This window comes from Aquarana catesbeiana, linkage group LG01 (genome assembly GCF_042186555.1).
Source record: "Aquarana catesbeiana isolate 2022-GZ linkage group LG01, ASM4218655v1, whole genome shotgun sequence".
NCBI classification, from domain to species: Eukaryota; Metazoa; Chordata; class Amphibia; order Anura; family Ranidae; genus Aquarana; species Aquarana catesbeiana.
Genome location: NC_133324.1, coordinates 932,429,449 through 932,573,627, shown reverse-complemented (window position 1 = coordinate 932,573,627; position 144,179 = coordinate 932,429,449).

Sequence of the window (144,179 nt, the reverse complement as noted above, 5' to 3'; positions counted from 1 at the left end):
ATGCAACCAGTGACATCACTGTCGCATGCGGTCTGAAGGAACGGCGACCCGTGCCATTCCTTCAGAGCCCTGTGCCGTGACCGGCATGCGTGGGAGTGACGTCATCGCAGCTCCGGCCAGTCACAGAGCCAGAGTCCGCGAATCCAGAAGCAAGACGGGTGAAACTGAAAGCTGTCTCCAGCGATAACATTACATCACTGGATGGCTTTGTTTTCAGGTAAGTTTTACATAATGCCTTTGCCTTGTAGGTAAGAAAAAAAAAAATGTCTAGCAGTTTACAATCGCTTTAATGGATTAATGGCGTCCTGGACCTTCCCGATACCCTATCCAAGTTAAAATCCCACTAAAAATATAAAAACAACAATTCCATGGACTGTTCTCTGACTGAGAGTGACTGTTACAGATGCTTCGGATGCCTCCTGCCTGGCTGAACCCTTTCAAGTCCAGCGGCCCTGGAGATGGTGGAGCTACAGTTGGATCTGTAGGGGGCAAAAAGGAGGTAGAGTATTTCAGAAAAATCTTCTATTTTTATTGTGTCATAGGGAAAATAAACGGTGTTAAGTTGTGTAAAACCTCAAAGAACACCTGCAACATACCATGTGATATGTAACATAGCAAGAAAATCGTAAAAGTAAAAATGTTGCGCTAACATAATGACCATCTATCATTATTGATAGACAAAAAGAGATGAGGTGGAGGTCCTTTGGGTACATTTTGACTCTCTTGCTAAACCAAGGAGTCAATTATATATGGAATTGCAAAATCTGAATATTTTGAAGGCCTGGACATCGAAAAAAACAAAACAAGGTCAGGTCAGGTATGACAAAACGCGTAGGCAGGGGCCTGTTGTGACATCACGACGTTCAATACTGGAAGCAACTGGGAAGCTCTTTCTGTGCATATCCATGGATTTTTAATGACAAGCGCTTTATACTTGGAAGACATATGAGTGGTATTTTTTATTCAATAACATTTTAAGTTCCTACAGAGTTATGCTATGTGGAGCCTTTTTGTTTGTGCCTTACGGAGCATCCAGCCATCGAGGTGTGCAGTGAGGTTGTGACGGTTCATTTGTACCGAGGAATTAAATCTGTGCTTTGATTGGCCATCTTTAGTGGATGGTCAACACTATCTGGTAAGCCTTGTGTCGATCACCAGGTGGAGGCTTGTACACAACACAATTTTTTTTTTGGATGTAATTTTCTACACCATTAATACAGAGCACTTTTCATGGAGTAAATTTGCAATATTGGAACTATTCATGGACTATTAGTCTATATCAGTGATGGCGAACCTTGGTACCCCATATGTTTTAGAACTACATTTCCCATGATGCTCAACTACACTGCAGAGTGCATGAGCATCATGGGAAATGTAGTTCCAAAACATCTGGGGTGCCAAGGTTCACCATCACTGGTCTATGTCTTTTCAATATCTCTTTTTGTCTCAATTTTGTCTCAATTAGGGATGAGCCGAACATGCGAACAGGCAAAAAATTAGTGCGAACACCGGTAAAGTCTATGGGACGCAAAAATAAAAAATTTTAATTTTAAAGGCTTATATGCAAGTCATTGCCATAAAAAGTGTTTGGGGACCTGGGTCCTGCCCAGTGGACATGTACCAATGCAAAAAAAGTTTTAAAAACATACATTTTTTTGGGAGCAGTGATTTTAATAATGCTTAAAGTGAAACAATAAAAATTAAATATTCCTTTATATATCGTGCCTGGGGGATGTCCTTAGTATGCCTGTAAAGTAGCGCATCTTTCCTATGTTTATAACAGTACCACAGCAAAATGAGATTTCTAAAGGAAAAAATTTAATTCAAAACTGCTTGCGGCTGTATGTATTGTGGAATCCCAGCAATATAGATAAAAATACCAAAAATACCAAACAAAAATGGCATGGATGCCCCCCCCCAAAATCCATACCAGGCCCTTCAGGGGCCTCCTCACAGTTACTCTTGTTGGGCGCAGGAATGGGCCCTGCTGTGAAATATTATATCAAAAATTGTAATTACACGCCCCTGTTAAACAGGGGCAGAAAAATTGGGCCTTTGGATTTGTTGGCGCCAGAACACTCAGCCCTCGCATTCACTCAGTATTTGCAGTGCTAGCAATTTGGCCAAGCTAGGATTCAGACACTGAGCATGTGGATGGCTCGGACCGAATTTCTTTTTACGGTTCAACAACTGGGGTAGGGAAATTTGCCTTTTAAAATCATTTGGTGGTGTACTGCTAGCAGATTGGCTGCATGTACTTGGGACACCTATTGCTATATCTTCATTCCTCTCAGTGCAGGTTTTTGAGAGGACTGGATGTATAGTAGGGTTGGAAATTCCAGATGAGGAGCAAGGAGAAGTCCGCCTTTTTCTTTGATGTAGGTCTTTCAAGTCTTGTTGCCAAAGGACTGCATGGCAGGTTGTCATATGTCTGGGCAAGCATGTTGTTACCAAGCGGCTGCTGTTCTGGCCACGCTAGATCTGCTTCAGACATAGGTTGCAAACAGCAATGGTGCGATCTGCTGCACACGTGTTGAAAAAGGCCCACACCAAGGAACTTTTAAAAGTCAGCGGGGAGTCAGCAGCGCCCTGCACCTGCGGAGCTATGCGGTGTGATGCAATAGGATGGCTGCCCTTAAGCTGCCCCCTAGAGGAATTCCTGCCTCGTTGGAGTTTTTCCTCCTCCTCCGCCTCATTTTCCTCCTCTCTTCTCTCAGGCACCCAAGTAGAGTCAGTGACCTCATCATCCCCTCCCTCCCCGTAACTGGAGCAATCTTGGCAGTATGCTGCAGCTGGGGGAACATGACTGTCAGTTTCTTGTCCTTCTGTGGCACCCCCTCTCTCTAGGCTCACGTTACTCCCTTCCTCAACCTAGTAATCAGCATCGGTGCCTTCAAATCGCTGTGCATCCTCCAGCAGCATGTAACCCACACTGTGGTCAAAAAATAATTCTGGAGACTCCTCCGTGCATGGTGGTGGGGCTATGGAAGGAGTGACTGTGGACAAGGAGGCGGTGGAATTGGCTGCTTTGGCAGCTGCGTTGGAAGACAAACTACTCTGAGCCTGGGTGACAGAGGATGAGGAGGATAAGGACGGCTTTGTTATCCACTCTACCAACTCTTCTGCATGTTCTGGCTCAATAACACGGCCAGCAGCAGAAAAAAAGGACAGGCGTGCCCCACGGCCACCTGCAGAGGATGCACCATGTCCGCGACCAGAACTGTTGACTGTAGACACAGAGGCTGCTTTCCCTTTTTTAGTGGCCTGTGAGCGTCTGCCTCTCCTTGGTGGCCTTCCGGACATGCTGTATTTTTTGTTTTGCAACACCACACTGCACTGTATTGAGTACTGTGTACAACGCCTGAAGTGTATTAGAAACTATACAACACTGAATACACTGTATATAGATAGATAGATAGATCGATAGATAGATAGATAGATAGATAGATAGATAGATAGATAGATAGATAGATAGATAGATAGATAGATAGATAGATAGATAGATAGATAGATAGATAGATAGATAGATAGATAGATAGATAGATAGATAGATAGATAGATAGATCGATCATATCTCCCCTTATTCTCCTCTTCTCAAGAAAGAATAAATTCAGTTATTCTAATCTTTCCTCATAGCTGAGCTCCTCCATGCCTCTTATCAGTTTATATCCCTTTCCTGTTTTATACAGTTCAACTACCTTTCCCGCAGATCCTTTAACAATTCTTTTGCTTTCCCCATGACTCAGAATCCAGAAACGTCAGTGCAGCACTGGATGAGAGATGCAAGGGTCTGTTAGGAGTCCAGAAACTCATTGACCTTTTATACACACACACTAATTACAAGCAAACAGATCACAGGTGAGGATGGTTTACTTTAATAGCCATTCACACCCCTTTGTGTCAACTTGTGTGCATGTTATCAGGCCAAAATCACCAGGGTATGTAAACTTTTGATCAGGGTCATTTGGGTAGTTTCTGTTGTGATTATGATTTAAAAAGAGTAAACACAGTTCATTGATAATAAATGGCTTCAGCCAAACACTAACCATGAGTGAAAGAAATGTTTTTGTGTTATCATTCATATTCTCTGAAAAATGGACAAGAAATCATAAATTCTGCCAGGGTATGTAAACTTATGAGCACAACTGTATATACTAGACTGTATACAGTGGGGCAAAAAAGTATTTAGTCAGCCACCAATTGTGCAAGTTCTTCCACTTAAAAAGATGAGAGAGGCCTGTAATTGTCATCATAGGTATACCTCAACTATGAGAGACAAAATGTGGAAACAAATCCAGATAATCACATTGTCTGATTTTTGAAAGAATTTATTTGCAAATTATGGTGGAAAATAAGTATTTGGTCACCTACAAACAAGCAAGATTTCTGGCTCTCACAGACCTGTATCTTCTTCTTTAAGAGGCTCCTCTGTCCTCCACTCATTACCTGTATTAATGGCACCTATTTGAACTCGTTATCAGTATAAAAGACACCTGTCCACAACCTCAAACAGTCACACTCCAAACTCCACTATGGTGAAGACCAAAGAGCTGTCGAAGGACACCAGAAACAAAATTGTAGACCTGCACCAGGCTGGGAAGACTGAATCTGCAATAGGCAAGCAGCTTGGTGTGAAGAAATCAGCTGTGGGAGCAATAATTAGAAAATGGAAGACATACAAGACCACTGATAATCTCCCTCGATCAGGGGGCTCCACGCAAGATCTCACCCCGTGGGGTCAAAATGATGACAAGAACGGTGAGCAAAAATCCCAGAACCACACGGGGGGACCTAGTGAATGACCTGCAGAGAGCTGGGACCAACGTAACAAAGGCTACCATCAGTAACACACTACGCCACCAGGGACTCAGATCCTGCAGTGCCAGACGTGTCCCCCTGCTTAAGCCAGTACATGTCCGGGCCCGTCTGAGGTTTGCTAGAGAGCATTTGGATGATCCAGAAGAGGATTGGGAGAATGTCATATGGTCAGATGAAACCAAAGTAGAACTGTTTGGTAGAAACACAACTCGTCGTGTTTGGAGGAGAGAGAATGCTGAGTTGCAACCAAAGAACACCATACCTACTGTGAAGCATGGGGGTGGCAACATCATGCTTTGGGGCTGTTTCTCTGCAAAGGGAACAGGACGACTGATCAGTGTACATGAAAGAATGAATGGGGCCATGTATCGTGAGATTTTGAGTGCAAACCTCCTCCCATCAGCAAGCTCATTGAAGATGAAACATGGCTGGGTCTTTCAGCATGACAATGATCCCAAACACACCGCCCGGGCAATGAAGGAGTGGCTTCGTAAGAAGCATTTCAAGGTCCTGAAGTGGCCTAGCCAGTCTCCAGATCTCAACCCCATAGAAAACCTTTGGAGGGAGTTGAAAGTCCGTGTTGCCCAGCGACAGCCCCAAAACATCACTGCTCTAGAGGAGATCTGTGTGGAGGAATGGGCCAACATACCAGCAACAGTGTGTGACAACCTTGTGAAGACTTACAGAAAATGTTTGACCTCTGTCATTGCCAACAAAAGATATATAACAAAGTATTGAGATGAACTTTTGATATTGACCAAATACTTATTTTTCACCATAATTTGCAAATAAATTCTTTCAAAAATCAGACAATGTGATTGTCTGGATTTGTTTCCACATTTTGTCTCTCATAGTTGAGGTATACCTATGATGACAATTACAGGCCTCTCTCATCTTTTTAAGTGGGAGAACTTGCACAATTGGTGGCTGACTAAATACTTTTTTGCTCCACTGTATATATATATATATATATATATATATATATATATTATATATATCAAATACACTGCCACTAACTGAATAATCTGCCTGCTTAATCTGACTCAAGCTATCTCTCTGTCCACGCCAACACGGCCGCCGTGTAAGCAGCCTTATATAGTGTGGGACTTAGTCCCCCTGAGCCATGATTGGCCAAAGGCACCCTGCCTTTGGCCAATTATGACTCTCTCAGCAGAGCGCGCTGTGATTGGCCAAAGCATGCAGGTCAGGTGCATGCTTTGGTCAATCATCATACAGCAATGCACTGCGATCTCGCAGTGCAATATGGGGCGTTCCACGGCGCTGAAATTTCCCACAAACGCCCCATATGTTCGCTTAATTTTAGAACAAACGAACACCCGATATTCGAGTCGAACTTATGTTCAACTCAAACTGCTGGCTCATCCCTACTATCAATAATGATAGGTGGTCACTTATGTTAGCGCAACATTTTTATTTTTTTGATTTTCCTGCTATTTTTATTGCCAGAGCTGTTGGGCTACTGATTTTTAAATGCTTCTTATAAAGTGGAGTTAATTTTTAGGTAATAGCCCAACAATGGAAAAGTGGGGGAAAACCTATCCAGTTGGGACACAGACAGTAATAAAACTCTGACGAAGATAGTAACTAACTCTTCCTCACTGTGAACAAAAGTAAAGAAAGGTTTTGCTGGTGTTTTATTTTACTTCTCTAACGTCTCTACCACGTGTATAATCATTGTCAGTGATGGAGCACAACAAGCACAGAGCAGACTTGGTTTATTATACTGAAACTCAACCTTGCTCAGACAAGTTTAGGAGAATTCAGAAAGCCTTAAGGTATTGGCAGAGAAGTATACCCAAACATGGCCAAATGCAGCAGGAATTTCATGTACTAGAAGAGCTACCATGAAAGGATGAACAAAATTAACAACTAGTAATTTGGCAGCTGGAAGTTGATCTTTAGCCACCCTAAAAATGTAACAATCATAATTTCTGATGCTTATTTATGCTGGGAAATGTGTTTGTTATCTTAGTATTCCAAGGCATCAAATCACTTGCAGTTTTCCCTATTGACAGCGCAAGCAGTGGGGCAGGGAAAATCTATGATAACAATCATATCACCCATGTGGGTGGCTGCAGCTTTTATAATGTGCTAACATTAACCAAATTCCTGTAGTGTTGAAGCTGAGCTTACCCAATTAAAAGTGTGCCACAATTGTAAGACAAATATTAACAAAACCAAAAAAAATATAATAAAAACAAATAAGTGCGATAAATTAAATTAAATACATAAAATGGAATAAATGGGAGTAATAGTTCATGAACAGCTTAAATAGGCCATATCTGTGCCAAAATAAGTGTTCTGCAAAAGTGCCAGTGCTCAAAAAGTGCTTAAAGAGATGTTTTCTTCTTCTATATAAAGTGGCACACTGTCCACCGCCAATGCTCTACTTTTGTGCAAATAGTGCCCTTCCCTTGTGGGACCACACTCACCAGATAGAGATGACCATACTCCTGATGATGTCCTGGTGGTGACCAAACACATACAGGTAGGAGCGGGAGCACATTCGGTCTACAGGCTGCTTCCGCGGATTGGAACACACGGTGGCTCATGCAATGGCATGGCAGCGGGCTACACAACTAATTGTGAGATGATCCCGGGGTGCCAGGAGTGGCACCGGAGATTGTGAGTGTTTTTCACTTTGTTTAAGTGGGGGTTTTAATAAATGGAATGCACTATGAGACCTTTCTCTGAATCCTTCCTTGTATGTGAGGACCAGTGACATAAATGCTGAGACCAGGGGAAAACTGCCACGCACAGCAGCGCTGTCAAACATACATTTTACACTTTCCTTGTCTGTGCCTCTGTACTGGGTGGGTCTAATGGGAGTGGTTTCATAATTAACTGTCAGGTGTGCCGCTGCAGGGCACTAATCAGGGCCTGTATCCCTTTAGACATGGTCCCATTGAAAGTATCTCTCCAAAAAATACATTTTTGTTGCAGGGGATGCCTGAAATCTGACTTGTATCTTAGGCAGACTTCTCGGAAAATTGGTGAGCCAATCACACAAGCAGGAAATTATGTTTCTGGGGAGTGGTCAGTACACACACTGTGTACAGAACAACTCCAGGTAGCCATATTGCAATGTATTCTCAGAAAATTACAGTGGCTGCAGATCGAAAAGTAATTTTTAATAACATTCAATTACAATATGATTAGTGTCGCAATTATATGTGCTAAATGATTTTTTCTTTATTTGCTATTTTTTTTCCCCCACGTAAGTGGAGTTACTCTTTAAGTGGTTCATGGACCATCGGTTCCATTTATTCCACTTTATGTATTTTATTTAATTAATCTGATTGCATTTTATTTACTTTATGTATTTTTTGGTTTTGTTAATATTTGTCTTACAATTGTGTAACACTTTTAATTGGGTAAGTGCGAGTTCAACACTACAGGGATTAGGGAAAAATCTATGGTCACTGTAAATAGAAGCCCCTCTGAGTTAGTTAGCTATATCATTTATTTATTTGCAAAATAAAAATTTCATACAAAAAATAATCTAAATATATATTTATAAACATGTATGCTTTAAAATAAAAATACCAAAAATATGCTCTCTCTATAAGGCCTCATGCACACTGGACATTTTTACAGTAACTGTTTTTGGCTGTAGACGTTTTTTTCTACTCTCAATAAACTCTCCATCATATTATCTTATGTGTCCATGCACACATAGGCTGTTATCAGCAGTTTTGGGCAGTGGCGTTTTTTGAGTAGTAAAAAAACCCCCAAACTAGTGGGTTCTGAGAGACGTTTTTCAGCTGTAAAAATACTCTAATGCTGACAAACGTTGATAAACGCTCAAAAACGGCACTTACCAGTGGGTTTTAATGTTTTTCTTAAAAAATACCCCGCTAAAAAGCTAACGCGGAAAAACGCTAAAAACCGCTAATAAACGTTAAGAACCGCTATTGCAAAAATGTTGAAAAAAGTTGAAAAACTCACTGCAAAGCTACTGAGATTTATATAAGGTTATTTTAAGGTCCAGTGTGCATGAGGCCTAAAGGTTCAGTTTATCCAAAGTTCTAACTAATATATAAGTGAACAATATCTGATTGATGCATTCACTGGCTTCTTATATGTCTTAGATACTTTAACAGCGAGATCTCCATCTGCCATAGTTCCCGATTCTGTTCCTGCCCACCTGGGAGTTTTGGATCTTTGCGTTTCAGCTTCTTCTGTTTCATTCTCATAATATAAAATTTAAAAAAAGTAGCAGGGATGGTGGGAGCCACACAGTATCCAACCATAATGACTGGCACAGCAGATTTTCCACATTTACCAACTACCAACTACAGAGTAGGAATTGGCTTCATACATGAGTTGGGTCTCCAACCCCAATACCACCTAGATCTGATGATCAACTTAGAAGACCCTATGACCCTGATAAAAACTACCATGAGATAAACAGTATTTTTAAGATTCAAAGTTCATGAGTTTAAATTTTAAAATTCAAATTTCAAATTGTGTTGAACCATTGGGAAACCTTTTGATGGTCACTTTTTGCTCCTTGAAAATCTATTAAATCTATGCAAATAACAAAAAAAAACCCTGAAAATAAAATTAAATAAAAATAACTTTTTGGTTTTGGTTTAAATGTTACATATTTTTTAAACCCTGTTCATTACTTTCTTTGGTGTATTTTTGGTTAAGAAACATTAAAGAAAACAATACAAAAGTGCAATTGTATATATTTTTCAATGCTTATTGTTTAAAACACCACAAGGAATGATAAAACAAATCCAACATAAACAAAAGAACATCTCACTGTGGGACAATAGACAATTCCTATGCAATTTGGGTAACCATAGTTTGTCTAGAATCCTTCCAAACCTCCACATGTGACCATCAAAATTGGTCTTCCTGTTGACTTCAATGCAATTTGAAATTTGAGTTTTAGTCATTTATTTCAGGTACTTATATAGCGCCGCCAATTTACGCAGCACTTTACATATACATTGTACATTCACATCAGTCCCTACCCTCAAGGAGCTTACATTCAGGTCCCCAACTCACATTCATACGTACACATACTAGGGGCAATTTAGATAGGATCCAATTAACCTACCAGCATGGCTTTGGAGTGTGGGAGGAAACTCACACAGACACAGGGAGAACATGCAAACTCCAGGCAGGTAGTGTTGCGGTTGGGATTTGAACCAGCAACCGTTTTTACTGCTAAGAGAAAATGCTGACCACTAAACCACCATCCAGTTCATTGTATTTTTCTTGGATTCTAACATTTTTAATCCAGGTGAATTTTAGATTTTACTGTTAATTAAACCCAGTAATCAACAATGTCAACCAGATCACATTCACTTTTCAGGCAATCCAGCTCCCTTTCTGGGAGGTCTTTCCCTAACTTTCTGGGGGTCTGCTCACTTGTGGCTGCGGTTCCCTCAGTAATACCCTTTTTTTTTTAGTTACTTCACATGATCAGTATCTTGGGACACAGCCTCATTAGGACAGAACACCCAGATGCATGACTGTCTCCGCCAGTCCAAGACAGCTGGCATCTGTGCACAGGGCCGTTTTTAAGGCAGGGCAAAAGGGGCAGCTGCCCTGGGCCCTGTCATTGTTGTGAGGCCAAAAGCAGCTGCCTCATACTTGCCAACTATCCTGGTTTAAATTCCCTCGTCCCTTGAGGTTTTAGTCCTGTGCTGTGTCCCAATATCTCAGTGTGAAGTGCTGCTGCTAATGATGCCCAGCTCTGCCCTATTGTTGTGTACAGATGACTCGCCTGCAGACCCTGTGTTTATATGTAAATTACCGGCATTCGTATGTAAAAAGCAGCAGCATTCATATGTAAATAGCGGCGGCTGGCGGCATTGATATGTATATCATGCCCCCCTGAGGTCATATCCACAGTAATCTCTAGCAACCAATCAACAAGCAGAAATTATGTGCTGTAACCTCTAGCAACTAATCAGTGAGCCGTAATGTGTGCTGTAACCAGTGTGTCTCTAGCAACCAGTCAGTGAGTGGTAATGATACACGGTAACCTCTGGCAACCAATCGCAATAGCTGCCTAATCTGATTCAGTAAACTGATTTTGAGTTTAGCTGCTATTTATTGTATGTCTCAGAGCAGGTGGAGAGCAAAACTGCATGGGGGGGCCTAAAGAAAGTTTTGCCCAGGGTCCAATCAATATTAAAGACGGCCCTGTCTGTGCACCTAAGCTTTTGGCATTCTGGCTAAGATCTGGCTTTAGTGTCATGCTAGCATGCAACCATACTGCCCAACTTACCTCCTTTCAAAAGGAGGAAAACGTTTTGGTACAAAGTATGTTGCCAATGGACACACCTCTGCCACGCCATCAGGTTAACAAACCTAGAAGAAATGATTTGTCACAAATGATTGGTTAAACCTGAAATTTATTTTTTCACTGTTATATTTCCTTGAGACTGTTTATTCAAAAAATCAAGGCTTAGTGCACTACATGATCTATACATCTGACCAAAAAGAAGGACTACTGAGAAAGGAGGTACAGAGGGATCTCAATTAGGGGCAGTCACTCCAAATGAAAGAGGGGAGTTAGGTGGGAGCTAGCCTACAGAGAAAGACACTTGTGTGAAAACAGTGGTCTCCCTGCAGAGGCCCAACACCCCCCCCCCTGTTGAATCAGACCTATAGCTATGCAATCAGCAAAGCTTATGCTCCGTGCTGGTATGACAGCCCTAGCTCTGACTCAGTAGGGGGATGTCAGACCTTTGCAGAGAGACCATTACTATAGCACATTGAGCAAGGGTTCTGTCAGGTCACCTGTATCCAGGTGACAGATGCACCCCGTTGGGATCAGGAGTGCACCGCAAGGTAGTGGACCCTATGGCTGACTGCTGCGGATTGAACCCTGGGAGGTTCAGGAAGCAGGTCTACTGGATCACTGACACAGATCCCACTGGGAGCTAGAGCATAGATTCCCCAGGGCACGTAGTCTAAGAGCCAGCAGGTGTTCACCAGAGCCTTTAATGGTAAGGATGGACTGAGCTGCAGTCTGGCTCCAGGTCGCGGCCCCCAGGGTCTCACAGCTCACGCTCACGGTAGACTACAGGAGAAGAGGAAGAAGGCAGCAGGCTGGAACAAGGAAAGTAAGGGACAAGCCAAGGTCGGGGCCACAAGCAGACAAGGACAACAGAGTACACGCCAAGGTTCAGGGTCACAGGCAAACAGGGATGGTCGGGAACACACCAAACATCAGGGTCACGAGCAGACAGGAATAGTTAAGAACAGGCCAAAGTCGGTAACAGGAATCAGACGTAGGAAACACAGCAAGTACACACAGAGGCTAACACACAATGATTGATCAGCACTGCTGGCTTGCAGTGCACAGGTTAATATAGGGTTCCCTCACAGGGCCTGGGGTGGGGCCATGCTTAGAGGAGAGGTTACAAAAGCAGTCAGGTGAGGGTCAGCTGGTCTCTAGAAATGAACACATGGAGACAGGTATGCTGATCGACAAACTCTATTGCATAACCATGACAGTACCCCCCCTCTTAAGACCTCCCCCGCCTGTGCCCAGGCTTAAAGGGAAACTCCAGATGGAACCTCCTCAATAGGCGGGGAGCAAAGACCTCAGATGCAGTGATCCAAATCTCCTCAGGACCAAACCCTTTCCAATGTACGAGGTACTGAAGAATGCCTCTACGGCGCCGGGAATCAAGAACTTGACTAACCTCGTACTTAAGATTATCCTCAGAGACCGAAACCGAGGTAGGGAGAGGACGAGAGGACTTATTGAGGGCTAAAGGCTTCTTAGGAATGGGTAAAGGCATAAGAAGACCATCAGGAGTCTGAGCAGGGTCCCCCAGACACTTAAAGATGAGCTGGACATCCAACACAGGATCATCAGACTGGGCAGAAGTCAGTGGATCCCTGAGGCCAGGTTGTTTAGAAAGTGATGTGTCACAGAAGTCAAGCTGGATAGCTTCAGTGGGCATAGTCTGAACTGGTGCAGAGGCCGACTGAACAGCATTGCCAGGTGCAGCGACCAGCAGAATCGCATCACAGGGCGTAGCGACTGTGGAACTGGTAGTCAGCCTGGGTGTGCGTCCAAGGGGGTCCAGGAACAGGCAAAGGTAAATGACCATGCAAACCGGAGTGAATGATCGGCTCAAGTTTACAGGTGGGCTCCTCATCCAGAGTGCCACATGACCCAGAGAGTGCCTCAGCCGGACTATTGCAGGAGACATTTCAGAAATCGCTATGTGCAGCGGGAAGAGCAGAAGATACTGGGATGGTGGCAACAGGAAGTTTCTCTTTTGGGGTAACCTTGCGTAGGCAGGAAGAGGAACAGGAGGAACCCCAAGCCAGGATCCGTCCAGCAGTCCAGTCAATGTGTGGAGAATGGAACCGTAACCAAGGAAGACCTAATATGATAGGAGATGAAGCTTTAGGCAAGACAAGGAAGGATATCCACTCCTGGTGGAGTGTCCCTACCGACATCTTAACAGGAAGGGTCTGGAAGCAGATAGGACCTCCTGGGAGAACAGTGCCATCAATCTCCAAGACCACCAATGGCGTTGAAAGGGGCAAAAGGGTAAGTCTCATGGAAGATGCAGCTTCCCAATCCTTGAAATTGCCAGCGGCTCCGGAATCCAGATGTGCCGAGACCGAACGAGAGGAAGCGCCGACATGAAGGAACACAGAAAGAAGAAGACGAGAAGGTGAAGGTGATACTTCAGGGTCTAATACTCCACCTTCCAGATGTATTAGCCCCGATCGTTTTTCCGGACGAAGAGAACAAGTGTCATGAAAATGACCTTTGGCCCCACAATAGAGGCACAGGCCCAGAGTTCTGTGCCTAGCGTGTTCTTCAGGAAACAACTTGGTCCAGCCCAGCTGCATAGGTTCCTCAGCGGGCAGGGGGTGCTCCTCGGACCGAAGAGAAGGGACTGGGAGCTCAAGCTGCCTAAGGAACGGGGAGTGCTGGCATCTTTTTTCCAGGGCCCTCTCCTGAAAACGAATATCGATCTGGTTACACAAGGTGATGACACCGTCCAGATCAGCAGGAAGGGATCTTCCTGCTAATTCATCCTTCACTCTATCAGAGAGGCCATGTAAAAACGTTGCAACTAGGGCCTCATTATTCCAGCTCAATTCAGCTGTGAGGATACAGAACTGAAGAGCATACTGTCCCACAGAAGCGGACTCTTGATGGAGACGTAAAAGAGCGCTAGCTGCTGAGGAGACACGACCCGAATCCTCGAAGATATTCCGAAAAAGTTTCAAGAAATCAGACAGGCTAGAAACCACTGGCTCATTCTGTTCTCACAGAGGGGTAGCCCAAGAAGGGATATAATAAAGGCTACTTTCGCCCGATCAGACAGGAAGTTTTGGGGCAGAAGTTCAAAATGAATCATGCACTGGCTAAGGAACCCCCTGCAAGCCTTGGAGTCCCCAGAGAAACGGGCCTGGAGCTGGCAGTTGTAATGAATGTGTGGCTGCGACTGGTGCGATAAGTGCAGCAGCAGATAGCGGTTGAGGTTGTTGAACCAGGGGTCCTAATGAGGCCTGAACCTGTTCAAAACGGGATGCCAAATCCTGAAGGAATCGCATCACTTGGGTCTGATGCGATTCCTGGGTCTCAAGTCTGCGAACTAAGCCCGGCAACGGATCATGTGCGGGTAGCGGCACATCAGCTGGGTCCATGGCTGATCAAACTGTCAGGTCACCTGTATCCAGGTGACAGATGCACCCCGTTGGGATCAGGAGTGCACCGCAAGGTAGTGGAATCTACGGCCGACTGCCGCGGATTGAACCCTGGGAGGTTCAGGAAGCAGGTCTACTGGATCACTGACACAGATCCCACTGGGAGCTAGAGCATAGATTCCCCAGGGCGCGGAGTCTAAGAGCCAGCAGGTGTTCACCAGAGCCTTTAATGGTAAGGATGGACTGAGCTGCAGTCTGGCTCCAGGTCGCGGCCCCCAGGGTCTCACAGCTCAGGCTCACGGTAGACTACAGGAGAAGAGGAAGGAGGCAGCAGGCTGGAACAAGGAAAGTAAGGGACAAGCCAAGGTCTGGGCCACAAGCAGACAAGGACAACAGAGTACACGCCAAGGTTCAGGGTCACAGGCAAACAGGGATGGTCGGGAACACGCCAAAAGTCAGGGTCACGAGCAGACAGGAATAGTTAAGAACAGGCCAAAGTCGGTAACAGGAATCAGATGTAGGAAACACAGCAAGTACACACAGAGGCTAACACACAATGGTTGATCAGCACTGCTGGCTTGCAGTGCACAGGTTAATATAGGGTTCCCTGATAGGGCCTGGGGTGGGGCCATGCTTAGAGGAGAAGTTACAAAAGCAGTCAGGTGAGGGTCAGCTGGTCTCTAGAGATGAACACATGGAGACAGGTATGCTGATCGACAAACTCTATTGCATAACCATGACAGGTTCTTCTTTGCAATATGTTGGCAGGGGACAGGCTTTTCTTCCCTTCAGACAATGCACACCCCTTGATATGATGTAACTGAAATGTCTTTAGCTGACTGTTGGGCTTGTGGCTTGTGGTGGAGCGTTTGTATTAAAGTATCGTTATTGGTTTTGTTAAAGCGGACATTCAGTCATTTTTTTAAACTTTCCATCTATTAAATTTTCTGCCCTTGTTGTTTTATCTTTGTATAGTAAAACATTTTTTTCTGCCAGTAAATACGTTATACAGCAAACTTCCTGTTTCTTGTCTGGTCATGAATGAATGAATGAATGATTTGTAAAGCGCTGCAAATGCGAACTGAATCGCCTCAAGGCGCTAGATGCATTCTCTGTTGTCAGCTTCTTAGAAAAGGAAGGTCTTTAGTTTTTTCCTGAAGGCCTGATGGTTTTCTTCCATGCGGATGTTGGTTGGAAGAGCGTTCCATAGCCGAGGTCCTTGTACTGCAAAACTTTGTTCTCCCTTTGCTTTGTAGCGGTATTTGGGAATGATGAGGAGGTTTTGGTTAGCTGATCGAAGACTGCGATTAGGTGTGTAGTGTTTTATTTTCTCCCGGAGATATAGCGGAGTGTTTCCTTGTATGCATTTGTGGGTGAGGCAGAGGGTCTTGAATGTGATCCGATTCTTTACGGTTAGCCAGTGTAGACTCTTTAGGGATGGGGAAATGGATTCCCAGGGTTTTGTTCCTGTTAACAGTCTTGCCGCCTTGTTTTGGATGAGTTGCAAGCGCGCAAGCTGATATTGGGGTAGTCCTACGTAGAGCGAATTTGCGTAGTCGAGTCGGGAATTGATGATTGTTCCCACAACTGCCGCTTTGTCCTCTTCTGGGATGAAGGGGATGAGTGTACGTAGCAGGCGGAGGAGACGGTGGGATCCGTTAACTACTGATCCTATTTGTGCATCCATTGTCATTTCTGAGTCAAAGATGACTCCGAGACTCTTGGCGTTGGTGCTTGGAGAGATGGTCTGTCCGAGGATGGTGGGAGGTGTCCACGGAGTCTTTATTTTGGAATTTTTGTTAGCATGTAGGAGAAGAAGTTCTGTTTTTGATCCGTTGAGTTTGAGGGAGCTGATGGTCATCCAGTCATCTATTAAAGTGAGGCATTTCTCTATTTGCTGATGAAGGTCTTTTTGTCCGGTTATGCGAAGGTAGAGTTGGGAGTCATCAGCGTATGAGTGGAAGCAGAGATCCGTTTTCCTGATGATATTGAGAAGTGGGCGGATGTAGATGTTGAATAGCACTGGTGACAAGGGTGAGCCCTGAGTGACTCCACAGGAGATTGCCCGGGTTTCCGAATGTTCTGAATGTTCCTAGTTTCACTATCTGAGAGCGATTCTCTAAGAAGGATGCAAACCATTTTAGAGCAGAATCTGTAGCTCCTGCAACTTCTACGAGGCGGACAAGTAAAGTATTGTGGTCCACTGTATCGAATGCTGCGCTGAGGTCTAACAGTACCAGGAGACACGATTCTCCGTCATCTGCTGCTTCAAGGGCGTCATCCCATATTTTGAGAAGTGCTGTTTCTGTGCCATGGCCTGGGCGGAAGCCTGATTGCAGAGGGTCCAGGAGTTGGTGTGTGTCCAGGTGGCGTTGTAGCTGCTGTACTACTGCTTTCTCTATAATCTTGGAGATGGTGTTGAGGCTTGTCATCGGTCTGCTGCAGTTAGGGTCCTTAGGGTCGAGATTGGGTTTCTTTAGCAGGGGTTTGACGATGCCTTGCTTGAGGGAGGTTGGCACAGTCCCTTCTTTGAATGATTGATTTATGAGGTGTGTTAGGGTAGGGGCCAAGATGTCGGAACATTCATTCTTTTAGCCTAGGCTTATGACATCATGCACAGCTCTCTCTCTCACTTTCCTGAGAGTTTGCCAGGAAGGGGGGGGGGGGGGGTGAGTCATAAGAGGGCCAATGAGAGCTGCAGAGCTGGAGGTGTGCCTCCTGTGTGTCTGTGTAAATCCAGGAAGTGAACAGGCAGCAGCTTCAGCTGCCCACAGTTAAAATGGCTGCAGCCAGACTCAGTGGAGGGAGATTTCTGCAGCGTATATTATTATAAAATAATATGAAAAGTGGTTGGAGGGAAGCTTCAAAATGGCGAAGATGTTTTCATTATGTTTTTATAGGTTATTATGTTTTTATATGTGAGTAGACTGCAGTTCCTCTTTAAATATACTTATCATTACATTTAAATATGATCTACGATTTGTGTTCTAAACAAATAAAAAAATATAAAAAATAAGTAATAATAATAAAACAATTGATAAATAGAAAAATAAAAAAGTAATAATAAATGGTGGGTGTTGGTGGGAAAGTACAATCCTATAAATATAACCACGTCACTGAATTTTTATTCTGTTTCTGCTAATTCCACCTTACGTGTCATGAAGACTAATTAAAAAGCTGAGCTAAGATTGTATGAGTAGATGTAATTGGTGGATCATGCCCAAGATGCACACACATGATCTTTCAGTTCCCAAAGCCATGCATGTATCATTTGGCATCAGGAAGTAACCTAATTCTTCTTACAATGGACGTGATCCCTTCCGGAGAACAGCGGTCATTCATCTTCCAAAGCCCATAATCCATTGTATGTGTACTGAACAGTTTACACCATAATCTGATCTAAACCCCCCCAGAGACATCGCTGATGCTCCCCGACATGTTCACACCTAGTTTGAGGAGCCTGAAAATCCCGGGGATTACAGCAGACACTGAGTCTTTTCAATAACAGAAGAGATGGGAGAGAATATCAGACAGTAAAGGATGTATTTTTGTAAATAGGCAGAATAAAAGACAGCGCATTACATCTTTGAAAAACTGAATATGTCTTTATACAACAAAGAAGACATTTCCAGACAGAAAACAAGTTTCAAATCCCACTTTATTCTCCAGATACTCAATGGGAGGAAGGAAAAACAGTTTTCTAAAAAATGTTGGGAGGATTTTATGTGCCATAGCAAAAGTGTAAAGCCTCGTACACACGATTGGATTGTTGGCCAACAAAACCGTGGACTTTTGTCCGAAGGGTGTTGGCCCAAAACTTGTCTTGCATACACACGGCACACAATTGTTGGCCAACAATCACGAACGTAGTGACATGCTACGTGTTTTTTTTTTAGCTCTTTAGCGCCACCTTTTGGGCGCCTTCTGCTAATTTCGTGTCAGTAGAAGTTTGGTGGGTGTTGATTCGCGCTTTTCGTTTTGCGCTTTTCATTTTGCGCTTTTCATTTTGTGCTTTTGAGTTCGTTTCGTAACGGCCGTTCATCATGTTGCGGAATCGGAGGAGATAACGTGTTATTTATTATTGGCCTTGGAGTTATTGCTTTGATGTTATCTTTTGGTTGAATAATGATTTGATATATTTTCTATATTTTTGGATGCATAACATTTTTTGCAGTTTTTGGTTAAGTTCTATTGGCAGATATCATGTCTAATTTTATTTGTTTTCTTTTTTTTAATGCACAATAAAAAAATTGTGTAGAATAATACTTGGCTATGTGTTTTACTTCAAATGACAGTTTGGGAGTCGGCAGTTACATTATAAAAAATACAATGTAATTGACAAGGTGCACCAACATAGTTGTATCTTTGATATAAAAAATTACTGGATAATGGTGTTGTGGTAACTTGACCAAAAAAATTAAAAAACATAAAAATATTATTCTTGATATCACTAGAAAAAAAAGCCTTTTTAAATACGTTTGGCAGAACTGCATCAGTATCACCAGCAAAGCAGCTTCATTATTATCCCATTAAAGAAGAAGAGAATTGTGCGCTGCATTTGGAGATCTCATAATTTGCCGCGTCACGAATGTTAATTCTCCATTACGAACGCGAGTTTACAAGACCGACCGCTTCTGGCTCGTCCTTGCTTCCGAGCATGCGTGTTTGTACTTTGAACTTTTGTCTGAAGGACTTGTGTACACACGCTCGGAAAATCCGACAACAGACATTTGTCCGCGGAAAATTTTAAAACCTGCCACCCAACATTTGTCCGTGGAAAATCCGACAACAATTGTCCGATGGAGCACAGTCGGGACACACGGTCGGATTTACCGCCAACAGCCTGTCATCGAACATTTCCGGTTGGAAAGTCCGATCGTGTGTACGGGGCTTAAGGGACATGTTGAAAAGTTGTTTCAGGCACCTAACAATGTATCTCAACCAGAAGTCAGTGAATTCACATCCTGAACAAGAAACAAAACTATACAGTATGCCAGGGATGGGCCCTGAAACACAGGCATTAATCACTGCTGTCTGGGTTGCTGGTCCCTTTAAGGGGGATGAAAAGAGCACAGTTTGGGATTCTCACCCATGCAGCATGAAGGGTTTTGGAGTGATCCGTCAAAAGGAGAAAATCGACTTGCAGTTTTTCCAAGATTGTTAAGTCTTTAAATGGGAATTTGGAGGCTCAGAGAGACTTTGGGTGGTCAAGTCCTCCATCCCTGACTCTGGGTACTTGAACAGTCCAGTTGAATGTGACTTCTACTAGATATAGCATGGCCTAGATAGATGAGAATCTTCATAGACATATTGGCTATAAGTACGCTTTAACAAGCATCTGATGCTGGGTCCACTTCAACTCATCTTTTAGTACCTGATAAGATTTGTGCCATCACAGTTATGAAATAGGCAGTCCTTGTAGAAGAATTTTTTTTTTTTTTTCAGGTACTTATATAGTGCCTTTAATTTTTGCAGCGCTTTACATATACATTGTACATTCACATCAGTCCCTGCCCTCAAGGAGCTAACAATCTAAGGTCCCCAACTCACATTCAATAGATGAGTTTGTATCAGCAGCAGAATTGCCACCTAATCCCTTTAGCATCTAAATTCAGATGTATGTCTTTCTTCTGGACTTGGTTTATTCCACAGCAGCAACGTAGGGCCCTCTACCAGCATGGAAGACTCTCCTGGCTCAAGAGGGGCCTGTAAGAGCCAAGTGTTGAGTGGCCCAGCTGAGAATTTGACGAGAAAACCCGGGGAAGGGGCACAAGTGAGGAATATAGAAAGTACGGATGATACTGGCTATCCTGATAGTAAACAGACAATTTTTTAGATATCTGCTGCGTCAATGAGAACCCTTAACAGAATCACTTCCCGGGAAGACATGAAGGTTGATGTTGTTGTCTCATTCTGTTAATGGTACTAGCTGCTTGACTTTCATTCTAAACCCTATCCTAACTTTCTGGATCTACATACTCATTCTGGATCAGCAACTCATAAAGGTATTGAAGACAGTTGTTTTTATAGACAGTAGAGCATGTGTACACAGCAGAATGAATTTTCTATAAAAATTGATTTTCGTTTGCTTTGGCACATAATATCCACAAGTATTTGGTACAGGATCCATAATTATATTCATTTCAGAAAGGGCATTGTCAAGCAACATTCCAAGAAAGAGTACAGTTGAGGACCTTAAGTCGATAGTGGATTCCTGCTACTTCAGCCTGGAATTGGTGCTTTCTTGACCACCCATCAAGGTTAGATGCATATGTTGATTTCAGTTTTTCTGTTCATTTGCTCTTAGGTGTGCTCCACTTTAGTTTTTTGTTTTTTTAATGCCTTTAGCTTTGGATGAAGTTTCATTTCGAATGGACAGAATTGTAGTTATCCCAAAGAGACTATCAAGTTATATTATGGTGTAATTTACACAAGATACCTTTTAGAAGTTCTTCTTTAATTGTGGCCAATGCAGAGATGCTGAAAAAAGTTATTAGAAAGATCCATGCATTTAAGTTTAGAGTTTAACGCAAGCTTTAACAACGTATCGAACCCACAGTTAAATGGCAGTAAAATATTTACTGTATGTCTGGAGCTGTTTCCAAGGGTTATAGAGAAATGGCAAGGACTACGATGCTTTACATAACCGGAGCCTCCTCTGGCTGGCTTTCAGCCTAAATTGCATGTTGCACAAAACTAAAGCAAGCAGGAAGCCAGAGGTAAAGGAAAGGTGAAGTGTACAGGTTGTCCTTGACCTTGTGCACTTTGCCAGGCTTGATCCTGTCAAAGATGTCTTTGAAAGTGGAATTAGAGGATAACTTATCATATCTACGTGAACATCCAGTCCCTACTTTACATTTTATTTGCACATTCCAGAAGATAAACACCCACACCCTTACATAGCTGGCAGCTCTTTAATCTGTAGCTACATGGCTGATTTTTAGAGTAATGATCCATCACAGAACAGATTTAACAACCGGCTCCCTGTGGTGTAACCTACAGAAAACTTTGTAGCAGTGTAACCAACTTTTTATGCAGCAATCTGTAGCAGATGTAGATGACCGTCCAGTCGTCAGCCGGAGATCTTCAGCTGCATGCACGAAGACTTAGGCCCCATTCATCCATATCGCGTAGGTGTTTTCTGCGTAATTTACCTATTCTTTCTTTGTGTCGGATGTAGGGTAGACCATTCACTTGAAAGGGCTGCCCTTGGAGCGTTTGTCGTGCCAAAGGAGCTCAAGTACCAAACTTTGCCACTGAGCAAGGCGCCTTTTGTCACACGCGTTTTGCCAGCAAAGGATTGAGAGCAGGTTCTCTATTTTTCGGTCGGAAAAAGTTCCTATCCGAAAATCCGTTCGGATGTGCAAAAAAATCACACATGCTCGGAAACATTGAACTTCATTTTCTCGGCTCGTCTTAGTGTTGTACGTCACTGTGTTCTTGACGGTCGAAAGTTCAGAGAACTTTTGTGTGACCGTGTATATGCAAGGCAAGCTTGAGTGGAATTCCATTGGAAAAAAACATCCAAATTTTTTCTGACAGAATTTCTGATCGTGTATATGGGGCATAACATGTAAAATGTTCCACCATATAACTTTGAAAAATGGATGAAGCACTGCCAGCGGGGGTGTCAGTAGATGCCCACCAAGAGCACCAATAGTACACAATAGTATCAGAAAAAAGGACTTGCCTGTTTAATCTGGTGATCACAAGGAGTCATACATGGCGAGTTGCCAAACAAGATTTGTGAGTTTTGAGTAATAGCGCTATCCGAAGCCTTAAATATGGCTTCTTATCCATATATAGCAGCACATTCCAAGTCCTTTAGCATTAGACCTCCCTATAAAAGAGGGACCCTCTGTCTAGACATCACCCCGCTCTGCAGTACTCGGAACAAATCCTTCCATTCCTGCGGTGTGCTGGCAGTGCTCCGCAGCCTCAACGGACTTCATTCATATTTTCTAGCAATGTCTTTATATTCAAACGTTTTGGGCGGGTGTAATATCATTTATCTACTGAGTGACCACTATACAGATACCTCAGACATTGGAGGTCTGTCTGCTGGGTCTGGTGGATCCCCTAGCCCACTGCAGAACCCCAACAACCCTTGTTGGACTGCTTTTATTCCATGCAAGGAAAGTTATTGTGCTCCAGTGGAAATCTACATCTGCTTCCACTTTAACGCAATGGAAACTTTAATTCTCAGCTACCCCTATATAAAGCCACATATCTATCAAGGGGGTGCCCTAAAAAATTCCACATAGTGTGGGATATTTGGATTGAGGCCCCCTCTACCAATGCAGACCTTTTGGATTAAATAACTTAATCCCCTGTGGCTCAAGACGGTGTAAGAGCATATACTACAGACCATACTTGATTTGGAATTCATTGGGTGGAGATTTAACCCTTTACCTAGTTCTTACTTTAGACCCTGAGTGAGAGAATCGCATTTTGTAGGAATCCTTAAATGGCTAATGGAGTGTACTCCCGGTTCAGTGCCAGTTAGGGCATTAGAGTTGTTGTTGACTGTATGTTCTTTTCTTGATGTATATGTACCGAGCCTGGGTATGCCCAATAGGCTCTGTTTTTGTACTTAAAAACAAAACAAAATAAAAAAAGAATAAAAATAAATTGGGAAAAGTGGGCAGAATCATGCCGATTTTGCCCGTGATTCCAAATTGGTCAGATATTAATGGGGGCTTCGGACATAGACACTATGGATTTTTCTAGTCTTCATGGAGATGAAGAGCACTTGGCCAGTGGCGGCTCATGTTTTTTTTCTGGGGGGGAATTAACCAACCCCCGCCAGCGGACTCATCCAGTGACACCCCCCCCCCACGCGCGGCCAGCGGTACGGACGCTCACAGCCACCCCAACCCCCCCAACTTGGTCAGCGGAGCGGACTGATCCAGGTAGACCACCGCCCGCTGCCTGCCGGGCACTTACCCCAACTTAGTGGTGGGTCTTATTGAATTGCAACAAGATGTGTCCCAGGAGCGGCTCTGTTTCCTCTCATAGAGACGCAGTGCGTCTCTTCTCTCCTCCTTGCAAGGCATCCAATAGGATTGCCTGTACTGTCAGCCAGTACCAGACCCACTTCCCGAATGGCTGGGAGGAGGATCAGTTTTGTAACAGCGAATATCCATTCGCTGTTGCAACACACCTGGGTGGGCTCCAGACGCATCCTCTGCGACCCGAGCCCATGCTATTTTGAAGCCTATTAGAGACTATGGCTCTAATCAGGTGCTTAAAAAAAACCTGGCCGCTGTAATTCATGTGCCTGGTGCCCCAAAAGGGGCCGGACACATGAATAGGGGGCGGTGGTGGCGGTTGTGGATAGATTCATGCGATGCATGAATCTATCCACTTCATATAGGGGGTGGAGGGTAGAGAGGGGGCGGCACCCAGGCGCCCCTAATGGAAGGGCCACCACTGCACTTGGCTGGAGCCTTGTATAACAGCAGGGAACAAACTACCACTATCTGAATTCTCAGGCCAACAGCCCACCTCCTATACACTCAGTTTAACATAACAGGAACAGTGGTCGTATAGAATGGATATTACATAAGACATTGGCAAATACCTCCAATTTTGTTTTTGTTGAGCAAAAAGCAATCCTCTTTGGGTGATCAGTGTAAATGGCAGGGATATTAACAAACTTTATGGCAGATTCCTACCTGGCTGTGAAGAAATAACTGTTTGTTTCACCAGACTGAAAAATATCTGAGTGTCTAATAAATCAATACGCACTGTAAGAGTACCTGTGAAGGTACAGTGAACATGATAAACATTAAAGAATAACAAGTAGACTACACAAAGTGAAAGTGATTTCCCTCTCACCTCTGGAGTTATGGCCGAGGACTCCAAGAGGATAATAGAAAATGGGTCAAACCGTGACCCAACATGGTGGGGTGACTACCCAGAATTAGGTAAGAAGAATGGTTTAGGCTGGGTTCACATCCTGGCTGCATGCGGCTCACAGCAGGAGTCCGGTGCGTCTCCATTCACCGTTTCAGGTCCAATTTTAGCCCGAATTTTGGGTTGAAATCGGACCTGAAACGGACTAAAAGACACACAGTGCTCCTGTGCAATTCGCACCGGAGCCGCTGCGGAGAAGTGTGAACCGGAACCATGGGGAGCCGGTCTCAATCTCCTGCCATGCAAATTGTGTGAACCCAGCCTTACTTATTATCCACAATATATTGAACCAAGGGACACTTCAATGTCACCTACTTTGAATTTGAGATTTTGCAAACACATAATAGGCACAAGGAAGCAGTGAGCCAAAAGAATGGATATTGGATGTACAGGTAACTAGACTCCATCTAAAGCTAAAATATGAGTAGATAGTTTGCAACATCCTAGTCATGAAGTTACAAAAATATTTCCTAAATTTCCAACTAACATTTTGTCATTAAAGAACTTTCACCGAGACAGGTTCAGAAGGTCATCAGCACGCCTGCAGACATATTCATTTTTCCAAGCAGAGCTATTCTGCTATTAGTCCAGCCGGCTCTGACTTGTTACTTTTGCTTTACAGACTTTGGAAATTTTCCACAAAATCCAAGGGCTCCGACAACACCCAACTCCGTAAAACAGGTGAGCTCATGCTGAGGCCTAATTTGGTCACCATGAAGACTGCAGCTGGAAATGTCCTGATTGGAACCCAAAGAAGAAGCAAAGAAAGGGTTGAGAACGTTTACAACAAATACCTTTACAGGCCTATAATAATGGGTATCTGACAGGGCTGCTTTTGGAAGACCATGGTGATAGAACTCTTTACTTTCAAAGTAAAATTTTGTACTGTTCATTCTTGGTTTATTTGAGTTTTATATGTATGGATCCTATGTTTGGATGGAAAATATATTGATCCAGAAAATTTTGAGCCCTTAATGACTTAATCAACAGCCTTTATGTATAAGACTGAATAAACTGACAGGTACTCAAAATCATATTTTTCTGTTGTTCAGTTTTTTTGCTTAAACGAGGTTAATGACCAGTTTGTCACCCACTCCTACCAAGGTCTAATGCCACGTACACACGGTCAGACTTTACGGCAGACTTTGCCCGGCGGACTTTTCGACGGACTTTACGACGGACTTTCTGAATGAACGGACTTGCCTACACACAATCCACCAAAGTCCGTCGAATTTGTACGTGATGACGTACGACCGGACTAAAACAAGGAAGTTCATAGCCAGTAGCCAATAGCTGCCCTAGCGTGGCTTTTTGTCCGTCGAACTAGCATACAGACGAGCGGACTTTTTGACTGGACTCGATTTCGACGGATTGATTTAAAACATGTTTCAAATCTAAGTCCGTCCAGCTTTTGAGAAAACAAAGTCCGCTGGAGCCCACACACGATCGAATTGTCCGACGAAATCCCGTCCGCCGGGCAAAGTCTGCCGTAAAGTCCGCTCGTGTGTACGCGGCATAAGAACCATTTGTAAGCAGGTTGAAATACAACCAGTTAGGTGGGATGATGGTAGGAGTTAATGTTTTGCTGGTTCTTTGGATTTTTAGTGGGTTATCTCTAGGTCCGACCCACTGGCCCTGTGTTCTAAAAGAGGGACAGTGGTCCAGAAAAGAGAGCCCTTGGCCCGAGAGCCCCCGGGAAGCAAAAGTAAAAATGTGCTCATATATTAGTAAAGATTATACAAAGAAATCTTGTTTTACTTAAATTCCATGAAAAATAAATATTTCATAATATATTTGGAAAAAGTGACTTGTGCTCATATATAAATAACAGTTGTGCAAATGATATAAAAATAGAATCAATTTATAATAAATATAAAAAAATGTCTTGTGCTTCTTAAATAAAGTGAAAATAAGTTCATAATGAATTTCATAATATAAAGTGTCCCATGCAATAAATTATCTTCACAGATCCACATCCAAATTGAAGAAATATGAAGCAACCCCATCTCCAAAAAAATATGAAGCAATCCCATCTCCAAAGAAAAAAACATCCATGCTCCACCTACAGTGTTGAAAACAACCACCGGAACCCACTAGATTACTTACCATAAATAATGGCTGATAATGAATCAGCAAATGTGCATTGGTATATACACTATATTGTCAAAAGTATTGTGACACCTGCCTTTACACGCAAATTAGCTTTAATGGCACCCTATTCTTAGCCTGTAGGGTTCAATATTGAGCTGGTCCATCTGTTGCAGCTATAACAGCTTCAACTCTTCTGGAAAGACAGTCCACAAGGTTTAGGAGTGTGTCTATGGGAATGTTTGACCATTCTTTCAGAAATGCATTTGTGAGGTCAGATACTGATGTTGAACGAGAAGGCCTAGCTCGCAGGCTCCACTCTAATTCACCCCAAAGGTGTTCTGTTGGGTAAGGTGCAGGCCAGTCATGTTCATCCACCTCAAACTTGCTTATCCACACAATATTGCCAAAAGTATTGAGACGCCTGCCTTTACACGCACATAAACTTTAATGGCATCCCATTTATGAGGTCAGGCACTGATGTGGAAGAGAAAAGCCTGGCTTGCAGTCTCTGATCTAAATCATCCCAAAGGGGTTCAAACATTCCCATAGACACACTCCTAAACCTTGTGAACAGCCTTCCCAGAAGAGTTGAAGCCATTAAAGTTCATATGCGTGTAAAGGCATGCGTCTCAATACTTTTGACAATGTAGTGAATATCTTGCTGTCACAGTGGCACAGGCAATCTTTTTTCAAAATAGTTACGAATAGTACTCCAACCCGGAAACCACCATCATATTCCAAAATAGGATATTAAAAAGGAAGAAGGCAACTCATAGTGTAAAACCATTAAAATTATGTTTATTTACTAAAGTAATTTACACATTTCCAACTTGTAAACCGCAACCTAAACCTTTTCCACCCTGGCTCCAATCACATCTACTAACTGCGAGCGTGGTGATGTCAAAGGCACGGCTCCACCCAGGATTAGGACCCGAGAGTTTACTGGAGAACAGTTATAGTGCAGGTGTACATGGTGTACGTTCATCTCTAAAAGCAGAGGCCCGTCTTAAGGTTGAGAATTCAGCTACGGTGGCCTCAGCCGTGTCCCAAGGCATTGATGGAAACGGCACAGAAGTAAAGATACCCCATGTGTATTGAAAGTGATCCTGTTACAAGAAGAACCTGGTATTTCTAAGGTGAACAGAGGAGTGCAGGAGTGCAGAGAAGTTTATTACCCGTACACACATATTAACACACACATTAAAAGTGGAATAAATAATTGTAACTGTGACGGACTGCCCAGCTTGGGTGCCTATGCCAAGATACAGCTTCCTTCACTCTGGAATCAGCAACCAGGTGTTATAGTTGAGAATTGCACCCAAGTACTAGACGACACTAGCTTAAGTGCAAACTGGAACTGACTTTATTGTAAGTTCTGCCAGAAGTTATACCACACAAGATCAGATAAAAGCTTGATCACATTATCTTAAACAATGCAAACTTTAAACAGTAATATCATCAGTACATCTAACAGTACATCTAATGAACAGGTAGCAGCTAACAGTGGCCTAATTACCGGTAAGCTAATCAACAGCTAGGCATCTGAACAAGCCTTGATTAGTCAGGGAGTCCACCCCCAGACAGTCTGGCACCAGTATTCAAGAAGACCTACGGCTGTCCACGTATCATTAGCCAGCTTTCTTTTCACATACATCTCACTGAGTTTAAAGATGGCAGAGACCATCATGGCTTCCTTGGCTGTTAAATGTGGTAATAACATGTCATTTTGCATTCTATAACAAGACATCTTCCTGAATGCTTGTAGCTCCCTCAAATGCCAGGGCCCATAGTCAGTAGGCAAGAGGCTACCCTGCAGTCCCCTCCAAAAGACCCTACCCCGGTTAGGTCCATCACAGTAACTTACTATGGCAATAATATTTAGAGCAGTCATTGTAACTATCAGCATCAATCATATCCTATGATAAAAAAACAATACTCTTTTTTTGGACTCCACTGGTGAGACTACTAGCAAACGGCAGAAGCTCTTCTTTAAGAATTCCACACTTGTTATAAGTTAGTAGGGGATATATATTATGAGATACTGTGGAACATTGAATAGAATAATCTTGTCAAGTTTCAAAGAGTGGACAATAAAAAATTGAGCCCCGCCATATACAGAACTGAATTGTCAGATTGTCACCAAAAAAATAGCGAGATGACTATACATAGAGAGAGTGATGTCCTTCATTGGTGCATGAGAGACTTATGGCTGAGAACTCCAAGAGAATGATAAAAGAGAATAGAAGATGGGCCTTGAAGTGACCCAACATGGTAGGGTGACTGCCCACAATGAGGTAAGAAGAAAATGTTTTCCACAATGTACTTAACTAAGATTCACTTCAATGTCACATACTTAGAACTTCACATTATGCTGCCCAAGCTGACATTCAGAGAGAAGATATGCTCCAGGGGCTCTTTCAGAGGTTAGTGAGGGTACCCACTTTACAAGATGATATCTCTTAGGAGTGTTCAATATAGCCTGTTCACAACCCTTCACTGTGAGTGGCTGTTACTATACCATGTCCTTCTGTTTCCCAAATACCATATCTATAAAAACAAAAGATGGACACCGAGCAGTGCATACATAAATCAGAAGCCATAGGCCAAGAGACTGGTTCTTGGCTGTTCAGGTAACTACAGTTCATCTAAATGAGCTGTAATATCAGTATATATTTTGCAACTTCTTAATAGGTCACAAAGTTACGACAATATTTCCTAAATTTCCAACTAACATTTCAACATTAAAGAAGTTCCCTTTAATAACAGGTATTACATCGAGACAGGTTCAGAAAGTCATCAGTACGCCTGCAGACATTTTCAGTTTTCCGAGCGGAGCTATCCTTCTATTAGTCCAGCCGGCTCTAACTTGTTACTTTTGCTTCACAGACTTGAGAAATTTTCCACAAAATCCAAGGACTCTGACAACACCCAACGCTGTAAAACAGGAGAGCTCATGATGAGGCCTAATATGGTCAACATGATGACTGCAGCTGGAAATGTCCTGATTGGAATCAATCGGCCGAATCTTATGGAAGAGGTTGAGAACTTTTCCAACAAATTCTTTACAGGCCTATAATTATGTGTTTTTGATCTTAAATTGCACACCCGTTTGCTGTTTAGAATATTAATATAAGATAACTTTACCTTTTCCATGGTTTCCATGTAGGCTGCACATATTTCTTGTTTTGTTTGATGACCTGTTATCCCCCATGTCATGATTCTTTACTTTGCTATACTTCTGATCTTTCCTACTTCTTTAACTTTTGCTTTACTGGTCTTTTTTAAAAATTTTTAAAGCTTTGATACCAACATGAGAAGAATGCCCCTTGTGCCAATGCTTATATAGCAGTGAAAACTATTCTTTTGCCATGAATCACGCTGTAGTTCTTTCTTCACTAAATTTCTCACAGTAAGCGTCTCAGATTTATATTTATTTGGAGTTTTTTGGGTATGTATTAAGGGTAATTTTGTTTATTTATTTTCACTTTTTTGTGTACCTGAGCAGAATTCTTTTATACTAGGAGGACAAGTGGAACCCGTAATTGAGAGAAGTACATATGTGGATGCATTTATATGAATTGTTACACAATATATGGTATTATACCCTCTAGAGGAACCACGGGGAGTCCTACCTAAATTTTAGATGTCCTATTTGTTGTCATTTTTTTGTAATGTGAAATATAGTTTTAATGAAGATTGATAAATTGTTATAAATTTTATACGTGCCTCTAAAGTCCATTAATTTTTTCTTCAACCCAATTCGTATAGTTTTGGGATGTGACACATGTGTAATATAGGTGCCCCTTAGCCACCTAAGGGCACTGTCATTATTTACATTTTTGTGTATCTGATCATTACTTGTATACTGCCATTTCTTTTTTTTTTAATCTTATTTCTGTGGGGAAAAAAATAAAATAGTAGGCTAATGGAGTATTGTTTGACACAAGAACAGGTCCAGCATTAAAGCCAATTTCAACTTTTTAAATGAACAAAAACGTACTTAATTTCATCCTCCTTATTGACTCCAATGCGCTGAAAATCACTGAAATTTTATATTTAAAATTTAATATTTTATTTAAGATTTTGGCAAAATAAAAACTCTCAATTTCATCCACCTGTACTGATAAATACAGCTCAGGCCAACTTATGATTTATTTATTTTAACTACTTTGAAGTTAGACACAAAACACAAAACAGAGCACCCCAACATTCACTTTGAAAGATCTATAGGCGCTTGTGGATTTCCAACTGTTAAGCTGGCCATAGATTACTCGGTTTAAACGAAAGAAACGGACCCGATTCCCCCATCCACAAATTCAAGATGGATGGGGGAATCCTCCACACTATGTCTTTGTATTCTGACATTGGGGAGACTTCCCTGCCATCAGAATACACTGATAGGCACTGCCAGCTGTAACACGGCTATAGATTGAGTGGCTAGAATCTGACAGGGTGGTGGAACAGAAGTCAATCAGTAGATCGACTTCTGTTCCACCACAGTGACCATACATGTATGAAAATTCGGCCAGTCCCTGCTCGGTCCATGTATGGCCAGCTTTACTCTTACACTCTAAGAATCGTCTTGTGGTGGTTATGCAAATGTCTCCCACTCTTTACAGCAGTCAATAACCCACATATACAAGCAATATATATATAAATCATGTTGGTCACGCATAATTTTCTTGCTCTTCTCTGCAACATTTATAACATTTCTCTAAATTATGACAAGCTTTAAAGGAAATTACATACATTTCTTGTAGTCTTACTGTCAAAAGTGTCAAACTGAGATAACAAACACAGCCTGGAGAGCACAGGTAATAACTCGCTGGGTGGATCATGACCTGGAGCACTTAGAAAGACAAACATACATGCAAGAACCTCTTAGGTTCTTCAGGGTGCTGATGCTGCTTAGCTGTTGCTGCATCCTGGAAAATTGGCTGTATTGAAAATGTAAAACTAAGTTTATTAACTTACATAGGTTGTTTAAATTCCAATTGTTGGTAGAGTAACTCTTCCTCTGTAGTAACTCTTCCTCTTCTTCTTCTTCGCAGGTAAATAATGGATTCCAAGCAGAAGCATTGTGTTGTCATTGAGTTCTTTTTACAGGAGGAGTGCAATCTGTCTGACATCCGCAGACGGCAACAGAATGTTTACGAAGATGACACCATTGACAAGAGCAATGTCTTGCCATTGGGGGCTCTTGCTAATGGTGTCATATCCGTAAACATTCTGTAGCCATCTGTCAATGTTGAACAGCCTACACACCGTCTTAATCAAGAACCGATGAGGAAGTGTTATGCTGCATACACACGGTCGGAATTTCCGAAACAAATGTTCGATGTAAGCTTGTTGTCGGAAATTTCGACCGTGTGTAGACTCCATTGGACACATTTGCTGTTGGAATTTCCGACACCAAAGGTTTGAGAACTGGTTCTCAAATTTTCAGACAACAAAATTTGTTGTTGGAAATTCCGAGTGTGTGTACCCAATTCAGATGCACATAATTCCACACATGCTCAGAATCAAGCAGAAGAGCCGCACTGGCTATTGAACTTCATTTCCTGTCGCATGATGGCAGCATACACTTTGGGTTGTGACTCCACCCCTCACAACCTGATAGGACCACATAGCTATAAATTGTAAAGATGGCCCCCGCCCCAGTATTCTCTTATTTTTCCTCACCTGAAGGACTGAAGATGTCAGAAGCACCCCCTTACCGAATTCGCCCCAGCCAGGTTCTAGCCTCTCCTGGGTGGAAGTCCTTGCCTGTACAGCCTCTAAATGAGCTAGATGGAAGGAACCCCACTCTGGTGATCTCAGGGGTATATGCGGCTTCAGTATAAGCCTTAAACAGGCTTAGTTGTGTGCAGCGGTCTTCATCTGCCTTTCCCACTTTTTGGTGCAGCTTGCTGGGCATTGTGGTACTCCTCTGTCTCTTCCCTGTGTGGTCGGGCGTCTCGGCGCTTCCGCGCATGCGCAGTGAGTGTTTTTAGGGCATCCTGGCAGGTTCGCCAGGTTCCAAGATGGCGCCGAGAGCGGCTCGGCGCTACTGTGCATGTGCGGGCGGGACGTGACCCTGGCGGCCATAGCGGTGCTTTTAAAAGGCTCAGAATGTCAGTTTCTGATGCCTCCAGCCTTCTTGAGCTTCCTGACACTCCTGTCAACTCTGCTATCAGCTCTGCCTCACCTCTGATCGCTCCCTCCTTGGGGTAAGTGTTTTTCTCTTCCCTGGTTCCTTGCTGTTTTTTGCTTGCATGTTTATACTTGCCTGTATCCCTCCAGGCAACCACAGTATCTTTGCAGGATCGTACTAATGCTGCCTAATTGGTCAGCCCTACCAGGTCATCAAGATCGTCAAAATCAAGGCGAAGAGAGACCTCACGCAGGAGGAGCCGCTCCAGCCATAGGCGAAGCCGCTCATGCGGCAGAAGTCGCTCAGCCCACAGGGGAAGCCGTAGGAGGAGACCTTCCTACTCTAGGCATAGACACTCCCATTACAGAAGATCCCCTGCTCGTAGACGTCATTCTTCTGCGCATCCTTCCCGTCCGGCGGGAAATGCTTGCTGGGTATGCGGGGCCACAGCCCTACCAGACAGATTAGCCTGCCGCAAATGCATGAACGAAGCCACCAGACAGAAAGAACTGGTCACTGTAGAGCCTACCGGGGTCCCGGCTACGCATATCTCAACTTCAGACGTGGAGGTTACAGCCCTGAGCACCTCTCCATCCCATCCCAGTACATCTAGGGCAGTGTTTCTCAACTCCAGTCCTCAAGGCGCACCAACAGGTCATGTTTTCAGGATTTCCACTATTTTGCACAGGTGATTTGATCAGTTTTCACTGCCTTAGTAATTACCACAGCCGTTTCATCTGAGGAAATCCTGAAAACATGACCTGTTGGTGCGCCTTGAGGACTGGAGTTGAGAAACACTGATCTAGGGAACAAGAATTCCCGTCAGATGAGGAAGAGCTGGAGGCGGCAGCAGGCTTTGATTTTTCGCTCATAGGCCCCTTTGTGAAATCGGTCAAGGAAGCGATTAACTGGGAAGAACCTGAAGAGGTACAGCAGAAACAAAGGAAGTATTTTCCAAATCTCAAGAAAGTGCCTGAAGCCTTTCCATTCATAGAGGAGCTGGATGAGCTTATTAAAGATGAATGGCAGAATCCAGAGAAGAAAGTTAGTCTCTCTAACAGGCTTACCAAGTTGTATCCTCTAAAAGAACCCAGGGTATCTCCCCTGGTTTCCCCTCCAGTGGTGGATGCCTCTTTGATGCGCCTAGCCAGGCATGTGACGCTTCCCATTGAGGACGCAGTGACATTCAGGAATGTCCTGGACAGAAAGGTGGATACGGACCTTAAAAGGGCTTATGTTTTTGCAGGGGGTGCCTGCAGACCAGCAGTGGCACTGGCCGCCGTGGGGAAAGCTATTTCCGGGTGGTCTGCAAACACCGCGAAACTTGTGGCCGAAGGCGCAGATCAAGACCAGATCGTTAAAGCCCTACAGGAACTCAGTCTCGCAGGAGACTTCGTGGCGGAAGCCTCGGTGGATACCATTAGGTCCGCTTCGAGATCTATGTTAGCTACGGTAATGGCCAGGAGGGCGTTGTGGCTTAAACCCTGGTCAGCCGACCCGGCCTCAAAGTCCAACTGGTGCAGGATTCCATATGATGGAGTTAACCTCTTTGGCGCAAAGCTGGATACAGCAATATCCAAAGTGACAGACGGGAAGTCTGGTCTTATCCCTTCAGACAGAAGACCAAAACAGCAAAGGGCGCCTCCCTTCAAGCGCAATCTCTGGAAAGATACAAGGATGCAAAATCCTATAGACCTGGGAAGGAGTACAGAAGAACTTGGAAGAACCCTCAGACGTCCTTCCTCAAATTCCAAAAAACCAAGACCCCGGCCTCCAATGAACAGAAACCTTTTTGAAGGTACGCCCACCCAACCAGCTGTAGTGGGTGCCAGGCTCACAAATTTCAAGTTGGTTTGGGTGGAATTGATAGAAGATCCATGGACAGTATCCACCATCCGGGCCGGGCACAGGTGGTCGTTCAAGAACCGCCCCCCAAAGGATCACTTCTGCGCAACCAAACTTCCTCCTTCCAGAGAGAAAAGGCTGTCCTTGGTCCAGTATATCCAGGACCTGTTAAGGAAACAAGCAATAGTGGAGGTCGCACCATCTCAAAGAGGTCAAGGTTTCTCTTCCCCACTCTTCCTAGTAAGGAAAAAGTCAGGGGACTTTCGTCCTGTCCTGGACCTAAAGAAACTCAACCGGTCAATTTGGGTAGAAACATTCAGGATGGAGAGCCTTCAATCAATTCTCCAGGCGATAAATCGGGGAGACTGGATGCTCTCGATCGATCTTCGAGACGCATACTTACATATCCCGATTCACGCAGAGTTCCAGAGATTCCTCCGATTTACGATAAACAGCTGGCACTTCCAATTTCGAAGTCTTCCGTTTGGAATCTCCACCGCACCCAGGACGTTCACGAAAGTCCTATTGCCCGTGATAGACCACTTGAGAGAGAGGGGATTGAGAGTCCACCATTACCTGGACGACATCCTGCTTCTCTCGGACAACAAGGAGTCTCTCATCCTGGTCTCCACCTTACAGTCTCTAGGGTGGCTGATAAACTGGGAAAAAAGCAGTATCCATCCCACTCAGAGAATGGTCTTTTTAGGGGCCGAGCTGGACACGAGAGAGAACTTGGTGGAGCTTCCAGAGGAGAAGATTCCTCCCCTGATTCAGAAGGTGAAGAAGACTATCTCGGCCAAGAGGCTACCAGCCAGAACATGCCTCAGTATCCAGGGCTCTTTGGCATCCACCATTCCGATGGTTCAGTGGGCGCAATGGAACTCAAGGCCTTTCCAGATTTCCTTCCTGCGCCAGGGGAACGGGATTTCAATGTCCCAGTCGATTCACATCCCTCAGGAGGTGAAGCAATCATTGCTGTGGTGGACTCGGCCTCGCAACTTAAGAAGGTGCAAGCACATTATCACCCCTCACCAGGAGACGGTGACCTCAGATGCCAGCCTGCAGGGGTGGGGAGCTCACCATCAGCACTTTGCGGCTCAAGGCCGCTGGCCATTCAGGGCACAGGACACAGTGTCAAATGTGTTAGAAATGAGAGCAGCACTCCAGGCGCTCCTGTCCTTCAGCTCCCTCTTGAGAGGAAGACATGTTCTTCTGAGAATGGACAACAAGGTTGCGGTTGCCTATGTCAACAGGCAGGGGGGCACCAGAAGCAGGTCCATGATGCAGGAGGTCCGTCCTGTCCTAGAGTGGGCACAACTGAACCTGTTAAGCCTAAGGGCAGTCTATGTTCCGGGAGTCCAGAATGTGCTGGCCGACTCGCTGAGCAGGAATTTCACCTCCAACCACGAGTGGTCTCTGAACCCACAGGCCTACACCCTTGGGGTTCACCAGAGATAGACCTGGTGGCAACCCCAGAGAATGCGAAATGCCGGAGATTCCTATCAAGAATACCATTCCCTTCGGCGGAGGGGACGGATTGTCTCCTGCACCCCTGGAACTTCCAGCTGGGATACATCTTCCCTCCAACTCCTCTCATAGCGAGGTTTCTCCTGAGACTCAAGGAGTCATCGGCACTGGTGGTGGCAGTGATTCCCTTCTGGCCGAGGAGGCCATGGTTTACCACTCTGATGCAGCTGAATACGGCAGATCCCCTGCCCCTTCTGTTGTCGCCAGACCTACTCTCCCAAGGTCATCTTCTTCACCCGAACCCGGAGAAGCTACATTTGATGGCTTGGAGACTGAAAGGGCTAGGTACCTAGAGCAAGGCTGTTCCCAGAGGGTGGCGGATACCCTTCTCCAGGCCAGGAGGCCTACCACGAATAATACTTACAGGCGAGTCTGGGAGAAGTTTACCGCCTTCGCTCAACAGCAAGGTTGGAACCCATCCTCACCATCGGTGTCACAGGTCCTGGAGTTTCTTCAGCTAGGCCTAGAGAAGGGCCTTAGATCAAGTACCTTAAAGGTCCAGGTCTCGGCCCTGTCCGCCTTGACAGGAGTCAGATGGGCACAAGATCCCCTTGTGATTCAGTTCCAATGGGCCTGTCTAAAGCTGAGGCCGCCTAGGAAACCTTCCTTCCCAGTCTGGGACCTCTCAGTCATACTGGAAGCTTTATCTAAGGAGCCCTTCTTTCCTAATGACAACATATCCTTATGGGATCTGACGCTGAAAGTCTCATTCCTGATAGCCATAACATCGGCTAAGAAGGTGTCAGAGATGCAAGCCTTAATGGCCAGTGATCCATATCTGATTGTATTGCCAGACAGGTTAGTCTTGAAACCTTCGGACCGGTTCATCCCCAAGGTATCCTCGTCTTTTCACTTCAACCAGGAGATTAACCTTCCGGCCCTCAGTACGGAACGAGGCGACCCTCACCCTCTGGACATCAAGGGTAATGTCCTGGAGTATCTTTCAGCTACCAGATCCATCAGGAAGACCAAAAGTCTCCTAATCATTCCGCATGGATTCAGGAGAGGTCAAGCGGCATCCTCACGCACCATTGCGTCATGGCTGGTGAAGACCATCAAAAAGGCCTACTTACTAAGCAATCATCAAGTACCTGAGGGCTTAAGGGCACACTCCACTAGGGCAGTGGCAACCCCCTGGGCAGCATATTGTCGAGTCTCGGCGGAGACAATTTGCAGAGCGGCCACCTGGTCTTCCAGGAGCACCTTTATGTCCCATTACAAGGTGGATTCCGCCTGCTTATCCACAGTGGATTTCGTTATCCAGGCCAATTCTTCTGTTCTTTGTTAATAAACTTAGTTTGAACTCCCACCCAGTCTTTGCGAGTTACTCCCCAAAGTGTATGCTGCCATGATGCGACAGGAAAACGGAAAATTGTATACTCACCTTTCCATAATTTTCCTTTCCTGTCGTATCTTCATGGCAGCATACAATCTCCCACCCGTCTGAGGTGATATATACGGAGAATACTGGGGCGGGGGCCGTCTTTACAACTTATAGCTATGTGGTCCTATCAGGTTGTGAGGGGCGGAGTCACAACCCAAAGTGTATGCTGCCATGAAGATACCACAGGAAAGGAAAATTACGGAAAGGTGAGTATACAATTTTCCATTTTTTCTTGTACATCTTGTACGTCACTGTGTTCTTGACGTTCAAAATTTCCGACAAGATTTGTGCGACCGTATGTATGAAAGACAAGTTTGAGCCAACATCCGTCGGAAAAAAATCCACGGTTTTGTTGTCGGAATGTCCGATCGTGTGTATGTGGCATTACTCTACCAACATGTGGAATTTGAATGTATCTCACAAAATTAAGAACACCCCACACATTTTTGTAAATATTTTATTCTATCTTTTCATGTGACAACACTGAAGAAATGACACTTTGCTTCAATTTAAAGTAGTGAATGTACAGCTTGTATAACAGTGTAAATTTGCTGTCCCTTCAAAATAAGTCAACACACAGCCGTTAATGTCTAAACCGCTGGCAACAAAATTGAGCACACCACCTAAGTGAAAATGTCCAAATTGGGCGCAATTAGCCATTTTCCCTCCCTGGTGTCATGTGACTCATTTGTGTTACAAGGTCTCAGGTGGGAGCAGGTGTGTTAAATTTGGTGTCATCGCTTTCACTCTCTCAGACTGGTCACTGTAAGTTCAACATGGCACCTCATAGCAAAGAACTCTCTGAGGATCTGAAAAAACGAATTGTTGCTCTACATAAAGATGGGCCAAGCCATAAGAAGATTGCCAAGACCCTGAAACTGAGCTGCAGCTCGGTGGCCAGGACCATACAGCGGTATAACAGGACAGGTTCCACTCAGAACAGGCCTCGCCATGGTCGACCAAAGAAGTTGAGTGTACGTGCTCAGCGTCATATTCAGAGGTTGTCTTTGGGAAATAGATGTATGAGTGCTGCCAGCATTGCTGCAGATGTTGAAGGGGTGGGGGGTCAGCCTGTCAGTGCTCAGACCACATACCGCACGCTGCATCAAATTGGTCTGCATGGCTGTCATCCCAGAAGGAAGCCTCTTCTAAAGATGATGCACAAGAAAGCCCTCAAACTGTTTGCTGAAGACAAGCAGACTAAGGACATGGATTACTGGAACCATGTCCTGTGGTCTGATGAGACCAAGATAAACTTATTTGGTTCAGATGGTGTCAAGCGTGTGTGGCAGCAACCAGATGAGGATTACAAAGACAAGTGTGTCTTAACTACAGTCAAGCATGGTGGTGGGAGTGTCATAGTCTGGGGCTGCATGAGTGTTGCCAGCACTGAGGAGCTACAGTTCATTGAGGGAACCATGAATGCCAACATGTACTGTGACATACTGAAGCAGAGAATGATCCCCTCCCTTCGGAGACTGGGCCGCAGGGCAGTATTCCAACATGATAACAACCTCAAACACACCTCCAAGATGACCCCTGCCTTGCTAAAGAAGCTGAGGTTAAAGGTGATGGACTGGCCAAGCATGTCTCCAGACCTAAACCCTATTAAGCATCTGTGGGGCATCCTCAAACAGAAGGTGGAGGAACACAAGGTCTCTAAATTCCACCAGCTGTGTGATGTCATCATGGAGGAGTGGAAGAGGACTCCAGTGGCAACCTGTGAAGCTCCGGTGAACTCAGTGCCCAAGAGGGTTAAGGCAGTGCTGGAAAATAATGGTGGCCACACAAAATATTGACACTTTGGGCCCAATTTTGACATTGTCACTTAGGGGTGTACTCAATTTTGTGATACAAAAAAGACGCCACTCACCCCCATCTATAGCTGGCTATCGCAGTAAGAAGCATTGGAAGGCTAACAACAGGCATAAACAAGACCAAAGATAAATACAAGGGAAAAACCAAGCTTAACTTACCACCAGCCCTCAGACAACCAAATAACCTGTCTAACAGTATGCGATAAAAGCAGGGGTTTAGTCTGCACACATTTGAAAATGCATGCGTAAGCCACAGAGCCTCGTTAAGGCACCCTGGTATCTGTGGTACCTAACACTAACTTATAAGTGTACTCACTTTTGTTGCAAGTGGTTTAGACATTAATGGCTCTGTGTTGACCTATTTTGAGGGGACAGCAAATTTACACTGTTATACAAGCTGTACACTCACTACTTTACATTGTAGCAAAGTGTCATTTCTTCAGTGTTGTCACATGAAAAGATTTAATAAAATATTTACAAAAATGTGAGGAGTGTACTCACTTTTGTGAGATACTGTAAGTAATGAAAAAGGTATGCCCACTTTTACATTACTTTCAGTACAACCCTTGTATTACACATATATAGTATATTGTCTCAATTTCATTCTTCATTTTTGACCTCTATGCTTGCTTGGCTCATGAATCTGATAGGGCTGCTTTTGCATGATCTTGGTGATACAACTCTTTACTCTTTTCAGCTAAGGTAGAATTTTGTACTGTTCATTCTGGGTTTAAGTAAAAGTTATATGGGTATTGATTTTGCACTTGAATCCCTTGTTTGGATGGAAAAAAAATAAGAATCCCAAAAAATTTGGGCCTTCAGCAAGAAATGAAGGCTCAACCAACATCCCTTTTTCTGTGAGGCAAAAACACGTTCAAATAAAGTGACAGGTTCTCTTGAGAGACCTCCCTTCCACCCACTGAGCTCCCCCCATCACTTTGTGTGTCTGATGGTCAGTTTTTAAGCCTTACACTGGGTTACTGACCTGTTTCCAACCTGCTCCTACTAAGGGCTTAGAACTGTATCCAAGTACAAAGGGAGAAGGTCATATGCTCCTCCATACTTGGAGGCACTAGGTATTTCAGAGGGCTCCAACAGAGGAAAGTAAAGGGAAGATTATTCAGTACAACAATATCAGTATGATGGTAATAGTTAAAGGAGATGTTGGAATTATCAGCGTCAAGTCTATCCTACCATGAACAAAATTACACTCTTTTCAGACCCAACTGGTGAGGCTGCTAGGAAATGGCAGTAGATCTCCTTTCAGCAATCCCACACTCGTTATAGATTAGTAGGGAATGTACAGTATGTTATGAGCTTATGTGAAACAATGAAAAGAAGAAAAAAAAATGCAAATCGATATCTGAATGGTACCCCTGCAGAGCGGCTGGCCTCCCTGTGTTCGCAATGCAGGAGGGCAGCCGCTCCGCGCAAGACCCAAAAACAATTGGAGATAACTGGAGTAGCGGTGTCTATTACAGTGATTTCCAGCTTCTAGAGGGATCCAATGTAACTATGTAAAAAAACTTCATACATGGAATATACTGTATTTGAAATAATATGAAGTTGGGGAGCACAGTGGGGGGGGGGGGGGGGGTTAAGGAGTTAGGGGCACAATGAGTGGACAGGGGGAATGGAGGTGCACAATCAGAGGCTGGGAGTATAGAGTGGGGGGTGCTTGGAGTAAATGAAAAAGCCAGTAACATAGGGGAACTCAGCTAAAGCACAGCTTTTCCTACTATACAGGTGCATCTTCCAAAAAATTATAAATCAAAAAGTGAAACTCATATATTATATAGATTCATTAAAAACCAAGTGATATATTTCAAGCATTTCTTTCTTTTAGATTATGGCTTACAGCTAGTGAAAAATCCCCAAATTCAGTGTCTCAGAAATTCAGAATATTACATAAGACCAATGAAACAAAAGGATTTTTAATACAGAAATGTTGGCTTACTGAAAAGTATGTCCATGTACAGTATAGTATGCACTCAATACTTGGTCGGGGCTCCTTTTGCATGAATTACTGCATCAATGTGGCGTGGCATGGAGGCGATCAGCCTGTGGCACTGTTGAGGTGTTATGGAAGCCCAGGTTGCTTTGATAGCGGCCTTCAGCTCGTCTGCATTGTTGGGTCCGGGGTCTCTCATCTTCCTCTTGACAATACCCCACAGATTCTCTGTTGAGTTTAGGTCAGGCGAGTTTGCTGGCCAATCAAGCACAGTGATACCATTATCATTAAACCAGGTATTGGTACTTTTGGCAGTGTGGTCAGGTGCCAAGTCCTGCTGGAAAATGAAATCAGCATCTCCATAATTGGACTTGATAAAACACAGTGGACCAACACCAGCAGATGACATGGCTCCCCAAATCATCAATGACTGTGGAAACTTCACACTGGACCTCATGCAACTTGGATTCTGTGCCTATATACAGTATAAAGGCACGTGACATAATGAAGGAATAAATATACCAAAGACTATCATTACAGGTTTTAACCCCAAAAAGTTACCAGAGTACAATATTCTTTCTATAATGGGCCTTTAACGTTTTATTATTGTTAATAGACTGGTAGAAATGTCTGCATCTCTTTTTAAACCTTTTAAGACAGTTGGAACTCTTGCTTTGCTTGGTGTTGTTAGACTTTGAAGGGAGAGTACAAAGATGACCTCATCTATTGGATTCTGTTCCTTCACTGTCCAATAAGCAGACTAGGAGAGGTGACTAAGGATGCAGAACATCAATGGCCATTTTTTGCCCTGTGGTCAAGCATCATTAGCTAATTTTATGCGTTGTTGATTGAGGCATTTGCTTGGAGTACTGCTTTAACGTAATGTGGCAACGAACATGGTAGATGTTCCTTCCAACAAGAGGTTTGATTTTACAAGACTGAAGCAACTATATTTTGGTAACAATTATTTTTTTAATAAAGCAGGTATCGTGCTTACCAGACAAGACTGGTAGCGTTCCACAACACGTACTCATGTTCCGCTAATGTTCTAATTACCATCTTCAGGGACGATTAATGGCCTTAATCTTGGGGATCTTCCAGACTCTTTCATCATGCCAATTATAGAAAGGCACAGACAATATGCTGGGTTTATTGCAGCTATTCTCAGAAATTCACTGGTGTGGCCCATACGGGTGCCAACAGGAAAAAAGTAAACTATATTGTCAAATGTATTGGGACACCTGCCTTTACACGCACATTAACTTTAATGGCATCCCAGTCTTAGTCCGTAGGGCTCAATATTGAGTTGGCCCACCCTTTGCAGCTATAATAGCTTCAAATCTTCTGGGAAGGATGTCCGCAAGGTTTAGGAGTGTGCCTATGGGAATGTTTGACCATTCTTCTAGAAGCGCATTTGTGAGGTCAGGCACTGATGTTGCAGTCTCCGTTTTAATTCATTCCAAAGGTGTTATATCGGGTTTAGGTCAGGACTCTGTGCAAGCCAGTCAAGTTCCTCCACCCCAAACTCGCTCATCCATGTCTTAATGGACCTTGCTTTGTGCACTGGTGTGCAGTCATGTTGGAACAGGAAGGTGCCATCCCCAAACTGTTCCCACCAAGTTGGGAGCATGAAATTATCCAAAATGTCTTGGTATGCTGACGCCTTAAGAGTGCCCTTCACTGGAACTAAGGGGCCAAGCCCAACCCTGAAAAACAAGCCCACACCTTAATTCCCCCTCCACCAAATGATTTGGACCACTACACAAAGCAAGGTCCGTAAAGACATGGAAGATTGAGTTTGGGGTGGAGGAACTTGACTGGCCGGGAAAGAGTCCTGGCCTCAACCCAATAGAACACCTTTCTTTGGGATGAATTAGCCTGGGTTCACACTATTGGGAATTGGATGCGAGATCCCAATTCGCAATAGCAGGAGGTTGTGACCGGCTCCCTATGGAGCCGGTTCACGTATCTCCGATGTGGCTCTGGTGCGAATTAGCACAGGAGCCCTGTGAGTCTTTTGGTCCGTTTCAGGTCCGAATTCAGCCCAAAATTCGGGCTGAAATCAGACCTGAATTGGTGAACCAGGACATACAGGATCCCTACTGGGAGCCGCAACGGCATTAGGTGTGAACCCAGTCTTATGCCCTGTACACACGATTGGATTTTCTGACGGAAAATGTGTGATAGGACCTTGTTGTCGGAAATTCCGATCGTGTGTGGGCTCCATCACACATTTTCCATCGGATTTTCCGACACACAAAGTTTGAGAGCAGGCTATAAAATTTTCCGACAACAAAATCCGTTGTCGGAAATTCCGATCGTGTGTACACAAATCCGACGGACAAAGTGCCACGCATGCTCAGAATAAATAAAGAGATGAAAGCTATTGGCCACTGCTCCGTTTATAGTCCCGACGTACGTGTTTTACGTCACCGCCTTTAGAACGATCGGATTTTCCGATAACTTTGTGTGACCGTGTGTATGCAAGACAAGTTTGAGCCAACATCCGTCAGAAAAAATCCTAGGATTTTGTTGTCGGAATGTCCGAACAAAGTCCGACCGTGTGTACGGGGCATAAGAGTGGAGACTGAGAGCCAGGCCTTCTGATCCAAAATCAGTGCCTGACCTCACAAACGCGCTTCTGGAAGAATAGTCAAACATTCCCATAGACACACTCCTAAACCTTGTAAACAGCCTTCCCAGAAGAGCTGAAGCTGTTATGCCCCGTACACTTGGTCGGAATTTCCGACGGAAAATGTTCGATGGGAGCTTGTTGTCGGAAATTCCGATCGTGTGTAGGCTCCATCGGACATTTTCCATCGGAATTTCCGTCACACTAAATTTGAGATCTGAATCTCAAATTTTCCGACATGTCATTAAAAGGTTATGTGCATGTAAAGGCAGGTGTCACAATACTTTTGACAATATAGTGTATGCCCCAATAGGAAACTGGGTATTAGATAAATATCTCTAGACTGATGGGATCCTTTGTTGGTGACATAAATATAAAATACAGTTGAAAAATGTTATATAAAAAATATATCATAAAATCCTTCAATGCGGAGTAAAAGGCAGAGGCATCTAGGTAACATTTGCATTAACAACGTTTTTTTAATCAGGGCCACTTAAAAGTTACTCGGCACTCCATGCAAAATTGTGGCATGGCGCCCCCTTCAGCTAAAGAAAAAAAAGCTTACTCGTTTTTCTTAGGACTATTACTGCTGGAGTTGACCTGAAAAAAATTGGCCTGACCATAATATGGAGACTGCAAAGGTGGCTCTACCTTTGAAAACGCCTGTTCCCTGGTTATAATGCTGATCCGGTGACTTTGGTGTTTTACCCACACCCCTATGGGCCACAGGGGGAATGGTTACTCTAACAGACCATTTTAAGTGTGATGTTTGTTTGCGTTTGTGCGTATGCCCGAAGCATAGGCTACATGCACAGAGCCTATTGGAGCGGCTCCGTGCCACGTGACCACTGTTTGCATTGGAGGGTCGTCACCCTTTTTCTCACAACGGAGGGAGGACAAGGAGTAGAATTAAATGGGAGACACTATCATCTTGCCAACCGATGCTCTATAAGACCATGTATTCAAATGCCCTGGTATGAGTATATATTGATTATGTATTTCACCTATTGTTCCCTTAGGGCCAGTGTGCCTACCAGTGCTTGGAAGCACCCAAGACTTGAACTATATACTCTGGCCATAAGTGTTGCTAACAGGTCCACAGGAAAAGGTACCATAGACAGAAGTAGGCAGGGCACAATGGCGGCCCGCCTAAAGGGGGCGCAGGGGCGCCGCCCCCCCCCCCCCAAAGCTACTCATCATAAAATAAAATAAATACTCGCCCTTTAAGTGTGTGTGGGATGACGGACACAGGTGTATCGGATGCATGACATGCTGCAATCACAAAAAAAAAAATAAAAAATGGGAGAAATAATATATGGCCCTTGAAGAGTGTGCAGGGAGCTGGACACACAGCTGGTATGGGAAGCATGACGTGTTTGCAATCATGTGATTGCAAACAAGAAGCTCTATTGGCTTCCTTTAGAAAGTCCTCGGGGCGCTGAGCTCTGCGCCCTGAACACTCCCTCTATAGCATTGTTCCCTGTTGTGGTGTGTGATTGGCAGGTCCCGTGCCTTCACTTCTGGTTTCTCAGACTCATCCTGGCTGGTCTAAGGGTGGATGACAGGCGACTTGCTGTGAGAGCTGTGAGTACGAGGGGGGAGAGGGGGGACATCTAATGTAAAGGAGGACTCTGATGGTGACATCCAATGTAAAGGAGGACTCTAAAGGGGACATCTGATGTAAAGGAGGACTCTGATGGTGACATCCAATGTAAAGGAGGACTCTGATCGTGACATCCAATGTAAAGGAGGACTCTGATGGGGACATCTAAAGTAAAGGGGGACTCTGATGGTGACATCTGATGTAAAGGGGGACTCTGATGGTGACATCTGTTGTAAATTGAGATTCTGATGTGGACATGTAATGTAAAGGAGGACTCTAATGGGGACATTTAATGTAAAAGGGGACTCTGATGGTGACATCTGCTGTAAAGGGAGACTCTGATATGGATATGTGATGAAAAGGAGGACTCTGATGGGGACATCTGATATAAAGGGGGGCTCTGATGGGGACATCTGTTAATTTGGGATTCTGATGTGGACATGTAATGTAAAGGAGGACTCTGATGGGGACATTGGATGTAAAGGGGGACTCTGATGGGGACATCTAATGTAAAGGAGGACTCTGATGGTGACATCCAATGTAAAGGAGGACTCTGATGGGGACATCCAATGTAAAGGAGGACTCTGATGGGAACATCTAATGTAAAGGAGGACTCTGAATGGGACATCTAATGTAAAGGAGGACATTGATGGTGACATCCAATGTAAAGGAGGACTCTGATGGGGACATCGGATGTAAAGGAGGACTCTGATGGTGACATCTGCTGTAAAGGGGGACTCTGATGTGGACATCTAATGTAAAGGAGGACTCTGATGGTGACATCTGCTGTAAAGGGGGACTCTGATGTGGACATCTAATGTAAAGGAGGACTCTGATGGGGACATCGGATGTAAAGGGGGACTCTGATGGGGACATCTGAAGTAAAGGAGGACTCTGATGGGGACACCTGATGTAAAGGAGGACTCTGATGGGGACATCGGATGTAAAGGGGGACTCTGATGGGGACATTGGATGTAAAGGGGGACTCTGATGGGGACATCTGATGTAAAGGAGGACTCTGATGGGGTCACCTGATGTAAAGGAGGACTCTGATGGGGACATCGGATGTAAAGGGGGACTCTGATGGGGACATTGGATGTAAAGGGGGACTCTGATGGGGACATCTGATGTAAAGGAGGACTCTGATGGTGACATCTGTTGTAAATTGGGATTCTGATGTGGACATGTAATGTAAAGGAGGACTCTAATGGGGACATTTAATGTAAAAGGGGACTCTGATGGTGACATCTGCTGTAAAGGGGGACTCTGATGTGGACATGTGATGAAAAGGAGGACTCTGATGGGGACATCTGATATAAAGGGGGGCTCTGATGGTGACATCTGTTAATTTGGGATTCTGATGTGGACATGTAATGTAAAGGAGGACTCTGATGGGGACATCGGATGTAAAGGAGGATTCTGATGGTGACATCCGATGTAAAGGAGGACTCTGATGGGGACATCTAATGTAAAGGAGGACTCTGATGGTAACATCTGCTGTAAAGGGGGACTCTGATGGTAACATTTGCTGTAAAGGGGGGCTCTGATGTGGACATGTAATGTAAAGGAGGACTCTGATGGGGACATCGGATGTAAAGGAGGACTCTGAAGGGGATATCTAATGTAAAGGGGGATTCTGATGGGGACACCTGATGTAAAGGAGGACTCTAAAGGGGACATCGGATGTAAAGGGGGACTCTGATGGGGACATCCAATGTAAAGGAGGACTCTGAAGGGGATATCTAATGTAAAGGGGGATTCTGATGGGGACACCTGATGTAAAGGAGGACTCTAAAGGGGACATCGGATGTAAAGGGGGACTCTGATGGGGACATCGGATGTAAAGAGGGACTCTGATGGGGACATCTGATGTAAAGGAGGACTCTGATGGGGACACCTGATGTAAAGAGGGACTCTGATGAGGACACCTGATTTATAGGGGGATGCTGATGGGGACAACTGTTGTAAAGGGGGGCACCTGATGTAAAGGGGGATTCTGATTGGGGCACCTTATGCTAGGTGGTTTTATTTTATGTTACTTGAAATGTGGATGCGATTGGCCTACTGTGATGGGCACAGTGAGGCTGCATATGATATGATGGGCACAGTGAGGCTGCATATGATATGATGGGGCACAGTGAGGCTGCAATTGATGGGCACAGTGAGGCTGCATACGATAGGCACCGTTTTATCTAGCAGTAATGATACATAACCACCTGATAAATGGCTATTTATAGCCCTGCATTACTAATAGTTTGTGCCCCCCCCCCCCAAAAAAAAATTTTTGGGCACCAGCCGCCACTGGCAGGGGATGACTAAAGCAGAAATAGCAGAAGAGAGAATAATCCAGTAAACGTAGCAAAGGGTCAGGACAGGCAGCAGACAAAAGAGAAATCAAGTAAATGTAACTAAAGGGTCAGATCATACTGGAGCGCACTTGATCAGGAATTACGAAACGCTATTACGAGATATGACAGTGCTCGGCACCAGCAGGCAATCTGTAGCCCTGAGAGATGGCACGTGACCAATGAAGCACTGCCACATTTCCATATATAGGCAAGGGGATAGGGTTTCTTTAACCACTTCAGCCCCAGGAAGGTTTTACCCCCTTAATGACCAGGCCATTTTTTTGCGATATGACACTGCGTCTCTTTAACTGACAGTTGCGCGGTTGCGTGATGTTGTACCCAAACAGAATCTATGTCCTTTTTTCCCCACAAATAGAGCTTTATTTTGGTGGTATTTAATCACCTCTGTGGTTTTTATTTTTTGCGCTATAAACACAAAAAGACCGACAATTTTGAAAAACAAAAACAATATTTTTTACTTTCTGCTGTAAAACAAATCCAATCAAAATTTAAAAAAACCTGTCTCCATCAATTTAGGCCAATATGTATTCTGGTACATGTTTTTGGTAAAAAAAAAAAAAAAAAATCCCATCATTTTTTTTTCCTTTTTTGTGCAATATTTTTATGACATTTTTCTTTTTCTTTGTACTAGTAATGGCGGCGATCAGTGATTTTTAGCGTGACTGTGACATTGCGGCAGGCAAGTCGGACACTAAAGCCGCGTACACACGACCGGACTTTCCGGCAGAAAAGCTCCGACGGAATCATTCCGTCGGACATTCCGATCGTGTGTGGGCTTCATCGGACTTTTTCTTTCTAAAATTCTGACGGACCTAGAAATAGAACATGTTTCAAATCTTTCCCACGGAATCAATCCCTATCGGGAAAACCGCTCGTCTGTATGCTAGTCCAACAGACCAAAAACGACGCAAGAGCAGCTTTGGCTACTGGCTATTGAACTTCCTTTTTCTAGTCCCATCGTACGTCATCGCGTTCTAAATGATCGGACTTTGGTGTGATCGTGTGTAGGCAAGTCCGTTTCAGCGGAACACCGCCGGAACTCCGTCTGAGTCTATTCTGACGGAAACTCTGGTCGTGTGTACGCGGCATAAGTGACACTCTTTGGGGACCAGTGACTCCAATACAGTGATCAGTGCTAAAAAATGCACTCTCACTGTACTAATGACACTGGCTGGGAAGCGGTTAACACCAGGGGCAATCAAAGGGTTAAGTGTGCTCCTAGGGAGTGATTTCTAACTGTGTGGGGGATGTGCTTAACTGGAGGAAAACAGAGATCCGTGTTTCTGCTTAGCAGAAACACAAGATCTCTATTTTCCTCTCTGGCAGAACGGCGGTCTGTCTTGTTTACAAAGGCAGAACGCTGTTCTGCCTCTCCTGTCAACGATCGGTGGGTCCCAGCAGACATCGCGTCCACCGGACCCGCTGATTGGCTCCCTATATGTCCAAACATAGCGTGAACAGATTGCTGGCGGTGCCCGCTCCCCAGACCCAGGAAGGGACAACAACGTACAGGTACGTTGTTTCGCGCAGCCGGGCCGCCCTGCTGTGGTGAATGTGCGGTGGGTGGTCCAGAAGCGATTAAAGTAATACTAAAGGCTTAATTAAAAAAACAAAAGCAAAAAAACAAACATATTATATTTACCTGCTCCCCCTTCAGTGTTCTGGGCTCCTCCCCCCTGCTAAGTGCAGCTTGCTATGGGGGCACTCGTGCATGCTCACTCCTGAGCCCCGCTCGGTGTGTCCATAAGACACACAGAACGGGGCTTGGCCCCAGCTCCCTGCTCTGTCCTCACTTGCTGTCATTGACAGCTGCAGGAGCCAATGGCTCGCACTGCTGTCTCTAAGCCAATGAGGAGGAAGAGAGCTGGTACAGCAGCCACAGGTAAGTATTAAGGTGTTGGGGGGGGGGGGGCTGTATCAGAGGAGCTACTGAAGGCTTTTTACCTTCATGCATTAGAGTGCATGAAGATAAAAAAACCTTTAACCTTTACAACTACTTTAATCTACAAATCCACATCAGGCACAGAGATTAGGGCTCCCATCATCCCCCATTCTTTACTTGAAGCTTTGCTTTTTTAAATTTAGTGATTCCGAGTATGTTGAAATCAGAGATAGCCAGGAAACTAGTATTGTCAAATGGACGTCAGCAATGACTGCCATCATAAATATCTCAGAATTGGCTCACATCCTATAGAATAGAGAAGGAACCCTACATCAGGCTTCTATTACCATCTTTGACCATGTTAAGTACTTTTTCCCTTACTTCCTGTCTCAGTGCTGGCACAGGAAGTGGGGGCAGCATTAAAACAGACAGTAATAAAAGCCATTGTCTCAACAACATACATCCTTTATTTAGTGCTTTGGTATTTGTTGGTATTCGTTATGTATTTTCTCGATAAAATTGTTTCATAAATGTCTTCTACGATGGTGGCGTGGCTGGTTTCCATTGGGGTCCATCTATTTTCTCTAGACTATAATAACAAAAACCTGGCAGAGGTTTTAACCTTTTGCCTCTTTAGGCCACCCATCAGGACGTTACACCTTAGCTACAGATTGTTGCTCTCTGCAATGATGGACAGTGCAGAGTAGAGATGTGCAATTCGGTTCGTTCCGAATTCCTTTTTTAACAAATTTCGACAAATTCGTTAATTCGGAAATATCCGAATTAACGAAAACCCATGTAATACATTTTTCCGAATATTCGTAAATTCGTACATTCGCAACTTTCGGAAATCTGAAATAATAATTACCTAATAATAACTTAACTATTACTAACTATTAACCCCTTCACTACCCGCCCATAGTCAAATGACGGCCTGAGATGGGATCTCCCATCCTGGGTGGCCGTCATATGACGTCCTGGGCTTCCCGGCCGTCTAGGGGGCGCGCGCCCGCGGCATTGCTCGGGACCCGGTGCGTGTGCCCGGCGGACGCGATTGCCCGTTAACCGAACAGGACCGTGGATCTGTGTGTGTAAACACACAGATCCACGTCCTGTCAGTTGAGAGGAGAGCGATCTGTGTTCCCAGTACAGAGGAACACCGATCGGTCTCCTCCCCTTGTGAGTCCCCTCCCCCTACAGTTAGAATCACTCCCCTAGGAAACGCATTTAACCCCCTCACCTCCCCCTAGTCTTTAACCCCTTCCCTGCCTGTCACATTTATACAGTAATCAATGCAATTTTATAGCATTGATCGCTGTATAACCGTGAATGGTCCCAAAAATGTGTCAAAAGTGTCCGATGTGTCCGCCACAATATCGCAGTCACGAAAAAAATCGCAGATCGCTGCTATTACTAGTAAAAAAATATATAATTAAAAAAAAAAAATGCCATAAATCTATCCCGTATTTTGTAGTAGACGCTATAACTTTTGCGCAAACCAATCAATATACGCTTATTGCGATTTTTTTTTACCAAAAATATGTAGAAGAATACGTATCGGCCTAAACTGAGGAAAAAATTAGTTTTTTAAAAAAAAAATTGGGATATTTATTATAGCAAAAAGTAAAAAAATATTGTGTTTTTTTCGAAATTGTTGCTCTTCTTTTGTTTATAGCGCAAAAAATAAAAACCACAGAGGTGATCAAATACCACCAAAAGAAAGCTCTATTTGTGGGAAAAAGGAGGACGTCAATTTTGTTTGGGTACAACGTGGCACGACCGCGCAATTGTCGTTTAATATGCAACAGCGCTGAAAACTAAAAATTGGTCTGGGAAGGAAGGGGGTGAAAATGCCCTGTATTGAAACGGTTAAATTATAAGTATTGTAATTTCCTTTCAAATTAATTTTTCCGAATATTCGTAAATTCGTACATTCGTAAATTTGTACATTCGCAACTTTCGTAAATTCGTACATTCGTAAATTTGTACATTCGCAACTTTCATAAATTCGTACATTTGTAAATTCGTACATTCGTAAATTTGTCAATTCGGAGATTTGTAAATTTGTCAATTCAGAAATCTGAAATAATAATTACCTAATAATAACTTAACTATTACTAACTATTAAATTCTAGGTATTGTAATTTCCTTTCAAATTTGGCTGTTAGTGAACGTCAGTGCCGGTTCACACAGGGGCGACTTGGCAGGCGACCTAGCCGCCTGACAAGTCGCCTCCCGTTCTGTACAATGGAACCGTTCTAATAGGAGCAACGCAAGTCGCTCCAACTTAGAAAAAGGTTCCTGTACTACTTTGGGGGCGACTTGAGGCGACTTGCATAGACTTCTATACAGAAGTCGTTTTGCAAGTCGCCGTGGAAGTCATGTGCAGGTCGCCTCGGTGAGTGCAAGTCGTGCCGCCCCTGTGTGAACCCGGGCTAACAAATACAAATTTCCCCCAGTGGAAATCGAATGAATTACAATGAAAGATTTCGTTAGAGCTCCACTGGGGGTATTTCCTCTCCATTTTGTCTCCCCATTCTATTGAATTGCCATGATACATCATATAATATCTACACATATATGAGTTTTGATATTTTTAAGAAGTAATATGTATACCCGCTAGCTTATGAAGTCAATATTTAGTATTGACTGACTTTAAACCTTTAATTCAAGCCGGCTGTGAGGATTGCAGCGGATTGGTTATGCTTTTTTCGTGGCGTTGTACAAATAGGAGGAGGTGACGGGCTCTGTCACGTGACCCCTGATGACGTCAGACGTTGCTGACGAAACACGTCGGGTCCCGTGATATGCGCCACGTCACTTCCGCCACTCGTTGGAACGCAGGTGGAACGCTGTTGGCCATCCTGCCATTTTAAAAACGTGATTTTATCTTCTGCTTATGTTAGTGCAACCTGTACATTTTTTAATACATTTTCTAAATGGTACTGCAGTATGAGGAGCTTTTGTTCTTGTCTTTTTGATGTATATTCCATTTCCACTCAGTGATTGTGCCAAACCCTGAGCTGCCGTTTCTTTGGACATCCGTTTATCTTGCTGTTTTTGACTACCTGTCATGGGTGTCAATTTCGTCTGGTGAGTAGGACATTTGCCTAGAAGTTGGTGGAAGGAGAGGCACTGGAGACATTAGCCATATGTGTTTTCTTCACCGTCACGTTTGATGTATAGAAGAATTACCAGCACTTTATGTGGGTCTAACTAATCGGTGGTGGATCATTGGACTTTTTTGTATATTATATTCACTTGATATTCATCACAAATATATGATTATATATTTTTTTATGTTTTTAGCACGGTATGAAATCACAGTTGTTTTTCTTCACACATTGAGGCTTTGAGCCTTACTACCTGCTGCTTTGTTTATACACTGATTTTGATTTTGTTATTGCACTGTATATCACTTTGTTTACATTCCAGGGTGCACAGGTAAAAGGGGTTTCTGAGATCCTCCTTTTTCTTTTGTTACCTTTCTGGCAATGTCAGCACCTCATTAAGTGTTACTCAGCAATATTTTATTCATCATCCTGTTGGGCTTCCTGACGCTCCCATCTTCATTCCATTAATCTAGTGACCTCAGTCCATACGTATGCAGAATCACCAGTGACTCAAACTTGTTTAGTGCCCGAGGCCAATTGCGGGGCTGAGAAGCCTACTTGACATCTCACAACTTGCAGTTAAAGCTGAATATGGGGTAAGCAGCTAAATACTAGGGTTCAGCTTCAGGTTCAGTCCAAACACAAGGGTCTGGTGGTCTGGTATTCAATTTGTGGGGGTCTACCGGACTGAAGGAAGACCCCCCTCGGAGCTGTTTAATAAATTATTTTAAAAACCTGTGTAGTGTGTTTTATTATTGACACTTTTTCCCTAGGTGAATGGGTAGGGGTACCATGTACCCCATACTCATTCACATAGGGTGGGGGGGCGGGATCTGGGGGCCCTCTTATTATAGGGGGCTCCCGGATTCCGATAAGCCCCCCGCCTGCAGACCCCGACAACCAACGGCCAGGGTTGTCGGGAAGAGGCCCTTGTCCTCATCAACATGGGGACAAGGTGCTTTGGGGTGGGGGGGCCCCGCAGGGTGCCCCCTCCCCCAAAGCACCCACCCCCCATGTTGAGGGCATGCGGCCTGGTACGGTTCAGGAGGGGGGGGCGCTTGCTCGTCCCCACCCCCTTTCCTGACCGGCCGGGCTGCGTGCTTGGATCGGGGTCTGGTATGGATTTCAGGGGGGACCCCACGCCGTTTTTTCGGCGTAGGGGCTTCCCTTTAAAATCCACACTAGACCTAAGGGCCTGGTATGACCCGCGACGGGGCTCGCAAGGTGTCAATCTCGCCGATAAAAGCGGCAAGATTGACTTCCTTTTCTAGTCCCGTCGCACCTGAGTCACGTTCAAAATTAACTGACTTGTCCATGTGTGGGCAAGTCCGTTCATTCTGAAAGTCCGCCGTAACTCCGGCGAAAGTCCGTCGGAAAGACGGGCGGACTTAGCCCGCCGGAAAATCCGGTCGTGTGTGGGCAAGTCCGTCCGTTTTAAAGTCCGGAGCACCTGGCGGACAAAGTCCGTCGGAAAGTGTGCTGGACTAAGTATGCCAGAAAGTCCGATCGTGTGTACGCGGCATAAGAGTCTGGTATAGATGAAGGCCGATTGTTTGCAAACAGAATGAAGCGGTTGGGAGTTATCATTTAGCCAAACAGATTAACCACTTCACAGGCAGGGCCTCTTACATACACGCTATTTCCACTGCAAACATAATGGAAAAGGCTTCTCTGCCAAAGAATTTGGTGCGGAGCTCCTCCAGAAAAGAAGTAGGATCAGTGCCCTCTCCACCTTTTGGCAGCCCGATGAAATGTAGATTACATCTGTGCATCCTGTTCTCCATATCAACCTGCTTCTGGGTAAGCAGGGAAAGCTGACTCTACATGGTGTCGGTGGAAGATTGTAAAGGGGGGCATTCATCCTCAACCCTGCTGATCCTCGTTTCGGTCTCGGTAACCCGCTTCCAACGCTTTTGAGAGTCTGGGCAGATTAAGGATATATCCACCTTCACTTCCTCGATCTTAGAGGTCAAAGAGGCCTGGCAGGCTGAGATGGCATTGAGAGCTTTGGCCGTATCTGCTGCATGCTACTCAGAGTTCGCTGAGGAGTGGGCGCCATCTTCTCCTGGTGGATCTTTCTCCTGACGACGGAATTTGGTAAGGTTGGCGCTGACCTCCGAGGCTTTTCGGGGGGGGGGGCATCTCGCCGCAGGTTAAAAGAATAATGCCCAGCTATTAGATGGTGGAAAATAGCCGGCAGGTGTTCTCTAAAGATAGTTTACAGGATGATACGAGCAGAGCTCCGAGACTGTGCACCCTACACCATTCCGCTCCAGTTCATGCCCCCATGCACGCTATTTAATGGAATTTTGCATTTTTAATGTTTCACTTTAAGCATTACTACTCCCAGACAAATGAAATTTAGAAAAAAAACATTTTTTTTGCTTTGACACAAGTTCAATAGGCCCAGATCCTCAATGTTGTTTGACAATCCCTTGCCTATCAGCCTAAAAAAATATCCAGGATTGAGTTTTAACATTAGGCTGCCATTGACTCCCGCTCACTTTAATGGGGTTTGGATTTGGCACTCAAACGTTACTCATGTTCTCTGAATCCTGCTCGAACCGAACCCAAGTGTTGTACACCTCATCACTACTATGTACAAAATTGAAGCACACATATAAGAACTCTTTTATCTGCCAAAGGTTTTGTAGTTCTTATCAGCCAGTTCTGGTTTACACAACCCAGCCAGATAGCAAAACCCACTTGGTGACCTTGTTGGTGTAGAAAGTACAACCTGGTCACCTTCCCGTCCCAACCTGTGAATGGACAAGAAAGAGGAGTAGAACACTCACAAGGTCCTCTCTTTCCTCTCCTCTCATCAGCATGTTCCTGGCCAGTGGCCAGTCATATGAATGGCTCAAGGTAATGTCCTCCTCCCCCCAGTCTGAGTGCTCCTGTACAATGGGAATATACCATGACTTATGTTCTTATGTATTTAAACATGCATTTAATAAATTTACAAAGCTCAAGCAGAGTAAATCGGTCCAGAGCGGAATATGAGGGTTTAAAGAGACACTTCCACCTTGTCTCATTCCTGTAGTTCAGGTTTAAAGCTTATATGAGAAATTAGTGATTGGGTTTACATCTATAAATAAAAAATAATAATGATTATAATTAATATTTAGAATCAATAATTAATAAAATACTGGAAGTGAGCTTACCCTTCAGATTTGAAAATTGTAACGAATCTTGTGACTGTATTGGCCAAATGCACATACATTATTTTATTGGTAAAAGAACATCTATGAATAACCAATTATAAATAATTACAATTAAAATGAATACATGTAATTAACATTTATAATGAATACTGAAAAATAGAAATGATAAATAAGTAAATACTGGAAGTGACCTTATCTTTTAAAATTGGAAATGTTAACTAATCCTGTTAGGATGTGTGTGTGTGTGTGGACATAAATTATATTAAAAATTCAATAACTGAAATTAAATAATACATTAATAATAATTAATAATAAAAATAACAATTTAAATAATAAATACTATACAATTATAATTGATAATTGTAATTAATAATTATAAAAAAATAATTAATTAAATATTGGAAGTGAGCTTATCTTTCAAATTCAGAAATGTTAACTAATCATGTGAGTGTATTGACCAAGTGTGTGTTTAGACATACATTATTTTAAAAATTCAATAACCTAAATTAAATAATACATTAATAATAATTAATAATGAAATAATAAATTAAATAATAATTAATATACAATTATAATTGTAATTAATAATTATAAAAAAATTAATTAAATATTGGAAGTGAGCTTATCTTTCAAATTCAGATATGTTAACTAATCCTGTGTAAGTATTGACCAAGTGTGTATGTGAACATACATTATTTTAAAAAATCAATAATTTAAATGAAATAATACATTAATAATAATTAATAATAAAAATAATAAATTAAATAATAATTAATATACAATTATAATTGTAATTAATAATTATAAAAAAAATTAATCAAATATTGGAAGTGAGCTTATCTTTCAAATTCAGATATGTTAACTAATCCTGTGAAAGTATTGACCAAGTGTGTATGTGAACATACATTATTTGAAAAAATCAATAATTTAAATGAAATAATACATTATTAATAATTAATAACAAAAATAATAAATTAAATAATAATTAATATACAATTATAATTGTAATTAATAATTATAAAAATAATTAATTAAATATTGGAAGTGAGCTTATCTTTCAAATTCAGAAATGTTAACTAATCCTGTGAGTGTATTGACCAACTGTGTGTGTGGACATACATTATTTAAAAAATTCAATAATTTAAATTAAATAATACATTAATAATAACAATAATACATTAAATAATAATTAATATACAATTATAATTGATAATTGTAATTAATAATTACAAAAAATAATTAATTAAATATTGGAAGTGAGCTTATCTTTCAAATTCACAAATGTTAACTAATCCCGTGAGTGTATTGACCCAGTGTTCATGGACATACACTATTTTATTGGTGAAAAAAAATGCTAATTTCACTGAGTCATAGTAAAAATTCAATAACAGTAAGTATTAATTAATATACAATTATAATAAATAATTGCAATGAATAATTAAACATTTATAAATATAATTAATAATTAATTAAATAATGGAAATGAGCCTACCTTTCAAATTCGGAAATATTAACTAATCTTGTGAGTGTATTGGCTATGTGTGTGTGGACATACATTATTTTGTTGGTAAAAAAAACATGGCTAATTTAACTGATTCATAATGAAAATATATGACCATAAATAATTAATTTACATTTATAATTAATAATTATAATACCACTACTACTAAGAATTATAATAATACATATATTTAAAAAAATGAATTATTATGGGCATGGACATTTTTTAATCTTTTTTTTTAATTGCTATTTCACTGATTTATAATGAAAATTCAATAACCGCAATGTATCGCAATTGAGCCAATAGAAGACTACATGGCCTGAGGCCGCTCTAAGGCTTTGCGAATTATTATTGTATTCAGGGTCAGTCGGGATAACGGAACCTACATGGAGGTATAATTGGTGGGAACACCTTCTGCTATGGTCCCAATGGGGGGGAAAGGTGACCGGAGGCACCTAACCTGACCCTAAGCTTAACAAGTGATGTAATGACTTCTTCTCTTTCATGTTCATTGTTAGTTTTAGTTTTTGTTTCTTTATATCCTTCTTTTTTGGAGTTGAGCAGTTAGACGGTTATAGTGGTAATGAATACGTCTCTTGGGTGGATGTATGTGGCCCCTGGTACCTGGAAGGCTGCCCTCTGCCCTCTCAGAGTCCTAGTCACACTATTTAAGGTGTCGAGTTGAATTATCAGCAGTGTTATTCGTACATTTGAGGTTGGATGAAGGGAATTGTACTGGGACTGGTGGAAGTGTGAGAAGAGGAAAAAAAGTCAATGCATCCCCACATACATTGTATTCCTTTATCAGATGCTGTTAAGTATTCATATAGAACATTATAGCCAATGTATTAGTATTCTGCATAAACTGCAAATCTTTAACATGGATGTATTTATATATACAGTATATATATATAATATATATATATATATATATATATATATATATATATATATATATATATATAAATAATTGGATAACTGCTGGTACAGTGAGAATTGTGTCAAATCAAATGTTCTCCTGTTATTCCCTCTACAGGTTGAATGTTATTCATTCATAAAAAAGAAAGATTTGGGAAAATACCACATTATGGCCACTAGATGGAGCTAAACATCTAAGGAAATACATTTTTTCCTGAGATCTGTAGCTCCATCTAGTGGCCTAAAAACATTCAGTTTTGTATAGAACAAATATACCAGCAATTTCAGCTGTGAACATTTTTTTTTTATTATTATATCTTCCGTAAATAAATAATTTGAGATATTAATTTACATTTAATGGAAGGTAAGTTTTGTCATTTACAATTTGATGTAAGATCTGCACAATTTTTTGGATTAAATCTTTCTATGATCTGCAAGATGTCATTTGGATCAAGTCACTGTCTGTCGGGATACTAAGAATGTAAGTTAAGCTATCTCACCCCAACTGGATCAATTATAGAGATCTCACTTTCAGTGCTTAGATTGCGGAAGCAGAACAGAAACCAACACATCAGTGGCGTCGGTGATCTGACTCCGAGCGCGGCCGAGTGACATATCAGGTCCCGCCTTCTGGAGCCTGCAGCACCTATGATGGACATCCCACAGGTCCAATGCGGAGATTGCGGGACATGTGATGTCCATTATAGGCGCTGCAGGCTCCAGAAGGCGGGAATTACAATGCAGCCGCCGCGCCACTGTCAGAAGATCCCCACTCGGTGCTCAGGCGGGCAGCTCTCCTCTCCTGTCCTGTCATCATGGCCCTGGCTGCCTGGAGTGCCTGCTGTGTGTGATGGGCGCGCCGCACACTACGGGTGAGCTGCAGGAGGAGGTCACGTAACCTGAAGTCAGGCCACGTAGGTCAGTGTGTGTCAGTGTATGTCAGGTAGGTCAGTGTAGGTCAGTATATGTCAGGTAGGTCAGTGTATGTCAGGTAGGTCAGTGTAGGTCAGGTAGGTCAGTTTAGGTCAGTGTATGTCAGGTAGGTCATTGTAGGTCAGTGTAGGTCAGTGTGTGTCAGGTAGGTCAGTGTGGGTCAGTGTATGTCAGGTAGGTCAGTGTATGTCAGGTAGGTCAGTGTAGGTCAGTGTAGGTCAGGTAGGTCAGTGTAGGTCAGTGTATGTCAGGTATGTCAGTGTATGTCAAGTAGGTCAGTGTATGTCAGGTATGTCATTGTAGGTCAGTGTATGTCAGGTAGGTCAGTGTATGTCAAGTAGGTCAGTGTATGTCAGGTATGTCATTGTAGGTCAGTGTATGTCAGGTAGGTCAGTGTATGTCAGTGTAGGTCAGTGAATGTCAGGTAGGTCAGTGTAGGTCAGTGTATGTCGGTGTAGGTCAGTGTATGTCAGGTAGGTCATTGTAGGTCAGTGTATGTCAGTGTAGGTCAGTGTATTTCAGGTAGGTCAGTGTATGTCAGGTAGGTCATTGTAGGTCAGTGTATGTCAGGTAGGTCATTGTAGGTCAGTGTATGTCAGTGTAGGTCAGTGTATGTCAGGTAGGTCAGTGTATGTCAGGTAGGTCATTGTAGGTCAGTGTATGTTAGGTAGGTCAGTGTATGTCAGTGTAGGTCAGTGAATGTCAGGTAGGTCAGTGTAGGTCAGTGTATGTCGGTGTATGTCAAGTAGGTCAGTGTATGTCAGGTAGTTCATTGTAGGTCAGTGTATGTCAGTGTAGGTCAGTGTATGTCAGGTATGTCAGTGTATGTCAAGTAGGTCAGTGTATGTCAGGTAGGTCATTGTAGGTCAGTGTATGTCAGTGTAGGTCAGTGTATGTCAGGTAGGTCAGTGTATGTCAGGTAGGTCATTGTAGGTCAGTGTATGTCAGTGTAGGTCAGTGTATGTCAGGTATGTCAGTGTATGTCAAATAGGTCAGTGTATGTCAGGTAGGTCATTGTAGGTCAGTGTATGTCAGTGTAGGTCAGTGTATGTCAGGTAGGTCAGTGTATGTGAGGTAGGTCATTGTAGGTCAGTGTATGTCAGGTAGGTCAGTGTATGTCAGTGTAGGTCAGTGTATGTCAGGTAGGTCAGTGTATGTCAGGTAGGTCAGTGTAGGTCAGTATATGTCAGGTATGTCAGTGTATGTCAAGTAGGTCAGTGTATGTCAGGTATGTCATTGTAGGTCAGTGTATGTCAGGTAGGTCAGTGTATGTCAAGTAGGTCAGTGTATGTCAGGTATGTCATTGTAGGTCAGTGTATGTCAGGTAGGTCAGTGTATGTCAGGTAGGTCATTGTAGGTCAGTGAATGTCAGTGTAGGTCAGTGTATGTCGGTGTAGGTCAGTGTATGTCAGGTAGGTCATTGTAGGTCAGTGTATGTTAGGTAGGTCAGTGTATGTCAGTGTAGGTCAGTGAATGTCAGGTAGGTCAGTGTAGGTCAGTGTATGTCGGTGTATGTCAAGTAGGTCAGTGTATGTCAGGTAGGTCATTGTAGGTCAGTGTATGTCAGGTAGGTCAGTGTATGTCAGGTATGTCAGTGTATGTCAAGTAGGTCAGTGTATGTCAGGTAGGTCATTGTAGGTCAGTGTATGTCAGTGTAGGTCAGTGTATGTCAGGTAGGTCAGTGTATGTCAGGTAGGTCATTGTAGGTCAGTGTATGTCAGTGTAGGTCAGTGTATGTCAGGTATGTCAGTGTATGTCAGGTATGTCAGTGTATGTCAAATAGGTCAGTGTATGTCAGGTAGGTCATTGTAGGTCAGTGTATGTCAGTGTAGGTCAGTGTATGTCAGGTAGGTCAGTGTATGTCAGGTAGGTCATTGTAGGTCAGTGTATGTCAGGTAGGTCAGTGTATGTCAGTGTAGGTCAGTGAATGTCAGGTAGGTCAGTGTAGGTCAGTGTATGTCGGTGTATGTCAAGTAGGTTAGTGTATGTCAGGTAGGTCATTGTAGGTCAGTGTATGTCAGGTAGGTCAGTGTATGTCAGGTAGGTCAGTGTATGTCAGTGTATGTCAGGTAGGTCAGTGTATGTCAGTGTAGGTCAGTGTATGTCAGCTAGGTCAATGTATGTCAGTGTAGGTCAGTGTATGTCAGGTAGGTCAGTGTATGTCAGGTAGGTCAGTGTATGTCTGTGATGAAAGATGTCCTGCTGCTTGTGGAAGATCTGTGCGCAGAATCCCTGTCAGAGGAGTCAATGGGCGCGCAGGGTGCGCGCAGACGCACAGTGTGACAGCACTTGGCGCCAAGAGGTCTATTTAAAGGAGTCTGTCATCATACCTTCTTGCTGTCCAGTCTACAGCGTTTTCCTGAGACCCAAGCTACTTGTTACCTGTCTACCTGAATCCTGTCTACCCGGCCTGCTCCTGACTACTCCTGTTTGCTGCCAGTCTCCGACCCTGGCTTGTCTTGACTACTCTCCTGCCTCTTCCATCGGTTTGATCGCTGCCCGCCTGTTGCCGACCCGGCCTGCATTCCGACTACTCTCCTGCCTCTGTCTGGTACCTGCTCTCCCCGCCAGTGTTGACCCGGCCTATCTGACCTTGCCAGTGTTCCTGCCGAACTAAAGAACATCTTCCTGCTGTCTTCTTTTCCAGAGTTCCTGCTAAGCTACAGTGCTCCTCCTTGCAGTCAGATGTTCCACTGTTCCTGTCAAGTTCCAGTGCATCTCCTTACAGTCTGCTGTGCCAGTGTTCCTGCCGAACTACAGAACACCTCCTCGCTGCCTGCCGTTCCAGTGTACCTGCCAGCTTCTCTTCAGCTGCTTCAGAGGTCCGGATCAGCCCCTACATCTGCCACCTGCTAGGCACTTGTGGCCCCCTGTGCTCTTGAGCACCGTCTCCTCTATCAGGGGTTCCCGAGCCAGAGGCATAGGAGAGGCCGCTCCCTGCATTCTGGGCTCCACCATCAGGTACGTGACAATGTCAGTGTAGGTCAGTGTATGTGGTCAGTGAAGGTCAGTGTATGTCAGGTAGGTCAGTGTGTGTGTCAGGTAGGTGAGTGTATGTCAGATAGGTCAGTGTAGGTGAGTGTATGTCAGATAGGTCAGTGTAGGTCAGTGTAGGTCAGATAGGTCAGTGTAGCTCAGGTAGGTCAGTGCGCATCAGGTAGGTAACACCCCTATAGCACACCCCCCCCCCCCGCTGCTGGGCTCGGAGTTCGGGCTGAAGCCCCTGGTTTTTTTGCCACCTAGCAAAGCCCCTGCAACATATCCAGCATTGTTTGTAGGGTCCTCCTGTTGACTACACTGTCACCACTGTTTTCTGTATTTAGTGTATTTAGTGGAGTTCAGCATCGGGCTTTGCAGGACGACTTCTTGAGAATAAAGCATAGTTCTGGCATTAATCGATATGTACATATACAATGTCGGGACAATATCATCTAGAGCCCACAGCAAATCTCATCAATATCATCTCACCTCTTCTAAAACAAACCTCCCAGATCTCCCCCCCTAGCACAAATCTTCTTCCACCCAGTACAAATCCCCCCAATCACCATTCCTAGCACCCCCCCCCCCCCCCCAAATTTCCTATCCTTGAATAATTGTTAGCCTCTTTATATAATAAACCACAGCGCATTACATTGTGTGTCAAAATACATATAAAAAAACTAAAACTTAAATTCATATATTGTAAATAAAACAAAATAAAAAAAAATAGTCAGTGAAATGTATTCTTCTAGTGTCCAGAAAATGTTCATTCCACAATGAACCTTCTTCTTATAAAGTGCTCCGTGTTCAAATATTAACCGCTTGCCGACCGCCCGCCGTCGATTGACAGTGACAGACTGGCACTCCTGCGCGAAACGCCGTAGCTGTACGTTGGGCGCTTTAAGGAGTATAGGGCACGCCCCTGCCGCGTGACATAGGAGCCCGCGCATGTGAGAAGGAGAGAACAGAGATCTGTCAATGTAAACAGACCTCCGTTCTGTCAGGGGTGAGGAGAGGGATCTGTTGTTCCTATTGGCTAGGAACAACAATCGGTCTCCTCCCCCAGTCAGTCCCATCCCCCCCGCAGTTAGAATCACTCCCTAGGACACACATCTAACCCCTTTGATCGCCCCCTAGTGTTAACCCCTTAACATTTATACAGTAATCAATGGCTATTTATGGTCCCAATGGTCCCAAAATAGTGTGAAAAGTGTCCGATGTGTCCGCCACAATGCCGCAGTCCTGATAAAAATCGCAGATCTATTAATAAATGCTAATACAATAAATACAATATATATATATATATATATATATATATATATATATATATATATATATATATATATATAATAATTACAAAAACAATAAATACTAATAATAAAAAAAATAATAATAAAAAGGCCATAAATCTGTCCCCTAATTTGTAGACGCTAAAACTTTTGCGCAAACCAATCAATATACGCTTATTGCGATTTTTTTTTTTTTTTACAGAAAATATGTAGAAAAATACATTTCATCCTAAACTGATGAAGAAATTTTTTTTTTTATATATATATTTTTGGGGGATATTTATTATAGCAAAAAGTATAAAATATTGCTTTTTTTCAAAATTGTCGCTCTTTTTTTGTTTATAGCGTAAAAAATAAAAACCGCAGAGGTGATCAAATACCACCAAAAGAAAGCTCTATTTGTGGGGAAAAAAAGAACGTTAATTTTGTTTGGGTGCAACGTCGCACGACCGCGCAATTGTCAGTTAAAGCGACGCAGTGCCGATTCGCATAAAAAATTGGCCTGGTGGTTAATCAACAAAGTGCTGAAGTGCTCCAAAAACATCATGTGATATACATTGTGTAATAGATCATATGTTGGGATTGTATTCAAATACTTGAATAAGAGGAAATTGGACAATTCATGAATGACTTCTACATGGAAACATCTTCATGTCCTTCCACCATTATCATCATTACAGAGGCCAATCAGGTGTCACCAGAGGTCCTCCACCATTCCTAGTTTAAAGCTGACCTCCAGCCCAGTGGTGTAGTGTGGATTATCATCGCCCGGGATAGGAATAGTACATAATAATAATAATACATAGCAGGAAAATCTGTGCATTACCTTACTTCAAATCCTCTTCCCCTTCCAGAACAAATCTCTGCCCCACATTCTCCTCTCCTGGCACAAACACTCTCCCTAAATACCCCCTTCTAGCAGAACCCCCCAGCTCATATCCTCCACCCCCATCTAGCACAAATCCCCCCCCAGTATAAATCCCTCCTTCTAGCATTTATCTCCCCTCCCAGCACAAATCCTCTCCCCCCCCCTCTAGCACAAATCCTCTCTTCTAGCACAAACCCTTTCCCTCCCAGCACAAATCTCCTCCCTTTTCTAGCACAAATACCCCCTTCTAGCACAAATCCTCTCTCCCAGCATAAATCCTCTCCCCCGCTTCTCCCAGCACAAAACCCCTCTTCTACCACAAACTATGTCCCCCTTCTAGCACAAATCCTGTCCTTTTTTATGCACAAATTCCCTCTTCTAGCACAAATTCTCTCCCCTCCCAGCACAAATCGTCTCCCCTTTCTAACACAAATCCCCTCTCCCAGCACAAATCTTCTCTTCCGCTTCTAGCACAAATCCTGTCCCCCTTCTAGCACAAATCCTGTCCCACTTCTAGCACAAATCCTGTCCCCCCTTCTAGCACAAACCCTTCCCCTCCCAGCACAAATCTTCTCCCTTTTCTAGCACAAATACCCCCTTCTAGCACAAATCCCCTCTCCCAGCATAAATCCTCTTCCCCCGCTTCTCCCAGCACAAATCCCCTCTTCTACCACAAACTATGTCCCTCTTCTAGCCCAAATCCTCTCCTTTTTTATGCACAAATTCCCTCTTCTAGCACAAATTCTCTCCCCTCCCAGCACAAATCTTCTCCCTTTTCTAGCACAAATACCCCCTTCTAGCACAAATCCCCTCTCCCAGCATAAATCCTCTTCCCCCGCTTCTCCCAGCACAAATCCCCTCTTCTACCACAAACTATGTCCCTCTTCTAGCCCAAATCCTCTCCTTTTTTATGCACAAATTCCCTCTTCTAGCACAAATTCTCTCCCCTCCCAGCACAAATCTTCTCCCTTTTCTAGCACAAATACCCCCTTCTAGCACAAATCCCCTCTCCCAGCATAAATCCTCTCCCCCCCGCTTCTAGCACAAATCCCCTCTTCTACCACAAATCATGTCCCCCTTCTAGCACAAATCCCCTCTCCCCGCACAAATCCTCTCCCCTGCATCTAGCACAAATCCTCTTCCCCTCTTCTAGCACAAATACCCCCTTCTAGCACAAATCCCCTCTCCCAGCATAAATCCTCTCCCCCCACTTCTAGCACAAATCCCCTCTTCTACCACAAATCATGTCCCCCTTCTAGCACAAATCTCCTCTCCCCGCACAAATCCTCTCCCCTGCGTCTAGCACAAATCCTCTTCCCCTCTTCTAGCACAAATCCTCTTCCCCTCTTCTAGCACAAATCCTCTCCCCCGCTTCTAGCACAAATCCTCTCCCCCGCTTCTAGCACAAATCCTGTTCCCCTTCTGGCACAAATCCTGTCCCACTTCTAGCACAAATCCCCCCTCCCAGCACAAATCCTCTCCCTTTTTTTTAGCACAAATTCCCTCTTCTAGCACAAATTCTCTCCTCCTCCCACCACAAATCCCTCCTTCTAGCACAGATCCTCTCCCCCCCCAGTATAAATCCCTCCTTCTAGCATAAATCTCCCCTCCCAGCACAAATACTCCCCCCTTTCTAGCACAAATCATATCCCACTTCTAGCACAAATCCTATCTTCTAGCACAAAGCCTGTCTCCCTTCTAGCCCATACCCCCTCCCAACACAATCCTCTCCCCTTTCTAGCACAAATCCCCTCTCCCAGCACAAATCTTCTCTTCCACTTCTAGCACAAATTTCCTCTTCTAGCACAAATCCTGTCCCCCTTCTAGCACAAATCCCCCTCCCAGCACAAATCTTTCCCCCCACTTCTAGCACAAATACTCTACTGTAACACAAATCCTGCCCCCCTTCTAGCACATATCCCCCTCCCAGCACAAATCTTCTCCCCCACTTCTAGCACAAATCCTCTCTTCTAGTACAAACCCTGTCCCCCTTCTAGCACAAATCCTGTCCCACTTCTAGCACAAACCTCTCCTCTCCCAGCACAAATCTTCTCCCTTTTCTAGCATGAATACTCCCTTCTAGCACAAATCCCCTCTCCCAGCATAAATCCTCTCCCCTGCTTCTAGCACAAATCCTCTCTTCTACCACAAATCATGTCCCCCTTCTAGCACAAATCCCCTCTCCCAGCACAAATCCTCTCCCCCGCTTCTAGCACAAATCCTGTTCAACTTCTAGCACACATTCTGTCCTACTTCTAGCACAACTCCCCCCCCCCAGTACAAATCCTCTCCCTTCTCCTCCTCCCACCACAAATCCCTCCTTCTAGCACAGATCCTCTTCCCTCTCCCCTACGTATAAATCCCTCCTTATAGCATAAATCGCCCCTCCCAGCACAAATCCTCTCCCCTTTTTATCACAAATCATGTCCCACTTCTAGCACAAAATCCTCTCTTATAGCACAAATCATGTCCCCCTTCAAGCCCATACCCCCCTCCCAGCACAAATCCTCTCCCCTTCCTAACACAAATCCCCTCTCCCAGCACAAATCTTCTCTTTCACTTCTAACACAAATCCCCTCTTCTAGCACAAATCCTGTCCCGCTTCTAGCCCATACCCCCCCTCCCAGCACAAATCCTCTCCCCTTCCTAACACAAATCCCCTCTCCCAGCACAAATCTATTTCGCTTCTAACACAAATCCCCTCTTCTAGCACAAATCCTGTCCCGCTTCTAGCACATATCCCGCTCCGGCACAAATCTTCTCCCCTACTTCTAGCACAAATCCTCTCTTCTAGCACAAATCCTACCCCCTTCTAGCACAAATCCTCTATTCTAGCACAGATCCTGTCCCCCTTCTAGCACATATCCCCCCTCCCAGCACAAATCCTCTTCCCCTTTCTAGCACAAATCCATACCTCCCAACGTTTTGAGATGGTAATGATGGGAACCTACTAGCAAAAGTATGCAGGCTTAGGACTCGCCCCCTGCCTTGCCCCCTTAAAGGAGAATGAACCAAAAAAAGATTAGTTAAACTCACAAGTCCTTTTTTTACCACTACTATTCGTTTATATTGGCTTTTGAAATGTACAAATGTAGCCATTTAGAATTTGGATGAAAGGTTTAGCACTGGGTAAAACGTTTTGAAAGGTAAATAGTGCATTTTATATACAACTATATACAGTGCAACTGGAAAGTATTCACAGCGCTTCACTTTTTCCACATTTTGTTATGTTACAGCCTTATTCCAAAATGGGTTTAATTCATTATTTTCCTCCAAATTCTACAAACAATCCCCCATAAGGACAATGTGAAAGAAGTTTGTTTGAAATTTTTACAAATTTAATAAAAAGAAAAAAGAAAAAAATCCTATGTACATAAATATTCACAGCCTTTGTTCAATGCTTTGTTGAAGCACCTTTGGCACCAATTACAGCCTCAAGTCTTTTTGAGTATGATGCTACAAGCTTGGTACACCTATTTTTGGGCAGTTTCTCCCTTTCTTCTTTTGCAGGACCTCTCAAGCTCCATCAAGTTGGATGGGGAGCGTCGGTGCACAGCCATTTTCAGATCTCTCCAGAGATGTTCAGTCGGGTTCAAGTCTGGGCTCTGCCTGGGCCACTCAAGGACATTCAGAGAGTTGTCCCGTAGCCACTCCTTTGTTATCTTGGCTGTGTGCTTAGGGTCGTTGTCCTGTTGGAAGATGAACCTTCGTCCCAGTCTGAAGTCCAGAGCACTCTGGACCAGGTTTTCATCAAGGACTCTGTACATTGATGCATTCTTCTTTCCTTTGATCCTGGCACTGAAAAGCATCCCCACAGCATGATGCTGCCATCACCATGCTTCACTGTAGGGATGGTATTGGCCAGGTGATGACCATTAAGGCCAAAGAGTTCAATCTTTTTTTAATTAGACCAGAGAATTTTGTTTCCCATGGTCAGAGAGTCCTTCAGGTGCCTTTTGGCAAACTCCAGGTGGCCTGTCTTGTGCCTTTTACTGAGGAGTTAAGAGATAGTAACGACGAGTACTAGTGCGCAAACCACAAAGCACGGCACACAATATTAACAAGGAAACTAAAAGAGCTAATTGATGTAGCTGCCAACCTAAGGGTGTTCACACACCAATCAAGGAGATGTAAGGAGTAATAGGATATGTGGCACTTACTAAAAATAAAATAAATAAAACTACTAAACTCAACTAATAATTGTGAAGCAACCAAGTATATTGGAGATTCATTCAGGAAAATCCAAATAATAACTGTGTCTACATATTAATCTTCCATCACATTGTGTAACCAAGGGTTATGATGAACCATTGTTACATCAAAGAATGAATGCAAATACCCCACTTCCAAAATGGCCTCTAGTGGAGCCTCGCAACGAGTAATAAATAATGTCCAGGAGAAGAAAGATTATCTTCCAATATTAAGTGAAAATATTATTTTCACTTAATGGTTGGTTGTTCTTCTGGAATGTTCTCCTCTCTCCACAGAGAAACGCTGGAGCTCTGTCGGGTTCTTGGTCACCTCCCTGACTAAGGCCCTTTTCCCCCGACTGTTCAGTTTGGCCAGGTGGCCTGCTCTAGGAAGAGTTCTGATGGTTCCAAACTTCTTCCAATTACGGATGATGGAGGCCACTGTGCTCATTGGGACCTTCAATGCTGCCTAATTTTTTCTGTACCCTTCCCCAGATCTGTGCCTACATACAATCCTCTCTCGGAGGTCTACAGACAATTCCTTGGACTTCATGGCTTAGTTTGTGCTCTGACATGCACTGTTAGCTGTGGGACCTTATAAAGACAGGTGCATTCCTTTCTAAATCATGTCCAATCAACTGAATTTACCACAGGTGGACTCCAATCAAGTTGTAGAAACATCTCAAGGATGATCAGTGGAAACAGGAGGCACCTGACCTCAATTTTGAGTGTCATGACAAAGGCTGTGAATACCTATATACATGGGATTTTTTAATTTTTAATAAATTTGCAAAGATTTCAAACAAACTTGTTTCACGTTGTCATTATGGGGTGTTGTTTGTAGAAATTTGAGGAAATTAATGAATGTAATCTATTTTGGAATAAGGCTGTAACATAAGAAAATGTGGAAAAAGTGAAGCGCTGTGAATACTTTCCAGATGCACTGTAGATCAGACCAAAATGAGGGACAAATGAGGAGAAAAAAGGGGGACTTTGTTCCAAATCAGGGACAGTCCCTCCAAATCAGGAACAGTTGGGGGCTATCCTCTTACTAAACCCCCCTCCCTGCATAAATCCACCCCCGGAAAAAATCTTTGTTAATTGACCCTCACCCACTCCAGGTCACATGCCCCCCCTGTGCAATTTTTCCCAACTGAACCCTGAAACAAACCTCAGATCTGTGTCTCCTCCCAAATCCCTCCTTCTAGCACAAATTCTGCTCCCAGCACAAATCCCCCCCCCCCCCCTCCAGCGCAAATTCTCTTACCAACCACCTCCTTTACTCCTCCCTGCATAAATACACCCCCATAGCGAATCTTTGCTAACTGCCCCTTCCCCAGGTTAGGTCCCCCCCAGTGCAATTTCCTCTCCCTAAACCCTGAAACAGACCTAAGATCATTGCAGCTTAATACAGTGGAACATACCTCCTCTGGGCTCTTCCTCCTCCTCCTGTGCATGATATACATCAGAGCTGAGGAGGTGCCTTCCCTCGGGTCTGACAAGTTTTATTGTTACAAAAAGCCATCTGCTACACAGGGGGAGATTACAGCAATAGGGACATGGGGCACCCCACAGGATATGTAAGTCAGGTGCCCTTGGTGCACATCGCTATTGCCTCCCTGCCAGGTGAACTTGTGGAGCCCAGTACCGGAACTTGTTCCAGCACTGGGCTTCATGATTGCGGAACGCCAGGATTTGTGCGCCTCTAATAATTCTGCACCCAGGGCAACTGCCCCTGTGGCCCTGCCCACGCTACACCATTGCCTGCCCTGTCTTGCACAGTGTACAGGCTCTTTCCCTGTACTGAAATTGCCTGCTTCATTTCCTGTCAAAATTGGAAGAAGTTCTGGACAGCCGCACTCCAAAGTTTTTGCCTTTTATTTAAAAAATGTCATCAAAAATACATGCCACAGCAGAACGGACAAAAGAGCTTACGCGTTTCACACTACAAACAGTGCTTAATATGATTAAGCACTGTTTGTAGTGTGAAACGCATAAGCCCTGCTTCATTTCCTGGCTGGAGGACATCTAGCCCCTTTCAGTCATTGGATTTCAGTTCTTTCAATCATGGATGCTCAGCATCACATGTGGGCGTTGCCTAGGGTGGTCTGCATGTACGGCCTGCCCAGGAACGCCCACTCCTCCAGATACGCATTATTATTATCATTTTCTAACGTAAGTACAATTTTATTTTAGTTGTGGATCATCACCTGTGGAGGTTCTGTAGACTAATATGGTGACAAATCACAAAGTGCAGATAAAATGATGTCACCAACCCTTAAGATATGAATAAAAATACATACGTAAGCTGCAACGCCACTTTACGGCACCCCAGTATTAACTGCAGTCCTTACTCTACATTTTGAGAGCCTCCATAGTAGAAGCTCATGCATTAGAGTTAGGACTGCAGATAATACTGGGGTGCCATGAAGTGGCTCTGCAGCTTACACATGTATTTGCAAATGTGTGCAAACTAAACCCCTGTTTTTAATGCATACTGTTAGACAGGATAATTTGGTTGGCTGCAGGCTGGTCAGTAAGTTGAGCTGGGAATTTTCTTTAGTTTTGTTTTGATATCATTGACCTAATATACCCATATGGTGCACAAAGGGGTGGGAATGGTCAAGAGATCATTGACCTAATATGGCTATATGTAGTACACCAAGGGGCGAAGGTTGCTCATGACACCATTGTCCTATTATGGGCATGTAGTACACAAACGGCCGGAGATGCTTGTAACACCATTGACTTAAAATGGTTGTAAACCCCGACATATACCCATTGAAGGGACTACACCCAGGTGATACAAAGAGATGAAACAAATCCTGCTACATAAGTTGTACAACAGGTATCTGCAGTCTTCTCTTCTCTACATCCTTTCAAATTCCCGAATTTAGAAACCTGTCTGCTCAGCTCAGAAAAAAGGGGGAAGAGAGCTGAAGTTACACTCTGCAGAGCTCAGTGAGAGGAGCTCTGAGAGCTGATTGGAGGGAAGGGACACACCCCCCTTCGCACAGCACATAGGAACCAAGCTGAGGCTGTCAATCTGCTGGAGGTCCCTCCCCTGTCACCATTTTTCTCTTGGTATCAGGAAAACTTTTCAGAAGTGATTCATGATTATAGCAGAGGAACGAAGCAGCAGACAGAAAAGACACTTAGAGCTCTTAATTGAGACAAGTACAGCCGTGACAAAATCTTTCAGAATGATACAAATATTCATTTTCACAAAGTCGGCTGCCTCAGTTTTTATGATGGCAATTTGCATATACCCCAGAATGTTATGTAGAGCGATCAGATGAATTGCAATTAATTGCAAAGTCCCTTTTTGCCAGAAAAATGAACTTATTTCTATAAAAAAATGTCCCCTACATTTGTAAAGAAGGCTTCAGGACGCCCAAGAAAGTCCAGCAAGCTCCAGGACCATCTTCTATAGTTGATTCAGCTGCGGGATCGGGGCACCACCAGTGCAGAGCTTGCTCAGGAATGGCAGCAGACAGAGTTGAGGTGAAGACTTTTGGAGGATGGTCTGGTGTCAAGATGGGCAGCAAAGAAGCCACTTCTCTCCAGGAAAAACAGCAGGGACAGACTGATATTCTGCAAAAGGTACAGGGATTGGATTGCTGAGGACTGGGGTAAAGACATTTTCTCTAATAAATCCCCTTTCTGATTGTTTGGGGCATCCTGAAAAAACCTTGTCCAGGGAAGAAAAGGTGAGCTCTACCATCAGTCCTGTGTCATGCCAACAGTAAAACATCCTGGGACCTCTCATGTGTGGGGTTGCTTCTCAGCCAAGGGAGTGGGCCCGCTCACAATTTTGCCTAAGAACACAGCCATGAATAAAGAATGGTACAAAAACATCCTGCGAGAGCAACTTCTCCCAACCATCCAAGAACAGTTTGGTGAGGAACAATGCCTTTTCCAGCATGATGGAGCACCTTGCCATGAGGCAAAAGTGAGAACTAAGTGGCTTGGGGAACAAAACATGGAAATTTTGGGTCCATGGCCAGGAAACTCCCCAGACCTTAACCCTGTTGAGAACTTGTGGTCACAATCCTCAAGAGGCGGATGAACATTCATTGATTATACATTGAATATTATTTAAGGTCAGCGATGTCATGAGCATCCCCACCCCATTGTGCATGTGCAGCTGCGGGTTGGGGAATCCTCCACCTGTATCTTATTGCCTAGCCCTGACAGCTTTTGAACCAAAGCTAAAGCTGAACCCAAGCTCATCCTTACTGGAGAGATTTCCCAGCACTTCCTGTCATTAGAGGAAGTAGGAAATAATTGTCTCTAGTAGGGACATAATAAAAATCTAATGGGGTTCTAACCCTTTTTTGCTTAATTCAACATGAACATAATAGGTTCAAATATGGATGATGCCACTGATGACTTACTTTTGGAGGGGCAAGTTCCAGGACTGCCATCCTTATCCTTCTTTTAGTTTTAAAAGAGTGACTGACCTGGAAGAAGCATGTGCACATCAAGTGGAGGACGAAGATGACTGTTCTGGAACTTGCACCTTCAAAAACACATCAGAAACTGTGGCTCCCAAGTTCTTATCCTGAAAGGTTCTCTTTAAGCCCACCAAGCATTAGGGCCTCGGCACGGTGCGGTCATGTCTTGGAGCAGCCGTCCGGGATTGAGAATTTTTGAGGCCCCCGGATTTTTTCCAAAGAATTTACCCTGTGATCCCAGGGCAAACCGAGAGGCCGCGCCGCAGGGATGCCAGCGGTTAATCCGACAAAGCCACATGACGGGACACCAGCGCATGTGATGTGCAGCTCATATGAACCTGAAATATCGAAGTGAAGCGATGGTGGTTAACCTTGGAAAAACAGAAAAAAGTACATTACATAAAGATGTGATTTTTGGAAAGGAGACGGGGGTGAGTGCTTTTCCCATATTTCTAGAGTCATAACTCAGTCCGACTAATTCCTCCACATGGAACAGCCTGAAATTCTCAATATGCCTGACATCACCGAGGGAAGGAAAGCAGTCTATGTGGATCAGACCAGGAGCACAGCAAAGCCTTTTATGTGTCTGCTAAAGTGGACCTGTCACTTTACAAGTCTGAATGAGTACACTCCTGACATTTACAGCAGGGATCTTCACTCTTTTAGTGCGAGGGCCACATTGTATATTTTCCACATATTTACGGGCCAGAAAATGTTCTATCCGTGTTCACTTACATCAGAGTCTCTTCTTTGGAAGTCTCTTCTTTGAGAGTCCCCCCTTAAATCTCATCGGAGTCCCCCCTCACACAAGGGTCCCCATTATAGTCCCTCCTTTACATCAGTGTCCCCATCAGAGGCTCCCTTTACATCAGGCTCCCCATAAGAGCTCCCCTTGCATCAGTGTTCCCATTAGACTCGCGCCTTACACCAGGGTCGCATCAGAGACCCCCCTTATATCAGAGTCCCCATCAAAGTACTCCCTTACATCAAAGTCCCACTTACATCAAATATCCCACCAGAGCCCCTCCTTACATCAGGGTTCTCATCACAGTCCCCCTTACATCAGGGTTCCCATTGTATTCTCTCCTTTACATCAGTGTCACTCCCCATTAGAGCCCCTCTTGCATCAGTGTCCCCTACAGAGTCTCCCCTTACATCAGGTTCCCCATCAGAAGACCCTCTTACATCAGAGTCCCCCTTACATCAGTGTCCCCATCAAAGTACTTCTTACATCAAAGTCCCACTTACATCAAATATCTCCACGAGAGTCCCTCCTTACATCAAGGTTCTCATCACAGTCCCCCTTTCATCAGGGTTCCCATTATAGTCTCTCCTTTACATAAGTGTCCCCATCAGAGCCCCCTTACACCAGTGTCCCCATTAGAGGCCCTCTTGCATCAGTGTCCCCTACAGAGTCTCCCCTTACATCAGGTTCCCCATGAGAATACCCCCTTACATCAGAGTCCCCCTTACAACAGGGTCTCCATCAGAGCTCCCCCTTCATCCATATCCCCATCAAAGTACCACTTTACATCAAAGCCCCCCCCCCATCTTTTACATCAGTCTCCCTATTAGAGCCCCACTTGCAGCAGTGTCTCCATCAGAGTCTCCCCCTACATTAAGTTCCCCGTCAGAATACCCCCTTAAATCAGAGTCTCAGTTTACATCTGGTTCCCTATCAAAATACCCCCCTTACATCAGAGCCCCCCTTACATCAGGCTCTCCTTTAGAATTCCCCTTGCACCTGAGTCCCCCTTACATCAGGTTCCCCATCAAAGTTTCCCCTTACATCAGGCTCCCTATTAGAGCCCCTCTTGCATCAGTGTCCCCATCAGAATCTCCCCTACATCAAGTTCCCCGTCAGAATACCCCCTTAAATCAGAGTCTCCCCTTACATCCAGTTCCCCATCAAAATACCCCCCTTACATCAGAGTCCCCCTTACACCAGGTCCCCATCAGAATACCCCTTTACATCAGAGTCCCCCTTACTTCAGTGTCCCCATCAGAGTCTACCCTTACATCAGGTTCCCCATAAGAATACCCCTTTACATGAGAATCTCCCCTTACATCAGGTTTCCCATCAGAATACCCCCTTACATTAGAATCCCCCTTACATTAGTATCCCCATCAGTGTCTCCCCTTACATCAGGTTCCCCATCAGAATATCCCCTCACATAAGGGTCCCCATCAGAGCTCCCCCTTACATCAGTGTCCACATCAAAGTACCACCTTACATCAAAGTCCCCCCTCCCCCTTAAGTCAAGTGTCCCCTTTAGAGATCCCCCTTATAATAGAGTCCCCACCAAAGTACTCCCTTACATCAAAGTCCCCCTTACATCAAGTATCCCTTACATCAGGGTCCCCCTTACATCTGGGTCGCCCTCAGAGCCCCTCTTACATCAGTGTCCCCATCCAAGTACCACCTTTCATCAGAAACAGAGACCATAGGCAGCCCTGTCAATTAGTACACATTGAGGATGCGCCACTGACTCTAGCTGAGGGCTGGATACAATCATGTAGCAGGCCATGGCTTGGAGACTCCTGCTATAAAGCATCAGTATCATTCAAAAAATGTTTTCCACCTTGATCACTTGAAAGCAAACCCTGAACTCCAGTTCAGTGACGTGCCTAGGCTGAGATGATGTCATCAGTCTGCTTCAGACAGAAGGAAGCATTTCCTCAGTCTCCTCTCGCCAAATCTGGCACGCAAGTGACGGCGGACTTCCGTTTTCCAGTTTTAGCTGATTTTAAGCCTGTTTTATCCTGCATAATGTGAGTGGACTATTGTGTCTTTTTAATCAATTTTAAATGAGCGTAATTACACACGTGGCGGACAGTGCATTGTGGGCGCACAGGCACCGCCCCCCCCGACACCTCTGCCGCCCTCCCTATCCATGTGCCCGGCCCCTTTCAGGACGCCGGACACATAAGTTACTACGGCAGGGATAGGCGGGGGTGTGTATTTTGAAGTACGTGATTAGAGCCAGAGGCTCTAAAATGCTGCAAAATAGGGGGGGCTCAGGACGTAGAGCACTGCGTCCCGATTCCACCCTGTTGTGTGACATAGCCAATCAATTTTCGCTATTTTCACACTAATCTTCCTCCCCGCCAATCAGGAGGCAGGTCTGTGAGACCTGTTTCCTGATTGGCCCAAGCGTCAGGCAATGCTTTTGGATGCCTAGCGGCACTTTGGCGGAAGAGGAGAAACGGCGGAGGAAGCCTGGGAGCCGGTGCTTCAGGAGAAGAGGAGACTAAAGAGGAGGAGGAGAGCCCGGCCACAGAGAAGGAGGAGAGCCCTGGCTACAGAGGAAGAGGAGAACCCGGCCACAGAGGAGGAGGAGAGGCCTGGTCACAGAGGAGGAGGAGAGCCTCGGTCACAGAGGAGGATGAGAGCGCGACAACAGAGGAGGATGAGAGCCACTTCAACAGAGGAGGAGGAGAGCCCAGGCCACAGAGGAGGATGAGAGCCCTGGTGGTAAGTGTTGCCGGACTGACCGTGGGGGGGGGGGTGGTTGCTGTACCATGGTCTGTGATGCTGATCTGTATACCTTGACCTGTATACCCTGGTCTGTGATGCTGAGCTGTATACCCTTATCTGTATACCCTTATCTGTGAGGCTGAGCTGTATACCCTGATCTGTGAGGTTGATCTGTATACCCTGATCTGTATACCACCCTGGTCTGTGATTCTGAGTTGTATACCCTTATCTGTATACCCCGAGATGTATATGCTGATCTGTGAGGCCAAGCTGTATACCCTGATCTGTGAGATTGAGCTGTATAACCTTATCTGTATACCCTGAGCTGTATACCCTGATCTGTGAGGCTGAGCTGTATACCCCGTTCTGTGAGGCCGAGCTGTATACCCTGATCTGCGAGGCTGAGCTGTATACCCCGATCTATGAGGCCGAGCTGTATACCCTGATCTGCGAGGCTGAGCTGTATACCCTGATCTGTGAGACTGAGCTGTATACCCTGAGCTGTATACCCCGATCTGTGAGGCTGAGCTGTGTACCCCGATCTGTGATGCTGAGCTGTATACCCTGATCTGTGAGGCTGAGCTGTATACCCTGATCTCTGAGGCTGAGCTGTATACCCTAAGCTGTGATGCTGAGCTGTATACCCTGAGCTGTATACCCTAATCTGTGAGGCTGAGCTGTATACTCTGTCCTGTGATGCTGGGGCTTTATATTCCTGACACTGGGTGGAAGCAAGTGGAATACAGGGGACGGGGTGGGTGGATTCTATAAATGGTGGGGCTTATGGAAAGTGGGAGGGGTCAAAGAGGAAGGGGGGGGGGGGTCTGGCACCCCCATCCTAAAACTTCACCAGCCGCCACTGAATTACACTGTATACTTCCTATGTCTTTGCCATTAAACCAATTATGAGGAGAATCTGGGTCTACTAAGGAGAAGCCTGGTTGGAGGACTACTAATCCCAGCATTTCCAGTTGATTTGAAAGGCACTCATGACTTCTGTTATGGGAGTCCATAGCAGCTGGTGAGTGAGCGGGCACACAGGAGGGGAGGACTGCGGGCACACAGGACTGCACCGATTAGTTTACAGCATTTGGCACAACTGCACGTTATATTTGATTGAGAATTTGATGGACAATTTTTTGCTTTTTATTTAATTTTTTAATCATGTTTTGGACATTGGAATCCATGTATATTTATAAATTTCTGTGATGTATTGATATCAGTATTCACAGGGAGAGCGCCCTTTGTTATACACGTATGATCTGAGTCATATATTTTTGAACACAGCCAAGAACTTCACAGGCCCAGGATATGTAACCTGTTCTGGTGACCACTTAAAACCTGGGATATTCTTTCATCTTCAGGAAAATTAGGGTGGATCCCTCTAATGGGGACTCATACAGCAATAAGAAACCTCACAGGTGTTCTATCTATGCACTCTATACAAAAAGTTTTGCCTTTAGTTATACATTAAAATGTATAATGTAAAAAAATAAATGAAGGGAGCGCTATAAAAGCATGTGACCATTCATAAATTCACATACATAGATATAATCATAATATATAAAACTCTATAATTGATGTATTGTGATAGTCCATAAACCATAATTATCCTCCCATAAATTAACGCCATGCAAATCATTGAGACAAAAAAACATTGGAAGGTGTCTCCGCCTAATAGAATAAAGCTCACCCTAGGACTTTTATATTATGATTATGTACTATATATGAATTTATGAATGGTCATAGCGTTTCCTTAACCACTTGCCGTCCAGGCCAATTCTGACACTTCTCACACACAGTATCTCACAAAAGTTAGTACACCCTTCACATTTTTGTAAACATTTTATTATATCTTTTCATGTGACAACACTGAAGAAATGACATTTGCTACAACGTAAAGTAGTGAGTGTACAGCTTGTATAACAGTGTAAATTTGCTGTCCCATCAAAATAACTCAATACACACCTTTTAAGATCAACAAAAGTGAGTACACCCCTAAGTGAAAATGTCTGAATTGGGCAAAAAAGTGTCAATATTTTGTGTGGCCACCATTATTTTCCAGCACTGCCTTAACCCTCTTGGGCATGGAGTTCACCAGAGCTTCACAGGTTGTGACTAGAGTCCTCTTCCACTCCTCCATGACGACATCACGGAGCTGGTGGATGTTAGAGACCTTGCGCTCCTCCACCTTCCGTTTGAAGATGCCCCAGAGATGCTCAATAGGGTTTAAGTCTGGGGACATGCTTGGCCAGTCCATCACTTTTACCCTCAGCTTCTTTAGCAAGGCAGTGGTCGTCTTGGAGGTGTGTTTGGGGTCATTATCATGTTGGAATACTGCCCTGCGGTCCAGTCTAGAAAGGGAGGGGATCATGCTCTGCTTCAGTAGGTCACAGTTCATGTTGGCATTCATGGTTCCCTCAATGAACTGTGGCTCCCAAGTGCCAGCAGCACTCATGCAGCCTCAGACCATGACACTCCCACCACCATGCTTGACTGTAGGCAAGACACACTTGTCTTTGTACTCCTCACCTGGTTGCCGCCCACATGCTTGACACCATCTGAACCAAATAAGTTTATCTTGGTCTCATCAGACCACAGGACATGGTTCCAGTAATCCATGTCCTTAGTCTGCTTGTCTTCAGTACACTAATTTGATGCAGTGTGCGGCGTATGGTCTGAGCACTGACAGGCTGACCCCCCACCCCATCCCTTCAAACTCTGCAGCAATGCTGGCAGCACTCATACGTCTATTTCCCAAAGACAACCTCTGGATATGATGCTGAGCACGTGCACTCAATATCTTTGGTCGACCATGGCAAGGCCTGTTCTGAGTGGAACCTGTCCTGTTAAACCACTGTATGGTCTTGGCCACCATGCTGCAGCTCAGTTTCAGGGTCTTGGCAATCTTCTTATAGCCTAGGCCATCTTTATATATAGCAAAAATTCTTTTTTTCAGATCCTCAGAGAGTTCTTTGCCATGAGGTGCCATGTTGAACTTCCAATGACCAATATGAGAGAGTGAAAGCGATAACACCAAATTTAACACACCTGCTCCCCATTCACACCTGAGACCTTGTAACACTAACGAGTCACATGACACCGGGGAGGGAAAATGACTAATTGGACCCAATTTGGGGCCAATTAGTCATTAGGGGACATTAGGGGTGTACTCACTTTTGTTGCCAGCGGTTTAGACATTAATGGCTGTGTGTTGAGTTATTTTAAGGGGACAGCAAATTTACACTGTTATACAAGCTGTACACTCACTACTTTACATTGTAGCAAAGTGTCATTTCTTCAGTGTTGTCACATGAAAAGATAATAAAATATTTACAAAAATGTGGGGGGGTGTAATTACTTTTGTGAGATACTGTACATGGTAAAATCAGCATTTTTTGCTACACATTTACTTAGAACCCCCAAACACTACATATTTTCTGAAGGCAGAGGCCCTGGAGAATAAAAATGGTGGCTGTTACACAGCCATTTATCAAAGTCAAATTTGCAGGAGAAAATACACTGGAACAAATTTCAGAGCACACATTTACAATATATTACCCCATTTTTGGTTAAGATATAAAAGATGATGCTGCACCGAGTAAATAGATACCAAACATGACAAGATTCAAAATTGTGCATGCCTGTAAAATGATGACAAACTACAGTACCTTAAATTACCCATAGGTGACGCTTTAATAGCCTTTACAGGTTAACAGTTTAGAGTTACACAGGTGGTCTGGTGCTAGAATTATTGCTCTCACTGACATTCAAAGCAATACTTCACATGTGTGGTGCGATCACCATTTATACATGCATGCATGCTTTTTATCCTTTTTTTCCATTTTTTTTTTCACTCAACTTTATCGCTATCACAAGGGATAAACAACACCCCTTGTAATAGCTTAGGTTAGTGATGGCGAACCTTGGCACCCCAGATGTTTTGGAACTACATTTCCCATCATGCTCATGCACTCTACAGTGTAGTGGAGCATTATGGGAAATGTAGTTCCAAAACATCTGGAGTGCCAAGGTTCGCCATCACTGGCTTAGGTTGTGACAGGTACTCTTTATGGAGAGATCTGAGGTCTGTTAAAGCCCTGATCCCTCAAAGGCAGACGACCAAAAAGAGATCCGTTTGATCGGCTGCTTCCTTAGCCGGTACCGGATGTGACAAAATCAGTTCTGGTTTTATTCATCACAGAGGAGATCAGGAAATGATCGCTATTAAGCAGAGGTGTATCTAAAACCTTCAAGGCCCGGTGCAAGAAACCATGAAGGGCCCCCCTGACCCTCGACCGGGGCCATTTCCACTGATCCTGGGACACTTTATTACAGTCCCCACTTTCCTGCCGTCTTGGGGTCCCCCCACGGAGGCAGCACACCAGAGCCCATTTGCAAGTGCAACCTTTGAGGCCCTACTAGTTCCGCCACTGGCGTCAGTAGTTTTTTATTTATGAATAAGTGTTGTGCAAAACAAAATAAATTGACACTTAAAACCAATAACCTCAAATGATCCGGGATATAAATAGTCAAATCATCAGACAGATAAATTCACACAACAGTGCATAAAAGTAATACAATTAAAGTAAAGTGCATAGGTGTTAAAAAGTGCATAATAGTCTGTATCAGATGATAAATAAGGTGCCCAGTTTTCGTCCTTCAGTGTGGGCAGCTTCAGTGTGACAACACAAAGACAAATGATGTACTTCCACCCGATAGTGCTCCCAGTATTCTCACCTTAATGGGTAATCAAATAGGCTTTTGATTACATGTAAAAATCATCCTCTATCAATGCTGGCCCACTTGTAGTCCTTCTAAGTTGATTTGGATATCCTATGGTGATGGTCCCTTACATACGCTTATTCATATGTTAGGAACAAAAAAACCTCCTATAGTGTAATATTGCTAATAAAATTTGTTTTTAGTAAAGGAATAACTCTTACATGAAAAAAAAACCTGTAAAAACGCCTTTGGTATCATATACTCAGCATGAAAATACTTTTCAAACATCACTTCTGGTCCAGGATGCCCTATAGGTTACGTCACACCCACGTGACTTCATCAGGGGCACTGGCCTGGCCAAAAAAGGCCTTTAGCATCCCCACTCCCATTCCACTTATACCCGTTTTAGTGAGACAGGAAGACAAGAGACAGGAAGACTACTTCTGGATATTGAGCTATCTGACACAGGGACTTTTGCCCTATGCAGGGCCTTGGCTGTACTGACTACATCTGCATTGGTGTGGGGTGTTTCGCTCCTATGCCCGACTGCTCTAGGCTTCTCCCAACCACTAACTCCTCCCCTTACATCACTACAGGAAGGTTTTGTCTAAAAGGGAACCTAACACCCACTTACATAATTCCTTATTAGTACACTATTCTGGGAGAGAGACACTTAGTGGCAGACTAGCTAACTGCACCTGCTCATCTGTGTGCAGGAACAGGAAGGCATCCCTGTGATGACCTAAGAGAAGAAGGTGGCAGTGTTGGGCAGTGCTGGATCCCCTGGGTGGGTTAGACACCTAAGAAGAAGAGGTAAGAAGGGATAGGTCAAAAAGTGTAAGAAGGGGGTGAAGTTCCTCTTCAAGCATGTATGTCAAGGATATTTTCATGGATAATAATTTAAGGATGGCATTAGTAAAATGGACAGATAATAGTGTAACCAGGTGCTGGGCTACAGCAATATAGAGAAGGAGACATTGCCCTTTTATTCCTCTCTCCCTCTATTGAGATACTGATTTTATGCTGCACCATCCTCCCCAGCAGCCAGCAGGGGGAGAGCTAAAGCCAAGCAAGCCCATAGAGTTCTATGCAGAGCTCTGAGAATCTTGGGAGTGGTAGTTTGAGACAGCAGCCATTTAATGCGATGAATGGATTTCTTACAATTCAAATCCCAATTTGCACTGTACAGTAGAGGGAGTAGAGAGACATTTTTTTTTTAATTAAACTGCACAGGAAAGCACCATTTTCTCTTTGGTATTGAGGGAGTTAGAGAGAGAGAGCACCTCTGTCTGAATATTCGTTGCCCAGCGAGAGACCATAACAGCGGAGATCCGAGCCTGGGACTAGGAGTGAGGACACCTGGGTGCAGTGCAGCACCACCCACATCACAGCACTTGGAGCACTGCAGTAAGGAGACTGGAGCAACCACTCACCCTCTACTTCCCACAGCTGATCACTTCTACGGCAAGAAGTTACCGCAACATCGTGGGGACCGATTAGAGGGCTATTCCCATTACTGATACTTCTAGTAGGGGCTGAGCCACTAAGAGCAGGACACCAAGTGTACCCAATCCAGACTTTTGACCCTGTAAAGCCTTTTAAAGCCTGTAAGCTATGTTGCCTCTCCCCAATAAAAATAAAAATAATGAATCATAGCTCATCAATGGTCCTAAAAATGAGGATATGAGAAAAGGCAAAAAAACGCAACTTTATCATTACATTTATTTGCCCCAACTGCCCCCAACTGAAGTCACCGCTCTCTGCTCAGAGCTGACTTAGAACTAAGTGATCAGCCCTCGTGTGATCGCTCAGTTCTCAGGCTTAGAGCCGGTGGGGGACAGCCACAGCATGGAAGTGGGTATAGATGCTTGCTTTTTGGGATTCCCAATCTTCTCCTTTAAAGAGTAACTCCACTTTTGTTTGATACAAATGTTACTACTAGTGCATGGCCAGCTTAGGCTTTAGAAATTTGGTGGCAACCCATAGACTGGAAATTTTTTGACCAGCTGTCCATAATAAAAAAAAAGAATAGTTGGCCTGTCAACCAAGCTCCCTAGGCTTGGTTCTATGCAGCCTATTAACAGATCCAAAAACAGAGGTGATGACTGCAACACATGACTTTTGAACAACATTTGTCAAGTCACTGACGGTGCCTAGAATTTTCATACAAATTTTACTACTAGTGTATGGCCAGCTTAGGCGTTATATTTTTGGTGCAAACCCATGGACTGGAAATGTTTTTGATCATCTGTCCATTTAAAAAGAATAAATAAAAAATGAATAAGGACCCAGCTCCCTAGTCCACCCATGTGGCCTCTCCACGGATCCAAAAACAGAGGTGCTGCCTGTAGAGCATGGCTTTCAAACATTCATCGAAACATCAAATGTATGGAGCATTTTTCTACAAAGTCATACTAAAGGTTCCAATTTAAAAAAAAAACAAAAAACAAAACAAACGTGTTATACTAACCTGCTCTGTGCAATGGTTTTGCACAGAGCAGTGCTGATCCTCTTTTTTTTTTTGGGTCCCCTGCCGGCAGTCCTGGCTCCTCCCCCCTGCTGAGTGCCCCCAATAGCAAGCCTCCTGAGCCGTGCTCCTCTAAATGGACATTGTTCATTCATACACACAGTGTGGCTCAGCTTAGCCCCGCCCCCACTCTCTCCTCATTGGCTCACTGGCTGTGATTGACAACAGCAGGAGCCAATGGTTCCCGCTGCTGCGTGAGCCAATGAGGAAAGGAAGACCCAAGAGGGCCGCTCCTTCCATGCACCTCACTGGATCGAGATGTATAGAATGCATTAGGGTAAAAACAATTGTTGACAACCTTTATGAAACTTTCATTGTATTTATCAATTTTTTTCATCAAACTCTTGTTACTGTGTTTGCCACCACCTGTTTCCTTGTCCCATTGATTTTAATTGCCTAATTGTATAATTGTGCACATTGTCTGATTATTCTGTGCCAGCCCATTTTGGGTGGAACAATTATGTATATACTGTATGTCTTCTCTTACCATTAAGTATCATGCCGTGAACAAGGCTACTTGCCGAAAGGCATTAGCATGCTTTTTATGTCTCTCCTATACAACAAATAAAGTCTTTAAGAGGATTTTGGAGCTGCCGGCTCTCTCCATTACTTCATATAGCATCCAGTGGTTGGAGGACACTTGAGCACCCACAAAACCAGAGCACCCACTTTTGACTTTTTCTACTTAATCCAGGGTGTGTTCCCTTTTGCGAGCACCGCTTTTTGCCTTTATCATCTGTAAGGTACAAAAACCTTCTGCCTTTACCACTTTAAAGTCCAGTGTATAGCCAGCTTTGGCTTTACATATTAGGTGCAAACCCATGGAATGTACATTTTTTTGACCAGCTGTCTATAATAAAAAGAAATAATAACTGGTCTGTTGACCAAACTCCCTAGTTCACCTATGTGGCCTATCTACAGGTCCAAAAACAGAGGTGCTAACTGCAAAACTTGACAGCTGGTGACTTTTAACCTTTATCCCTCCGTCCAAGAGGAGCAGGAGCCAGCCCTAACATTCTACAATGCCTGAATCAGAGGATTGCTCAACAGAACTGAGCTAAAAATGTACAACGCATGCCATTTGTTTCCAGTTAATAAAGGCAAAGACCGCGTTCTATGTATCCATCTCAGACGCCAATACAATAAACCTCTGCTTCATAAAAATATTTCTCCGCTGATAGTCCTGGAGAACATCATAAATGCACCCTCATCTTGGCAGGCTGCGGTCACTGTGGTTGCTTGTTCTGCAATCACATTGGAATTATTTTTGAAAATTAGATGAAATGATATACCGCGCATTATATGTTAAGAACATCATTTAAGTGATTACAATAGTCTCCTGACAGAAGTCCCCCCACCTCCACCCCTTGTGCTTGGCAGTTTGCTGCCGAGGAGAATCAGAGAATGTTCTGAATGTATTAGAGACAAGTGTAACTGTAATAAAAAGAAGTTGTATTTATTTCAAGGGAATCTATAGCCTTGATTTTCTTTATTTATTTTAATACGTGAATGTGACCAGCTTGAAGGCCAAGTCCAGGATTAGGATTCCCTGCATTCATTGCATTAAAGTCCCATATTGACCCATTAAAAAAATGGAAAAATACCAGTGTTTCAGTGAGTCTCCTGTCCTGTTCTGTTCAGTTTCAAACACCTCTCAATATGCATTGACATACCTCATTAGGCCAAGTTTGTCCAGGCTGTTTCATTTCTTAAAATTCTGGCAGTATGTGTAGAAAGCCATTTTTTGTTACTATTTTGCATATGCACTTGTATTGCACTATGCTGCACCAGAAAACGAAAGGCTAATTTCTATGGCTGTGGTGGAACCCTTCTGTATTTTTGGTGAAATCAGTAACATTGGGATTCTTGGTCATACTGGAGCAGACCAGAGCTGATGTTGGCTCTGACCCACTTACCCTCTGCAGCAAAAGATCTTTGCAATAGTGATATATTGCCTACTGAAAACAGGGAGCCAGAGTACGCAGTGAGAAGTGATCTGTTGCTGCATAGCTTTATTGGTGGGCTGGCATCAGTTACCTTCTGGCCAAATCCAGACTACCAATCCCAAAACTGAAAGCTTTGGAATGATCCTTTTCCCATCTACCATGACTGCGTTTTTTTAGTGCACTTTTAACCTTTGAACCTTACTTTTCTGTGGTTCCATTCCTGAAATGAGCACCAGACCTGCATTAGCCACTGGATGGAGTGTTACCAGGGCCTGCCATAGAAAGCTGTGGATAGGATTTTTAGACCTGCAAACACACACCATACTAGGATCAATTTAGAAAAGAGCTAACTAACCAACCAGCATGTCTTTGGAGTGTGGGAGGAAACCCGAGAACCTGGTGGAAACCCATTGAACCACAGTGAGATATATGAGTAGTTAATCACATTCAACTATTCAACTGGACTCTGTAATTGTTGTACGTCACTGCGTTCTTGGTGCTCAGAATTTCCGACAAGAATGTGCGATCGTGTGTACGCAGCATAACACTCTTTAATTCCGGCAGCAGTTGGGAAGCTGCCTGTACTGCTGCCAAATCACATTGCAGCCTACCAATATTTAGCTAATGCTACCACATTATATTATAGTGCACACAGAGGTTGCATCATTCTGTAATGCAGTGGTTCTCAACCTGGGGGTCGGGACCCCCTTGAGGGTCGAATGATGATTTGCCAGGGGTCACCGAATTCTGGGCTGTTCCTGAAGCCCGTATCACTCTCTCAGCCTTTTTGCGGCTGCCCAGCAGGGCTATCCCTGGAGCCTGTGGCCGCCCAGCTGGGCTGTTCCTGGAGCCCGTGGCTGCCCACTCAGCCTCTTTGCAGGCACCCATTCAGTTCACGGCATGGCTGGGGGGGCAGAGACTAAAGGTCAACTGACTGGTGAGGAATGTGAAGTGGGGGGGGCTGGAGGGGACCCTATCTATCTCCTGATTTTGGCATAGGTGTCACTGCTAGGAGACATCACAAATTCGGAGACACAGTGAAGCCGGAGACACAGTAAGTTACACTTCCTTGTGATTATAGTTTCCATTAAAAGGACTCAGGGAGCGCTAAATGTCCATGGGTTAGGGGTGCAAATTGCTTGTCTTGCCTTGGGTGCTGGCAACCCAGGCTACAAAAATAATTTTACTGTTAGGGGTCCCCACAACTAGGGAAATTTTATCAAGGGGTCACAGCACTAGGAAGGTTGAGAACCACTGCTGTAATGGAACTGTTTTTTGGGCCAGCTTGGAACGAACAAACTATTTAAAGTGAGATTAAAGCTGGAATTCTACTTTAAGGTGTTGGTATATTAGATTGGATATAAATCTATTATTTAGAATGTTGGTATGAGGGCTGTACTGAAAGTATTTCAAAAGTAGACATAACTTTATTATTAACTTACATACAATAGTCTGTTCAAATTTCCCATGTTGGTAGAGTAACTCTTCCTATAGTAACTTATCATCTTCTTCTTTTTCATTGTCGGTAAATAATGGATTCCAAGCAGAAGCAACATGTAGTCATTGAGTTCTTGGAGAAGGTGGGGTACAAGTAGGTGGGGTGCAGAGTAGTGTGGCAGCTATAATTCACCCAGTCAGGTGCAATAGAAAACTTGTATTGAAGTAATGCAGTGACAGTTTTCAAACCAGGACGTCTGCTCAACTGGGTACACTCACAATTTCCAATGAAGTGCGGAGAACAGGTCTCAGCCGGGTTAAAAACCATCTGTTAAGAAAGCGGAATGTGGCCTGACTGTCTCTTGTCTAAGCAGGATGAGGTCCAAAGGAATTGTGATCCTACGCTTTCCCTCCTCGTCAGGAACCTTTCCCTACCGCTAGTACTGTCCCTAAAAGGCAGGTTACCTTTCCCTGCACTGCTAATTCACATAAAGCAGACAAGCATGGGAGCATGGGAGCCTGACCCAAGATGGATGCCAGAGTCACATGGGGCTTAGCATCCAATTGGGTACTTTCCCAGTGACCAGGAAACCATAGAGGAACTGTGTCCTTCTTGACTTGCTCTCTGGAGGAGTGCCCCCTGCCTACATGCAGGCTGTCCAACGTCCAAAAAAGGCCTCAAAATGTTTATGGAGGTGACACCGTTGACAAGAGCAATGTCTTGTCATTGGTAACTCTTATCAATGGTGCCAACCCAACTCTGTAGCCTTCTGTGGATGTCAGACAGACTGCACCCCTCCTTGGTCAATAACTCAATGACAGTATGTTGCTTCTGCTTGGAATCCATTATTTACCTGCAATAAAAAGAAGAAGAGCTGCTATGAAATATGAATACTTAATGCCCACTTTTACATCACTTTGGGTACAGCCCTAGAACTGAAGAAGTGGTTTGAACAGGCTTGGAAACATCTTCTATGTTATAGAACAAGTTCAGTTGCATGTGTTTAACTATTACTAGATATACCATGACCTAGATAAATGAGAATCTTCAGAAGTACGGGGAGAACATGCAAACTCCATGCATAGAATGTCTGCAAGGCATAAGTATTAACCACTAAGCCCCTGTGGTGCCTTAAGTGATCCTTTGTCCTAGCAAAGAGATGTATGCTCAGAAGACCCAGAAGAAGGGTCAAGGTCAAGTCTAGTTGAATGTGGCTAACTACTACTAGATATACCATGACCTAGATAAATGAGAACCTTTAGAAGCAAGGGGAGAACATGCAAACTCCATCCATATAGTGTCTTGGCTGGGATTCAAACCAAGAACCCAATTACTATGAGGCATAAGTGCTAACCAGTAAGCCCATGTGCTGCCTCAAGCAATCCTTTGTGCTGGCAAAGAGATGTATGCTCAGAAGATCCAGAAAAAGGGCCAAGGTCCAGCTGAATGTGGCTAACTACTACTAGATATACCATGACCTAGATAAATGAAAACCTTCAGAGGGAAGGGTAGAACATGCAAACTCCATGCATATAGTGTCTTGGCTGCCATTCAAACCAAGAACCCCATTACTGCAAGCAGTGCCGTGACAAGATCATCCAGTGCCCAGGGCAAAGATGGCAAAATGTGCCCCCCCTTTCAGTATGTGTGAGCATATGAGGAGGAGGGGAAGAAAGAGCACAGCCCGAACCTTCCCCCAGCTCTTTCCTCCTCTCCTTGCTGCTTACAGTGCTGGGCTGACAGAAGTAGCGATGTCACTGTGACTACTCCCATCAGCCTTATAGTAGAAGGAACTTGCGAAGCCCCCATCCCTACAATACACGCTGCGCCCAGGGCAGCTCTCCCTTCTGCCCTCCCCTTGTCCTGGCCCTAAATGCAAGGCATAAGTACTAACCACTACGCCATTGTGCTGCCTCAAGAGATCCTTTGTCCTAACAAAGAGAGGTATGCTTCAAAGACTCAGAAAGCGGTCAAGGGGGCAGATTTGAAACTGAGGCAAGGGGATCTACATAATGGCAACTAGTTATGAAAATGGAGAGGAGAAATGGGATTTTTACGGTGCTTTACAGATAATAATGAAAACCAATGATATAAAAATATAACAATTTTAATGAGAATATAGGTAAAACATAGACAGAGCCGATTAGTTCACTAATCATCAATAATTAGTGATAGAGGTGGTCATTAGGCAAATATTCGACTTGAACAGAAGTTGCTTTTTCGTATATTAACCCGACATGTTTCGCATTAGCTTCATCAGGGAATATACCTATCCCCTGATGAAGCTAATGCGAAACATGTCGGATTTATATACGAAAAAGCAACTTCTGTTAAAGTCGAATATTTGCCTAATAACCTTACCACCTCTATCACTAATTATTGATTATTAGTGAACTAATCGGCTCTGTCTATGTTTTAAATATATTCTTATTAAAATTGTTATATTTTTATATAATTGGTTTTCATTATTATATGTGAAGCACCATAAAAATCCCATTTCTCCTCTCCATTTTCATAACTACTTACCTGGGTTGAGGTGCCTATCTTTTGGGTGTTCTACTTTGAGTCGGACAGACTCCATATAATGGCAACTAGTATTTTTAGAAGAGGTTAACCATCCTCTCACTTTTTTATGTCACGTTTAACCATGGTTTTGTTTGTTCTTCGCCTTGAGCCCAGAGCATCCCTTTATACCTTACATTGCCACCTCCTTTTCATGAACATGAAGGTCGGCCGGAGGGCAACGAGCCCTGGGCTGACACTCTCCTGGAAGTCCTCCAGGCAACTGAAAATTGTGGATCATCTTTACACCGACCTGAAAACGGCTTTTAATGTAAATTCGCCTTCCTTTCTAAATCTATCCATAACACAGCCATCGAAGGATCATAAAATTCTTTCTTCACTTGGAAAATTGAATTATCCCCCCAGAGCTGCTTGTTAGAAGCCGTGGATGCAGGCTAAGGAGAGTTCGGCTCAGTAAAAAAAAAAAAGAAAAAAAAGGATTGGACAGTTCTCTACCGAAAAAAAAGGGGAGCTTTCTTTTCATTCCACACGTCTTAAGAGAACCTTTTCAAATTACAGTACACGCCAATAATAAAAAACACTTGTCTATTATTCTGTTTGCAGCGGTGACTCCTGAAAGACGGCGGGCAGAGTGCATACAGCGAGATTATGCTCACTGGCGCACACCGCGGTCCAGCGCGCGAGCCAAAATGCAAAACACGTGACTTTTATTATCTGAAAATAACCCGGCTTCCATAGAAAACGCAGGGCTGGCCAGAAAAGTGACAAATAAATCTTTTCTTCTGCCGCACTCGACCCCGAGTAGCCCGGAGCCGCCGGTTTGTACCTTCACGGTCGTGCGCATCGCAGCCACACGTACTCCTGCCCGCGCCGGCGTAATGGAAGGCAGATGGTGCGAATTTGCAGGCTTCAGCCGACAGGGAGGGATATTGACAAGTTTTCCTGTGGGCAAGACTGGCGTGACAGAGGGCTCAATGATCTGTGACGAAGAACGGGGATTATAACAGGCCTCTTATGTGTAACCTGATAAAATGTGTCCTCCTTACAGCTGAATTTCAGGGGCAAACAGATCAATACACAGATGAGAGGCATTTAGGGGAGCTGTTTTACCTGTCAAAGAATTTGTAGTTCTATCCATCCAGTCGTGAGATCCACACAGCTCTGCCAGACAACTAAACCAGGATGGCGACCAGAATTCCCTATGCTGCGGTTAAGCAACGCAGACTGGTCACCTCCATGCACCCAACCTTTGATTGGAGCAGCAAAAGATCGATGAGGTCATCCCTCTGCTCTTTTCTTTGCATGTTCTGTGTCAGCACATGTCGATGCAGCACACTTGATTGGCTCCCAGCGCTGCCCCTCCCTCTCCCAGTCTGCTGTGCACGGAGGGTGAAATCAAGTTAGGTTCAGATCCATATACTGGTTGTGTTTAGAAATGACTTTAGTGGATTTTAATAAATACAATAATTGCATTTGTAATGCTAAAATGGGTCTAGGTTTCACGATTCACAATTCAATTGAACATTTTGGGCCATGCTGCCGAATCACTGTTGGGAGGGGAGAGCTGAGCTGTTAACACTAGAAAATCTGGATGAACCCACTACACACTGCTTTACACCCTTTCTAGTAAACATTGCAATAAAAAACAGGGATTTTTAGTTCACACATACATTGCAACACAAGTTTAAGTTGGCCAACTGTGCCAAAGTAATCTCTCTATGGCCAGTCCCTAACCTGCTCTGCAAAATGCAAATGCTACAGTGGATATAGTGCCAGTGATAGCCCGTGCTTAATATATTTGGGGGGGGGGGCAAGCTAACACCCAAACCCCCCCACCCCACGTGGGAGATGACCGGGAATGCGGCGATCTGTCCTGTCCTGTTAAACCGTTGTATGGTCTTGGCACCGTGCTGCGGCTCAGTTTCAGGGTCTTGGCAATCTTCTTATAGCCTAGGCCATCTTTATGTAGAGCAACAATTCTTTTTGTCAGATCCTCAGAGAGTTCTTTTCCATGAGGTGCCATTTTGAACTTCCAGTGACCAGTATGAGAGAGTGAGAGCGATAACACCAAATTTAACACACCTGCTCCCCATTCACACCTGAGACATTGTAACAGTAACGCGTCACAGGACACCGGGGAGGGAAAATGGCTAATTGGGCCCAATTTGGACATTTTCACTTAGGGGTGTACTCACCTTTGTTGCCAGCGTTTTAGACATTAATGGCTGTGTGTTGAGTTATTTTGAGGGGACAGCACATTTACACTGTTATACAAGCTGTACACTCACTACTTTATATTGTAGACAAGTGTCATTTCTTCAGTGTTGTCACATGAAAAGATAGAATAAAATATTTACAAAAATGTGAGGGGTGTACTCACCTTTGTGAGATACTGTGTGTATATATATATATATATATATATATATATATATATATACAGTATATATAAATATATATACATATATATCATACAATCCCATATACACAATCCTATACCCACAGTTGATCCAGAGGAAGGTGAAAAAGCATGATCCCATTTGCTACAGCAGGGGAAAAAATTCCTTCCTGATCCCCCAAGAGGCAATCGGATTTTCCCTGGATCAACTTCACCTATAAATGTTAGTACCCAGTTATATTATGTACATTTAGGAAAGAATCCAGGCCTTAAAGCAATCTACTGAGCTGAACAGAACCACCTCTGGACTGAGTCTATTCCCCATTTTCACAGCTCTTACTGTAAAGAAACCTTTCCATATTTGGACATGAAATCTCTTTTCCACTAGATGTAAAGAGTGCCCCCGTGTCCTCTGTGTTGACCGTAAAGAGAATAACTCAACACCAAGTTCACTATATGGACCCCTTATATATTTATACATGTTGATCATATCCCCCCTTATTCTCCTCTTCTCAAGAGTGAATAAATTCAGTTCCTCTAATCTTTCCCCATAGCTGAGCTCCTCCATGCCTCTTATCAGTTTGGTTGCCCTTCTCTGCACTTTCTCCAGTTCCCCGATATCCTTTTAGAGAACTGGAGCCCAAAACTGAACTGCATATTCCAGATGAGGTCTTACTAATGTAGCACCCTCTACTTTTAGGTAGGTGCTAGATTAGTATTTTTCCGGTTGCAGGACTAGTGGCAGTTAAATTTAGCCAGGTCTGTGTTTCCATTTCAGGCCTGGCTGTTTTGATTTGGGAATGGAAGTGTTGGTGTATTGGGGGGTGTGGCCACCTACACTCTGGCTCAGAGATCTTCTCTGCTTTCGGTGGAATTGTTCTGGAAGTGAGGCTGGACTTGAGACCTGGGTGGCAGGCAGCTCACGTGGGGGGGCTCTGACCAATCGTTAATTTGCATTGGTAGGGGGCATGCCTCGTATATATGCTGGGGTCACATGCTTCAAGGGAGGAGTTGTGGAGCACAGGAAAGACAGCATGCTGAGGTGCTATACCGGACATCCCCATGAGGGGATGTGCCATGTTCGGAGGAAGGATGGAGGAGCCGCGGGGGAAGGAGCTAAAGTCGAAGATCTTCATCTCCACAGAGTGCATCAGGTTTCTGTGACCGGGGAACACAGTGCTTGACTGTAAAGAGGATCAAGTGGAGGAAGTAGGAGTAAAGCGGCGGAAGTAGACCAGCTTATCGGATTTCTGTGACCGGGGAACACAGCACTTTGATACAAAGGAGGAGGTCAGTGTAACGTTGAAGAAGCAGAAGAAGTACTGGAGAGAAGTACTGGAGAGAGTAGTATGGACAGTATGGACAGAAGTGGACGGGCTGGAGCAATAGTCTGTCGTTTATCATGTGTCAAGTTTACGTTTGCAACAACTTTCGGAGACTGTGGGGCTGTTAGTTCATGGAGCCATGGAAGATAGGCAGTATAGGCCTTTGGCTCTTTATTTGTAGCAGGAATACCACATCGGTCTAACACAGGGGGAATTATTCAGAGTGATTCATCTTGTTTAACTGGAAGCCGTGAGTAGTAAATCTTCAGTCAGATAAATAACAGACGAAGCGATAGTCTGCAGTGAGGACTCTATAGGGGAAATCGATTAACAAGGCCAAGGCCATGGATGATAACCTATCTTTCTGAAATCTTCATGGGCATCTCATACACCCCTAATATCTCTCCAAGTTTCATCCCACAAATAAAAGCAAGAGAAAGGAACAACTGACTGTTTATTGTCTTTTGGGTGATGAGGGGATGGCAGCAGGGTGACTGGCGCATTGCTACAACCACACCCGCAGCCCCTACGGGGGTACCGCTGCACTAATGATTTGTACAGGGGGGCAAAATTATATCTCTTTCTCTGGAGTCTATACCTCTCTTAATACAAGAAAGGATTTTACTCGCTTTGGAAACTGCAGCTTGGCATTGCATGTTATTATTGAGCTTATGATCTACCAAAACCCCCAGATCCTTCTCCATCCCTATGAAAGTGACCAATCAGGGTGCAGTGAATATCAGTTTTTTAAGGAGCATGGCCGGGAAGCCGGCCGTTGCGTCCTTAACCACTTAACTGCTTGCCGACCGGCGCACGCCGATGTACGTCGGTACAATGGCACGGCTAGGCAAAAGGACGTACCTGTAAGTCCTTTTTAATATTGCCGCTGTGCCATTGCGTGCGCGCCGCCGGCCGGGAGCTCCATGAGTCGGGTCGCGGGCCCGACGGACTCGATCGCCGGGGGGATACCCGCGATCGCCTCACGGAGAGGAAGAACGGGGAGATGCTAAGGTGAACAAGCATCTCCCTGTTCTGCCTAGTGACGGTGTCACTGATTTCTGCTCCCTGTGATCGGGAGCAGCGATCAGTGTAGTGACACTGCTAGCCCATCCCCCCCTACAGTTAGAACACATCCCTAGGATACATTTAACCCCTACAGCGCCACCTAGTGTTAACCCCTTCACTGCCAGTCACATTTACACAGTAATCAATGCGATTTTAATCGCACAGATCGCTGTATAAATGTGAATGGTCCCAAAATCACGCCAAAATTGTCCGACGTGTCCACCATAATGTCGCAGTCAAGATAAAAATCGCTGATCGCCGCCACTACTAGTAAAAAAAAATAAATAAATAAAAATGCCATAAACTATCCCCTATTTTGTTAACGCTATAACTTTTGCGCAAACCAATCAATAAACGCTTATTGCGATTTTTTTTACCAAAAATATATAGAAGAATACGTATCAGCCTAAATTGAGGAAAAAAAATGTTTTTTTATATATTTTTGGGGGATATTTATTATTGCAAAATGCAAAAAATAATGCGTTTTTTTCAAAATTGTCGCTCTTTTTTTGTTTATAGTGCAAAAAATTAAAAACACAGAGGTGATCAAATACCAGCAAAAGAAAGCTCTATTTTTGGGAAAAAAAGGACGCCAATTTTGTTTGGGAGCCACGTCGCCCGACCGCGCAATTGTCAGTTAAAGCGACGCAGTGCCGAATCGCAAAACGTGCTCTGGTCAGGAAGGGGGTAAATTCTTCCGGGGCTGAAGTGGTTAAGGACCAGCCTCGTTTTGGAATTTAGGTGTTTACATGTTTAAAACAGTTTTTTTTTGCTAGAAAATTATTCAGAACTACCAAACATTATATATTGCTTTTTTTTCTAACACCCTAGAGAATAAAATGGCGGTCATTGCAATACTTTTTTTTACACCGCATTTGCCCAGCAGTCTTACAAGCGCGCTTTTTTTGGAAAAAATTCACTTTTTTGAATAAAAAAATAAGACAACAGTAAAGTTTGCCCATTTTTTTTTTTTTTATATTGTGAACGATAATGTTACGTTGAGTAAATTGATACCCAACATGTCACGCTTCAAAATTGCGCCCTCTCGTGGAATGGCGTCAAACTTTTACCCTCAAAAATCTCCATTGGTGACATTTAAACAATTCTACAGGTTGCATGTTTTGCGTTACAGAGGAGGTCTAGGGCTAGAATTATTGCTCTTGCTCTAACGATTGCGGCGATACCTCACATGTGTGGTCTGACCACCGTTTTCATATGCGGGCGCTACTCACGTATGCGTTCGCTTTTGCGCGCAAGCTTGTGGGGACGGGGGGTTTAAAATTTTTTTTTTGTTATTTTTCTTATTTATTTTACATGATTTTATTTATTTTTACACTGTTTAAAAAAAAAAAATGGTGTCACTTTTATTCCTATTACAAGGCATGTAAATATCGCTTGTAATAGAAAAAAGCATGACAGGACCTCTTAAATATGAGATCTGGGGTCAAAAAGACCTCAGATCTCATATTTACACTAAAATGTAATAAAAAAAAAAGTCATTTAAAAAAATTAATTTGAAAAAAATGTGCCTTTAAGATGTATGGGCGGAAGTGACGTTTTGATGTCGCTCCCGCCCTGCAGTGTCATGGAGACGAGTGGGCGCCATCTTCCCCTCACTCGTCTCCAGGCACAACAAGGGGACGGACGTGATCACCTCCGACACTACCGACAGCTCCGGTAAAGGGCAGAGGGCACCGGATCGCGGCGGAAGGGGGGGCCCTCTTCCGCCACCGATAAAAGTGATCTCGAGGCGAATCCACTACAGAGACCACTTTTATCTGAAAGCCGACCGTCGCACGAAAACGGGGATACTGGGGTTATGGCAGCTAGCTGCTGCCATAACAACGATATCCGCCACCAAACTTAGGACGTACATCGGCGTGCGGCGGTCGGCAAGTGGTTAACAACCGATGAGTGATCAGCTGTCAATGGGCTTCCCTGCTAACAGCTGATTAAAAAAAATAAATAGAAAAGTGGAAAGAAAAATCGGCATGGGCCCCCCAATCCATACCAGGCCCTTCGGGTCTGGTATGGATTTTAAAGGAAACCCTATGCTAAATAAAAAAAAAAAAATCCATACCAGACCCTTATCCGAGTATGCAGCCTGGCAGATCAGGCCACATGCCCTCAACATGGGGGGTTGGGTGCTTTGGGGACAAGGGCCTCTTTCCCACAACCCTGGGCTGTGGGGATCTGTGGGCAGAGGGCTTATCGAAATCTGAGAGCCCCCATTAACAGATCCCGACAGTTCTTATATAGGTAAGGGGTGAAGGCACTTTGTGACATCACCTGGGGGATGCTGGGTCAGTGACATCACAAGGGGGTGGTGCCCCACACTTACCTGTCAAGCGGCAAGCCAGGTATTCAGCGGTTTGCCTTAGTTGATGGCGGAGCTTTTTTTTTCTTCTTTTTCGGGTCAGGCATTGGCGGTGGTGGTGGCGTTGGCGTTGTGATTGATGATGGATCTACATCGGGGGGACATTGTTTTTTTTTATAAAGGAATTGTCAAAAACTGCCTTTTGTTTTTATTACTTTTTGACACTTTTTGGTGAATGGGTAGGGATACAATGTACCCCATACTCATTCACAAAGCGGGATCTGGTGGCCCCCTTGTTAAAGGGGGCTTCCAAATTTCGATTAGCCTCCTGCCCGCAGACCCCCACAACCACTGGCCAGGGTTGTGGAGATGAGGTCCTTGTCCCCATCAACATCGGACAAGGTGCTTTTGAGTGCCATTTTGAGGGCATGTGGCCTGTTATAGTTCTAGAGGGGTTGCTCGCTGCCCCCCCCCCCTTTTCTGGCCTGCTGGGCTGCATGCTTGTATAGGGGTCTGGTATGTATTTTGGGGGGAACCCTAGCCGTTTAAAAAAAAAATAATTGGCGTGGAGTTCCCCTTAAAATTCATACCAGACCCAAAAGGTCTGCTGGGTGGGGGGGAAGCTGTGTTGATAAGTCAATGCTGTGAAGGGGGAGTAGGTGGAGCTGAGCTGCTAAGTTACTACTGGGTGGGAGAGGGGAGAGAAGGGGGAGTTGAGATGCTGAGTCACTACGGGAAGGGGGTGCATAAGGAGCTGAGCTGCTGATCTGAATGCCTTCTGTGCTTCTACTGAGAACTTTGCTCCACAGTGCCTCTAGTTACTCAGGTCACTGAGGGCTTGCTTTAAAGCTCATTTGCTGCCATTTAAGATAATGTAAATACTTTAATATACATAACCTAACCACAAGCAATGCAACAGGTTAACCCCCCCACCACCACCACCACCACCACCACCACCACTTCATAAGGCCACAGGAAAGAAAGAGAGGAAGCTTTGTGTAAGCTCTAAGCTGAGGACTCTGATCAATCGATTTGCGCTGTGCTGTGAAAGTGAATCTCATGATGCACCACCCATGGCAGTAGTAGACATTACTTTTTTCCCAGCAGTGGCTGGAGAAGCAATGCATTAAAGAGAACCTATATCTTTGCCCTACAATCCAGTAGTTTGATTTAGCAAAACAGAGAGCTCGGTGACTGAAAAATGGATGAAATTCAGAACCATGGATCAATGCATTTGGACCCAGTCTGGCATTGTGGCTCCGCAAAAACAACAGTCCACGTTGTCCAGAGCAAGTTTAACCTTCTTCCTTCGTTTTTAACAGCAACTTTTTATTTTATTAAATAGTAATGAAAAAAAAAATCAGATGACCAGCTGCTTTCTAAATTATGTAACTGCAAATCTCGTAACATGGGAGAATTTTAATTGCAGCATACCAAGCCATCTTCAAAGCAGGAATCTTCTTGTTATTTACAGTTGAAAATTATTTTATTCTCGAGTAGATGTTAAACCAGCAGTAGCCACAATTATTTCTCATGAAGAGGGAGAACACGCAGAGGTTTACAGAGCTATAAATATCTCTGCTGATGAAACGCTAGGATGGCGCTCGCTCTTAATGACCCCACATGTCTGAAATATGTCGCTGGTCCATGTTAAATAGACCTTCCATGCTGTGCCTTTCATGTTTTAAAAATAGCTAACAAAATGCAGGTTAAAGGAGAGAAAGCTGGTATATGAACGCCACCGGTAAATGTAAAACTTGCCCTTGTGGTTCTTGTTTTGATTAGGAGCTGCCAAATTATCTGCACATTCACAGCTCCCAGCTGTCTATTTATATGATCCAAATAATTCTCTCCTTCTCTCTTCCATGCTTGTCCTCTTTTTAAATCTTGATTAGCTACACCCAATGGCCTCTTTGATAGAAAATCCTTTTTAGGACCTCATTTAGGTGCCCAACTGCCCATTACATAGCTAGCCCAGCAATGTAGTTCATAAGTCATGTAGACATGGTCAAGAGGTTCACTTGTTGATTAATCAACTAAGTGAAGGGTGTGTGACCTACATGTCTTTGACTGTGGTAGCTATTACACAACTAGCCAAGCAATGGCTAGTTGTGGCAGGAGAGACTGCAATGGCAGTCTCTCCCTCTGGCTCCACATCCAATCCTGCCATGTCTTTCCCAGAGCTTCCCAGAGCTTCTCACTGTGCTTCTCACTCACCGACCCCAGCATAGATCCCTCCTGAATGACTTGTCCAGCAGTGCTCCCCACTGTCCTCTTCCTGCTCCTGTTCCAGGACACCTCTCAATGACCATGTAAAGAGAGGCTCCCTCCCAGCTCCCGAGCTCCAGGCCTGAATTCGCCCCCCCAGAAAGGGCGTTCCCTCAAAGGCCATAACAGTCTAACACTCCATCATCTCAATTCTTCCACCCGACAACTCCTCCCCCAGCAGGCTGACCATAAATATATATATAGGAGGCATTCCCCCTGCCAATCCTAGTTGGGAATTGGTCAGGGCTCCCAGATACACTCCATGTCACTCTCACTCTCTGCCCTGCCTCTTTTCCAGAACCCTATGGAAACAAAGGAGGCACCAGAGAGATAAAGTGCATGTCAGTCATCTGCTGCTACACTAAACCACTTCCCAGTCCCAGATCAAAAACAAACAGGCCTAGCTGTGCCTGACTAAAGTTACCTGCACTGGCAGTACAAACAAAAATTCCACTCTAGCACCTACCTAAGGTAGAGGGTGCTACACTCCACCTCTGGGGAGTGATCCCTGGCCCTCTCCGGCCATCCGGGTTCTCCGCAGCTGCGGTACACAAAGTCCTGTGAGAAGGTTCAAAGTGTAGTACTGCGGCTCCTGCTGGACGGGTCCCAGCCTGGTAAGTGGCTCCCCACAATGGCCGCACCGGGCCCAAGCAGTGACCTCCGCCGTCGGAATCTGGCACTCAGGGCAGAGAAAACACAGCCGTTCCGCTCCATCAACCACCCCCAAGACGAGCCCTCTGCGTAGTTCCAGCCGGATGCCAGTATCCACCAACGCCCGCTCCTGCATGTCAGGTAACCACTGCAATGTGGGCATCAGCCGATTAAAGACAAGGATGAGCGAGTTTGGGGTAGATAAACTTGACTGGCCTGCACAGAGTCCCAACCTCAACCCAATAGAACACCTTTGGGATTAGTTTGAGAGGAGACTGACTGGGCCTTCTTGTCCAATATAAGTGACTGACCTCACAAACGGAAGAATGGTCAAACATTCCCATAGACACATTCCTAAACTTTGTGGACAGCCTTCCCAGAAGAGTTGAAGCTGTTATAGCTGCAAAGGGTGGGCCAACTCAATATTGAACCCTACGGACTAAGATTGGTATGCTATTAAAGTTCATGTGCGTGTAAAGGCAGGCGTCCTAATACTTTTGACAATATAGTGGATTTATTATTGCAGAATTGTTAAGATCCTAAGATTCGGAATAGGAAAAAAACAATACCCTGCAGAGGTGGGGATCAGGAGCAGATTTTTCTTTTGTTACTTCCTGAAATTGGAAAACCTCTTTAAACCATAAATATAGACTAATGTTGGCCAACACACTTGTTCCAATTGCATTACTTGGGTACGTCACCCCCGATTACCCGATAACCGTCCAAACACACAGCAGAAGCAACATGACATTTAAAGGGGTTGTAAAGGTAAAAATTTTTTCACCTTAATGCATTCTATGCATTAAGGTGAAAAAACTTCTGACAGAACCGCCGCCCCCAGGCCCCCCGTTTTACTTACCTGACGCCTCGAAAGTCAGCTTCGCGTTCCCGACATCTGTTCCTCCGCTCACCCTGGCCGCTGATTGGCTGCAGTGGATGGATTGAAAGCAGCGCAGCCATTGGCTCGCGCTGCTGTCAATCACATCCGATGACGCGACGCGCCGGGGGGCGGGGCCGAGTGATACAGCGAGCGGCTATAGCCGCCGGCTGTATCACGGGAGCGCGCCCGCAAGCACTCACCACCGTGCGAGGGAGCTCGCATTAAGGTGGTGAATGCTTGCGGGGAGGAGCTGAAACAGCCGCCGAGGGACCCCAGAAGACGAGGTTCGGGGCCACTCTGTGCAGAACGAGCTGCACAGTGAAGGTAAGTATAACATGTTTGTTATTTTAAAAAAAAAAAAAAAACACCTTTACAACCGCTTTAAGCTGGCCTGCTTGATAGCCTGGTATCAGAGCGGTGTGGGTCTAACGCTCAACTCATTGAATATTCTGGAAAAACTCAAGCTTATGGAAATCACACAAAATGAAATTCTAATTCACGGGGATCTGAGGAAAACCAACAGATGTTCTTGTAAAGGGTACATTTTGTCTTTACAGTTTCACTCCGCAGCAGCATAGTCAGATAATCAGATCAAAATTCACGAGTTCCAATGTACACGGAAGTGTCAGAGCAAAAAATGCTTCGTTTTTCCAAGGGACTAGACCTGAAAACCTACTGTAATCCAGGTATTAAATGCAGAGGAAAAAGGCAAATGTTTGGAGAAAAGTTTTTTTTTTTTTTTTTGAAAATGGGGGGGTGGAATTTGTGCCTGCTCATTCAGCCGGTCTTCATTAGGGAAATTCCATACCTGAATACTTAATGTCTCTGGCTTTATATGATTGGAAAAAGTTTAAAAAAAAATTGCATTCCATTTTTAAAGAGAAATTATTTTTGGCGTGCGTGTTTGAGGAAGAATTTTTAGATTTTTGGCACCCGCTGAAAATTTTCAAAAGGTGCATTATGAAAAAAAAAAACCGAATAGCTGCAAAAAAAAAGAGGGGGGGGGGGGCACCAAATTGTTTTACTTTATTTTCCAAAAAAAAAAAAAAACATTACCTAAACACTGCCTGGGAGAAAAGTGATTTTGTACTACTGTAACTTGTGGGTTAGTTGTCACCGCCGCCGTGCTAGCTTCCAGTAAGGATGGTTGGATTCAAACACCTTTGAGAAATCACAACTTTTCCTGTTCCGGCTTTACTAAATTAGCGCTCAGAGCTAGAGCGAGGCGTGTGATTGTGCTAATTACATGGATTTGGTATAACAGGTAAATAAAGATAGATCAAAGTCTGATCCAACCGCCAATCACCTGACAACTCGACTAGTGAGGTGCCAGAAGCGTCTAATGTTTTGAAATTTTTTTACGTCTACGTTTTGGCATTGCAGAGGACAATTGTTTATACTGGCAATGAGTGGTTGTTATGTTCGTCTTGAATTGAGAGGTTTGGGATACCTTTATAAATGAGTGCAAAATGTATTTACTATTTTTTTTTTCCTGAAAAACCCAAAATTGATATTTAAATTTAAGCTCCAAGCATACACATGAATTGTTTTTCTGGCCAAAGGATTTGTAATTCTGTCCAACCAGTCCTGGGATTTACGCAGCCCTACCACGTAGAACAGCTAACTGGTGGTCTGACTTTTCTCTGTGGTTAAAGTGGTTGTAAACCCTTTACAACCACTTTTTGGTACTGGTAAGCCTATAATTAGGCTTACCTGTAGCTACACTGGATATCTCCTAAACCTGCACTTGCAGCTGTAATTGCAACGAAAGGGGGTTCTACAAAGTATTGACTCAGGGGGGCTGAATACAAATGCACCCCACACTTTTCACATATCTATTTGTGAATAATTTTAAAAACCATTTATCATTTTCCTTCCACTTCACAATCATGTGCAACTTTGTGTTGGTCTATCACATAAGATCCCAATAAAATCCATTTACGTTTTTGGTTGTAACATGAAAAATGTGGAAAATTTCAAGGGGTATGAATACTTTTTCAAGGCACTGTACTTTGAGTGCCTGACTCATACAGATTAAGATGTGTGACATTTCCTGATTTTCTTAATTCTTCTAGGTTAGAAACAGCCAGGTAACTAGAATGCTTTAGAAAATGGTCAGAAATGGTAGTCCTCATAGTTCGCCCAGGACAGATACTTTATATTTTAAATGAAACCTATGCTGAAAGAAACATGCCATCACCTTCCCTTTGCGCCTGAAAATGTACGTGTAATATCATAGATGCCTACTGATAGATGCATTGCTCTAACTGGTGTGTGTGTCTACTGACCTGCAAAAGATTCTCTGAGCATCATCTGGATTCCATCATCGCTCTTCCCTTTACAGTAAATCCCATCTCTAGTAGAGATAAAAAAAGACCTCCCACCCACCCCATCCTTTAGTGGTTAGTCAAAATTATTTATTTTAAGAAAATGACAAAAATAAAAATAAATAAATACTTAAAAATTCTGTCACATGACAAGCCTGGTCTAAGGTCATCTATCTTGTATCTTCTGCTCTGCAGTTTGGGAAGGTCTGGTCTGAAATGCCCATGTCTCCCAGGGGCATGGGCTTTGCTCACTGGCTTCATGTCCTCTATCTTCTGCTCTGTAGTTTGGGAAGGTCTGGTCTGAAATGTCCATGTGTCCCAGGGGCATGGGCTCTGCTCACTGGCTTCATGTCCTCTATCGTCTGCTCTGTAGTTTAGGAAGTTATGGCCTGGTGTACCAGTGGCTTCATTTGTAGTTTGGGAGGGTCCGCTCTTCAGTGCCTATGTGTCCCAGTGGCATGAGCTCTGTCCTTTGGCTTTGGGTTTCTATCTTCTGCTCTATAGTTTTGGAGGGATTTAATCTCTTGTGCCCATATGTCCTGGTTTGAAGAGTCCGTCACAGGGTCCTCACAATGTCCTGAATCCCTCAGGAGTGATGTAACATGAGGGGTGAACACAAAACTAATGCATTGGACCAGGGAAGTCAACAGAGAGCCTCTTCAGACTATTGACTGCAAATACTAGAAATGGCACAAAGAGCATTACTTGACAGCTAATTTTGAGTTTTTTTGTCTGGGTTTTAGAGGCTTTTTTTTTTTAAATTGAAGTTGTGTTTTAAAAAAATACTAATTAAAAAAACAAAACCAAACATCTGAATCTGTTTTCAAATAAGTCTCTTGCTATCCCCATGCAAAACAGGGAGGGGCAGCATGAGTAGCCAGTCAGAACACTATTGCTTTGCACAGTGCTGTCAGTGACCTGGATTACTTCAAGGGAGTGCAGAATGTTGACCTCATTAATGTGCTACTGCTACCTAATTTCCCAGTCAGAGGCTGGCATTAGGCTGGCCATGTGCCTGCCATAGCAACTTTAGATACTTCCAGGAGGCATAAGGGAGCACGTGACTCTTTCCCTTCCTATGATCAAGTGCTGAGTGCCTGAGTCAGTCATTATCACTGTCACATGATGGTTTATGGAGAGACTTTGGGCCCGCAACCTCCAACCAGATCACTTACACAGTTCTTCTTTTTGCTCCAACTGGTGATTGGAACCATGTGGCAGTAAAAGGGAGATGGTTATAAGCAGTTGCTAGGGGAAGCCAAGTGTACATATAACTTTGCTCTTCATGGGCAAAGAGGCAGCACAATAGCTTAGAGGTTAGCACTTATGGCTTACATCAGTGGGGTGCTTGATTTGAATTACAGCCATGTTCTCCCTGTGCTTGTTTGAGTTTATTCCAGGTACTCCACAGGTACTCCGATTTCCTCTCACACTTTAGAGACCTACTGGTAGGTTAATGAATACTCCAAATTGGCCCTTGGTAATTGTGCTACTTATTGGCTATGCATATATGTTATCACATCTTTATGCCGGTCCCAAGCCCATGCAATTAGGGAAGGTTGAGGAAAGACTTGGCGACCAACCTTTTAAATTTTTTTTATTGAAAAGGCTCTCAAGCATATCAGACATGGTGCCTAGAGAGCTGACCTAATGAATCAAAGCTACGTTTCAAGCTACGCTTGAGTGAACTTTCTTCCAGGTACCCTAGTTTCCTCTCAGAGTCCAAAAACATGCTAATATGTTAATGGGCACTTCTCCAAATTGACTTTGGTATATGTGTATGAACTGACTATGCATATGTGTGTTATCATATTCTACATGCCGGTCCCAAGCCCGTGCATCTGGGGAAGGTTAAGGAAAGGTCTGGCGATCTACCTTTTAAAAATATTGCCAAGAAAATTCTATGGAAAAAAGGTCGGAGGCATGTCAGAAACGATACCTAGAAAGCTGGCCTAAAAAATTGCAGCCCTGTTCTCCCAGTGCTTGCGTGGGTTTTTTCCATGTGCTCTGGCATCACATACCTGTAAGTGGAGACCAAGATGATGAGGGTGGCCTCTTGCACAGTTGCCCTCTGAGCACCTCTAGGAGTTGAGACAGGGTCTGCAGGGGCAATGTAAGGGCACAAGCACCAGGGTGCAGACATTGGAGACTGGAACTTCTGAGTGAAAGTATCAGAGGAGCAGGGTTACAGCTAGCGGTAAACCAAGAATACCCCAAGTTCAGTTCAGAGTCCACTCACAAGCCGGGACCAGTAAACAGCTAAGCAAGAAGGCACAGAATCATAGGCAGGATCATAGGTCAGATATAAGCAAATGTTGGCATGCCAGCAGCAGGGTGCAGAGTCGATGGGTAGATTCTTGGTCAGAAGTCCAGGTTGAGCTCTGTAAAAGTGAGAGGCAGTGAACATAAGCAGACAAGGGTAATGTAAAAACAGGTCAGGTAGAAGGGCCAATATAAGTTTTAGGATCAGGAACACAGGAGCAAGACCATTCTGCAATGATCATGTGCAGCGGGGGCAGGCATAAATGGCCCTTTTTAGCCCACATGTGCATGCATGCATGTGAAGTTTTTAAGCTTCTATGCCCGTAAACAATGTGATGGCTGGCACGATGTTCCTAAAATCCAATTTTCTTCCACACTCCAAAGAAATGGCTGGTAGGTTAAGAGGGACTTCTCCAAAGGTTTAGAAAACGTGTATGAATTAGCTACGAACATTGTGTTATCACATGCTGCATGCTGGTCCCGATTCCGTGCAACTGGGGAGGGTTAAGGAAAGACCCGATGACCTACCACTGCAAAAAAAATTGCCAAGAAAATTCCATGGAAAAGGCCCTCAAGCATATCAGACATGATGCTTAGAGAACTGGCCAACAGAATAGCCTAGAGTCAGATACGACTGAACGGATATCACACACACATGGGCAAAGCATAGATTCACATTAATACAGCTTCTCTCCAAAAACAGAGCTTGATCTTTGCTGATGTGGTTTACTATGTGATAAATCTTCCACACACTGCTGCAGATCTGAGCCAAATTTGGCAGTAGAAATGTAATCTCGCCATCTTTATTGAAAATTAGGTTAGAAAAGAAAAGGAGGTTTTTCATTGCCTTGTTTGTTTTACAGTCTTACGGCTGCATTATGCTCTTTATTAGATAGAGTAATGGTTTTATTGTGGTCTACGCAGGCTGGCAGGATTAACCTTGATGTAATTTACTGCACCACATCTAAAGTGATTTCCACTGTAATTATGACTTGTAATACCGAACACATTGAATGTCGCAGCTCAAACATATCATTTTCTTGTAGGATAACAATAAATTGGCCAGCCTGCGTCTTCTCATTAAAAGGATAATAGTATACACACAGAAAACAAGCCAGCGTGTTCGCTATGAAAAGCATGTGGCAAATAGCTTTACACATTTGGAGTTTGTTTAGCACCATGAAAAGAACCAGTCATGGTTGTGCAAGGTTTTGGATATGGAATCTTAAAGAGGAACTAAACTTAAAATTATACTAAAGGCTCATTTTTTTTTTATTAAATAAAAAAAGTTGTTATACTTTACAATAATATTGCACAGAGCAGTTCCTTACCTCCTCTTTTGGAGTCCCCTGTCAGCACTGTCCACTCCTCCTTCTTCCGAGTGCCTACTTAGCAAGCCAGGTGGTAGAAAGTAAATCTAAAAGTGAAATTGCGCTAAAAAGCATCCAAACAGCTGGCACAACAATCAATATAAATTGTGTACAGATAATATATAAAAATGTGTTGTGCTAAAAGATCAATAATAACAAATACATAAAATTGGATCCAATATAAATGCATACTGAACAAAAAAACGTGGCAATATAGATCAAAATCAGTGAGACAAACGGCATGGGTACCCCCCCCCCCCCCCAGTCCATTACCAGGCCCTTTGGGTCTTGTATGGATATTAAGGGGAACCCCGCACCCAAATTTAAAAAAGCAAAGGCATGGGGCCCCCAGGCCCTATATACGCTATACAGCAGTATACAGGCGGTGCAAACAAGACAGGGACTGTAGGTTTGTTGTTAAGTAGAATCTGTTTGTAATTTTGAACTGGTACATTTTAAAGTGTAGCTTCAGCCAAAAAAATCTATTTTTAAGCTTTTTGGAAAACATAGGGAAGGGTTATCACCCCTGTGACATTTGTTTTGCTGTCTGTGCTCCTCTTCAGAAGATTTCACCTCTTTTTCTGTCCCAATGACAAATGTTTTTTGAAAATTTGGTGTTTTTAGTGAAACAAGGATTGGTGATAAAGCATCAGTGGAGAGGAGACACGTTTTTCCCATATTAACTCTTACAGGAGAGAATTTCCCTTCCTAGGGGTAGATTTCATCTCACTTTCTGTTGTCTCCTTTGCAAGTAGGAGTCGTTTGTAAGTTGGATGTTTGAAAGTAGGGGCCTGCCCTATATACTCAGCAGAAATTGGGGCCTTAGGTGTTGGTGTTGTCACAACACTGTAAGCCCTCACAGTTACTCTTGGTGGGCGCAGAAAAGGGCCCTGCTGTGAAATATTAGATCAAGAATTGTAATTACATGCCATTGTTGAACAGTGGTAGAAAAATTGGGCCTTTGGTGGTGGTAGTGGTGCTGGTGCCACAACACTGTAAGTCCTCACAGTTACTCTTGGTGGGCGCTGGAACTGGCCCTGCTGTGAAATATTATATCAAGAATTGTAATTACATGCACCTGTTGAACAGGGGCAGAAAAATTGGGCCTTTGGTGGTGGTGGTTGTGGTGCCACAACACTGTAAGTCCTCACAGTTACTCTTGGTGGGCGCTGGTACGGGCCCTGCTGTGAAATATTATATCAAGAATTGTAATTACATGCACCTGTTAAACAGGGGCAGAAAAATTGGGCCTTTGGTGGTGGTGGTGCCACAACACTGCAAGCCCTCATAGTTACTCTTGGTGGGCGCAGGAATGGGCTCTGCTGTGAAATATTAGATCAAGAATTGTAATTATATGTCCCTGTTGAACAGGGGCAGAAAAATTGGGCCTTAGGCACTGGTGCCACAACACTGCAACCCCTCACAGATGCTATAGTTGGAGCGCAGGAATGAGCCCTGCTGCAAAGTATTGCATCAAAAATTGTAATTATACACCCCTGTTAAACAGGGGCTGAAAAATTGGGCCTTGGGCACTGGTGCTGGTGCCACAACACTGCAACCCTCACAGATACTCTAGTTGGAGTGCAGGAATGAGCCCTGCTGCAAAGTATTGCATCAAAAATTGTAATTACACGCCCCTGTTAAACATGGGCAGAAAAATTGGGCCTTAGCCACTGCTGCCACAACACTGCAACCCCTCACAGATACTATAGTTGGAGCGCAGGAATGAGCCCTGCTGCAAAGTATTGCATCAAAAATTGTAATTATACGCCCCTGTTAAACAGGGGCAGAAAAATTGGGCCTTGGGCACTGGTGCTGGTGCCACAACACTGCAACCCCTCACAGATACTCTAGTTGGAGTGCAGGAATGAGCCCTGCTGCAAAGTATTGCATCAAAAATTGTAATTACACGCCCCTATTAAACATGGGCAGAAAAATTGGGCCTTAGCTACTGGTGGCGGTGCCCAGAACCAAAAATGTTCTTACAAGCTATCAGCATGCAAATTGAGGAGGAAGAGGATTGTCACTCAGCATAACAGGATAGTCACTCAGCATCAGCATAGACAGTCTTGAAGGGATCTCACATTAAAAAAAGCATGCTTGATAGCAGGTAATCTAAGACTGATTCACTTTTATGAAGGTCAGCCGATCGACCGATTCGGTGGACAGGTGCACCCTGTGATCGGTTACAAAGCCTCCAGCAGCACTGAATGTGCGTTCCGGAAGAACGCTGGATGCAGGACAGGCCAGTAGCTCAATTGCATACTGTGCAAGCTCTGGCCAGTGATCCATCCTCAAGACCCAGTAACCCAGAGGATTTTCAGTGGGAAAGGTGTCCAAGTCTGATCTTGCCCCTAGGTATTCCTGCACCATGTGAATCAGACGCTGGCGATGGTTGCTGGAACCGATCATATCTTGGGGCTGCGGACTAAAAAATTGTCTGAACGCATCAGTCAGACGGCCACCTTCTCCACCGCTCCTTCGGTGACTGACCGAAGCCTCAGCAACACGTTGTCCAGGAGGTCCAGGAAATTGTAACCTCCCAGTCTCTGGAAACGCGTTGCACAAACCTTTCTGCAAGGTGTCCCGAAGATGTTTCACCCTCCGTGACGGCAAGATAAGGTCCGCTTGCCCTTACCCTTGTAATGTGGATCAAGGAGGGTTGCCAGCCAGTAATGATCCCTCACCTTGATACCACGAATACGAGGATCCTTCCGCAGGCTTTGCAGGATCAGGGAGGCCATGCAGCATAGGTTTGCTGAGGCATTCAGTCCAGAGTCCTCTGGGTCACTAAGGACGACATGATCAGCAGCCACCTCCTCCCAGCCACGTACAAGTCCATGGGTTTCTTCGGACTGTAAATGATCCCTTGAAGACTGCTGCTGATGCTGAGTGCCAGAGTCCACCTCCATGCTGACACAATCCTCCTCCTCTTCCTGTGTGATCGGTGGGCACGCAGGAACACTGTCTGGATAAAGGGGGCCTTGAGAGGTAAGGATGTCCTCCTCTTCCTCCCTCTGTTCTGCCTCAAGTGCCCTGTCCATTATTCCATGCTGCATGTGCTCCAACAGGTGGACAAGAGGGAGAGTGTCACTGATGCATGCACTGTCACTGCTCACCATCCTTGTGGCCTCCTCAAACGGTGACAGGACAGTGTATGAATCCCTGATCATAACCCACTGGCGTGGGGAAAAAAAAACAAGCTCCCCTGACCCTGTCCTGGTGCCATAGTCACATAGGTACTCATTGATGGCCCTCTGCTGCGAGTGCAGCCGCTGCAGCATGGCCAAGGTTGAGTTCCACCTGGTGGGCATGTCACAGATTAGGCGGTTCTTGGGCAGGTTAAATTCCTTTTGGAGGTCAGCCAACCAAGCACTGACATTATATGACCTGCGGAAATGCACACAGACTTTCCTGGCCTGTCTCAGGACATCCTGTAAGCCCGGGTACCTGCCCAAGGACTGCTGCACCACAGGGCACATGGGTCATTTGTCCCTGTCAGAGGGCGGAGAGGAGGTTGGTGCCATTGTCGCAAACCACCATGCCTGGCTTAAGCTGGCGTGGCGTCAACCACCTCTGAACCTACCTCTGCAGAGCTGACAGAATCTCTGCCCCAGTGTGGCTCCTGTCCCCCAAGCACACCAGCTCAAGCACTGCATGGCATCTTTTTGCCTGCGTGCTTGCTTAGCCCTTGAACGCCTATGGAGCACCACTGATTCCGAGAACAAATCAGCACAGGAAGAGGCCACGGAGGAAGAAAAAGAGGAGGGGGTGGAGGAGAGAGGTGTGGCAGAATCACCACTAGCAGAATTTTGGAGGCGTGGTGGCAGAACAACCTCCAACACTACTGCACCCTGTCCTGCATCCTTCCCAGTTGCCAGAAGAGTCACCCAGTGCGCGGTGAAAGACCATGCCTGCTGGACCATGAGTCAGCGGTAATATGCACCTTACCACTGACCGCCCTGTCCAGCGAGGCCAAGACATTGCCTTCCACATGCCGGTAGAGAGCCGGAATCTCCTTCCATGAGAAAAAGTGGCGTTTGGGAACCTACCACTGAGGAACCGCACATTCCACAAACTCATGGAAGGGGGCAGATTCTACCAACTGAAAAGGCAGCAGTTGAAGTGCTAGCAATTCAGCCAAGCTAGCATTCAACTGCTGGGCATGTGGATGGCTGGGAGCGAACTTCTTTCAGCGGTGCAGCAGCTGGGGCAGGGAAATTTGCCTGGTACAATCTGACGTGGGTGTACCGATTGCCCGCAAGTACTTGGCTGTGACACACCTAATTCTACACCTTCATTCCTCTCAGTGCAGGTTTCAGAGAGGACTGAAGGTATAGTGGGGTTCGAGATCCCAGCTGATGAGGAGCAAGGAGAGGTCCATTTTGTTCTTTGGTGTGGGTCTTTTAGGTACGCTTGCCAACGAACTGCATGGCAGGTCAACATATGTCTGGTCAAGCATGTGGTGCTAAAGCGGGTGATGTTTTGGCCATGCGAGATATGCTTGAGACATATGTTGCAATCTGATGCACTTGTGTCAAAAAAGGCCCACACCAAAGAACTTTTGGAATAACGCGCAGAGACAGCAGTGCCCTGCACATGCGGAACTCTGCGGTGTGATGCAGTCAGTGTGCTGCCCTTAAGCTGGAAGGCATCCTGCCTCGTTGGAGATGTGCCTCCTCCTCCTCTGTCCTATCAGGAACCCACGTGGAGTCAGTGACTTCCTCATCATCCCCTCCCTCCTCATCACTGGAGCAAACCTGGCAGTATGCTGCAGCTGGGGGAACACGACTACCAGATTAGTAAATAACAAGACAATAAAGATGTGGTGCTGCGCTAATCCAATCTAAAAACTGATATTAAAATTATAAAAATGTAAATATAAAACACAAGTGACAGTGCTATTATTCTGCAAATCACAATATCCTCAGATACTATAAAGTGACTGTGCTAATGTGAACGTAAAAGTATACAGCATAAACTCGTGATGTAACATATAAATTCACATGTGACATACAACATGTGCAAGATAACGGAGGTGAATCTGATCAACAGAAATGACCATAATATTTAAAAAAACCTTGCAAAGAATGTGCAGACCAAGTGCACAGCACACAGACAGAAAAAGTGACTAGTGCAAATATGCAAAAAATATGTGACAAATGACTACAATGTCCCAAGATTAAAGTGCATGTATAGTGGTCCTCTTAGGAGGGGTGAGGTGACTGGAACAAATGTAACCCAGTGATGTTAATCCTCTTCGTGCAACACAACACACTTTTGTAAGTAGTGGCCCCTTACCTGCAAGTAATGGGGTGACAGCATGGACCAATTTTAGGCATGGCGGCCTTTTCCCATGGTGCAGGGGTTAAATCCTTCTAGATGGTGGGGTACCAACGAAAGACCAGTAGTGGGGGCGATAACCTTTAGTCCTTATGCGCTAACCTCATTCAGGAACTCCGTCCTTCCACAATTATGAAGGGGGTCACCAATGAGAAAGAACAAAGGAAAGTCCCACCATAGTGTAATAAAGTTTTAGGTAATAAGCTGGGTTTATTGATAAAAACAGCTACTCACATTAAAAACACATATACGGTTCCTAACTCTGACGAGCAGCGAGCTCGTATCTCAAATCAACAGAGAGTGCCTATCCCGTCCCTACGCGTGACGTCACGGGTCACGTGACTTCTTCAGGGAATCTTTATCTTTGGCCAATCATCAGCCAGCAATGCACTGCGATGCTGCAGTGAATTATGGGTCGTGACGCGCCACTCAAATTTGGCGCGAACAGCCCATAACGTTCACAATTCGACGAACGGTCGAACAGGCGATGTTCGAGCCGAACATGGGTTCGACTCAAACTCAAAGCTCATCCCTACTGAGGAGGTGCTTTTGAGCATATGGTGGTGACCGGAGGATGCCCTTTTCCTTCAACAGGGACCATTGAAATTCATTTGCCCTTTTTGACTCTTTTTTTATCAAAGAGTAAGAAAAATAGAAAATAATTTTTAGTAAGCTTATTTGAGGGTAAGCCTATATTTTGCCTTTAATTTCTCAATGTGCCTCAAGGTGTCTGAAAGTGCCTAGCCCCCTGGTGCCCAATCTGTGTCCTGGGAGCTTTTTATATGCCCCTTGGCTAAGGTGACCATATTTTCTAAATGAAATCTGTGGACACCCTACTGACCATGCTCTCCTTTTTAAAGCACTCTTGAACAATTAGTCACAATGGTTTGGAACTGGAGGCAGGCTTTCAGGTATAAAAACCAAATAAAAAAAATTCAAATAAGAGGTACCAAGAAATGCATAAATAGTTAAGAGAGATGCCCTAAAGAGATAAAGAAGAAAAAAAGAGGACACCAGGTCGGAGCAAGGTGGCATCTCCTCCACCGTCTCATCTCCTGCTCGTACGTATGCACAAGTGCGAAAGTGAGAAACCTGTCTCCAGGTTTTGCACACTGACATTGCAAAACCTGGAGACAGTCAGAAGCTATTGCACTCACCCTTCCCTCCTCCTCCAGGCAGCCAATGAACAGCAGTTTATTATTGAACAGGGAAAACTCGGGGAACATTTTAGCTGGGGACAAACTTCTGAAATTTGGGACTATCCCCAGAAACCGGGGGTGTCTGGTCACCCTACTTTTGGTCACAGGTCCCCAGTCTGCGTTTTCTTTCTTAACCTTTTCTGTTCAGTCAATCCCATTTCTCTTTTTATGTTTATTTTTTTATGCTTTTTGATCTTGTATAATGGACCTTGTTGTGAACAATATCAAATGTGGCACATTTTATTTTTTAAAGGGCTATAGGGAGCAAATTATGTGGAAGCATTGTTTTGAGGGGGGACTGTTATAGAAAGGATCTCCAAAAGTATGTTGCTAGTCTCCAACAACTTGTGTAGTACATTCACAGTCTTGCCTTTTGCATGCCTGCAGTCTCTGACCATTTCTTGTACCATGACCATAATCTTTGACCATCTTGTGTTGCATGTCTGCAGTCTCTGACAGCTTTCTGTAGCATTCATTTCTCTCAATATTATGTGCAGGCATTTGGTGATGTTAGGGGAGACCTTTGAGGCTCCCTATATCAAGCAAGCTGACCATCACTGACCTAAGCACTCAGCGGCCATTTTCACAGTGAGATCCTATAAGGCACATTTTGCACATACATGCCCATGACTGATGGGCACAGGATTATAGCAATTAGTCATCAGGAGGCACAGAAAAGATTTTTTCCGTCACATCTTGGCTTGTGAAACCATTGTCACCTGGAAAACAAATTAGGAATTGTCTTTCTAATGGAACCCAATATAGCCATAGAAACAGAGGTTCTAATGTTTTTCTATAATATCTATAACTAAAATAAATCTTTGGCTGGGCATACACATTTACATTCATGAGTACTTTTACACATACACCGGGCAACACGTTTAGTTAGTGGTTAGTCTTATGTCTTGCAGCACTGGGTTCCTTGGTTTGAACCTTGGGCAGAACTCTATCTGCATTGGCCCTAGCATGTGTCTGTGGGTCTAAAAATACCTATTGCAGTCTTTTAGGCAGACCCCTGTTGCTCAGTAGGTTCATTGGCTCATGCCTAAATTGGCCCTAGTATATGTGTACGCAGGTCTAAAGATCCCAGCTAAAACCTCATATGGCAAATCCTTGTAACCTTCTGGTGAGTGGCTTTTGCAGCTTTGGTACTCATTTTCAAACATCGAGCCACAGAAAATGTAAAGTGCACCAAAAAAAATCACAATGTGGTTATGGTAGTAGAATGGATGGCCAGAATGGACATTTTAACAAAAGTATCATTGTCATTAACTAAATTTAGCTTTTGCCTTACAAAACACTTAGCCGGATCATCTGCCCCATGTGTCTGTAACCACTTTTCAGTAAGGCCAGCTAATGACTTCATTTCATTTTCCTTTTTAATAGTTTTAATGAGGACGCTAACTTCCCAGCAACCGTCTGTCTAGAAGAGCGATGAGCAAGCTGACTTTGCCTTTGGCTAACGAAAGCTAATTAGGAACATCATTCTTTACATATTTACAGGTGTGCTGAAAAACATGGCGTCCCTCATGCCAATTTGTGTCACGGCCACACCTGGCTGGTGGCACGCCTTCCCAAGTTCAGGATCACCCTTCCTGCCTTAGGGTATTTAGCATACAATGCTTGGCAGTACTCGACGTGGCTTCTAGATGCCATTCAGCACATTCCTCCCTGCCTCCTTTGATGCTCTTCCCATGTAGATAATGAGAGGACACGGCTCACAGCTAACACCCTAAACTTCTAGATCTGGGTCGGGTTCCAAAACGGAGATCGTTTTCCCACAGCATTTTATTTTTGCTTTTTCATTTTTGGCATTTAATTAACATTAAAACTGAGGGAACTCCTTGAGACTTCCGGCGATGTTCTAAACAAAAGAAGCCTTTGCCAAGGATATTTTCACGTGATACTCCAACCATGAAACCAGTATGCATGCATTCATTCAACAATTCGTACAGGGTGTGTGTTTTTTTTTTGCTGTGAAGTAAATAGTTTGCAGACGCATTTACAGGCACATCTCTAGCCTTTCCAGGAGGACCTCCCAGTTATGTAATCAGTTTGAAAAATATATGAGTGTGTTAGGATCAGTCTTAACCACTTGACCACTGGGCACTTAAACCCCCTTCCTAACCAGACCAATTTTCAGCTTTCGGTGCTCTCACACTTTGAATGACAATTACTTAGTCATGCAACACTGTACCCATATGAAATGTTTGTCCTTTTTTTCACACAAATAGAGATTTCTTTTGGTGGTATTTAATCATCGCTGGGTTTTTTCTTTTTTGCGCTATAAATAAAAAAAGACTGAAAATTCAGTAAAAAAAAAAAAATAGTTTCTGTTAAAATTTATTGCAGAGTATTGGCGAGTATTGGCGGAGTATTGGCGAGTATTGGCAGAGTATTTCAAAGTATTGGCAGAGTATTGCAGAGTATGGGCACTGAGCAGCGCTGTGGGCACTACAGATCCAGTCCACAGCGCTGCTGCAAAGATCTCTCCCCCTCTCCCCTCGCACTGTACAGATCGTCATTTGACGGAGCAATCATGTGGTAAACGGCTGCTAACAGCGGCCATTTACCGCGATCCATGATGCGCCGGGTCTTCCAGACCCAGCGGTCACGGATTTTTCCGGGAATACGCCCCAGGGGGTGCGCGGGAACAAGATTCGGGGAGGACGTCCATGGACGCCCTCCCAGAATAAGTCGACTGCGCTGTAGCCATCTTTCGGCTATAGCCCGGTCGGCAAGTGGTTAAAGTAGATGTATTGAAAACCCAATCACTAAAATCCCATATAATGTTCAACATGTTATCCAATTTTAAAGAATAAAGTTTATTGATTATTGTGGCTCCTCAGTACATCAATTCAAACAGTGGCAATATCCATTTCAAAAGATGTAGGAATAGTAATGAAAAGAAAAATCTGTATAAAAAGAAAATGCTATAAAAGAGAAGCTTATGATCAAACTGGGTTTATCCCGGCAGGTAAGCAAGAGATAATATCATACGGGCCATTAATAACAGTCATTGGGCCACTTATCAGTTAACTTCCCTGCCTTCTTTAATCCTGTCTACAGATGCTGAAAAGGCTTTTGACAGGGTGGTCTGGACGTTTATGGAGGAGCTTTGCGGTTTCTAGGATTAGGAGGTCGTATGGGAGGATGGATACTTTCATTATATCGGAAACAAGAAGCCAGAGTATGAGTGAATGCTACTTTTTCGGATAGGTTTCCAATTAAAAATGGGATGAGATAGGGCTGCCCCTTGTCACCACTACTATTTGCTCTGCTACTAGAACCCTTACTACGTAAAGTTAGGCAACATTTGTACATAAAAGGCATATCAATAGTATCAAATAAAAAAAACTTTCCGCATATGCCGATGACAGGACCTTGCTATATCACTCCCCATACAGAAATGACAGAATTGGTGAATACAGAAAGCTATCAAAATTTTAAAATAAACTATAATAAACCTGAAATTCTTGCGACTAATCTTTACTTGACTACCCAACAACAACTACAGGCATCCTTCCCATTCGTATGGGTAAACAATCTATGTGGTATTTAGGAATTTGTATCTCTGCAGACCAGAAAAGATTGCAGTATATTTAAAAAATATGAGCACTTGTTAAAAGCTTTACAAAGGGACCTGCTTAGGTGGTGTTGGAGTGCTCTTTCGTGATTTGGAAGGATAAAAGTCTTAAAAATGAACTCTCTACCTCAAATTGTATATCTTTTTCATACAGTCCCTATTGCACTGCCAAACACTTACTTTAGATGTATTAGAAAGATGATCCGTAGAGCAGGCATAGCAAAATCCAAACCCCCCCATCCAGAATATCCTTTCTAACCTTGTGAAGCTCCAAACGTGTGGGAGGTTTGGGAATGCTGGATGTTCTTTTATATTATAGAGCTCTGGCACTGGTGAGAATTTTGAACTAGACTCACAATGAAAGCGACAAGATTTGGGTCAAAATAGAAAAACATATGACTGGATGCAACCTTCCATATGCTCTTTGGGCCCCAGCAGGGTATGTGGTTTTGTTGGTTGGGGTTTCCCCATTAACAAATAAATTAAATAAAGCAGTGAAATTGGCCCCTTTAGTTTCTCCACTTGCTCCATTGTGAGGATTCCTCTGGTTTGCTCCGGGGGGGGGGGGGGGGACACGTCTTCTGTTGGTACCTGGGGTGAGAGCACCAATTTTAAGTTGTGGGGTTCTGGCACCAGGTGGCAATTTACTTACTCTATATAATTAACAACAGCAATTTAGTTCCTTCCAAATGGAATTTTGGAGATATTTTCAGCACTTTTTAAAAAACTTATACTTTACCTCACTGACAGACGTGCGCTAATAAACTCAAAGATTCACAAAATTATATTAACTCCTTTTATTGTTATATACACCAAAAGAACTGCCCTTCTGGAGAGAATGGGAGAGGAAATTGGAGCAAGAAGTCTTACTTAGTAATAAGTTAAAAGCTTTTACCCTAGCCCACTCTACATCTATTAGTACGAAAATTCAAGAATTAAATTACAAATTAATTTCTAGATGGTACAGAACTCCAGTCAAACTAGTGCATTTGACACAGTGGCCTTCTTCTTCTTTAACTTGCTGAAGAGGGTGCACCCAGCCGGGAACACTTATGCACTTATGGTAGTACTGCCCGAAAATTCAAAAATACTGAGATGATATTTTAGTTTGGAGAAATAGAATATCACTCTTCCCATTAGTAAAGGTCCCCTTCAAATACTATTTTAAAACACCGTGATCTCAGGTAAAAGGTATAGGAACAGTGTCCTACCCTTTCTTTTAGACGCATCGAATGCCGTGTACACACGACTAGACTTTTTCGACCGGACTGGTCTGACGGAACAAATCCATCGGACAATCCGACCGTGTGTGGGCTTCATCGGACCTTCAGCGGACCTTTTCTGTCGAAAATCAGACGGACTTTAGATTTAGAACATGTTTCAAATCTTTCCGACGGATTCGTCGTTTATCTGTATGCTAGTCCGACAGACAAAAAATGACGCAAGGGCAGCTGTTGGCTACTCACTATGAACTTCCTTATTCTAGTTCCTTCCTACGTCATCACGTTCAAACGAATGGACTTTCGAACAGACTTTAGTCCGTTCGTGTGTGGGCAAGTCCGGTCGTTCAAAAGTCTATAGTAATTCCATCGAAAGTCTGTCGGAAAGACCGTCGGGCATTTGATGCTGAAAAGTCCACCCGTGTGTACACGGCATAAAAGTCTCATACCCCGCTACTGGAAGAGTGATAAATGTTCAATCCAACTTGAATGGAGGTTAGTGGTAGATAGGTTTATGGAGGTAGAAGGCTGGGTCCATAAATGTAAATGGGAAATATGATAAATTTTGTAAGATGTGGGCTACGTGGATCCATTACTCCATAATAAGTTAGGATTTGCCCATATTCCACCTTTGAGATGTTTGTTTATTTGGGTAAAAGGGCCCATTTTATACACATCTATATCTGACAGAAATGCTGAACATTATTGATGTATTATGGTATATATTATACCACAATACATCAATTATGTTCAGCATTTCTGTCATATATTCTGTATATATTATGCATTGTTTTTTTTAAAATATTTACCCCCCACCCTCTTTTTTACTTTTTTATTATTATTATTATTATTATTATTATTATTATTATTGTTTTTGCTTTTGTTTTTGTTTTTCAGTTTTCTGTGTATATATGATGTTTTGCATTTTTGTAAATGTATATGGAAAAATTTAATAAAAAGATATAATAAAAAAAAAGAAAGTCTCAGTCCTCGCAAGACCTAGTTGCAGAAACCCAAAACTATTAAGAGTGTCAAGCCCAGGATACCTTCTGATGACCTCAGTTAAGGGGTAAAATATTGTAGTGTTGTGATTTATCAGTTCAGAGCTCGGGCCAAGCACCAGGGCAATGTAGGTGCCTGATAAACTTGGTTGCTATCTCCTGTGCTGCAGCAAAAAGCATTAAGTAAAAATGGGAAGCCACGAGTAAGGGAGGAAGAGCAGGGAAAGGAAAAGGACAAAGAAAAATAAGAAATAGAAGAAAGGGAAGAAAGAAAAAAGGAAGGGGGTATTCGACAGGGAGGTTGATCAACATAATGTTGGCAGTTGAAAGGTAATTTATTGGTTAAATAAAAGGACGTAGTTTGGTAGATTTCTAGAAGTCAATCCAGGCGTACCACAGTTCCAGGAATTTTGGATAGCACTAATGAAGGCAAGCGGTTAGCTCTTCCATTCGTTCCATGCAATTTTAAAAATCATTCAAATCCATTTCAACTTTCATTACATAAATTACTGGTGATCCTGACATGAGGGCCCTTGTTTGGGCATTTCCTGTTTTGGTCACTCTATCTCCTGCACTTGAATGTGGTGCTAGGGGTCTAACGGGCTCTCCACTCCTCTTCAAGTTTATGGTTACAGTGCTCACAAGTCTTGCAGCCCTCTTGGGACTATGGGTATCCCTTCATATGCAGCACTATAAAACAACAAAGAGAGGGAGCACCAGCCTAGCGCAGTACCATGATACAACATTTATTGATGAATAAAAACAAATGTTATACTCACAGACAATGTGATTGAACCAGCATATCAAAGGACTAAGAGCTGGCTGTCTCTAGATCAGCAATGCGTATCCTATAATACAGGAAGACCCCTTAGAGTATGTGTCCAATATAGTTTACGCATTTCGAGGGGCACCCCCTCTTTTTCAGAGCTAGGTTGGTGAACCCTCTTTTTGTTGATTTTTAGTACTTCCTGTTTTAGAGAGAGAATGCTCTGTCTCCCAATTAATCTCCTGCATTATTACCGTCATGCATGTAGACAGGAACTGGTGATGAAAAAGATGGAAATGATAAACATCATAAAGATACATAGAAATGATAAAATAAAGAAGGTAAAAACAGGTAAAAACAGTATTTCATTTTAAAAATTGCCATTTATTACACACCGTTTTAGCAAAATGTCATTCAGTTAAGGTTTTTGACAGTGCTCTTGTACATTCTTAAAAAAGTTAGAAGCTAAGTGCCGGGAAATTTGAAATGCTTCTTTCTTTGAGTTGAGTTTTCGCTTTCTTTTTTTCCTGTACGCATGTTTGAGGAGTTTGTTTATTGACAAATTTACCTTGATAATTCTAGATTGGTAACCTCTAAAAGAGGAAGCGCATTATGTTATTATGCTTACATTAGGGATGAGCTAACTGAACTCAAATATGGCCATTGACCTTGACATTGACCAAAAATGGCCATATTTGGTCAATGATGTCACTACTATGCCTGTCCCTTCTCTTATTAAGCAAATGACAGCTTGAGGAGCTGTCATTGGGATATGAGTACTGTCAGAATCAGTTGTGTATGTCGGGTCATCTGGGTTTTTTTTTTTTCAGCGGGCATGTGTGTTTGATTTACAATGAAGATATTTTTGGGGACTTTCTTTTGTTAATAAAGAACTTGCCAAATATGTGAGTGTCTTATTTTTTGTGTATTAGGATTAGGGGCACTACCCTTAGCTCCATGCTGTGGACGCAGAGACTACCCCTCTTCTGGCAGCTGATCCTTCTAAGAGTCACTGTCAATCAAGCAGGGAAGGGTCAAATGGGGGGGGGGGGGGGGTCATGCCAGCCTTTGACATCATAGGCTTGTAGGGCAGGGGCAGGTTGTAGTAAGGTGAAAGGGTGATCATCACATTCTCCGCGTTTCCCTCTTTCGTTGAGCGCATATAAAGGGTCACATGAGAGGCCTACCCCAGGGTGGGTTCTTCTGGGCTATGCTAGGCACTTTGGATAGGGTTGCTGCATTACATATGGAACAGATGAACTTGATGTAATAAATTTCACCACGGTTACTTGTGCATTTAGGAGGGGCACGCAGAACCCTTTTCCTTTCCATCTGTCCAGCGTATCACTGCTACCTCCCTCCCGGTAACGGTATGGGGTCCTGCCATGCACCTAGCGTGGACTCCATGCGTGCACTTCACTTAACTCTTCGTCCTCCATACCAATGTACAGGCTGAGGGCCCTGGGGTGAAGATCTGCTCCTGTTGCAACGGGAGACGGATATCTGCAGAAGGAGAGTGCCCACAAGATCTCCCTCACTGCAAGAAGCTTACCCCACCTCTCACATGTGCACACTTATGACAGTCCGCTAGAGAAACATTTGTTACCCTTGGTAGTCACTTTACCTTCACACTGTATAAACTCTTGTACCGTTATCTTCATACCCCAATGTGTTATGTGACCTGAGCTGTAACTATGGGGTTGATTTACTAAATGCAAAAAGACTGTGCACTTTGCAAAGTGCAGTTGCACTCATTTTCCCCAGAGATTGGTAAATGAGCAGAAGCTCTTCTGACTTCCATTATCCAATCATGTGCAAGCAAACATGCTGTTTTTTTTTATCTTGCATGTGATTGGGTAGTCTCTGCAAAGTGAAGCTTTACTTGATTTACTAAGCTCCGGAACACCTGCACTTGCAGAGTGTCTATTTGCCTTTAGTAAATCAATCCATATGTGTGCCCATTATTTGCATTACACCCCTTTAGTAGGGATGAGCCGACCACCCCCCGGTTCGGCTTGCGGCAGAACATGCGAACAGACAAAAAATTTGTGTGAACATGCAAACACAGTTAAAATCTATGAGACTCAAACGTCAAAAGTGCTAATTTTAACCCTTTCACGACTAAGCCTATTTTTGACATTTGGTGTTTACAAGTTAAAATCCGTATTTTTTACTAGAAAATTACTTAGAGCCCCCAAACATTATACAAATTTTTTTAGCAGAGAATCTAGAGAATAAAATGGCAATTGTTGCAATATTTTATGTCACACGGTATTTGTGCAGCGGTGTTTTAAACGCAACTTTTTGGGAAAAGGGACACTTTCATGAATTAAAAAAAAATGAAACCGTAAAGTTAGCCCAGTTTTTTTTGTATAATGTGAAAGATGATGTTACGCCGAGTAAATATATACCAAACATGTCATGCTTTATAATTGCACACACTCGTGGAATGGCGACAAACTACGGTACCTAAAAATCTTCATAGGCGACGCTTTAAATTTTTTTTACGGTTACCAGGTTAGAGTTACAGAGGAGGTCTAGTGCTAGATTTATTGCTCTTGCTCTGACGATCGCGGCGATACCTCACATGTGTGATTTGAACACCGTTTACATATGCGGGCGCGATTTCCGTATGCGTTTTCTTTGCTACGTGAGCTCTCAGAGACGGGGGTGCTTTAAAAAAAAATTTCTTATTTATTTTATTTATTTTTATATTAATAAATTGTGTTTAAAAAGAAAAAAAAAATTTGATCACTTTTATTGCTGTCACAAGGAATGTAAACATCCCTTGTGACAGTAATAGGTGGTGACAGGTACTCTTTATGGAGGGATCGGGGATCTTTTAGCCAGTCTTTTCAATACTTTGCACTTGAAAGTATTCAGATCGCCATTTTTGGCGATTCTGAATACTGTATATTTTTTTTAAACCGGCGCCATTGGCAGCCGAGTAAACAGGAAGTGACGTCATGACGTCGCTTCCGTGTTTACAATCAGGAGACTGGAACTAAGCCATTTCTGGCTTCGTGCCAGTCTGTCCCTAGCCACCAGAGGTGGCGGATTGTCCATCGGGTCTCCCGGTGGGACGGGAGGCCCATTGAGACCGGGAGACCCACCGTTGAGACCGGCGGGAGGCGGCGGGAGGGGGGACATCCCCTCCTGCTCCTCCGGTATAACAGCCGAGCGGCTTTTAGCCGCATCGGTTGTTATCCCTCGAAAGCCGATCGCCGGCTCTAAAAAACGGTACCGGTACCTGCAGCTGCAGGAATCTTCCTGGTTACGGTATAACCCCCGAAATACTCTGAACAGCAGTATACAGGTGGTCCCCGGGTTACAGACAAGATAGGGATTGTAGGTTTGTTGTTAAGTTGAATCTGTTTGTAATTTGGAACAGGTACATTTTTTAAGTGTAGCTCCAAAAATCTATTTTTAAGCTTTTTGGATAATATAGGGAAGGGTTATCACCCCTGTAACATTTGTTGTGCTGTCTGTGCCCCTGTTCAGAAGATTTCACCTCACTTTCTGTCCCAATGACAATTAAATTTTGAAAATTTTGGGTTATTAGGAAAACAAGGACTGGTGATAAAGCATCAGTGGAGACACCTTTTTCCCATATTAACTCTTACAGGAGAGAATTTCCCTTCCTAGGGGTAGATTTCCTCTCACTTCCTGTTGTCTCCTTCCGTTTGTAAGTAGGAGTCGTTTGTAAGTCGGATGTTTGAAAATAGGGGACCGCCCGTATATACTATATGGCCTGCCCTATACACTCTGCGGAGAATTGGGCCTTAGGTGTTGGTGGTACCACAACACTGTAAGCCCTCACAGTTACTCTTGGTGGGCGCTGGAACGGGCCCTGCTGTGAAATATTATATCAAGAATTGTAATTACATGCCCCTGTTAAACAGGGGCAGAAAAATTGGGCCTTAGGCAGTGGTGGTGGTGGAGCCAAAACACTGTAACCCCTCACAGATACTCTTGGTGGGCGCAGGAACGGGCCCTGCTGTGAAATATTAGATCAAAAATTGTAATTACATGCCCCTGTTAAACAGGGGCAGAAAAATTGGGCCTTAGGCAGTGGTGGTGGTGGTGGCACAACACTGTAACCCCTCACAGATACTCTTGGTGGGCGCAGGAATGGGCCCTGCTGTAAAATATTAGATCAAAAATTTTAATTACAATACAGTGCAGTTGCTACTACTTTTCTGGTGGTGTACACAGTACACAATGCAGTGCAGCCGTAGTGCAGTTGCTACTACTTTTCTGGTGGTGTACACAGTACACAATACAGTGTAGTGTGGTTTTGCAAAACAAAATATACATCATGTCCAGAAGGCCACCAAGGAGATGCAGACGCTCACAGGCCTAAAAGAGGGCAAGCAGGCTCTGTGTCTACAGTCAACAGTGCTGGTCATGGACATGGTGCATCCATTGCCAGTGGCCGTGGGGCACACTTGTCCTTTTTTTCTGCTGCTGGCCGTGTTATTGAGCCAGAACACGCAGAAGAGTTGGTGGAGTGGATAGCAAAGCCGTCCTCATCTTCCTCATCCTCTGCCACCCAGGCTCAGAGTAGTTTTCCGCCTTATGCAGCTGCCAAAGCAGCCTATTCCACAGGCTCCTTGTTCACAGTCACTCCTTCCGTAGCCCCACCATCATGCACGGAGGAGTCCCCCAAACTATTCAACCACAGTGTCGGGTACATGCTGCTGGAGGATGCACAGTGATTTGAAGGCTCCGTTGTTGGCTCCCAGGTTGAGGAAGGGAGTAAAGTGAGCCTAGAGGGGGTGCCCAAGAAGGACAAGAAACTGGCAGTCATGTTCCCCCAGCTGCAGCATAGTGCCAAGTTTGCTCCAGTGACGAGGAGGGAGAGGATGATGAGGTCACTGACTCTACTTGGGTGTCTGATAGAATAGAGGAGGAGGAGGAGGCACAACTCCAATGAGGCAGGATGTCCTCTAGGGAGCAGTTTAAGGGCAGCCTCCCTACTGCATCACACCGCAGAGCTCCGCAGGTGCAAGGCACTGCTGACTCCCCGCTGATTTTGAAAAGTTCCTTAGTGTAGGCCTTTTTGGACACATGTGCAGCAGATCGCACCGTTGCTGTTTGCAACCTATGTCTGAAGCGGATCAAGCGTGGCCACAACAGCCACTTGGGCACCACATGCTTGACCAGACATATGACGACCTCCCATGCAGTCTTTTTCCCGTATACTATATTTGAGATTTAATATCTCTCAGATATGATTTGGGTTAAATGAAAGTTCTTTAACCATGAGTGAAAGCTTTAACAACATTTATTGGTGAGTAGGTGAAAGTCTATCTAATCTATCTATAGTCTACACCAAGGAAGAAAATATTAGGTTAAAATAAGAGAATTACATGAAGGAATACAAAGTATATTCCTGAATACATTAATCTACAAACATATTTAGTTTAAGTAAAACATATTTAAGTAAAATGCAGACCTTTGCCATAATTACCCTTTGCACCAAGGTTCCATTCTGATGGTTGCTCTCCCATAAAAGTGTGTGTTTCCCTCCCATCTAGTCTGTGTATATCATTACATGCTGATGCCTCATTGGTTGGCATAGCGTGGCTCTGATTGGTGAGCTTCCCTATTCCTGGTTAAGGACTGGCTACATCTTCAATCCCTATACTTTGCATAAGTCAGCCCCCTTTAATGCAAATCCTTGTAACTATTCTGAGCAGGAGCTTAACTTGAATTTTCCCGGGAAGTTAAGTATTGATTACGGGTTGGCCTTCCTTCACTGCATATCCCAGCACGGGATCCTTTGAAGTGAGTATGTGTAAAACAATGAGTTTTGGATCCCATTGTTTGTATACACAAGCCTAGGCACCGACTTGTCAGGTCTACCAGAGATTTCTGTGAAGATAATATGTTCCGCCCTACATAGATAAAAGCTTAATTAACCACTTCAATACAGGGCACTTATACACCTTACTGCCCAGACCAATTTTCAGCGCTGTCGCAGTTTGAATAACAATTGCGTGGTCATGCTACACTGTACCCAAACTACATTTTTATCTTTTTGTTCCCACAAATAGAGCTTTCTTTTGGTGGTATTTGATCACCTCGGTGGTTTTTATTTTTTGCTAAACAAATAAAAAAAGACCAAAAATTGCGAAAAAATAAAAGTTTTGCTTTTGTTTCTGTTAAAAAAATTTGCAAATAAGTAAGTTTTCTCTTTTACTGATGGGCACTGATAAGGCGGCACTGACAGGCACTGATACGGTGGCACCGATGAGGTGGCACCAATGAGCGGGCACTGACGATGGGCACTGATATGCGGCACTGATGGGCACTGGTAGGTGGCACTGATGGGTGGCACTGACATGCAGCACTGATGGGCATTGATACGCGGCACTGATGGGCACTCATGGGTGGCACTGGGTGACACTGGTTGGCACTGATGGGCACTGATAGGCAACACTGATGGGCACTGAAAGGCGGCACTACTGGGCACTGATAGGGTGGCACTGATAGGCGGCACTGCTGGGCACTGATAGGCGGCACTGCTGGGCACTGATACGTTGCACTGATACGCTGCACTGATATGAGGCACTGATAGGCATCCCTGGTGGCACTGGCAGTGGTAGGCATTGGAGTGGGCACTGATTGGCAGCTGCCTAGGCACAGATTGGCAGCTGCCTGGGCAAATCTTGGTATTTCCCTGGGGGTCTAGGGGGCATACCTGCTGGTCCAGTGTGGTGGCTATCTTGGTGGTCCTGGGCGGCTTCCCTGGTGGTCCTGGGCGGGATCCGAGAGGGGGTTGTGCTGATAAACAATCAGCACAGACCCCCCCTGTCAGGAGAGCAGCCGATCGACTCTCCTCTACTCGCGTCTGTCAGACGCGAGTGAGGAAAAGCCGATCACAGGTTCTTCCTATTTACATCACAATCAGCCGTGATTGGACACGGCTAATCACATGGTAAAGAGTCTCCGTCAGAGACTCTTTACCTAGATCGGTGTTGGGGGATGTCAGACACACCGCAACAATGATCGCCGCGTTGCACGCCCCCCGGGGCGCACAGTGGCTCATTATCCTGATCACGCCATATGACATCCGGTCAGGATAATGAAACCACTTTGCCGCCCTCATTTTGCTATATGGCGGGCGGCAAGTGTTTAAATATATTCGTAATTACAATATTTTACAGATATTAATGTAGATTTCACATAAACTCATAAGGCAACTAGTCTGTTGGCAACAGCACTTGAAAGACCCACATCAAAGAAAAAGGCAGACTTCTCCTTGCTCCTCATCTGGTATCTCCAACCCTACTATACCTCCAGTCCTCTCGAAAACCTGCACTGAGAGGAATGAAGGTATAGCAATAGGTGTCCCAAGTACTTGCAGCCAATCTGCTAGCAGTACACCACCGTGTGATTTTAGCAGGCAAATTTCCCTACCCCAGTTGCTAAACCATAAAAAGAAATTCAGTCCCAGCCATCCACATGCTCAGCGACTGAATGCTAGCTTGGCCAAATTGCTAGCACTTCAACTACTGCCTTTTCAGCTGGTAGACTCTGCCCCCTTTTGTGAATTTGTGGAATGTGCTATACCTCAGTTGCAGGTTCCAAAACGCCATTTATTTTCATGGAAGGCCATTCCAGCTCTTTACTGGCATGTGGAAGGCAATGTTTTTGTCTTGTTGGACAGGGCGGTCAGCAGTAAGGTGTATATTACCGCAGACTCATGGTCTAGCAGGCATGGGCAGGGATGTTACCTTTCCTTCACGGCACACTGAGTAACTCTGCTGGCAGCTGGGGAGGATGCAGGACAGGGTTCAGTATTAATGGAGCTTCTTCCACCACCACGCCTCCAAAATGCTAGCGGTGATTCTGCCACAGCTCTCTCCTCCACCCCTCCTCTTCTTCTTCCTCTATGGTCTCTTCTGCAGATTTGTTCTCTGAACCAGTGGTGCTCCGTAAACGTTCAAGGGGCTATGCAAGCACTCAGGCAAAGAGATGCCATGCGGTGCATGAGTTACATAGTAGGTGAGGTTGAAAAAAGACATTGAGTCCAACCTATGTGTGTGATTATGTCAGTATTACATTGTATTTATGTTGCGGTCGTTCAGGTGCTTATCTAATATTTTCCTGAAACTATCGATGCCCCCCGCTGAGACCACCACCTGTGGAAGGGAATTCCACATCCTTGAAGCTCTTACAGTAAAGAACCCTCTACGTAGTTTAAGGTTAAACCACTGCTTAGGGGACAGGAGCCACACTGGGGAAGGGATTCTGTCAGCTCTGCAGGGGCAGGTGCAGAGGTGGTTGACGCCACGCCAGCTCCAGCCAGGGATGGTTGTATGCGACAATGGCACCAACCTTCTTTCCGCCCTCCGACTGGGACACTTGACCCATGTTCCATGTTTGGAACACATCCTGAATTTGGTGGTGCAGCGGTTCTTGAGCAGGTACCCAGGCTTACAAGATCTCCTGAGGCAGGCCAGAAAAGTCTGTGGTCATTTCCAACGGTCATACAATACCAGTGCTTGGCTGGCTGACATTGAAAGGGAATACAACCTGCCCACCAACAGCCTCATTTGTGACATGTCCACCAGGTGGAACTCAATGCTGGCAATGCTGCAGTGGCTGCACACGCAGCAGAGGGCCATCAATGAGTACCTGTGTGAGTATGGCACCAGGACAGGGTCAGGGGAGCTTGGCTTCTTTTTGCCATGCCAGTGGCTACTGATCAAGGATGCATGCACTGTCCTGTCACCATTTGATGAGGCCACGAGGATGGTGAGCAGCGACAATGCATGCATCAGTGATACTGTCCCGCTTGTCTTCCTGTTGGAGCACACACTTCATGAAAAAATGGAACAAACGTTGAGGATAACACTTAGCAGCTTCAAGGGATGGTTTTCAGTCCCCAGAAACCCAAGGAGCTGTACGTGGCTGGGAGGAGGTTGTAACGGATCATGTGATCCTTAGTGACCCAGAGGACTCAGAATCGAATACCTCTGCAAACTTTCGCAGGTTTTGCAGAATCAGGGAGGCAATGCAGCGTAAGGACCCTAGGATTCGTGGTATCAAAGAGAGGGATCTTTACTGGCTGGCAACCCTTCTTGATCCACGTTACAAGGATAAGGTTGCAGAACTTATCCTGCCTTCGCAGAGGGAGCAGAGGATAAAAATCTTCAGGAGGCCTTGAAGAAAGGTTTGTGTAATGCATTTCCAGACCCTGTGAGGTTGCAATTTCCTGGTGCTGAACAAAGTGTTGCTGAGGCTTCGTTCAGTCAGAGGAAGAGCAGTGGAGAAGGTGGCCAGCTGACCGATGCCTTTAGACAATTTTTCAGTCCTCAGCACCAAGGTCTGATCGGTTCAAGCAACAATCGCCAGCGTCTGCATTACATGGTGCAGTAATATCTAGGGGCAAGAGCAGACTTGGAGACCTTTCTAACAGAGCATCCACTGGGTTACTGGTTCTTGAGGATGGACCACTGGCCAGAACTAGCTCAATGTGCAATTGATCTACTGGCCTGTCCTGCATCCAACATTCTTTTTGAACGCACATTCAGTGCTGCTGGAGGGTTTGTAACGGATCATAGAGTGCGCCTGTCCACAGACTCCGTTGATAGGCTCACATTCATAAAAATCAATCAGTCTTAGATCAGCAGCAGCTATCAAGCACCTGATGCTGATGTAACTGATTAATTTTTCTATGGATGTGGGATCCCTTGAAGACTGCCTATGCTGAGTGACTATCCTATTCCTCTTCAATCTTGATGATGCTAGCTTCCAACAATATTTTTGGTTTAGGGCATCACCACTGCCTAAGGCCCAATTTTTCTTGTCCCTGTTTAACAGGGGCATGTAATTACAATTTTTGATCTAATATTTCACAGCAGGGCCCATTCCTGCACCCAACAAGAGTATCTGTAAGGGGTTACAGTGTTGTAGCACCACCACCACCAAAGGCCCAATTTTTCTGCCCCTGTCCCAGCAGCAGAAAAAAAGGACAAGCGTGCCCATGGCCACCTGCAGAAGATGCACCATGTCCATGACCAGCACTGTGGTCATGGTGCATGCTTTGGCCAATGATCATACAGCAATGCACTGCGCTCCCGCAGTGCATTATGAGCTGTTACGTGTGGCTTGAATTTGGCGCGAACGGCCCATAATGTTCGGTTTTCGATGGACAGGCGAACAGCCAATGTTCGAGTCGAACTCATGTTCGACCCGAACAGAAAGCTCATCCCTACCCTTTAGTAACTTCAGACCAGGCAAAGGCAAAGTTACAAACACTTTACTTAAAAATCAACATGATGACATACACAGACAACAGTCCAAAATAAAGTGCAATACTTTCCCTAACATCCCTGATCCATAACTCATGCTTGTGGCTGCCCCAGCATACCTGCACAGGAAAGAGCCCATTCTTGGCAGAGTCCATGCTTGGTTTTTTCAGGGAGGATTGCAAGTCCGAAAAATCCCCCTTGGTATTGGGAACTCCAACCTCGGCATGGCACTAAGGACCCAGTCTCTCCTCTTAGTATGTACCCCCCCCCAGGATCCAGGCCTCCATCCCTTTTATAGCACACAGGACTGGGGGGTCAGAAGCATGAAAACCTGCCAAAAAGACCCAGCAAACACAATTAACCACAACCTTCCCAATCGGGGCAGCATTAACCACCACTGATTACTGGACAGAGATGCAAACTGACCATGCAAGGATTGATGTTGCTTCTTAGTGTATTCAGGAGCAAACATTAACCTTAACATATACCTTTTCCCTTTAAAGGATTATTTTTTTTTCCAATAAGGTAAGGCAGCATTTTGGGATGGGGGAAAGGCGATAAATAAGTGGACCTTCCTTTCAAGCTTATGCATTCATCTACAATAATCCCGGGTATTTCTCAACACTACTGATAGAAACCAGCCCCAAGCATAACTTATATCTTCTATATCTGGTGGAGGTTATCAATAACTTCCCAGTCTTAGCAATTCTTGCTATGCAGCAGTTTTCCCATGCACAGCAGGAGCGTGAGGTGAAAAAGTCATTGCCTATCAGTCACCTTCCATAATCAATTTGTATTCTCTGTTTTGGTGTGACTCATTTACAACAGCTGTTGCAGGACACAAGGCAGAACCCATTCATCACGTTAACACCTACACCTGAATATTATCTTTTAATAATCAAATTATGAAGATTTTGCATGAACAGCTGCAAGCCAGTAGGTGTGGTGCTGGTGTGGAAAAAATAGATAAGGATCCTCTTGGAGATTAAGCCTATAAAAGAAGGTTGTGTAAAGATTTGTATCTCCTTATTATCAGTTCTGTCAAGTTACAATTCAGATTTCCAAAGCATGGCAATATGACAGTAGTAAACCTAATGGATCTTTAAGCACAGCTGTCAAGGTTTTGCTTTATTTTTTTGTTGTAATTTGGATCACCAAAGATATTTGTAGGTGGGGTGCAGCATGGTGCTACAGAATAACACACTCAGTCTCAGTGCAGTGAAAGAACTTGTATTGAAATAATGCAGAGAGAAGTAACCCGGTGGGAAGACAGCCCAGCTGGGAACACTCACAGTTCCAACAGCATGTATAGAGCAGAATGCAACTAATTGCCAGGTTCTGTAGAGAGGGGAAGAATGCAGCCTGGCCATCTTGTGCCCAACAGGCAGGAATCCAGAGAAGATGCGAGCCCTTTGCTTTACCTCCTTGTCAGAAACCTTTCCCTACCGCTAGTATTGTCCCTACCAGGCAGGTTAGCCGTCCCTACTCTACCAACTCGCAAAATGCGCACCAAACCTGGGAGCCTGACCCAAGATGACTGCCAGAATCACATGGGGCAGCAGCATCCAATCAGATGCTTCCCCAGTGACCCAGGAAACCATAGAGGAAGTATGTTCCTCTTGACTTCCTCTCCAACAGCGCCTCTGCGAAAGAGCTCCACTTGCAGTGGAAAAAGTAGACTGCACCTGTCTACTGTACATATTAGCTTGGTAAAAAATGTCACATGAACAACAGGCAGATCCTGGATGAAAGCTGGGAGGTTGGAGAACCCTCTGCTTTGAGCAACAAACATGAATTGGTGTGGCTATCTTCCCAAACAGGTGCTCAGTCTTTGCCGTGTGATCTTCAGTATGGTAGTTCGGTAGTTCGGTGGCTGGCTCATGGTCTTCAGGTTCTCTCTCTTGGCAACATCTGGTTTTAGAACCCAAACCCGAGCTACTTGCTATCTGCTGGTGGCTTATGTCTCTGGGTTACCTGAAATTCTGGATAATTCCTGGACCTCCTATTTTAGCCTCATCTCTGTACAGACTGTTTCCAGATTGTTGTACCTGTGCCATAATATTCCTTAAATTGGCAGGGACTTGTTTAGGCAAATTCGTAACACAGGCAGAAGGTCAAGGCACAAGGAGTTCAGTCAGATGTGTGAGGTTGATGTAGGCATCAAACAGATGACCAATAGGGAACAGGCTGGAGAACTAAACAGGGTAGCGGTCAAAAAAGCAAGTAAGTCCCTTTCTGGGAAGTGAGAGACATTCAATGTCAATTCAAGATGTATATAAAGAGAAGGGGAGAAGGGGGAACCATCAAACTTACACATGTTTAAAACCTAGAGCATTCTCACATTAACAGGAGCTTCAAGGGAAAAAAAAGTCTGGATGGCCAAACTCCAATTAAATCACCCTGAACCATGTATTAAAACGACAATCCATACAGCAAAATGTTGGTAAAAAGTACAGCACAGCTTACCAGGAGCTTCAAGGGTTGAAAATTAAGCCATACTATCCAAGATACATACAACAGCACTCATAGGTTTCCAGAGCCACACACTTGGCCTGTGCACCCAACATACATCCTACAGCACTCATTTGGGTTTCTGGGCTGCACACATAGAAAGTGAACCCAAGACACACCCTGTATCACTCATTTGGTTCTCTGAGCAGGGTTGCCTGATATTTACTTAAGGACTCATTACTTATCTTGGGAAGCCTTACCAATCCTCTTCCACTTTGATTGCACTTCAATTACTTATTTTACTGAAGTCATGTCAAATGCAGAACATAACATATTGATCGTCATATGAGGAATTCACTTGATCAGCATTGTTACTCAACTCTGGTTGATTATGTATTTCTAGCCATGAAGCACTTCTTCTCAACATAAGTCTTCCAAAGCTTCCCAAGGCACAAGGGACAGTGAATTTAAGAGATCACATTGGCAGGCCTAGTTGACTAACACCACACAGAGATAGGTGTTCTTCCATTGACTGACTCCAAACAATGACTTATGACACCACAGAAACAGGCCCCCTTTCACCTATTCAGATAACCTCTCCTTCCATAGCATGGTGGAAATGTAGGGCCAAGCCTCTTGAAGAGCCTATAACTCCTTACACACAGAACAGACTTCAAAAAGAACACATGGTGCAGACATTCCATGCCATGCATTATCAACCTCTAAAGGGAAATTGAGCCACTATATACCCTCAGACATTGGCCAAATGAGGTACAAGTGGAGAGACACGGACAGGGTAAAGACTGAGAGATAGATGCATTCTAACGAACAATAGTTAAAAGCCAGGGACTGCAATGACAAAGGTCCACAGTTCACTAGCAGAGCCCCTACACAGAAATAAAGCATGTCCAGGGGTGGGCATACTATTTGTGCAGACAAGGGCCTATTTGTGCAGGCGAGGTTCCTCTGGTAGTTAGGGACCAATTTATACCAGGTGCAGGAATCTGGATGATGTTCACTGTCTGATTTCCTCTCACTTCCTGTTTTGGCTATGGGACAGGAAGTGAAGTGAAATTTCCCCATTGGGACGCAATGGCAAATAAGAAATTGTCAGGGTTATAGCCCTCCCTTACTCTATCCATAAAAATAAAATAAAGTTTTGCCCATAGTTTTCATTTAAAGTGGTACTAAAGGCTTTTTTTTTTAATTACCTGCCCTTTAAAATGATATTAAAACAGAAGATAGAAAGCCTAAAAAAGGGAAGCTGATGCAGCCACCATATCTAAGAATTGGTAAGCTGCAATATAATAAATGTTTGCGTCTGGGTTTAATACTGCTTTAAAGTGATATTAAAGTTACATTTTTTTTAAATAACAAGCATGCTATACTTACCTGCTCTGTGCAGTGTTTTTACACAGAGCAGCCCTGATTCTCTTCTCGGGTTCCCTGCCAGCGCTCCTGTCTCCTCCCTCCTGCCTAGTGCCCCCACAGCAAGCAGCTTGCAATGGGGGCTCCTAAACCGCGTGTTCATTCACACACAGAGTCACGTCTCGGCCCCACCCCCTCTCTCTCCTTATTGGCTCACTGGCTGTTAATGACAGAGGCTCCCGCCACTGTCTCAGCCTATGAGGAGGGAGAGTTCCCAGGGAGCACAGGCTCTCATGCACATCTCATGCACATCGCTGGAGGATTATCGGGCTCAGGTAAGTATTAGGGGGGCTGGGGGGAAACTGCTACACAGAGAAGGTTTTGCATGAAGGTAAAAAAACCTTCAGCCTTTACAAACACTTTAAGGTTTAGAAGCACTTTAAGCAGATAACAAATTACCAATTCTCGTGTTTCAATCATGACCCCAGGCACTTTGAACTTCAATTTTTTTTCCATTTTATTTCTACAGAAATCTCCCAGCCCTTCTGTAGAATCCAATGACCTCCCCGGTGAAAATGAATTGATTATAAGTCCCTGTGATTCATGGTTGAGCAAGGGATGGAGGTATTCCTCAAGGGAATCTCGGTCTCTTTTCTCCTAACTATTCCACCAGGAGTTGAAAGTTCAGCCTAGCGGGGAGTAAAATGAAGACAAACCATGATGTGGGAATCTTTGGGGTTCTGATGAAGATGGAAAACTTTTTTTTTGGAGAAGGAAAAAATGTGAAACAGATGTTTAGTGCTTCTCTTGAACAGTTCAGGCAGTTTTCAATTACGCCAAAATTAGAGCAATAATGAGAAACAAAGCGAGGTTATTTTCTAGCCGTGGCTACGGCTATGTGGATCGGTAGCCTATCTGCGAGTGACATCTCCGATTGCTTTCCTAAACATGTCTAATCATGTTGTACATACAAGCTGATTACAATCTAGTAACGTGACCCGGTCACTGGAAAGAGGTGTTTCCCGACCACCTTCCCAGAGCTGATTCGTTCTGCTCATTTTCTGCCTGTTAGAAGCCAATGTTTCTTACAAATTGATGGTGTCATTGTTTGTTTTATGACCCGGATTTCGGAGCGCAGCGATGGCTCATGGAGGGCTGACCTCAAGTGGAAGGCAATCATGTTTGTATAATGATTTAAGCCTTGTTCATAAGTACGATTTTCCTGCATCTTTCTGCAGGGGCTTTTCTCATTTCAAAATCTTTGCTCGTGAAAGAACTTCTTTGTATGTGTCAGCCATTTTTTCCTTAAAGTGACCCGGCCACGACAAGGGGCCTTACAAACCAACCTTACCTGCTTACATATAAGGTGCCTACATGTAATTTTGTCTTTAAAGAATAAAAAATATATCAAATAAAAAAATATAGCATATACCATTATGAGTGTGTTATTTCATAAACAGGTGCATCTCATAAAATAAGAATATCATCAAAAAGTTTATTTATTTCAGTAATTCAATTCAATAAATGAAACGTATATATTATATATAGATGCGTTACACACAGAGTAATATATTTCAAGCATTTCTTTCTTTTAATGTTGATGATTATGGCTTACAGCTAGTGAAAACCCCAAATTCAGTATCTCAGAAAATTAGATTATTACAGAAGACCAATAAAAATTAGTATTTTTAATAGTGCCACCTTATCAGTGCCAACTCATCAGTGCCCATCAGTGCCAACTCATCAGTGCCCATCAGTGCCAACTCATCAGTGCCCATCAGTGCTGTCTCATCAGTGTCTATCAGTGCCGTCTCATCAGTGCCCATCAGTGCTGTCTCATCAGTGTCTATCAGTGCTGTCTCATCAGTGCCCATCAGTGCTGTCTCATCAGTGTCTATCAGTGCTGTCTCATCAGTGTCTATCAGTGCTGTCTCATCAGTGTCTATCAGTAAAAGAGAAAACAACATTTTATAACAGAAACAAAGAAAACCTTTTTTTTCCCCAAAATGTCGGTCTTTTTTAGTTTGTTTAGCAAAAAATAAAAACCCCAGAGGTGATCAAATACCACCAAAAGAAAGCTCTATTTGTGGGAAGAAAATTATAAAAATGTAGTTTGGGTACAGTGTTGTATGACCGCGCTATTGTCATTCAAAGTGCGACAGTGCTGAAAGCTGAACATTGTCCTGGGCAGGTAGGGGGGAAAGTGCCCAGTATTGAAGTGGTTAATGGCATCCCAGTCTTAGTCCATAGGGTCCAATATTGATTTGGCCCACCCTTTGCAGCTATAAGAACTTCAACTCTTCTGGGAAGGCCGTCCACAAGGTTTAGGAGTGTGTCTATGGAAATGTTTGACCATTCTTCCAGAAGCACATTTGTGAGGTCAGGCACTGATGTTGGATGAGAAGGCCTGGCTCACAGTCTCCACTCTAATTCATCCTAAAGGTGTTATATGGGGTTGAGGTCAGGACTCTGTGCAGGCCAGTCAAATTCCTCCACCCCAAACTCGCTCATCCATGTCTTTATGGACCTTGCTTTGTGCACTGGTCCAAATCATTTGGTGGAGGGGGGATTATGGTGTGGAGTTGTTCTTTAGGGGTTGGGCTCCTTAGTTCCAGTCTATTAGTTGCGTGTGTCTGTTACAGATGGAATGCCCTCTAGCAGCGAGGGAGTCGCTAGTCTGCTGCCATCGGTCTTTGTCCCAGAGCATCGGGAGCAGATTTGCGCTGAGAGGTCCCCTTGCTGAATAGAGGTACAGAAGTTCAAGAAGTAAGTACACGTGTGGAGCCTGCGCAGAGTGCACAGCGGGGCCCACTCCACTACTGGGGAAGGGTAGTGGAAAGAGTTGGACAGGTATTTGTGGACAAGGCTTAGCTTGTCCCTCTTAAATGCAAGTTATGGAGAAGGTGCACATTTTCACAGAACCTGAGAGTTAACTGGAGAACAGTTGCAGTGATAGTGTACATGGTGTACTTTCATCTCTAAAAGTAGAGGTTCACCTTAGGGTCGAGAACTTGACTCCCAACCACACTGCCAAGAGTACCAGTACCTAGTTTAATGATCATGGTATCACTGTGCTTGATTGGCCAGCGAACTTGCCTGACCTAAACTCCATAGAGAATCTGTGGGGTATTGTCAAGAGGAAGAGACACCAGACCCAACAATGCAAACGAGCAGACGCCCACTATCAAAGCAACCTGTACTTCCATAACACCTCAGCAGTGCCACAGACTGATCACCTCCATGCCATGCTGCATTGATGCAGTAATTCTTGCAAACGGAGCCCCAACCAAGTATTGAGTCCATACTATACTGTACATGGACATACTTTTCAGTAAACCAACATTTCTGTATTAAAAATCCTTTTTTTTTAATTGGTATGAATATGAGTTTCACTTTTTTAATTGAATTACTGAAATAACTTAACTTTTTGATGATATTCTAATTTTATGAGATGCGCCTGTATATATAGTATAGGTTTGATGATTTTTTTAGACTTGAATAATAAAATCTGTTTCTTTTTTAGGTAAATATCACTCTTCTTGTGTGAACTTTCCTTAGAAAAAAATGCTGTTGGAACAATGCTATCCTCTAATACAATGGGAAAGTAGATACCATTTTTGTAAATTAGGCAAATGTAAATGATTTGATGTACATATTTTAGCAGCTCCCATTATTTTGGAGGAGTTCTGGTCAAACACCAATCCCAAACTGTGTCAATTAAAGTCAACAATAGCTTGACCTTTTGACATATTTGACCTGTGGCATGTATGTAAGGTGTAGGGTGCATTGCAGTAGGTGGTTGACACCTCCTCCAGATGTTCTCCTCCTCTTTGGGCACCAATTTGGATTACATAAGAGGTCTACTCCGTGGGTGGGTTCTTCTGGGATAGGCTAGGCACCTGTGACAGGTTTACTTTACTACATGTGGTACTTGTGGTACCTTTACTCTTAAGTCGTTTTCATCAATGCCCTGAAACAAGGCTGAGGCTGTCGTGGGGGAATACTCAACCTTAAGGTGGACCTCTACTTTTAGAGTTGAAAGTACACCATTTACACTTGCACTGCAACTGTTTCTCAGTTAACTCTCAGGTTCCATGACAATGTGCACCTTTTCCATAACTTGCATTTAGGCATTTAAGAGGGACACGCTAAGCCTTGTTCACAACCACCTGTCAAACTCTTTCCACTACCATTCCCCAGTTGTGGAGTGGGCCCCGCTGTGCACTCTGCGCAAACTCCACGTGTGTACTTAACTCCTGAACGTCTGTACCTCTGTACAGCAAGGGGACCTCTCAGTGCAAATCTGCTCCGTTGCTCTGGGACACAGACCGCTGGCGGAAGGAGTGCCTACAACATCCAGCAGACTAGCGACTCCCTCCCTGCTAGAGGACATTCCATTTGTAACAGGCACATGCAACTGATAGACTGGAACTAAGAAACCAAGCCCAACCCCTGGAGAACAACCTCACACCATAATCCCCCCTCCGCCAAATGATTTGGACCAGTGTGTAAAGCAAGGTCCATAAAGACACAGATGAGTGAGTTTGGGGTGGAGGAACTTGACTGGCCTGCACACAGTCCTGACCTCAACCCGATAGAACACCTTTAGGATGAATTAGAGCGGAGACTGCGAGCCAGGCCTTCTCGTCCAACATCAGTGCCTGACCTCACAAATGCGCTTCTGGAAGAATGGTCAAACATTCCCATAGACACACTACTAAACCTCGTGGACAGCCTTCCCAAAAGAGTTGAAGCTGTTATAGCTGCAAAGGGTGGGCCAACTCAATATTGAACCCTACGGACTAAGACTGGGATGCCATTAAAGTTCATGTGCGTGTGTAGGCAGGTGTTCCAATACTTTTGACAACATAGTGTATTTGACTGCAAAAGTGGAAATACCCTTTAATGTTAAAAATGACCTTTCCATTTTAATCAGCAGCCACTATAATTTTCTGTGAAATTCAATCCAATATGGTAACCTGGAAGCGTTTCTTCACAGCTGGTGTACGGAATGCCCCCAGAAGTGACATTTCCTACTTGTGTGTTTGGCTTTGATTTGTGTTATGTTTATGCAAAAGATACAAGTCAAATTTTCGGCACCCGCTTGCAAAAGGAATTACAGTTTTGGTGGGATACTACCCAAAGGATAAATACTCCTAAAGGGATTCGGATACTACAGCTTTTCTCATTAGAACACTGGGAGTGTACCAGGTGATTATAATGACCCAGACCCTCCCATTCAGAATTAGTCTTCAAGTAACATGGTGAAACAAACAGCTATTTCTTCAGGGCAACAAAAAGGTAGGTATCAGCAACAAAGTTTGTTAAAACCCATGTAAGTGGCATAAATCACCCAAAGCAGATGTTTTTTTTTCTCAACAAAAGTTGAATGTAGAGCCAAAATTCTTTCATTGCATGGATAGAGTAGGTAAAGGTTGGACTATCTGTATTTTTTTTTGTGTGTGTTCCGGCTGTGTTATTTCTGGGTGGATTTGTTTTCCCTAGTGGCCATTAGCAGAAAGTAAGAACTTCTAACTTCTGCATCGTACTTACAATGTCTTATGTCCCCTTTGGATACATTTCCCATCGTTCCTTGTTCTCACAGAAAGTGATGGGTAATCTTGCAATAAAACCTGACCGAGACTCTAATGCCGCGTACACATGACCAAACTTTCCGTCAGAATAGACTCCGATGGTCTTTCCAACGGAGTTCCGCTGAAACGGACTTGCCTACACACAATCACAGCAAAGTCGGATCGTTTAGAACGCAATGACGTACGATGGGACTAGAAAAAGGAAGTTCAATAGCCAGTAGCCAATAGTTGCCCTTGCGTCGTTTTTGGTCCGTCGGACTAGCCTACATACGAACGATTTTCCTGATAGGGATTGAGTCCATCGGAAAGATTTGAAACATGTTCTATTTCTACGTCCGTCAGAATTTTAGAAAGAAAAAGTCAGATGAAGCCCACACGCGATCAGCATGTCCGACGGAATGATACCGTCGGACCTTTATTGTCGGAAAGTCCGGTCGTGTGTACACGGCATAACACTTCGTGTGCTGTCCTGGATGTCCCATAAGACCAGTGCAAACTCTATCAACTGCTTTCAAGCTGGAGCTTAGGCAAACCCTTGGCAACGGCATGCCACAAAGCAACACAGGGGCTTGTGAGAAGTATCTGAATTGCATTATGGGGAAGTTGGAATTTACTTAGGTATTACTCACAAGATACTGGGGTTCAAATGGTGGGTAAGGCAGCAATTTAAAGAAACCAGTGCTAACAGCAGCCCTCCCTCCTTAGATAGCACTGGCAATTTAAAGAAACCAGTGCTAACAGCAGCCCTCCTCCTTAGATCCCAACCATGACACTACCTGCCTGGAGTTTGCATGTTCTCACTGTGCCTGCGTGGGTTTCCTCCGGGTACTCCGGTTTCCTCCCACACTCCAAAGACATGCTGGTAGGTTAATTGGCTTCTGTCCAAAATTGGCCCTAGTATATGAATGGGGACCTTTGATTGAGGGTAGGGACTGATGTGAGTGTGCGATGTACAGGGTTAGGAACAAGGGTCAGGGTTGTAGACACACACTCACTCAGGTTGAACTGGATGGACTGGTGTCTTTATTCAACCTTACTATGTAACTATGTAACTATGTAACTCATGGTAAAAAGAACCCTTCAGAGTAGAAATATAGGAACTACCAGAGATGACTTGTTTTTCTAAGTTACAAACCCCAAGGTTGTTCTTCCTCATGTCTGATCCTGAGCAATTGACTCACGTCTTCCTTGAGCTTTCTTGGTCTTCACATCGATTTACCTAAAGAATATTAATGCTTTTTCATCCTCTCCTGGGGCTATGGCATACAACACGTGAAACAGTTCTAGTGTTTGTCTTAACAATCCTAATCAAGAAGCTGAATTATCCAACTTTTCTGTCTGCTGGGTGCTGAGCCTGCTGATAGAATAACTGAAGCCATGTTACCCCAGTTTTTGTTAAACCTTTCTTGTAAACATTCAAGAAGGTCATTCCCTGAAATTCAGATTTTGATGGCTGTAGCCATCCAAGTCTAGTCTTACTTTTATAATTCTTAAACTAATCAAACGTGTGGCTAACCGAGGGCTCAAAGGTTCCAGTAAAGGCCAGGAGCGTCAAGTCAGCTGTCACCAGGGATCCCATTGGTGTTATTCACAATAGAATACTAATGGGAGCAGCACAGTCGTGCACAGGTTTTGTGTTTGTCAGCAGGCCGTCGGGGCAACGTTTATCGTGAGTGATGATGGATCTACATCTCTGGACAATCTGATTGACAGTGAATCTACACAATGTTTTTTTGTTTTTTTTGTTTTTGTAAATGTAGCACTACCCCTGCAGGAGCCACTGGGTAATTTTGGACCTCGCTAACACCACCAGTATACCTGTCTGTAAACCTCAGCAGGCACAATAAAATTAGACTCACAAATCTCTAAAAGAATAACAGATTGTATGGACAGGTTAAAGCTCATAAAAGTATCAGAATATATGGGCACGTTAAAGTTAACCAGCATACACATAATGCACAAGTCGCTTACAGCTTTAAATTCCAGTATATACTGTGACCCCAAGGGCATAAACGATAGCTCCCTATATGAGGCTCCCCAAGTGACCAACAAAAATAACAACGCAGATCAACTATGCCACTTGAGAGCTTTCAGACAAAGGGGCTAGGTTTAGGCCTGAGATATAAAGACCTACAGTTAAACAAAGGTCTGCCCGCAGGATCAAGTGATTCTGATTATAGTCTCTGCTGTTTTAATTATCCTGCCAGATACGTTGGCATGAAGATGTTGGCATGCAGGGAAGTAAGGGTGTATCTGTAGATTGGGTTTTATAATATTGTACCTGGGAAGTTGGCTTGATCAGTGGAGGAGAATCTTTAGATGCAGATGAGTACTCTAGACAGACGCAGGTACAGTTGCAGCAATTAAATGTTAGGGTGTGCACAGTAGCAGCAGTCCTGAGTACCAGAACAAGTAATCTGGCTGCCCTGGGCCCAGGGGCGGACTGACAACTCATGGGGCCCCCGGGCAATAGGAGATCATGGGGCCCCCGGGCAATAGGAGAAGATCATGGGGCCCCCGGGCAATAGGAGAAGATCATGGGGCCCCCGGGCAATAGGAGAAGATTATGGGGCACCCAGACAATAGGAGATTATGGGCCCCCCAGGCAATAGATTATGGGGCCACACAGTATACACACACACACACACAGTATACACACACAGACACACAATGTACACACACAGTATACACACACAGAATACACATACACACACTGAAAAGGTACTGGAGAGGCGGGGCAGCTATAATCTTGGGATTTTTAAAAAAACACAGATTTTTACATACTGTCCCTGTTTTTTTGAGGCTGGCAACCCCTTAGTGGCATGGGGCCCTCGGGCAGTGCCCAAGTGCCCGAATGGTCAGTCCGCCCCTGCCTGGGCCTAGCCTAGCAACAACATGAACATTTAGCACAATGATGGGTACAGGGTATATATCTGCAGCTTCCTGCAAGTTAGGACTGACAACATAAACAAGGGCTCAGCTTAACTGTGGGTCTGTGGCCCACTCACCACTCTCTTTCTAGGTAATTTTCCTGTAGCAGTTGTTGCTTCTCTCATTCTCTCTCTGGTTGGCCCACTTCCCAACTGCCCCGCTTCTTCCTGGGCTTTTCCTTTTATCAGACCCCTCCTGCTTTCAGGTATCCCTGGGTACTGTAGTTGATTTCCCAGTGGATGGTCGTGTTGTTGGAGAAGGATGCATGCAGGCTGTGATGGAGCATCTGAGCAAAGAAAGAATAGCGCCCATGGGACTTTAAATGAGGTGAGCACAGAAAGGTCAATAAGAATATACAAAGTAAACACAGTTAATTAATTTATTAAAAATGTATAACGATCATTGTATATGGGATGCATAAACAAAGGTGCCAAGCCACTTGGCAGTGATCGATATAGCATACCAAGCGGCCACATACATATATTGAAATTGTTGATGCACAGTAATACACAGGCATCATAAACTCAACCCGTTTCGCGAGTCACTACATTACCAGATATGCTCATAATATTACCTGATTGGGTCATACACTATATAGACCCTTCATATATATATGAAGATATATATATCTTCAGATATACATATTTGTTGCAGCTGCCAATCATGTTGGACATCAAAGGGTACATCATCTGGCTCCCATGTTATGCTTGCCCTCCATTGGTCCCCCGGGGGGGTCTTTGCTGGTTCCCTTCCTTCAGCTCCCGGTACAGACACACCTTGCCGCCACCTGTGGGTTAATTGGCGTTTGAGATGTTGGCTTAATCCATATGTGAGTATGGAATCTCTTTGCGTTAGGTCCTCCATATTTGGTTTATGACATTTATCTTTATGTTATATATTTCCTATTTATATTTTTATTCTGTAGATACACTGCATTTACATCTACTCCTGAAGAAGCGAGCAGTGACTTGCGAAAAGCGTAGAGTTTATGATGCCTGTGTAATACTGTATATCAACAATATATGTATGTGGCCGCTTGGTATGCTAAAACGTTTTTTTTTTAATGACAGTCTACTGACTGGAGTGGTATCAGAAGAAAAGCCAATGTAGCAGCAATATTTAAAAAAGGGCCAAAATACATCCCTGGGAATTACAGACCAGTTAGCCTAAAATCAATAGTAAGGATGAGCCGAACACCCCCAGGTTCGGTTCGCACCAGAACTTGCGAACAGGCAACAAATTCGGACGAACACCTTTAAAGTCTATGGGAAACAAATATGAAAAATCAAAAGTGCTCATTTTAAAGGCTTATATGCAAGTTATTGTTATAAAAAGTGTTTGGGGACCCGGGTCCTGCCCCAGGGGACATGAATCAATGCAAAAAAATGTTTTAAAAACAGCCCTTTTTTCGGGAGCAGTGATTTTAATAATGCTTAAAGTGAAATAATAAAAATTAAATATTCCTTTAAATATCGTGCCTGGGGGGTGTCTATAGTACAAAATGACATTTCTAAAGGAAAAAAATGTCATTTAAAACTGATCGCATCTGTAATGAATTGTCGGGTCTTGGCAATATAGATAAAACTCATTGAAAAAAACGGCATTGGTCCCCCCCCAGTCCATTACCAGGCCCTTTGGGTCTGGTATGAAAATTAAGGGGAACCCTGTGCCAAATTTAAAAAAAAATGGTGTAGGGGTCCCCCCCCCAAAATCCATACCAGGCCCTTCAGGCATGGTAGGGATTTTAAGGGGAACCCTGTGCCAAAATGAAAAAAAAAATGGCGAAGGGGTCTCCCCCAAAATCCATACCAGACCCTTATCCGAGCATGCAACCTGGCAGGCCGCAGGAAAAGAGGGGGGGACAAGAGAGCGCCTCCCCTCCTGAACAGTACCAGGCCACATGC